At 45.7% G+C, this 101,527-nt stretch overlaps 1 protein-coding gene across 2 annotated transcripts; it reads left to right on the forward strand.

Annotated features, from left to right (window-relative positions):
• The first annotated feature begins 757 nt into the window (after positions 1-757).
• Positions 758-85,114, forward strand: TNFRSF19 (TNF receptor superfamily member 19). 2 transcript variants are annotated; one of them, XM_084767580.1, is made up of 10 exons: positions 758-1,170; positions 21,712-21,804; positions 24,524-24,634; positions 44,291-44,469; positions 51,626-51,711; positions 74,082-74,246; positions 75,209-75,334; positions 77,104-77,206; positions 77,989-78,385; positions 82,266-85,114. In XM_084767580.1, exons 2-10 carry the CDS (start codon positions 21,727-21,729, stop codon positions 82,272-82,274), a joined length of 1,254 nt encoding a protein of 417 aa, XP_084623706.1. In that variant the 5' UTR covers positions 758-1,170; positions 21,712-21,726; the 3' UTR covers positions 82,275-85,114. The 2 variants fall into 2 exon arrangements, with proteins under 2 accessions (XP_084623706.1, XP_084623707.1); XM_084767581.1 differs by lacking the exon at positions 758-1,170 and adding an exon at positions 9,900-10,057.
• Positions 85,115-101,527: the final 16,413 nt, after the last annotated feature.

Here is a 101,527-nt window from a genome sequence, read left to right on the forward strand (position 1 = left end):
CTGGATCCAAACTCTGGGCTTGTGCCTTGACTGAAATGGAAGCTTTAGAGTGAGTGCAAGCAAATGCTTTCCTCCAAGTAACTCTTCTGTGAATTTTAGAATTCTCAAGAGGTATCCGTGAGCTACTTCTAAGAAGGAAGCATCCTTCCGTCGGCTGTTTTTTATTTGTCTTATTAGGACCCCCAAATTTAGAGTAAGAGGCTTCCGACCCAGGTGTCTGGTAAGCACGCGATGGTCTCGTAAGTTGGAGCCACTACTTGATTGACGCCATCTGTAATAATCTATTTCACCAGGAAAAGACATTTTTATTAATTCTTAAAGACTTGTCTCAGTTGGGCGGGGAGGGGGGGGTCTTGGTCAGGGGTAGGTGTGGGGGATGGAAATCAAGCTTTTAAAACCACTGCCTGTGATCCTGGCGGTGTAAGGCAGGTGTTCGAAGAATTAAACACTGCTGTGGGTCTCTGCTGCGCTGGTGGGACTTCGTGCGTTTTTGTTACAGGCAGCGTCCCCCGATGCCGTCTTTGGGAGCCTGCACGGGTCCTGGACCTTACCGGCCCGTAGCAGTCCCAGTGTTATCCCTCCCTGCCAAGAGACAAGCTGCAAGATTGTCGCGGGCGACGCATAGACCAACGCGACTAGAAATCAGGCTGGCTGGCTTCTCCAGACCAGCCCCACGGCACGGCATGATGTCATGGGAGCTGCCACTCACCGAGATGAAAGGGATGCGGCGCAGCCCGCTGGCACTAGGCAGCCCCGCTGGGGCACCGCGAGAGAAAGCTGCGGATCCAGCCGCTCAGCCCAGGCCGGGGAAAGCCTGCTCTCCAGAGCTGGCAGAACAACGTGGCCCACGTTTAACAAAAGAACGTGTGGCCTGGGAGACCGGAGAGGCCAGCGAAGAACCTGCCGGTAGCGAACTTTCTAGATCCGCGTGCATAGTGAGTAAGCTCAGCCTTGCCTTTTTGATGCGCAGCCACTGATTGGCGATCAGATTACAAGCACTCCATCTGCCCAGCTCGCCTGCCTTTGATCTGCGCGGGTAATCCATTTTCCTGGATTTGAAGTTTCGTCTGGGCTTGCGCCCACACACATTTTTGGGAAAGCAGAAGCGTTTGGCGCGGAAGTGCTACCAAGCTGCGGAAAGCGTGAGTCTGGAGCACAGGCGAGAAGCAGGTAGGCGTTTGTGTGTGGTTGGAACTTTCACTGCGTTTTCCTCTCGTGTTCGCAAGGGAAAAAAGAAATGGCTTTCTATCAACTCCCAGCAAGCATGCCTGAAGCCAAGTCTTGCACCAGGCTGCGTGCTCGTGAGACTGAATTTGACTCTTGATGCAATTGTTTCGCGGTTTGCACAAGAGTTTGCGATCTGTCATGCAAATCGTACTTGGAAGTGAGTAGTTCAAACAGACAAAACCAGGCGTGCAAGGTTTGTTGCAAGCAGGGTTTCAGATTTTTCAGATTTTAGAAGCTGGGCTGGGAAAATGGCTTACTTTATTTAGTAAATGGTGGGACTTTGTTGAAAATCGCCCCCTTCCTTTCTTCTATCGCCCCCCCCTCAGCAAATCTCATCTTTAGCAATTCTAGCAGTGCTATTTATTCGCAGGCCTCTGAGACCTTAGTCTATCCCACATACGTCCTCGCCATTTTCATTCCCAAGGGAATCTCTGCAAAGGCATTTAGGGTTGAAGGCTTTCGAGTATAAAGTGGAAGAATTCAGAAACAGTGCGGGCCAAGCTGCCCTAGGTTTAGCTAAAAATACTCAAGCCAGTCTCTGTAAGCTTTGAAAATAGTACAAGCTTTGTTTACAGAAACACTCACCAGGTTTAATATTCTTAAATTAACATTTACTCTAAATATATAGTGACAGCTGTTGTGAGTTACAATTTGCCAACTGTTTACCAAAACTATCTGGCATTCAACAGTTATTATGTTACACAAAGTATTTTAGCCGCATTTTCACTTCAATTAGTGCCCTACAAAACCAAATTATACTGGGCACCCAGCTTGCCAGTTAACTGCTACTTGTGAATTCATCACTTCACACACACACACACACACACACACACACACTGCAAAGACACACACAGACACAGACTCACACAGTCTCACATACACAGATACACACAAACATACACAGACACACACAGAGATAAACATACACACAAATAGATGCACAAAACATACACACAAACACACTGAGAAACACACAGAGATGGACACACATGCATGTGCGTGTGCACGTACACACATGTGCACACAAACACATCTTTATACTGAATTTTAGGAAACTCGGGACAGTTGGAGTCGGAGCTCTGTACCCACATTGGCCTATTCTAACATTTTGGTCCTGGGTTCATTTGGTAAAATACTTTACAATTACCATAACAGTCTGTTTTATGTTAGCCGGGCAATGAGGGAATGTAAATGGTAAAAATAATTGTTCTGGATTCTGAATTTCTCAAGAGAGAAATAATCATTTGTGATTATTTTTTCTGATCCAGCCAATTAAGTTACTAGCATAACTTTCCTCCTGGTAATAGGAGGCATTTTGCATATTTGGGTTAATTTTAAAAACCTTAACATCTATAGAGCGAAGGCTATTTAGAGTCATGGTAAAGTGACTGTGTTTAGAAGGTATATTGGTAGGAGCAGAGCCCAAAAGATCTAACTTGTCTATAGTTATGCCAGAAGGATTATTATGTTTTCTTTCGGAGGGGGAGGCACCAATCATGCATATAGCAGCCTGATTTTTAAACATTTGATTAAAAGGTTCTCTCTAAATAAAAAAAAAAAGCAATATTTTTAAAGTAATGGCAGAGATAGTGTGCTTGGAATGGGCTGCCCTGTTCAGATGTGCAATTCTGAGCTTCTCCTAAAGACTGTTTATTCCGCTGCTAGGTTCATTTTAACAAACAGACTCTCCTCAGTGCAAAACAAAGGGGAGAATTAGCAATTATCTGATTTATTTAGGCTTTGTAGAAGACTAGCTCGGGCAAGTCAAGTCCTTGAAAAATCCACTTCAGTGCCTGAATTAATTCAGTTAATTGTTTACTTCTTGTGTCTTTGTTGAGAGCTGAAACCTAGAGCATTTGGTTTTAAAGAAGACTCTCCGCTAGGGCACAGGGGTGCTTCAAAAGACCTTTCTTAATTAATTGCCACAGGCGCCCCTGCTGGGGACTTAGCAGATACGTCCGTGACAGTTCTCCCTTACAATATTACAATTTTTTTTCTTTTACAAAGCATTTTCTATCTCTTACTTCAATGGCAGCTTTGTTCGTGCAGAAAGGCCAGGGCTTCAAAGGACTCTTACTTCCAGTCCCAATGCTGCCGCTAATTAGCTCTGTGACCCTAAGAGAGCCTGCGCACTGTAGAGCGAGGGGCTTGCCGGAATCGCTTTCTTTTCCTGGAATGAGCACCGCTGGGAATACTGCGACCCTTTTACGTACGTGTGGGGGAGACTGAGACGGGAAAGTGCTCTCCAGTCCGACCTCGGCTCACGGCTGACTTCCTGAGCCCCACAGGGTCCACTTTCCCGGTCCTTAAGCGAAGGCACTAGGGGGCTGACCAGAGAACAGCGTAGGTTCGAAAGGTAGAAGTAGACGCTTCCTGCTGTGAGATCCCTTCCTTTGTTCCCATGAGAGATACAACAGCTAGATCTGTTGGAACACTTGCAAACTCTTCCTCTGATTCTGTTTTTCTAAGTGTTTCTGAGTTGTCGAAGTTTAAGACTTGGAGCCTTCATTTTCCACTACCTTGGACTTCCTTAAATAGTTTTGTTGTTGTTGTTGTTGTTTTGTTTGTTTGTTTTGAGGGTGACTCTGTGCCTCTGATCTTCGGCCTCCATTTCTCAGATGGTGGGGACCACAGGCATGTGCCACCACATCTGGCCTCCTTAATATTTAAAGTAATTCTCATAAATGAGTAGAATATATCAGTGACGTGGGTATGTTGAGGGGGGAGGAAGATTATAAATAGGCATTGGCATTATATAAACAGCATGTGTGGTTTTGTTATGTTTTTAATTGGTGTTTTCTTAGGGGGTGTCGGGATCCACAGAGAGTTTAATGGTTAATTGAAAATTATTACTCCTGAGTGGAGATTTGCCATGGGATTTGGTGAAAGTTCTGTTTGTCAGTTCAGCACAGCTTCATAAATGACGGACTAGTCTGTCCCACTTAAGTGTATCGAGAAATATGATGTGCATTCTCTGTTTGCTTTCTTGTGAAAATTTTTAATTTGACTATTGATTAAATTTTATACCTGTCTATTGCTTTCAAAACAATATTGTATTTTTTTTTTACGATTTTTTATTTATGTGTGTGTGTGTGTCCTTGTGTGTGTGTGTGTGTGTGTGTGGAGAGAGACAGAGGCAGAGAGACAGAGAGAGAGGGAGGGGGAAGGGGAGGGAGGAGGTGGGGGGGTAGAGAGAGACCCAGCACATGTATGCTGAGGCCAGAAGAGGGCACTGGATCCCCTCAATCTGGGTTTAGCAGTGGTTGTGAGCCACCCAACATGACCTAGGTTCTGGGATCTAAACTTGGGTTTTGTGGGAAAGCAGGAAGTGCTCTTAACCACTGTGCCATGCCTCCAGTTCCTTTGTACTCTCTCTCTCTCTCTCTCTCTCTCTCTCTCTCTCTCTCTCTCTCTCTCTCTTTCTCTCTCATCCATCTTATAAAAGTTCATGTAAATCTTTACAGATTATTACTTCCATTTATTGTTTCACTATTTAATTCACTCATTATTGATATACATAGTATATTTTAAACACTTTATCTCATTTAAATGAACAACTAATAAAAAAACCTGTGAATTCTCCATTGTATGCAGAGAAAAAGTGAGTCTGAGAGGGGTTGAGTTACAAGTTCAGGGTCACAGGGTTAATTCCGCAGAGGGCAAGCAGGCCTATCCAACTTCAAATCTTAGGTCCTTTGTTCTCAGGCGAGGCAGTCCCTCAGGTTACAGACTGCTGAACTCCACGCTGAGCAAACACTCACTCTACCTAAAATTTTGGCCAACACAAACCAAAACAAAATAGATCCCATCTTTTTTGGTCTTTCGACATATTTTGTAAGAATTATCAGCTGGCCTAGACTCTCAAGTCATAAATAGCCTCTTAGAGTAACAGGAACTCAGGCATCCATTGCCTCTGGCCGGTCAGAAACTGCTCCTGTGATCTCAGCCACTCTAGGCCGCCGCAGGGGGAGCTCGGGTTTCTAGGCTCCTTTCGAGGATGATTCCTGCCTGGGCAGTGGTGACACATGCCTTTAATCCCAGGCAGAAGCAGGCCGATCTCCGTGAGTTCAAAGGCAGTCTGGTCTGCAGAGTGAGTTCCAGGACAGCCAGGGCTACAGAGAGAAACCTTGTCTCTAAAAAGAGAGAGAGAGAGAGAGAGAGAGAGAGAGAGAGAGAGAGAGAGAGAGAGAGAGGAGATTCTTAACTTGCGTTTGCCTGGTTTAGAGGAAGGCATAAGATGGATGAAGAAAGGAAAGATGTGGCTCCCTGGTGTCTTCTCTGTCTTCCATAGCTGCCCTTATGTGGTTCGCTGGCCTAAGGCTCGCATCCTAGATAGTACGGGCTGTCACCCACAGTGACTTTTCAGTCTTGCATGAGAAGGGAAGGAGCAGCCAGCAGGAGGTCAAGTGACTTTAAGAAACTTTCTCTTAAACTTTTGACTAAGAAACCAAATGACAGTGTGGTTTCTTCTGTCCTGTTAGCTGTTTCCACTTTACCAGTAACACAGCAACAGCCTTGCACCGGGGGCTAGGGGCCAGCCAGCCTGCTCGGTGTGGAGAAGGGCAAAGCGCAGAGCGACTGGGTGGCCATCTACTTGGGGGTTAGATGCCACCAACTCACAAGGGCTCCGAACTCGAATCAAGTTTGCCCTGTGAATGTCACAAGGCTGACTGAACAGCCTCTTTCCCCTTTGTGTAGACATTAATTGCATAGTGAAGACGGTGTGAGGATGCCGGGAGCCCAGAATTTGATCCTGTCTGGATTATTAACTTCCTGTGTGACTTTGAACATGACTTCTAACTGCTGGCCTTCAGTCCTCCCAACTCTCCATCCTAATTGGTAGCCAGGGTTGTTAAAACAAAACAAAACAAAACAAAAACTTACATTTTGGTGCTGGGTTTGGAGCCCCCACCCCATTTTATTGCCTGTATTTACAAACTTGGTTATCATTGGGGACTCTCGCTTCCAAGTTAATTAAGTCAACAACTTAGAAATAAGTTTTATTTATTTATTTGTTTTGTGTACACATGTATGTGGCAGGGTGGCAGTGAGCACATGCCACTTAACGTGTGTGGAGACCAGAGGACAGCGGACTGAGCTGGTTCTCTCCTAATGGGTGTCGGTCCTGAGGAGAGAATTGGAGTTAGAGTTGGTAGCAGATGCATTTACCTGCTCAGCCCCTCTTGATGGCCAGTCATTCAACTGATTTTTTAATAAATATCTGCTATATTCCATGTGCTGGGAACTAACCTGATAAAAATTCACTATTTTCTTTTCCTGTACCTAGCATTCTAGCGTATTTTCCCACAACATCATGTTTTACAGTGGAACCCTCCCCCCTCCCCCCCCACCCCCCACTCCCCCCATGCCCCCGGTGTCAGACAGCTTTCCATGAGCAATCAAGAGCGCCTGTGAACCAGCCATACCCACTGAGTCAGCCATCGTTGGACTTTTCTCCGTGGAAACATGTTACTTCAGTACTTTACATTTGGGTGAAAAGATCCTAAACAAATGTGTTCCATAACACTTGGGCGTTGCCAAAGCTAGACTCAGAAGCCAAGCTGAGATATAATCTGTCTGTGGTAGCATACGCTGGTAAACCCAGAACTCCAGAGACAGGGCTGGGAGATGCTGCAGGCTCCAGCTGCTGCAAACTGCATAGTGGGTTCTAAACCAGCCAGGGCTACACAGGGATATAACAGGACCCCATCTCAAATGATAACAACAAAACCTACCTTAAAACTAATCATAAAAACAGTAGCTCTTTCAAGAGCCTCATAGCGACTTGGCTTTTCCGATTCAAATCTCAATCTATTGATAAGATCAAGTGCTTAACGTTCTCAGCCCCCCCCCCCCAAAAGCACGGGTTTCTCTGACGGGGCCTAGCAACCTTTTCTCTTTCTCACATATAGGCTCTTACTATGTAGCCCAGGATGACTTTGAACTTACCATCTTCCTGCCCCAGTCCCCACCTCCACCCCCTGTGACCCCACATCCAGCTAGATCTTGCGATTCTTTGGGAGGGGCCATTGGTGGTCAACGGAGGGCCTGGGCTCTCACTCGGAGCTGTTCCTGGATCGCACACTCAAGCGAGGCAAAGGGGAGAGCGTCGTTTTACTTATGGGCATCTAAGAGCTGAGGTGCAGAGGCTCCACGTCCCCTTTCTTATTGTCAGTTGTTATTTCAGTGATTTATTGACCAATGTCCTGCTGTGAATGGTGCCATTTACTAAGTATGCACCTGTGCCAAGTGCCAGCCTGGGAGGTTTAATGCCTGGCATTATTTACCAACCCCCTCCAGTGAAGCGACTTGCTCTACAGAGGAAGAAGGGAAGTGACTCTCCAGGGGTTAACCACTCCAAGGCCGTGCAGCTAGTGGGTGCCAAGTTGGCATCCAGACCTGATCGCTTGCTCCTGAAGCCCGTGTGTGCTCACAGTTGGGTCTCTCTGCACAGTGAGCTAACAGGCTAACTGGCAAGATCAATCAAACACATGAAAGGATCCATGGAACTAATGAGCTGAATAATGGCTTGCTGTCTCAAAGCACAAAAGGAGGTCGGACAGGACAGCCGCACTTGGCTGAAGTCAGGGAAGGTAATTTCTGGTCAGCAGATTAAATTCCACCCCAAACCGTTCAGCTACTAGCATCTATTGGAATGGTTGATGGTATCAGAGTCACAAGTCGGAGGGAAATCTGCTCCTTTTCCGGAAGCATTTTTAACTCCTTGGGGGAAGAATGCTTAAACACACAGGCTTGTGACAAGTGCTGAATTATCGCAAACCTTTGAAAGGGAGGAAATAAAGTTGAGGATGGGGGTGGGGTCGGGGGGAGAACGGTGGGAGTCAAGACTTCCTGAAATATGAGAAAACAGTCAAGGGAGGTAGGCAAGATGCATGAGCATAATGAGGAAGCTTCTAGAACACAGAAAGGGCAGATTCAGGACACAGTTGAGGCCAGGCAAGCAGACCAGTTTGGTCAGAATATAAAGCTAGAAGTCTGGAGGAAGATAAGGCTCAAAGTGTGGGCGGGGCCCAAATGTGGAAATCTTTACATGCGAATCCTAGGAGAATACAAGTGCCCCCTCCCTCCCAACAGCAGTGGCTCAGAGAGACAGGCCACAGGATGGGGGGGGGGAACAGGGATGTGGGGCGCTGTGGTCCATATTCCCGGGTGGGGGTGGGGCAGGGAGACCAAGTACTGTGGAGGAGGTGCTTGGTAGGAGATAAAGGAAACAGTAAGGGCGAATGCCAGAGATCTTGCAAGGGAGGAAGGCCAGGTTTAGTTTGCTAAAGATGGGCTATTACTTTAGGAGACTCCGGGCTATCAAGAAAATAAGACATGCCCTCAAGAGATGGAGGTGTGGTGGGGGAAAGGAACGGTCCAGGGATTGCATCACCGCCGTTTGGGAATGAGAATGTTAGCCGGGCTCTGGAGAGTGCTAGTAATGCACAGGGCAGGGACGAGCATCCTCGCCTGGACATCCAAATAAGCCCAAGCACTTACCTGCCAACCACCTGCAGATTTCCTTCCTGCGATTTGTATTCTGGGTCGGCTACGTTCAAAGTCTCCCTCCACCTTTAAAGGTGACTCTTAGGAGCGATAGCGGTGAAGGAGTGCTCCGCCATGTTGTTTGCAGTGTGGGGGTCGAGGGTCACAGGGTCACAAACTTGTGCTTTTGAAGGCTGAAGGTAAAAGCCATTCACTCCACAAGATATCTTTCGAGGCTCTAAGAAGCAAATTCCATCCCAAGGAGAAGAGCTCTTGACTTAGGGAAGGGCAGATCAACACAGGACCAACCTGGAGATGTGCCTGTGCATCAAAGTCATGCACAGTTCCCAGGATTGGGAGGACCTTACCCGCTGACCCAATCATTGAAGGCACAGGGCAGGAATGCCTTACATTCCTATAGCACAGCACAGATCTATTTTAATATAAAGCAGGTGTTCAAACTAAGTCTCAGGATTCTAAACATTACCTGTATTTAGGAAAAGGGAAGCCGGTGAGCCTGGACCTGCCTTCTGCTATGTCCCCTCCCCTTGGCCAGTGGGTCAGGTTTAATGGGTGAACCTAGCAGCTGGACTAGGCTGGTCCTGAGCAAAGATGAGGCATAGGCTATGGCAATTGGGCACCCCAGGCCCAGCCTCTGGAGGTACCAGGCAGTGAGCTGGTCCTGTATCTGTGAGTATCTGTGAGCTGGGTCCTCACAGTCTTCAGGGACCCGAGCTGAGAGGTCTTATCTTCTCAGGCCTTTTCTCCGGTGAAGAAAACAGGCTCTAGGTGAGATGTGATCTGGCAAAGGAAAAGCACAGAGATCCGCTCCCATAACTAGAGCTGAGGGCAGGGGTCGGGAGAGCCAAGGCTTGCTCAGCATAGGTGTGGGGCAGGTGAGACCCAAGGGGTGTCACGGCCTTGGTGGGGGCCGGGTGACAGATTAGAGGCGGGGTGCCGTCAATGAGAGCCGCTAGGTTTGGGAACCAGGCTGGGGACACGTTGAAGACCCTGGAGTCGGCTCCTACCACTCCGCCCCGCCCACCCCACCTCACCCCACCCCACCCCACCCCCGCCCCAGCTCCCACCAACCCCCACCGCCAGGGCTAACTAGGGGAGTGGGGAGATCTGGGAGAGGAGCCTGATCCGGAGGCGGGGCTCCCAGCGAGCAGGGGCGGGGCGGGTTCCGGCAGCAGCGGTTGCCCGGCTACTGAGCGGAGGAGAGGCGGCCGGGCTGCTCTGTGCGCGGCGGGAGAGGATCCCTGTGCAGCCTGGCGCCCGCACCTCGCGCAGCCCCAGCCTCGGACTGCAGTCGGGCGCCACCGGGCAGGACAAGGGGAAGGTAGGTGTCTCTGTAACGGGATTGCAGCGCTGCAGGACCCAGCTTGCCGGGGGATCGGAGCCTAGGGGAAGTGGTTGCCTGAGGAAGGGAGGGCTTGCTGCCTGGGCGCACGTGCGGGGAGAAGCAGACTGAGTGACGGACAGCCCTGGATCCTCAAGTCTCTTTGGGGACGAAAGAGTGAGTGACAAGACTTAAAGTGTAGTCTGTGAAGGATGAGTTTATAAGGCACATGTGCGTGCGTGCGTGTGTGTCTGTGCGTGTGCGTGTGTGTATGCAGATCGCGCCTAGCCCACCTACTCCCTGAGCAGCCAGCCACTCGGAGCCCCCAGCTGGCGCCCACGCCCCACTCACTGCCCAACTGCAGCTGAGCGAGCCAAAAAGGGAACATTTTGAAGCTCCGTCTGTAGCCCAGAATCATTCTCTTCGCGTGCGAAAAGGATTCTTGAGTGCCAGAGTTGCTAGTACATTCTGAGCCGAGCATGTCATTGATTGGAGGAGAGGAGCCAGCCCTCACAGGATTCTCAGCGCCCCCTGAGTTTAGACATGTTAGTTCATTACTTTATTCGGTTCATTCGGGGGTGGGGGGAGGGAATAAATATAACTCAAGCTGACGTCAAACTTATGTTGCTTAGGCTGTGCTTGAACTGAGCCCTCTCCAGTCCTGCCTCAGCCTTCCAGTACTGGGATTACAGGATGTATTCTCGGATCTCAAGTTTGGCGAGCATCCAAAACCAATGATTAGCTTTAGTAGCAGTAAACTAACCACTAAGCCTATATCTAGCGTTCTTAAAATCCATGTCACTTTTTTCTTCATTTTAATACTAGGACTCACTTTGTAAGCAAAACTATAAACACCACTGGGTGTTTCTCTAAGTGAAACAGTTAAATTCAATTTATTTATGAAGATATGATTTTTTTTTTACTTCAGTGACATGTCCTTTGACTACAAGGCAGTTTATAGACACAGGAAATGGATATTGCTAGACACGGCTTATGTAAACAGAAGAATTTATTTTTGTGCTGTCATTTCATGATCAACTTCTTATATGCACAGGGAAGATTCTATTACGTTAGTTTACTATTTTCTGTGGAGGAAGCTATGTATCTCTGAAGTTTTCAGAGGTATGGGTAAAAACAACAACAACAACAACAGCAGCAGCAACAACAACAAAAAGAATTCTTCTTTGCATGTTGAGTTGGTGTGAAAGGAATACAAAAATATAAAAGTGACTTGTGAAAATACTGCTTTGGCATGAATGCATGAAGCATTATCATAAGCTCTGTAAATTCTTTACTTTTTAATCAATGAAAATGTCTTAGGACGTTTACTTTATTACCAGGGCCAAATGGCTTTATTGACTTTAGAATTTTCTTTTCCATAGTAATTGTTCACTCTTGAGATGTTACGATAGTACTTTCTGGGACAACTGTAGATATTATTTCTCTGATGGGAGTACCTAATGACCAGTCCAGGGTTATGATTCTGAAGCCAACAAATATGAACTTAAAAAAAATTTTTTTTTTATTACATACACAGTGTTTTGCTTGCACGTGTGCCTGTACGTCAGTAGAGGGCACCAGATCTCATTATAGATGGTTGTGAGCCACCATGTGCTTGCTGGGAATTGAACTCAGGACCTTTGGAAGAGCAGGCAAGTGCTCTTAACCTCTGAGCCATCTCTCCAGCCCCAAATATGAACTCTTATGCACTGGGAATGGCAGTGACTACAATGTAAAAGGCCTTTTCCCAGTAAAAGACATTGTATAAGGGACAGTGCAAATGTGCAAGGAGTGTGTGCTTGCATGCATGCGTGTGTGCTTGCACATACATGTGTGTAGACATGTGGAGGCCAAAGGACAACTGAATATATTTATGACTATTTGCCTTATTCCCTTGAGACAGAATCTCTCACTGAACCCGAAGCATGTTCTTTCAGGTAAACTACTGGAGAACTGCAATCCGCCTGTCTCCTGTCCCCTTGCTCAGGTGCAGTGGCCGTGTCTAGCATTTTTATGTGGGTGCTAGGAATCCGAACTCAGATTTTCAAGCATCCTTATCTACTGAGCCATCTCCCAGACTCTTAGAAAGTTTTTAAAAACTTTTTAAAACTTTTATTTTATGTGTATGGGTGCTTTGCTTGCATGTATGTCTGTGTAACATGTGCATGAGGCACCTGCAGAGGCCAGAAAAGGGTGTTGGGTACCCTGGGACTGGAATTTCAGATGGTCGAGAGCTGCCCTGTGGGTGCTGGGATTCGAACCCTGCTTCTCTGGAAGAGCAACCTGTACTCTTAACCACTGGGCCATCTTTCCAGGTCCTAAAAAGATATTTTTACAGTCTTAAAAAAAAAAAAGCCCGGCTAATTAAGTGATTCAGAATTTAATTCATGTATATTTCAAAATGCAAATGAGCTGTAAGCATGTGGACAGTGAGTGACTTAGGACTGGCAAGCGACTTTGCATGTTCTCTTTAATACGTTAACGTAATTTACCAGTTACAGCACTTAGGCAATTCAGAGCCTGTTTGAGGCTTTTAAAACAAGTGTGAGGAATTGTGCTGACACGCATGCAAATTTCCTTCTCCTCCTTTCCCACTTATTTAAATCTCCGAACCCAGCCTTGGTTTTGCTCAACCCTCTAGACCACTTCCACCCCAAACTCACCACATCACAACCAAAAAGCTCCATGCATCTTTCATGACGAAATTCCGAATTGTTTTTAAACCTGAGAAGTCAGTCTTTAAATCCAAGCATTTAAAACTCTAGGCCAGGCCATCAAGTTCCACCAGCGTGGGATCTGGGTTGACTAAGGATGCCCTTGTAGACTAAGTGTATCCTCCCCGTGAACGAATCAGCAGCTGCCACAGGGGGCAGAGGGGCACCGGAGCAGTTTATTACATGTGTCCCACAGCAGGTGACTGTTGGACAGCCATAGGCTTTGTAAAGGAAACTGAAGAAAAAGACAAACAAGGCAGTATGAACGGAGCGGCCTCCGGTTTGTGCAGGCCGAGCTGGGAGTTCATTCATCACACTTTATTTGTTGAGAGTGTTTACATTTGAAAGTAAGATGTTTAAACAGAACTGGGTTATCTTCTAGCCCCATGATCACAAAGCGCATGCTTTTTAAACCATAGGATTACACCCAGGTTTTAAAAAGAAAAGAGTCATCCATCAGTAATTATATGCGGCTGTGATTATTGCGTTTCTTTAAAAAAAAAAAAACTTGGATGGGTCTCATGAGGAAATTCTGCGTGGACGGAGACAGCCTACGCAAGAGGACACTCCAAATGGTCTAAAGACCTTTTGGAATCTACCCAGGCTTCCTTCCAAAATAAAAATTTTAACAGCTGTGTCTTAGGCTGCACACAGTCCTGAGGGCAACTGTCTTTGAGCACTCACGGTCAAACGATGCTATGATTGTTTTATTTGTATCTTAGGATCAACGTTCAGTAGATTTCAGAAAACGTTCATGACTTATTAGCAGTGTACTGGTTACGCGAACATTTTGAGAATTCTGACATTTCCCTAGAGCAAACATGATTGAGCTCGCAACTCAAGAAGTAATAAGAATCCATTTCAGGAAACCCTAGCGGAGGGTAAGTTCTGTGCGGACAAAGCAAACAGAACTAGAAAGCCTGGCTGAGGCCCTGGATGATTTTGAACTTTGGGGAATTTGAACTGCTGAGTTTGGCAGCAGAAAACCTTAACGCTTGTGGAGTCCTTAGGCCCAAACATTTCGTTATTTGGGAGAGAACCGTTCTGGCTTCCCTTCTGGTGTGCACGTTCCTCTCAACTTTTACACAACTCTGCAAGCTTCCTAGGCTGCCAGCGCTACCAGCTCCCCCTGCATGGATAAGGATTTTCAGAACACAGTCAAGTTAGGAGGGTTGGAGAGATGGCTCAGAGGTTAAGAGCACTGCCTGCTCTTCCAAAGGTCCTGAGTTCAATTCCCAGCAAGCACGTGGCGACTCACAACCATCCATAATGAGATCTGGTGCCCTCTTCTGGTGTACGAGGATATGCAGGCAGAACACTATATACATAATGAATAAATAAATCTTTAAAAAAGAAGAATAGCTGTAGGAGCTGGTTACAGTGGCGCACACCTGTAATCCCATTATTTCTAAGCTACTTATCCAATTATCACAGTGTAAGCAATTGTACTTAATACATTCACTTTATTTCTAAGGCTTTTTATTTTTTACTTTTTAAAGCAGTAAGCTTGTTAATTTCCCATTTCTTTAATGTTTTATCTTCTTCATATTAGAAAATTCATGGTCAAGTGCTGCTTTATTATATAATGTTACAGTTTTGCTATAAAGTCCCATCCACTTTATCTGTGGGTTAAAAGTGTTTGAGAGGTAGAAATTAGAGGCTGGGTGTGCTGGCTTGTACCGAAACATTCCATAGTACAGAAAATGAGGCAGGAGGTTTGCCGTGAGTTTGGACCTGCATAGTGACACTTTATCTCAAAAACCAAAAAATAAAATATAACAGATGGAAGAATAAGGAAAATGAGATGATTTATTCTGTAAAAGATTATGTGAGTCATTCTAAGTAATTCTTAGATTCGTTTGCTTTGATGGTTAAGTAGTTTAAAGATGCTCATATTTAATGTTGGGTGTTTTTCTCTACATTCCCCATCTTCTTTTTTTTATATATATATATAAATCAAACAAATGTTATAGACAATTTAAACAGCTCAGTTAACAACATGACCCTATACCTACCACCTAGAACTTACACATCCTTCATGTGTTTTATGGGATGTATTGAGAAATCGACTGTATGTTAAGTTTGTAAGGCAGATCTCATTGCGAAAGACTGCTTTTTAATTTTATTTTTAAAAATTCTGTGTGTATGAGTGTTTTGCCTACATGTGTGCTTGTGCGCCATGTGCTTGTGGTTCCGATAGATGGTAGAGGGCGTCCTCTTCCTGGGGCTGGAGTTACAGATGGCTGTGAGCCCCTATGTCAGTGCTGGGAGTTGAACCCTCATCTTCTGACAGCCAGCCAGTTTTCTTAACTGATCAGTCATCTCTCCAGCTCAAGGCTGCTTTTGGGGGGCTGGAGAAATGACTCAGCAATTAAGGATAGTGACTGCTTTTCTGGAGGACCTCGGTTCAAATCCCAGCACCCACATGGCAGTTCACAACTGCCTGTAATTCATTCCAAGATCTGACACTCTCACATAGACATACATGCAGGCAAAACACCAATTCAATAAAATAAAAGTTAATTTAAAAGAAAATTTAAAAAAGCAAGTTTTTTAAAAAGACTATTTTGATCACAGCATAATTTTAGAATACATAAAATACATTTGGTTACTTAAAAACATAGGTGTTTATTCAATTTCTCCTGAGATCTTTACTACATTTTCATTTTCTTCTTTTTTTTAATTGATAAGAATTTCTTTTTAATCCCTAAGAGTAAACGCATTACTGTGATTGCCTAAACAAAATGTAAGCAATGACGACCCCAGTTGAATGTCAGCCCTGGTGGAAACCTGAGATGAACAGCTACAGGCTGAGAGACGGGGGACTAGCCCTCCATAGGAATGAGCCCCCCAGTTGGCTGTGCACTACTGAGAGGTCAACCCCCAAAGCATACATCCAAGCCCCACCTTACCTTTTGAACCAGGACCTCTCAGTGAACCCGGAGCTCATTATTTGGACAGGACTGGCTGGCTTTCAGGATCTGGGCTTCCCTTGTCTCTACCTCCCCAGTGCTACCATGGCAGGGTCTGTCTGTCTGTCTGTCTGTGCCAAACTTCAGATCTTTTTGATCTTCATGGACTCAGCCATCTTCCCAGCCCCACCTCCCTAAGCGTTTTAGACAAGAGACAGCCCCCCTCTTAGAGCCCTGCATCCAAGAATGATGTCCTGACCTGGAATCTGTTCCACTACAATCACGTATATTTCACTCTTAATGCTATATTGGCACTTATTTTTCACTTATATTACTTCGTCCTTTACAACTCTACTAAGATAATAACATTATCTCTGATTTATTCTTCACTTAGCATGTACCAGCTACACAGTCTGTGCGAATTGCAATTCTCGAGTGAAACTGAAGTCCTGGCCGTTAAGTCTCCAGGCCCTGACTGACGTAACAAACACACAAGGCTGGTAGGTAGTGGGATATAGGAAGAGAAGCCAGGAACGCAGTGAAAAGAGGAGCAGAAAAACTATGCGAGCTTCTATGTGAGGGACAAGCCACGCCTGGCCTCACCTCGGTATGGCCTCAGGGCTGATAGGCTGGCTCCTGTGTCAAGGAAGCCCTTCAGAACACCAAAAATTATTTTTAAAGACCCAAGTATGTGCCTCAGCATTTGTTGCTCTTGCAGAGGGTCTGAGTTCAGTTACCAACACCCACGTGGCAGCTCTTGTAACTTCTCGTAACTCTAATACCAGGACATCTGACACCCTCTTCTGATCTCCAAAGGCACCAGGCACACATGGTGCACACACATGAGTGCAGGCAAAACATTCATACACATAAAGAGTGAACATTAAAAGACAACAACAAAACCCTAAAACAACAACAACAAGCCCCCAAGCATTGCCTTGGCAGCAGACTAGGAGAGAGAAGCAAGCAACTGCGCATGATGCGAGGCGAGGTTCTGGGTACCCCGTGCCGAAATGCCCAAGCTACAGTCATGGTTGGCAGGCATTAGTTTAAGGACTGCTTTAGAGGCCTGCCCAACCTGGCCGACTTGGAGTCTCCTGGGTCTTGCTCTTTTGAGCTGCCGCCTCTGAGGTCCCTTTGCTCATGTGCACGTGGCACGGGTTTTTGTTTTGTTTATTGCCAGCAAGTGCCAGGGGTTGCCTGTACGGCACCTGTTATGTTCCTGTCCCTGCCAAGCTGGGCCAGCTGGGACACATCTGCATTAATGTCCATTCAGGCAGCCAAGCAGGGCGAGCAGCTTGGTGTGTGAGGGCCTCTTCAGAGCAGCTGGCGGGATGTGTTCCAGCCCTGCACTTTGGATTTTTGTACCTTCTTATTCTGGCCCAGTTCTGATGCTTCCGCCCTGCTTGGTGAGGCTGCAGGCAGACGCCAGGGCAGGAGTGCCTGTTCTGAGATGCCAGCTAGGGCCAGTTTTGCTGCACCTGACCTGTAGAAGTGGATGTAGGTTGGAAGGTGTTTCCAGCATGGACTTTTTTTTTTTTTTTTTTTTTTTTTTTTAGTTTTTCAAGACAGGGTTTCTCTGTGTAGCCCTGGCTATCCCGGGCTCAATTTGTAGATCAGGCTGGCCTCGAACTCAGAGATCCACCTGCCTCTGCCTCCAGAGTGCTAGGATTAAAGGCACATGCCACTATCGCCTGACTAACAGACTAACAGACCGTTATATAGAGGCATAGTCATTTGTATTTCTTGGCCTTGATAAGTTAATGCCAAATACATAGAATCTTGAAACATAAATTCATATTTTATGTCTTGGAGCCCAATCCCGGAATGCTACAGTTTTAGCACAGTTTCACAAACCGCCTTTTTATTGTCTTGGTTTTTTTTTTTAATTTTAAATATTATCAACAAAAAGTTATTTCATTACATTTTTCTTTTGTTTTGCCGGGCGTGGTGGCGCACGCCTTTAATCCCAGCACTCGGGAGGCAGAGGCAGGCGGATTGCTGTGAGTTCGAGGCCAGCCAGGTCTACAAAGTGAGTCCAGGACACAGCTAAGGCTAACACAGAGAGACCCTGTCTCAAAAAACCAAAAAATAAAATAAAATAAAAACATTTTTCTTTTGTTTTTATGAATGTCACAGAATTTCATAAGGAAATCTCATTTCATTCCAGGAAGTTCCTGGTCGCACTTATAACACTCCACCAGTGAAGTGGTTGGTTTCTAAAGTGCTCCTTGGCCACAGTATAAAAGGCGTGTAGAAGAAAGTGGTGCTCGCCAAGCTGCCGCCAGATGCACCTTGTTAGTATCGTCCCCACCATAGCTCTCTACTCAAACTGGGTTGAATGAGTAAAATTAAGTTTGCTCTTTCATTATATACTTGTCATCAGCTTCGTTGATGCAGTTCCACCTTCTCTAGTAAAAGAGGTCATTGGATCCAGCCACACAAGACCTCAAGTCTGCAATGATATGACAGAATATCTAAGGTTCCGTGTGGGATCACCAGACAGAAATTTGATTTGACAACTAGTAGTTTTGACTCTTGACCTCTGGCCTTCTCTCCCACTGTATGGAGATAGATACCTATTTTTAAAAGTAAGGAAAGAGTAGTGTGCTCCTTATAAGCACAGGACTTGGTCTTGTGAGAGCTTGGTTCAAACAGCGGACCAGTTCTTGCTCTCCACAGGCTGCCCTGGGTCACTGTGATCTCCCACAGTGGCCTGGCAGGCGACGAGTCTTCAAGGACCATTGTCCCATGGAAGGTTGTTAGATGCTCAATAAAAATGTCATGACATGAGGGAGGGGGTTGTCAGTAACATGAAGAGGAGAGGGCACATAATGGGGAGGGGGATGTTTAAATGGAGAGATGGAAGGGAGGGAGGGCGGGCAGAGGAGGGAGTTAGGCGAGAAGTAACTAACACCACGGACACCTGAGAAAGCCATATGGAAATCTACCATTTTATAAGCTTTCTAGACACACACACACACACAAACACACACACACACACACACACACACACACACACACATACACACACACACACACACACACACACATTTAATTAGAGTTAGCCCATATAGGTAATAATATGCCTTCTAGAAGCTGTCCATTGCCAAATAAGAAGCCCAGGGCCTGATGTCGGGTATCTTCATTGAGCTGTTAGTTGGGGGTGGGGGGTGGGGTGGGGTTCTAGAGACCTTCAAACTAATCTGGCTAATTGGCATTGCTCTTAGTTGCCTATGAGAACCTGGTGTAAAGAAGCAAATGATGCGAAGCCACCCACTTTGATCATAGCACATGGAGAAATCAAGTAGATAGTGACTAGGAAACTTCCTTCCTGCTGGTTAGCTTTCACAGTACTGGAAGGGGATATGTGGAGTGTCGGGGGGGGGGGGGGAAGTCATCGACCATCTTACCCAGCTGGGAGCCCAGGGAGCCCCAGTAACAACTGGTGTGAGAAGATATGTCCATGGGTATAACGGTGGCACAGATGTTATAGGGGTAACCAACAGTTGTTAAAATTATATGTAAGGCCAGCTCTACAACATGAAATGCATGCCTAGTATTGTAAATTTGGATCCAAACTCATGATTGGTGAGTTCATGGGCCTCAGAGGTTAAAAAGCTAGTTATCCGTAGTCTAAGTAAACATAGTAGCAAACAGCCCTACAAATTCATATCTATCTATCTGTCTGTCTGTCTCTCTCTCTCTCTCTCTCTCTCTCTCTCTCTCTCTCTCTCTCTCTCTCTCTCAGTACAACTCTCAGACCTCACTGGAGAGGTTTCTTTGTGCAGTAGACAGCAGTTAACACAGACATTGTTAATTCTCTAGCCAAAGTACGGAGGATAACGATCTATGGAGTTTTCATCCATACTTGGGACGTCCGTATCCCATACCTTCCAACAAGTCTCAGAGACCATCAAGGAAGACAATACAGAAAGGTTATAAGAGCCAGAGGTCAGTGAGGACTTGGGGGGTGAAAGAGTCTCTTCTGGCCATGCCAGGACTGCGATGCTCATGAACTCACAGCAGCTGGGCAGGACCTGCCCAAGATCAAGCCACTGAGCATCCCAGCACAGGGAGGGCCTCGTAGGAGCTAATGGCAGTGAATGACTTCTGAGAGTTGGTTTTCTTTAAGGGTAGGTCCAGGACGCAGTGGGTGGCCTCACATCCAATTAGTACACGGGCAACACAAATTCGATTCAGTAGATTATTTTAATTTTTTGAAAAGACACAAATTTGGGAGAGGTGGAGGGTGGGGGGGTGAATCTGGCAGGAGTTAGGAGAAAGACTGGAATAAGATCAAAATGCATTGTATGCATGCATGAAAGTCTCAAAGAATTGAAAAAAAGTTTTCAATACCATAACACTTGCTACTACTTTCCTATGCTCCCTAAACACTCGGTGTCAGTGACCTCTCCCACTGTGCTGGAGGACTCCCTGGTCCAGCTAGGATGATTGGCTTGAAGGAACTATGACTCCCCCAGCCTGAGGGGCTTGTTCTTCTTCACATAGATGCTCTCTGTCCCGGTAAAGTAGATCCTGATCTGGGTGGTTGAAGCAAGCCTCTAATCCCAACTGTTTGGGTGACTGAGGCAAGAGGAGATGAGTTCAAGACCTGTCTGGAGCGATTTAGCACGACATTACCTCAAAAGAGATAGAAAACAAACACCTGATGGGAGGGTTGGGGAGATGGCTCGTTGCGTCCAGTGTGTAAGCGACATTCAGAAGTTTTGAGACGAAAGCGTCCTGCTGATCACCCACCCTCACTCTGTGTTGTGCGGCATTGGGGAGGAGCCGCTGGGGCTCAGCCTTAGATTTAGCATCTGTTCCTGGGATCAGATCTGTGCAGGGTTTGCATTCACAGAGGGCTTTGCATCGTCCTAGAACCGCCCCACCCCACGTGGGCTCCCATCTGTCTCTGTCTCTAACTGCAGAGTGTCCTGCAGCAGGTTACGTAGCCCTTTCTGGTTATTACCCCCTCCTCTAAGGAATGATAGTATCATTGACCTGCTAAACCAGTGGTTCTCGACTTGTGGGTCATGGCCCTTTGGGGGGTTGACTGACCCTTTCACGGGAGACACCTAAACCATCAGGAAGCACAGATATTTACATTGCAATTCATAGCAATAGCCAATTTATAATTAGGAAGCAGCAACAAAAATAATTTTATGTCTGGGGGTCCCCACACCACAGGGAACTAAATTAAAGGGTCACAGCACTAGGAAGGTTGAGAACCACTGGTCTAGAAGGCCTTCGGAGTAAGCAAATTAGCACGCTAGGGACACACTCGTTCTTAGAAGTGTTGTTTTGTTGCTGTCATTACCCTGTTGGCCCCATCTAAACAGTTATGAACAGAAGGTTGCAAGCTGCTGTGTGAATGTGGCGCTCTTCTGGATGAAGTAGACTGGCTGCTGGAAAGACTTGGGTAGAAAATAAAGCCCCGTGTGAGGTGGAAGCCCAGAGCCAGTAGGAGTCCTGCATGAATACATGCAGGAAATTTTATAAAATTTCATTACACGTGCCAGTGCACCGTCACTGTATGGCAGTCAGAGGACCACTGTAAGAGTTGGTTCTTGAAGCCTGAGGCTGGAACTCGGGCAGCTAGTGCTTTTACACACTGAACCATCTCTCTGGGCCAGTGGTATCTTTTTAAAAAGTGGTCCTTTTAGGTTGGGGAGATGGTTCAGCAGTCAGGAACACTGGCTGATCTTGCAGGGGACCTGGGTTCAATTCCCAGCACCTACATGGGGCTCACAGCATTTGTAATTCCAGTCCTAAGGGATCCAGCACCCTCTTCTGACTTCCCTGGGTACCATGCACAATGCGTGTGGTACAGAGACATCCATGGCAGCAAAACACCCATACACATAAATAAAGCGAAGTGGTGCTTTTAAAAGTTAAGTAACATTTAACGCCTCATATGGACAAAAAGTGGTGGTCACATCATTAGATAGTAAGTAGAGAGTGGCCCCTGAGACTTTGGATGTTAACTGTGTCTTCGTCCTTGTCTGTGACTTACTTTCTTCAGGGATAAACTCGTCTGATGAGAGCCATGGCTTTCAAGGTCCGGCTTGGACAAGGGAGAACGCTCTTCACCACCGTGCTTTTCCTAGGCTATTTGGTAAGTACAGTCTTCTTTCTTTCATGTGAATATGGAAAAAGAGCTCATATCATGGTCCCAGGTTATACATGTGGTGACACAGGCCTATGATCTCAGCACTCCAGGCTGAGGCAAGAAGATTGCAAGTTCAAGACCAGCCTGGGCTTCGTAGCAAGACCCTTTTTCAAAAAAACAGTCAAATGCGCGCATGTGCGCACGCACGCACGCACACACGCACACACACACACACATACACACACACACACACACACAATTAAATAGTACGAAGACTATTTTCCATTTATGAGAACATTATATTTTTTTCCGTTCAAATTATGCTTGCTGTATTTAGGTAGTGCTGTTTGTCACAAGTGTTGAAGTTATTTTGTTTAAATGTAGGTAAAATCATAAAGCTAGTTGCCATGTTTCTACTCTTAGTGTTAACAACACAATCTTGAGTTTACAGGCTATTTCTATCATAATATACCCTAGGTCAGTGGTTCTCAACCTTACTAATGCTGAGACCCTTTACTACAGTTCCTCGTGTTTTGGTGACCCCCACAATCATAAAATTATTTTCATTGGCACTTCATAACTGTAATCTTGCTACTGTGATGAATTGTAATGTAATGTCTGATGTGTGACCCCTGTGAAAGGGTTGAGACCCACAGGTTGAGACCCACAGCTCTGGGCTCTAAGAAGACCATTGTTTGTTGTTTGTTTTGTGGGGTTGAATTCAGGGTCTTGTGCATGCTAGGCAACTGGTCTACCACTCACCTACATCTCCAGTCAGAAGAGATTAAAACGATTTGATATGGCGATATGGCATTTGTACCCATCTTAAGTTCAGACAGTATTAAAGACAGAACTTTTACTGTTTGAAAGTGTGACAAGAGGCCTGTGAAGGGATCTAAAAGAACTGATTTTATTTACTCTGAGATAAAATAAGGATCTACAACTAGAAAGAAGCCCTCCTGACTTTCTGCGTGCTTGGGCTACAAGCATACACCGCCACAGCCATATTACATGGTGCTGGGGATCCAACTCCAGGGCTTTGTGAATGCTAAGCAAGCAGTTGGCCACCTGAGCCTAATTCCTAGTTTGAGACAACCTTATAGTTTTAAAAAGGCATTTATTTATTTACTTTTTAAATTTCCGTACAGGTTGTTCTGTGTTGAAATCACCCTCCTCACTGCCCTCCCTATCCTCCCCCCTCCCCCCCCAATTTGTCCTCTTTATTATGCTAAACAATTGTACTTCTTTTTCATATTTTTATATCCACAATGTGGTTTTACGTGACTGTGAAAGACAAAATGATGTAGCTCAAGTTGGTCTCAAACTCTCTGTATGTAGCCGAGGATGGCCTTGAATTTCTGATCCTCCTCTCTACGCCCTTTAATGCTGCGATTACAGACATTCGCCGACACCACATAGGGTTTACACAGCGCTGGGAAATGAACCCAGCACTTCATTCATGCTAGGAAGCACTCTACCAACTGGGCTACGTCCCCAGCCCAGTACCAGTGTTTTTAATAGAATATTGCCTGTTAATAGGTAGGTAAGGGCCAGCGAGGCTTGCCATGGAGTCTGATGACTTGAGTTTGATGCCACGAGCTGTCCTCCGACCTCCCCATGAGTGCTGTTGCATGTGCACCTCGCATATAAATAAGTAAATACATAAATACATGAACAAATTTTAAAACATTTTAAAGCAAATTTTAAAAATGACAGTAATAACGCGAACTTGCTTTTAGTAGATAGAAAGCTCTAGATTAATTAAGCTAACTGATTTGGGGGGATTTTTAGTTATTGCTCTTTTTGACGACAGTATAATTTTTCTACCCAAGGTAGCTCTGAGCCCAATCACACTCTTCAGTCCTAGGGAACACTGGGTGGTAATCAGACAGGGTGTGAGTTCAGGTTCATGCAGCACTTTGCTTGGAAGAGTTCAGAGCTGGTCTTGGTCACCTCCTACCACCGCCACCTCCATCTTCAGGAGGTTGTGAGCACATGGTTGTCAGGTAAGAGTTCTTAAAGACAGTCTCTCGGTGAGTGTAGTGACCCACACTCTCCACCTGGGTATGTGGCAGTTCGTGGGGAGAGGAGGCAGAAGAGTCAAGAGTTTGAAGCCAGCCTGAGCTACATCTTGAGATCCCGTCTCAAATAAGCAAAGATCAATAAACGAACAGCACCAACAATAGCTTCTTAAAAATTAAATACAGGGCTGTCTAAAGGAAAGCCCCAGGTTCCTGTGGTGTTACGAATGCACCTTGGCTGCATATGCATTGTTAGGATGGATTGTGTTCATATTTCTTTAAGATCATAAAAGGTTGGTTGGTTTGCTTTAATTCAGAAACTTTCAGGTAGCAAAAGCCCTGGGGTCACTGCAGGGTCATTCCTTCATGTGTCATGTTAGAGGAGCCAGCATCCCCCGGATAATCAGAAAAGTAGACTAACTGATGGGGACCACAGTTAAGTCTAGGACAAGGGGGCCCTGACTACAGGATGAATAAACACTTCACAGGGTAAGAAGGACATGAGTTACAGATCTACTTGTCCCATGGACGCATCCAGAAAGTGGCCTTTCTTCTTAAAGCGAAGCTTAAGGCGCTGCCGCGCTGAGGCAGTTTTTACTCTCTAGTCGTGAGCAACCCTGCAGATGCCATCTCTCTCTCTTTTGTGAGCAGGGTGAGGGGTCGGGCTGAAGATAACATGTAGGGAACTGGTTTTTCTCTTCCAGTCATGTAAAGTGACATGTGAAACCGGAGACTGCAGACAGCAAGAATTCAAGGATCGCTCTGGAAATTGTGTCCTCTGCAAGCAGTGTGGACCCGGCATGGAGTTGTCCAAGGTACGTATCCCGAGTACGTGGTTACACTTCGGTTAGAAGTTGCATTCTCTTAAACCAAATGACTTTAGTTGACTCTTAGCAACACTTTGGGTAACACAACAGAACTCTTGTCTCACTATGCCACTTTAGCAAGGTCTAATAGAATTCCTCTCTGACCCCTGCATCTTTTTGAGATAAGTAGATTATACCAACCAGAATTCTGCACATACCATTGATGTATGTATCTTAGTATTTCCGTGATAGAATGTTTTGGGGGTTAATCGTAAAGAGCCAATACTCTATTTAAAGCTTAAAAGTAAAACACAAATAACTAAGGGTGAAATAATGAAACTAGAAATAACTACCATTTCTTGGGCCTTCTTTTTCTTAAAATGAATGTTATCATCGCTGGTTGGTTGTGTTCTGCGTAGGGATGGGATGTCATGCGGCAGGCCAGGGTATTGAGGGAAGCAAGTGTTATCATTTTACCACTCTGTCTGCACTCCACAGAGCACTTTGGCATATGCATTTTAAATCCTGCTCGTTAAATATTTTGGGGCTTAGCAGGGCATGGTGGCGCACGCCTTTAATCCCAGCACTTGGGAGGCAGAGGCAGGTGGATTGCTGTGAGTTGGAGGCCAGCCTGGTCTACAAAGTGAGTCCAAGACAGCCAAGGTTACACAGTGAAACCCTGCTTCAAAACAAACAAACAACAAAAAAAATTGGGGCCTTTCTCAGGGCCCACTTGCAGTTGGAATAAGACACAAAAAGAGTCCTTTAGCTGGGGCCGTCTCTCAGCCTGCTCATCTAAACTTATCATAACTTCTCTGCTTTCTCCTCTCCCCACGCGGCTCTCATTACTTGCGTACCGCTCCGTTTCATCCTTTCTGCTTTCTTCCATGTGTCTCTCTCCATCTGCCCGTCTCTTCTCCCCGCCCGCAAGTCCCGTCCCTGTACTTCTTGGCGGAGTCCTGGGCTGCCAGCTCTTTGTTGTATAAAAAGCCACATTTCAGTCTGAACCAATCAGCAGCAAGACAAGGCCTAATCTATCTCATATGGCTTGTCCTTTGGCAGGGGAGGAAGGAGAAGTGTTTACAAATAGAAAGCCCATGATGGGCCATAGAAATTACAGCACCAAAAATCCTGCCAGCACTTGGCTCTCTGCCCTGTACAGCATTAACAGTCTACAGAGATACACCTCAGTGCAAGGGAGGACCATCCCAACAATTAAGAAATCCTCCTTGGGAGGTTAGGGAGATGACTCAGCAGTTACGAGTGCTGGCTGCTCTTTCAGAGGACTGGGTTCAGTTCCCAGTACCCACATGGCAGCTCACTGTTGTCTGTAACCCCAGTTCCAGGGCACCCACCACCTTTACACAGGCAAAACTCCAATGCACACGAAAAACAAATAAATAAATAGATAAATAAATAAATATCCTCCTCCTCCTCACAGCTGCTCATATTTCACAGTGTCTCCTCTTGGCCTCTTCTAAGCTAAACACCCACTTGCTTTATTTTTCGGTCTTTTGAAGATGTTACTAGTTATGAGGAATTGGTGTGGTGCTTTGTTCTTAGTGAAGCATCAGAGCCTTCTGTTATAGAAGAGACAATGGACTTTTGTTTTTATCAAGAGTGGCCTTTAAAAGGAAAGCCCTCTCCCCTGCAGACTGTTTTTACTTAAAACCGGAGTCTTACCGTTCATAGGCTTTTGATCAGCGAGCTACAAACCGCAGGCAAGGAAGAGTCCCACATCCCACAGCCCCATCCTTGGAGAGAGCTTTTCTTTCTGCTTGCTGTGTGGTGGCCTTCCCCGTGCTGACTTCGCATCTGGATTGACAGGGCTTCCAGCTCTCTGACAGCTTGTTAATCGCTACATCTCACCAGAAAGGTGTCAGTTCCTCTTGACTGTCCCCATGTTTATTTCAGATGTAGGTTCTGCCATATTGGGTAGACAGCAGGTCCTGGTGCCCAGGGCCAGCAAACACATTCAAGCGTCCGCGCAGCCATAAGGGAAATAGATGGCTTTTCCACCGCTGAGATCCTTTTGCCTAGCGCTGTGAAAAGATGAGTGGAACTATATGGATTCTGAGACGAGAAAACCCTTCCTGAACGTTTATTCTCTTCGCTGCATCCTTTGTAGAGAATATAAAAAGAATTATCTAGAGAATCAGACCAGAAGGTGAAGATTCACCCATCTGTAAAATGTTTAAATAGGAAAAAAAAGTCATTCCACAGTCTCTGGTTGCACAGGAACTTCTGTGCAGCTAAACAAACTCAAGGATCAGCTGTCCTGAGATCTCCAAAGGAAGTGAACCCTGTGGAGTCAGGCTGCTGTAATACGTGGTCTCACAACCTCCTGTTAGGGCGGGAAGCTCTAGCCATCCTTGACCCCAACTGCCAAAGCCTTGGTATGGAGAAGTAGGCGAATGCAGAACCCTGCAGCCCTGTGTGGTGTGGCCTCCTCCATTTTACCTCCAGGGTCCCGAGGGGATTCTCCTGATGCTGAGCACAGAGGACACCTCTCTCCCAGCAAGGGCGAGGCGGGCGGGGCGTGGGGGGGGCGGTGCTTCTGAAAGAGGCTAGAACAGTGTACTCTCGAGAAGACTCGCCCTCGGCAGAAAATTGGGGGTTACTAGTTGGGGTACTACCTAAGTGACAGGGGAGAGGGAAAGACCAGGGCCTGCTCACTTGAGTTCTCCTGCCTTAGAAGCAATGGGGACAGAGGGGGAGGGAGGGGAAGGGGAAGAGGGAGAGAGAGAATGTGTGCAAATTCCTCGAAGGTCATAGTCCAAGGGCACAGAAAGGCAGACACAGACACAGTGAGAGCGTTAGGGCCTGCTTCCCAGCCCTCACAGCTCCCCCATACTAATAATCCTGTTTACCCAGTTCATCAGCTGTGATTTGTAACAAAACAAAACAAACAAACAAACAAACAAACAAAACAAAAACCTACACAACACAAGAAAAAGCACACTAACAGGCAAAAAGCTGAATTTGAAGGGACAGAGCAAGCATAGGAAACAAACATGATGAAAGAATTGGCATGATCATAAAAAGAGTTTAAAATAGCTGTGGCTGATGTACTAAGATAAAATGGGCATTAGTTGAGATAGGTGGGCAGTATAGGCAGAGAGGTGGAAATATTTGGAAAGAACTTGAATAAATAAATGAATAAGTAAATAAATAATGAAGAATGCATCTACTAGGCCATTGGTAGACTAGATACCACAAAGGACCAGATCTTAATACCGGGAGACTTATCAATGGACACTTCCGGAACCAGAAACCAAAGTACAAACTAAAGGGGGGAAAGTTTTAAGACAAGGGAGAAGAGGAAGTGCCGCATCCACAGGGGACAGAGGTGGGCGTGGCTCTCACTCTTGGGGAGCAATGGAACAGAAGCAGAGTGAGCAATTTAAAGTGTTATGAGAAAACCTCAGAATTCTGGCAGTGAGAAGTTGTCCTACAGTGAAGAAGAATTCAGGCCTGGTGGCCCTGGCGTGTCATCCTAGCCCTTGAAAGGCTGAGGGAGTAAGAGCCAGAATTTAAAGCCAGTGTGCACTACGTAGTGAGTTCCCAGTCGAAAGAAAGGAAGAAGGAAAGAAAGAAAAGGAAGGAGAGAAAGAAGGAAGGAAGGAAATTAGGAGGGAGGGAGGGAGAGAGGGAGGTGAGTGAGCCAGGGAGAAGTGGGGGCTGAGTGGACCGTGAGCAGAGCCCATCCTCCAGGAGACGGGGACTTCAACATCCTTCTGTTAGAAACCAGCCGAGCCACAAGCAGACTCTTGGCAAGGTCATAGCTGACAGTAAGCCGCCATCAATCAAACTGGTTGTCGGTGACATTCTTCCATTGCCAGCAGAATACACATTCTTCTCCAGCTTTCATGAAGGATTCAGCAACCTGGACCACATGTCAAGTTGTTAAGTGTTTCCTAACACATTTAAAAGAATATTTGAAACGTAGGTGTGACCTGTCCATCAACTGACAAAAGAACACAATGGAAACCAGGGACAGGAAGATAATTGGAAAAGTCCTCAAGTGCTTGGAGATTAAAAACAACAACAACAACAAAAACACTATGCTAAATAACCCACAAACCAGAGACAGAAGAAACTTCCTTTTCCCAAGAAAATGACAATGGGTTTATAAAAATGAGTGAGATGAAATGAAACAGTACTTAGAATAAATGTGCAGAATTAATGCATGTATTAGAAAAGAAAAACCTAAAGCTTCTGTATTAGGAAACTAAGAAACAAATCAAATCCAAGCTGAGGAAAAAGTAGATAATAACGTGAGGCTGGGGGAGAGGGAGAGAAACAAGAAATCAAAAAGGGAAATTAACAAAAGCAAAAGTTGATTCTTCAGGAAGATTAAACAAAGCAAAACACAAGGATACCCCTCTAACCAGGCTGAATGAGGAAGCTGACACTAAGACACATACTACAAATATCACAAGTGACAGGAAGTATCATTACAGATTATGGACATGAAATTTTGACAACTATAATCTCAAAGATAAAGCATGCCAAGCCTATGAACGGCACAGTCTACCGAAACACACAAGAGAAAACAATCCTTATCTACTGAGGAGATCTGCTCAGTAGTCATTAGTAAACTGCCATGAGGAAAGTACCAAGCCAGAGCGAGTTCACCAGTTAAGAAATTACACCAGTGTCCCCCGCAATCCGTGCTTTAACACGGAAGCAGTGAGCACAGACTCATTCGGTAGATGTCAGCTTAACGGCACCTAACGTCAAGAAGACAAGAATATTACAAAAAATAAAAATAAAAATAAAAAAAGGAAAGCTACAGAACAATAAATCTCATGAACATAGACATGAAAATCTCCAACAAAAATTTAACAAATCCAAGCCAAGAGCGTTCCCCTCTGTCCTTAGGAGCTATCAGTGTGATATTGTGACTAAGTGGGCTTCGTTCCTGCCGTGCAAGGCTGGTTTAACAGTTGAGACTCAATGGGTGTCATCCATCACATCGACACAGTAAGGAAGAAAAACCATGCGTCATCTCAATACCCATGTGAAGGATATTCAACCCCCGTTCAATATGGAAACTCTTCGTAAGCCAAGAATGAAGGCGGAACTTACCTAACCTGAAAGAGAATACTTACAGGAACAGCCCTACAGTCAGCACTTACCCAGAGGAGTTAAAAACTTGCATCTACACAAAATCCGCACAGAAGCAGCTTTACGCGCAGTTACCAAGACCTGCGAGCAGTTCAGTTATCCCGTGGTAGGTGAGGGAGAAACCAGACCATCCAGCCAATGAGATACTATTCCGCACTAGAAACAAAATGGAGGTCAAGCTATGAAAAGGCATGGAGAACCTTTAGTGCATATACTGGGTGACAGTTCGGGGGTAGCAAAAAGGTTGGGAAGCGAGGCGTGGGAAGGTAGCATGTCGCTGTCCAAGCCTGTAAACTGTACGACACCAGCACAGAGCCCTAAGAGAAACAGAGGCTGTTAGGTGATAGTACAGGGACTGTGGATCGGCTGGACTGAAACAGATGTGTCATTCAGGCAGAAGTTGATAATGAAGATGCTGTGTAGGGAATGGGGTGGGGCTGAGGGTGGGAGTCGGGGTGGAGGGGGTGGGGCTGAGGGTGGGAGTCGGGGTGGAGGGGGTGGGGCTGAGGGTGGGAGTCGGGGTGGAGGGGGTGGGGCTGAGGGTGGGAGTCGGGGTGGAGGGGGTGGGGCTGAGGGTGGGAGTCGGGGTGGAGGGGGTGGGGCTGAGGGTGGGAGTCGGGGTGGAGGGGGTGGGGCTGAGGGTGGGAGTCGGGGTGGAGGGGGTGGGGCTGAGGGTGGGAGTCGGGGTGGAGGGTTGTGGAGAGACAACTGATGTCTCAGGATCTTTCTCTCCCAGTGTTATTGTAAACCTAAAACTGATCTTTTAAAAAGTAGAAAGGAAGTCCCTGGGCGCGGTGCCATACACCTGTAATCCCAGCAGTCTGGAGGCAGAGGCAGGCAGATCTCTGTGAGTTCAAGGCCAGCCTAGTCCTTAAAAAAGGTCTCTGAGCAAAATGGACCACTTTTCCTGCATGCATTTTTGTATTATTTCATATATTTATTCTTATGTTTGTGGCTCATTTTCCTTATTTTCTATACTTTGCCTGCAAGTATGTCTGTGAATTGTGTGTGTGCCTGGTGCCCATGGACCCAAGTGATCAGAGTTACAGGTGGCTGTGAGCTGCCATGTGGGGGGGCTAGGAATCGAACCTGGGTCGTCCGGAGCTTCAGCCAGTGCTCTTAACCACTGAGCCATCTCTCCAGCCCACATTTGTTATTCTGTAATAGGTATCTTGCAGTTGTGATGACAGGTGACGTGACCAAAGTAACTTGGCAGATGATGTCATGTGACTTTTGGGTACTAAATAGTAGAACCTTCACGCCACAAGTCCTAAGTGAGGCCTGGGATGGCTCCCATCTTAGGGATGAACAGCAATCATCCGGAGGTTGACTGACTTGTCAGTGTTGTGGCTAGTCCACCATATGCCAGGGCCCTCGGGTGGTGCAGCCACCTGGAATTATGTGACCTTTCTCACTCTGGTGCAGCTCAGTGGACTCCTGTCTAGTAGGATTGCCTGTGACAGTGGTCTGTGCGTGTGTCACCGACTTTGGGAACCGCTAGCCACAGTGGCTGTTGAACATTTGAAATGTGTTCAGCTGCTGCTACTGAGAAAAGAGACATTTCGATGTTGTGACTCTGTTGAGACTCTGGCTTTTGAGTTGCAAGGTACAGCTGAGAAGGCATAAGGTATCTTCCAGAGGTTCCGGCGGAGGACCACATTCTAAAACAAACGTCTTCACCCTTGCTTCCACGTCACAGACCGCCCCCCCCCATTTCACAGAACCCCCAGCTTGCAGCCTCTAGCCCCATTCACTCCCCACACCAGAGGAGGCTCCTGGCACCCTGCTGCGCAGCCTCATATCAATAGCTCTCTCCGGTTCCCACGCTCCTCTCCTCAAAGTCCTAAATCTCTCCACTCCTTCTGGTCGCCGTTAGTCATGTAGCTTAATAAATAGTTTCTGTAACCGTATTTTTACAAAGAATATGACAGATGACTGAGCCATTTAGAGCCTGCTTAGGGAACTTCAGCCTGCTGAGCTGTATACACACACACACACACACACACACACACACACACACACACAGACACACACACGCACACCTCTTATTCTCTTTTGAAAGTTCCTAACCCAGATGAGAATGTTTTTTCCATGTCAGAGTCAAAATTCCAAGGTCTGATCACAGGGCCCCTGGGGTGGTACGTGCCGGTCACATACAGCCACAAGCACCTGAGTGCCACTTGTTTTCAGCGTCCTTTCCACTCTCCTGAGATACAAGGGAGAGGGGAATTTTTTTTTTTGTTTGCACAGAGTAACCACATTAGAGTTTTCAATTCCTACTGCCTAGAATTTGCCAGTACTGCCCCCCCCCTCCTCGCAGAGAATGAATGCCAACAATGTGCTTTTAACATGATCGCCTCACAGCAGTAAATCAGGAAACTAGTTTCTGCGTGAACCACTTGAAGCAGGCTTCAAGCCTTTGGCATGGTTTTCAAAGTAAGCTTTTCTAACCAATTATTGGGATGACTTTCGTTAATGTAAAAAAAAAAAAAAAAAAAGGAACTCTTGTAAACAGCCCACTTTCCCTACAGGGCAAGTGTCCAGCCTTGGGCTTTTAAAGGGTGTGTAATTTTTGAAAATGGTTTTTATCCCTGTGGATGTAGTCACCAAAAATTAATATAATTTTTAATTATGTATTTCAAAAAGACTCATTTCTGTCTTTTAAGTTGCTCATCGCTTTCTTTAGTTGCACAAGTGAGCCCGGCATGTTCAGCAGAGAGCAACAAGTTCCCTCTTGTAATTTTTCTTTAAAACCCCCAAGTACGGAGTTTCATAGCTTTTTTGGTGTTATTTTATTAAAGGAAATTAAAAAGCTGATTTCCAAGCATGAGCCGTATAAATCTAATTTGACATTTCCATTTTTGTGCCCTTGATTTTTCTCCACGAGTAACTTCTATCCCATTTAAATTTGGAATTTAACATTTAACTTTTAAAGTTCAAAGAACCAAAGCAAATAACTTATTGGCTGTACAAATAAATAGTGCTGTTAGGCCTGGAGGCCCTGGGGAGCCATTCCTGGTCACAGAGAGTCTAGGGGGCCCCCTGTGGTCTGGGGAGCTAGCCTTCCCACTGTAGGTGGCACCAGTCTGTGTTTTGCTAAGTGTTGGTTTTGCAAAGGCTGAAAAGAGAGAAGGAGGTTTGGGGGACTGTCAGGTTTGAGTCTCCTAGATCCTGGATAAACACCAAGTGTGCCTTGAGAATCATGGGCAGAGAGCTGCCAGCTGGGCTGGATCCCGAACCAGGAAGGAAATCTTCCAGGTCCATCCCGCCCTGTCCCTCATTTGTCTTCACACACAAACAAGAAGACTTTCTGGCTGCCCGGGGAGCCCTGGCTACAGTCTTTATAGACTATGCTCCTAAGAAGAATTTAGTTCCTAAAGGGAATCTTGAGGAAGTACTGCTTTGAGCAGTATTTGCTCATCCATCCGTTTATCAGCAAAGCGCTAAACTAGAGTTCGTGTGGGGTTACCACGGTCAAGGAAGGACCTCAGAATAGAATTGGACTTCACCACGAGAGCAGCACAGAAATGGGGGGTGTGTGTGCTGGGCAGAGTGTGGGCAAGAGGGGATCATACTGAGTGTAGGGTGTACGAAGAGTAAGGCGGGGGTCAGAGGATGGAAAACGACTTTGGGGATTTTTTTGGCTAAACTGATCCCACAGGATTCGCAGTAAGACCATCTGGGATGAACAGGAGCCACTGGGCACGGCGCAGGGTGAGGGGCCTGACCAGATACAGCGTGAAAGTTTGGACTAAACAGACTTGATAGATTCCTTTGATACAGTTCCTCATGATGAGTTGTAATGTGTATGTATGTGTGTATATATATATATATATATATATTTTTTTTTTTTTTTTTTTTTGGAGATGGAGGTTTGCCAAGGGGGTTGTGACCCACAGGTTGAGAACCTCTAGAAGAATCATTGTAAAAAAGGTAAAGATAAACACAGCCTGTGCCCTCACTTCCTTATCTGCCTGATGCAGAACAGAGGGTAGCTAGAGAGGTTTATCCCTTTCCTCTAAGCATTGTAGGGAGTAAGATTCGAAGTCATTTTAGATGTACAGTGAGGTGATCTGATGCGTGTACAGGCAACTAGCTGTGAATTCCTTCTGTGCCCAACACGTGGGTTCCGGGTGCGTGAATAGCGCCAGTCAGGCACACCCCACCGCTTCCGCACAGTCAGCGCTCTTTGTCACTCATGGAGCACTCCCCCGACGTGTGCCAAGTGTGAACAGCAAATAGCTGTGGAGTGGTGTGCCAAGCCAGCACACAGAAACAGGTATTTTAGAGAGATCACCCCCAAACCTATTTCTCTGGGTGGCAAGGATGGGATTTTAGGGACCTGGGAGAAAAAGGGTGTAGTGTTTAAGTGTTTAAGGAGGTCATACGTAGTAGGTTTCAGTAAACAAAGGAAAAGACATGCTCCCAAGCTAGGGAGGGGCACAGGTGTGCAAAGGCACTGTCATGTCCCTGCCAAGATCGTGATGGTTGGAGGCTGTGTGGCGCCGTCAGCTGTTCACCTATTTTGCACGTGGTCGTTATTTCTTGACCTTTGTGGAGATTTCAAGGCACTTGAAGCACCTGGTTTCACCGAATGAAATAGAAACATCAAAGCAGACGTGTATGTTGGGGGTAATTTAATATTTATGTGCCGTTTACTTGCAGCCAGATTATGAGTGATTCCAGTGCGCTGTGTCTATGGTACTTTGGATGTGTGGCCGCTCAGAGACGCTGCAGCACACACTGATCTCACTCCTCGGGAGCAGGTCCTCTGCGTTTCCAGGTCATTCAGAGTCTCTACTTAATTCAACGCGTAGAATCACACACTGAGCTAACACCACTAGTTGCCTTGCTGTGAACTAACTAGAGCATTTTTTTTTTTTAAAAAAAAAGTAACTTAACAATAGCAGATTAGTTTTCTAAGATTGCTTTTTGAAAATAACAAGTCTTAGGGGTTTTTTGTTTTTGTTTTTTTTTTAGTTTTAGTTTTTCGAGACAAGGTTTCTCTGTGTGGCCTTGGCTGTTCCAGACTCACCAGGCTGGCCTTGAACTCACAGAGATCCACCTGCCTCTGCCTCCCAAGTGCTGGGATTAAAGGTGTGCACCACCACATCTGGCATGAAAATATATCTTAAATAAAATTCTTCCCAATAAGCAATGTTGATAGATGGATGCTATTTTATGAACTATATTGAATACAGGATTTCTTTCTTTCTTTTTTTTTTCTTTCTTTCTTTCTTTTTTTTTTTTTTTTTTTGAGACAGGACTCTCCATGTAGTCCTGGGTGCCTTGTGAGTCATTCTGTAAACTAGGCTGGCCTCCAACTCAACAGAGCTCCTCTGGCCGGTGCCTCCCAGTAGGTGTGTGCCGCCACCACAGCTAGCGTGGATGTAGGTTTTCATTCCCCGAAACTCATCCTATGAGTTTAGCTTTTGCTGTCCCCAGAATTTGTAAGTCCAAACCCAAAAGTTGTATCCAGTAAGGAGAGTGAAGTGTGAGGAACTGGAGTAGGTTTAATCCTGGTGTAGAACGGAATACACACGTGCATGCATGCACACACACACACATGCACATGTATATCTCAAAAGATGCTCCTTCCATAAAGTACAGTGGGTATAAAGGACACAGGAAACTCTATGGCACAAACGCATTGGTCAAAGTGCTACTTATGTGGTACAAACTAGGTAGTCGGAATCTTCTTCTTCTTTTTTTTTTAATGTATAAAATACTGTCCCTGTATTAGAATACCCATTCTTTTTAAAAAGACAAGACCCTGGAAACTCCTACTGACTTTTCATTGCTGTTGCTTTGTTTTCTGAAGTACAGTCCCACTGTGTGGTCCATCCTTCTTCCTTAACCCCTCGAGGGCTGGGATTACAGGCACATGCTGCCGTGGTCACTCTCTCATTGCTCTTTATGTCCAGTTGGATCATTTGCCTGGTTCTTCACGGTGGGAGGGAGGTGGAGTGCGGGAGAAATGCCCTCAGTGGGAGCCAGCAGTGACAGTGGGCTGCCTGGCAGGGCCATGAAGCCAGCCCAGCTGGTGCCAGCCTAGACACTGGTGCCACATCTGTGACACAGCCCTGCAGGTGACTCAGTAAAGTGAAGTTGGAGTTAGATAAACTAACCGTGTTTCCAATGAAGCATCACTGCCCCCTCCCCCCTTCTTATCCGGTCCTGGGGTTTGAGCCCAGGGTGGTGCACGGTTGCTAAGCAAGCTCTTTACTACCTAGGCTGGGCCCGAACTCACAACCTTCCTGTCTCCACCATCCAAATATGTTATTAAACTTTAATCAGGAAAGTTGTTTTTCCTAGTCTGTAGAAAAATCCAAAAATAACAATAGCCATTGGTGTTAATTCGTTTAACAGGTGCCCACATTGCTTGACTTAGGCTCTGTATATTTTCCTACTTATTTCTTCCAAACAACGCCATAGGGCAGATGCCATTATTCCTGTTTCACTGACGAGGTGGCTGAGGTCCCCAGAGTTCCCACGGTAACTAAACCAACAAGTGGCAGAGTTGACACACCAACCCATGAAGTTTTGGAGCCAGTGTAGGAAATCACATCCTTTTTGGTTCTTATTTCAACGCTGGTCTGAAAAGAAAAAGAAAGGCCCGTTTCTTTCCAGTTAAGGCATGCGTTCGTTCTCTTTCCTCTCTGTTCCCCTCGCTGTTCTGCCTCTCTCCCCTTTCTCCTCCCTTTTCAGTTGTGTTCTAACTTGTACGTGGGCCTCCAACAATCCTGGCTGCAGGGATCAAAGCCTGACTTTGAAACACTCTGCTCTGGCTGGAGCCTTTGACTAGAAGCTTCTCATGTGAACAATGTGGCACCCGCTCCCACCCCCACCCCCGAATGTCACGTGCGCAGCGCTTTGATCTCTGGGGATGTGGGGGGGGCGGGGGAGGGAAGGCCCCTCTGTACTCACAGAAAGCCTTTGCGAGCTCCTGCCGCTCAGCAACAGAAACGCTCAGCCAAAGCACGAGAGTCTGTTGCAAGGCAGCCACAAGCCCCACACAAAGTACTGAACCCTAGAACGATGACCTCCTGCAAAGACCCCTCAGTCCAAAGAAATTCCTTCTGAACCCTCATCTTTAGGATTGTTCTGATTTCAAGGGGGAGAGGCGCTTTTGCAAGCACTGAACTATAAATAGTAGAATTATTAAAAAGAAACTCAAAACATCACAGATGACCACTTCTGGCCAGGAGACAGTTCTCTGTGAACAACTTTGAGGACTTTCTAACTTGTGAGCTGCTTCTTCACACTGTGCCAGGTGGGTTTTTTGCAACTTTCTGTCCTGTCTGTGTGTGGTGAAGAGAGTGGTTCACACCCTCAGCCACCCCCGAAATGTTAATCAATACTACTTTGAGACATCATCGCCTTATCCCAGTCAGAATGGGTAGATGAAAACAACAGCAGCAAAATAACAGCAAATGCTGAATGTATCTGAATGGGGGAACCAGGATGCTTATTCACCGCTTGTGGATGTGCAAACCCGTGTGACTACTGTGGACCTCAGTGTGGAGCTAGATACAGATTTGCCACATGATGGCTGATGGGTGTGCAAACCCGTGTGGCTACTGTGGACCTCAGTGTGGCGCTAGATACAGATTTGCCACATGATGCAGCTGCGCTACTCTTGGTTATATCCCCAAAGGCTGCTTCATCCATCTGCAAAGACACCTGTTCATCCATGTCCACTGCTGCTCTGGTCATAACAGCCAGAAATTGGAAACAGCCTAGATGCCCATCAGCTGATGAATGGATAATGAAAACGTGGTACACTTATACAAGGAAACATTTAACTTTTAAGAAAAAATGCGCCTGTTGAGGCGCTAGAAACAGTCATCCCGAGTGAGGGAACCCGAATCCAGAAAGACAAACATAGCATATTTTCTTTCATATACAGACATTAGCTTTGAATCTTCAGATGTGTGTTGCATTTGGAATAGAATGAAACTTTAGGAAACTTTATGAGGCCATGGGGGAGGGGAGCTTTCAAAGGAGGAAGATAAGATGCAGTGATATAAGGGGGGGAATAATGGATCAAGGAGGATTGCATGGGGGAGGGGAGAGGAGGGGAAAGGTAGAGTAGAGGAAGGAATATGGGGCAGTAAAACTAACACTAGAGACCTGAAAAAGTCTTAGAAATGCATTACTGGAGAGGCTTCCTAAAATTCATCTATCTACCTATCTATCTATCTATCTATCTATCTATCTATAGCATACATATGCACAGGTACAATATACACACACTATACATATATGAGTTTAAACGGAGTTACTCCATAACTCCAGGAGGAACAGCTGATAATCCTATGATGAAAATTAAAATTCCAGTGCCAGGAGTTTTCGAGTTGTTGGCCAGTTGGTTCCCATAGATCCCTAAACATCATAGATTATTACCGTTGTTCATTATCACTCTCCAGAACTTGACCCTGAGACCCTATTGCTGAAAGCAACACATACTTGCATCAAGAACACGGTGAAATCGATCTGGAACTGACTGGAAGGATTCAGTCGCATGGCCAGCTTTCATATTGCCAGAAGGTGCCGTGCATGACATCATAGGAGAAAATGTACCTTGTGTGATACAATAAAGAAGTGCCTACTGATGCCACAGCAGCATGCATGTTCTGGAAGCAACCAACCCCTTTTTGATTGGATGTAAGGCCTGTGACATGCGACAGAACCCATACCTGGCACTATTATCAGGGCCATGAACCTGAAGCTAGCTTAGATAGCTTACAGGTCCTAGGGAAGAACCTATTCTTATTATTCTAAGTGGACATAGTATTAGAACAATTCCTAGTAACTTAAAACGATGCCCGTCAGTCAGGGCATCTTTGAACTCCCACCAGAGAAGTTTCTTTGTGCAGTAGGTGACAGTTAATCCAGAGACCCACAGCTGGTCAACATACAGAGAACAAGAGATTGAGGAGTGCTCAGCTGTGAATGAAGCATCTATACTTTCCCCTCCCCTCAAGGCTCAGGGATCATCTTGGAAGAGGAAGTAGAAAGAGCCAGGAGTGATGGATGCCTGACTGCAAGGAAACAGGGAGTTCAAGGACAGCCTGGGGCGCTGCGTGAGATGCTTTCTGAACATGTACACTAACCATGGGGTGGGAGATGTAGCTCTAGCTCAGTGATTAGCATCTGCTTAGTGTAGATGAGGTCCTGGGTTCAATCCCCACCACTGGAGAGAGAGAGACAGGAGGGCGGGGCAGGGAGGAGTGCGCAGTTTCTCTGTAACTGCCTCTGAAATATGTGCAGGAGGTGTGCATTTGAGAAATATAGTGGTTCTCATTTCTCTGCAGTAAACTGAGGCAGGGGGCTGATTGGCAGTTAGAAGCCAGCCTGGGCTATAGAGTGAAAAATCTGCCTGAAAACACAAATGAAAATACATTTGAAAGAGACATAATAACTGAGAGGACAACAGGCTCTTAGAGGTGTCACTTACCCCCAAAGGGGAAGGTGTTAATTAGCTGAATTGACTTGAATCTTCACGTCCCAGCCTTGGAGGGTGTCAGCTGTTAAAGTCAGGGTGTTGATTGGATAGAGGCGAGTGGGAGGACCCTACTGAGGCTCAGAATCTCAAGGGTTTATCTCACCTGAGGTAAGTGGTCTCCTGACCCTCAGCAGAAGATGTACTCCCACCCCAGAAGATGTGTTCCCACCCCACCCCCCTAAATACTGCCTTTTTGCTCCACAAGGAGGTACCCTAAAGAGCTTACTGAGTTCGCTAATTCATTCAAGCAGAAGTCTTGGGAGTATGTGGGAATGGATTTTAAAGGTGTGGGATAGTGATGGAAGGAGTTTAAAACCAGATCAGGCTGAATTTGTTAGTATGGGCCCACTGTGTGGACATTCTAGGTTTAGTATGGAAACTTACGCAGTTTTTTTTTTTTTAAAGTGGTGTCAAGAGTTTGCTTGAATGGTTGGATGAAGCATTTGTCAAAAGGTGGCCTACTGAAAAGGCATTGGAGATGCCAGTTCTCCCTTTACTTAGTGTTGAGGAAGGATTTAAGGCTCAGGGAAATTGCAATTTTAGAGTGGGTACACAGTGTAAAGCCCAATCCTTCACTGTGGGAAGGCCCAGAAGACATGCCCTTTGCTAATCCTATAAGGTACAAAATGGCAAGCTCTGTCATCAACCTTTTCCTTGTGCTATCCCTTAGGGTTGGAGACACTGTTGCTCAGTTGGGTGAATTAAATTTAGTAGGTTCAATTGGGCCCTGTAGTAGCAGCAAAAGCCACAGGGCAGCACTAAATGGACAAAGGCAAGGTGATCATAGTTGTCACCATGGGCAACATAGACAAAGAAATGTCTGGAATGCCCTGAGCTGACCCATGATGGGCAAAGTGGCTTTGATGGTAGTGTGACTTGGGTGGACTTTTGATACTGGCTAACCAACCACGGTGTTTGCACACCTGAAACAGACAAGAAGCCTACTGCATTCTTATTTGATCTGTATAAGTGGGGGGTATTGGGGTGCAGAATCTCAAATAAATGAAAGAAAGGCTACATCGCATCATGGCAAAAGGGAATCTCAGTCTGTAACCAGTTTCCAGACTTAAGTCAGTTTGCAGACCCAGAGCTCCTTGATTAAAGAAGTAGCCAGCTTCCCTGAGGAAAGACAGGGATAAAATACCTAAGAGCTTTACTGCTACTCTTTCTCCTGCCTTCTCCTGAGGGACCTATAGTCTTTTACAAGGATAACTATTCACTTGGGGGAAAGGAAACACTCACATTTTCTGAGATTGATTAAAGGCATGCACCACCATACCCGGCTTAGATGAATACAGATTCAGCTGAAATCTGACTCCCAATAGGTCCAGTGGTCAAGTAGTGACTGATTGCAGCTGCTGTACCAGAGGTGGTATCCTTACTTGAGCAAATTAACACATCTCCACATACATCATATGCAGCTATTGATTTAGCAAATGCCTTTTTCTGGAGATGGCACATTCCTCACTTGGATGTGTTTCTCTGGCCCCTATACCAAGTGATTTGGAAAGCTGCTAGCTTTGAGTTGGGCCTGGAATAGGAGAAAGCTTTTCAACAGGTCCAGGCTGCTGTGCAGGCTGCTCTACCACTTGGACCATGTGATCCAACAGACATGATGCTACTTGAGGTGTCAGTGGCAGATAGAGATGCTATTTGGATCCTTTAACAGGCCCCTGTAGTTGAATCACAGAGGAGACCTTTAGAATTTTGGAGTAAGGGTCTACCATCATCTTCAGACAGCTGTTCTCCCTTTGAAAGACAGTATAAACTGAACATTTGATAATGGACCACCAAGTTACCATGTGACCTGAGCTGCCCATCATGAGCTGGGTGTTATTGGACACACCAAGCCATCAAGTAGAAGATGCACAGCAGCAATCTATTCTTATATGGAAGTGGCATATATGTGATTGGGTCCAGGCAGGTCCTAAAGACACAAGCAAGTTACACAAGGAAGTTGCCCAAATGCCTATGGTTTCTACTCCCATTACAAAGCTGTCTAGAGCCAAGAATGCCACTGTAGCTTTATGGAGTGCCTTGTGATTGGCTGACTGAGGAAGAGCAGACTAGGGCCTGGCTCACTCATGGTTCTGTATACTAAGCAAGCATCACCCAGAAGAGGACAGCTACAGCATTACAACCCCTTCCTGGGACAATGCTTAAAGACCCTGGCAAAGGGAAATCTTCACAGTGGGCAGAACTTTGGGCATTGCGCAGGGTCATATATTTTGTTTGGAAGGATAAGTTGCCAGATGTGTGATTGTTTGCTGATTAATGGGTTGTAATCAACGGATTGGCTAAATTGTCAGTGGCCTGGAAAAAGAATGATTGAAAAATTGGTGAGAAAGACCTCTGGCAAAGAAAGAAGTGTGTGTGTCGATCTCTCCATATAGGCAAAGGGTGTGAAGATACTTGTGCCCTGTTGTAAATACTCATTGAAAAGTGACTTCGACAGAGGGACAGTTCAAAAACCAAGTGCACAGAATGGCCCTTTCTGATAAGCCAGTCTCTTTCTGCCATCCCTGTCATTGCCCAATGGGCCCTTGAATAAATTGGCTAAGGTGGCAGATATGGGGCTTATTCATGGACTCAACAATCTAGACTTCCACGCTCCAAGGCTGACCTGGCAGATCTACCAACAGCAGAGGCTAACCCTGAGCCGCAGATACAATACCATTCCCTAGGGTGACCAGCCAGAGACCTGGGTGCCTCCATCGGACCACTTCCTCCATGGAAAGAATAGCGCTTTGTCCATACTGGAGTAACTGCATACTCTGGCTATGGATTTACCTTTCCTACATCTAATGCTTCTGTTAAAACTATCATCCGTGGACTTACAGAATGCCTTATCTACTGTCTTGGTATTAATCACTGTTGTTCCTGACTAAGGAACTCACTTTCCAGCCAGATGAGTGCATCATGGAATCCACTGGTCTTACCATGTTCTCCACCATCCTGAAGCACCTGGCCTGTCAGAAAGATGGAATGACCTTTTGAAGACACAGTTAGCCAATCAGGGGGCAGCAGCCTAGAAGGCTCAGGCAGGGTCCTCCAGAAGGCGAGATGTGCTTTGAATCAGCATGCTGTATATGGATCCCATAGCTAGGGCCCACAGTTTTAGGAACCAAGGGGTGGAAAAGGGAATAGTTCCGCTCACTGTGACCCACTGGGAACATTTTTCCTTCCTGTTCACACTACCTTAAGTTCTGCCAACGTAGAGGAGGAGGAAACCCTCCCGCCAGTAGACACGAGTTCCATCCAACTGGCCACTCTGGGCTTCTGACACCCTTAAACTGACAGGCTGAGAAAGGAATCGCAGTGCTGGGGGGGGGGGTGGACCCAGGTTACCATGAGGGAGTTGGATTGTCTCTCCACAGTGGAGGTAAGAAAGATTACGTCTGGAGTGCAAGAGGTCCTTTAGGGGCCTCGCATGTCCTGTGACTAAAGTCGACAGGGAAGCTACCACAAACTGATCCAGGCCAGTGACGAAGGGCACAGACCCTTCAAGAATCAGTGTGTGGCTCACTCCGCCAGGAAAAGAGCCAAGACCTGTTAAGGAGGAGATACAGACTGGGTGGTAGAGGAAGGTAGTTATAAATACCAGCCAAGACCGCATGACCAGCTGCCGAAACGAGGGTGATAATTGACGTGAGTGTCTCTGTCATGTCTTATTAAGAGTGTGTTTTCTTTCTTTCCTTGATGTCTTTATCATGTAATATAGCATCAATTAAGAGAACACCAGCAGTTACCATATTCAAGTTTTGAGATACCAAAAGAATGTCCCTCAAGGGACGTCGCCACCTATTCCAAAATTTATTATGTGTTTGTGGTTTACGAGGGACAGTTATATCATATTAGGTGTAATTATGACCTGGTTAAATATACAATGCATTTGCGATTATATGTGGAATAGTTATATCATGTAGGGCGTAATTATGACCTGGTTATTGTTTTCATTGGGAAATTACGCATGACATAAGGAGATAAGAGCGTGTCTCGTTGACAAGGAGTGGACTTACAGAGGCTGTTCTGATTACATCTGGAATGAACTACAACCCAAGTGGTTGAGTACACCGTGAAGGATTTTTTTTCTTAATTAAATCATTTGGAGGGGGAAGGCCCACTTTCAATCAGGATCTTTTGAGGTGGGAAGATCCAGCTTCGGTCTGGGCCACATCGCCTGCTGGCAGCCTGGATAAAGGACACACCGGAAGGAGGAAGCTTGCACTCTCTTGCTCTCCCTCTTGCTGGCAAGCCCTTTCCTTCCCTAGCATTAGAACCTACTTCTTCAGGATTCCGAGGCAGACTGAAGACCAGCTGAGACAGCCAGCCTCGTGGACACCCAGCTACTTATGAATACACACATCTGTCACCTGGGTTTCATGCTGCGTAACAATCATGTCATATGACTGTTATAGCGTAGTTTGCTCTTGACCACGTGGAAGTCTGGATTCCAAAGATTCTCTCATCCCTGTAAAAACAGGGCGATCTCCCCATGCGCATCACCCCTGAGGCTTGACCCTTTAGGCGCTTTGTTTGCTGTACTGAGGGGCTGAACCCAGGGCATCCTGTATGCTAGACAGGCTCTCTCTCCCTCTGAGCTGCATCCCAGGCTCTAGCTTGAGACCCTTAGCATCACATTAGCTCTCTTCGAACAAAGAGATGTTAAACTGGTCAGTGTTTTAAGGCTTATGGAATCTCTCACACACAACCACCTTTATCCCCCTGAAGCTGACCGCCTTGATGAGCGAACAAGCTTCCTGGCGGTCACATGGCTGGTTTAATTAGGGGAGAAGAAAGCATTATAATTCTGCCCTAATGCCCCAGTGGGAGACCTTTTCTTATGCACATGCTCGTGCCTATGGCATAAAGTGGATGGCTAAGGACACTTGGACAGGCTGCAAGAGAGATTATTAGCTAGGGAAGACACATTTGAACTTGGTGGGTCTTCTTTAACCCAGCAATCCCTTCCTTTTTTAAGCTTGCGGAGATTCTGAATGGCTTCTTTTACCCACTGATCCCTACAGGAATGTGGCTTCGGCTATGGGGAGGACGCACAGTGTGTGCCCTGCAGGCCGCACAGGTTCAAGGAGGACTGGGGCTTCCAGAAGTGCAAGCCATGTGTGGATTGTGCGCTGGTGAACCGCTTTCAGAGGGCCAACTGCTCCCACACGGGTGACGCTGTCTGCGGGGACTGCTTGCCAGGGTGAGTCCGGCCGTTTCTTCTATTATTTAATTAAATGTTTTCCAAGACATTTCTCTGTTCCCTCTGAACTTGGAGGCACACTGATTAGAACCGGAAGACATTTTGGCAGCATTAGGAACTTGTGTCGTTCCTTCTACAGCCTCCGAGAGCTTACCTTGTGCCAGGCATTTGTGACAAGGCGGAAGAGCAGTCCCACTGGCAAAGCTAGTAAACAGAAACACTTGGACAAATGGACAGAGGAATTGACAAGCCGCTCACTAAAGATGGCATTTTTCAAAACTGCAGCAAAAGCCGCAGCTACGAGCCTTCTGTTAGCCCCTGGAATAAGTCAGAGGAGAGTGTAAGCAGAGATTTCTGGCCATGTGGAGTTTAAATCATACTAGGCATTTTTTAAAGATTTATTTATTTATTTTATGTAAATGAGCGCCCTATCTACATGTACACTTGCATGCCAGAAGAAGGCACCAGATCACAGTGTAGATGGTTGTGAGCCACCACATGGTTGCTGGGAATTGAACTCAGGACCTCTGGAAGAGCAGACAGTGCTCTTAACCTCTGAGCCATCTCTCCAGCCCAATACTGGGGATTTTTAAAGGCTTAATCTGGGCCAAGAGAATGAGCTCAGCAGGTGAGAGCATTTGCCACCAAGTGGGCTGACCTTTGTTCAAACCCCAGGACCCTCCTAGTAAAAGGAGAAATCTAACCCCCCACTCCCTGCAAGTTATCCTCCGACCTCCACACGCATGCCGTGGCACACTCCCTCCCCCAAATAAACGTTTGAAATAAATGTTTGGAAAAAATGCCATCTCACAGAATTTTTTTTTTAAGGCTAAAGAGGTAGCTTAGCGATAATGTGCTTGCCTTGTGTGTACGGAACTCTAGGGTCAGTCCCGGAACCCTCGATACACATATACCTCTGCCAACAGGCCCAAGAGTCACAGGGGAAGAAAAGAGCAGACTAGAGTACAGAGGTAGGAGAGGGGACACTGACAGGCACCCTGGAAGGGCCACATGTAGCTACCTAAGCACATCTCTTGTCAGATGCAGGATGCACTAAAATTACAACCTGTCCTGTGACCGGCTTTTCACTTTCTGGAATGGTGTCTTTGAGGCACAAAAGTTTTTAGTTTTGAAGAAATACGACATGCCTGTTTTTTTTTTCCCCTACGTGTATTTGGTTTTAGACTGCTAGTCTTGCAGCTCTGGGTCTCCGCAGAGGGATCTACCTGACCTGTCATATTCTCATCAAGAATGCATTAAGAATTCCTGCAACTCAATAATGCAAAAAGATAATCAACTTAGAGTAAGAATAGAGGCCTCTCACAGATGCTTTTCCAGTAATACAAGCAAATGGCAAAAATCCAGAAAAGGTGCTTGGGTGTGGGGAGCTGCAGATCTGAACCAAACCCACTCATACCCACTAGAGTAGCCATAGATGAAAAGACGGGAAGCTACACGTGTTTGTAGGATGTGTGTGTGTGTGTGTGTGTGTGTGTGTGTTTGTGTATATGTATGTATGTGTGTGTGTGTGTGTGTGTGTGTGTGTGTGTGTGTGTGTGTGTTGGGGACCTTCCTATATGGTTGTGTGACCATATAAGGAAACAAGCTGACATTTGCTCAAGAAGGTGAGTGCACAGATTCCATAGACTCAACAACCCTAAACTTGGGCATGTAATGAAGAAAACTAGAAACTGTTATGCATACAGAAATCTGATATGCTAACGTTTGTAGCGGCATTACACATAACAGCCAGGAGGCTGGGACAACCCTGCTATGGATCGCGAGGATCCTTTCCAGAATTTAGGTGCTGCTGCAGTGTGATGGGCTAACCTTAGACCTCAAAGCCATAACTGGGTCCTGATGGCTTCGTTCTCCTGAACTAAGGAGACCGGCAGCGGGAATTTGTCCCTTTCTTTCCCTCCCACTTTCTGACATGTAAGGACATAGTGTTTCTACCTTTCTGAAGACACAGCAAAATGGCCTCTGTCTCTGCTACCTAGACCCTGGGCCTCCCAGCTTCCGGATTGATGAGAAATGATTTGTGTTTTTCATAGGTGTCCTGGTCTGTGGTATTCTCTTATATCACTTTCGAAAGACTCCAGGCAAAGCCAGACACCCACCAACTGATGAGTGGACCAACAGCCTAGGGTAGACTTGAACAATGAAACATTACTCAGCAATAAGAAGGAAGGAAATGCTGACACCTGCTAACATAGATGAACCTAAAAAAAAATATCGTGCCCAATGAGAGAGGATAGTCATAAAAGGCCGCACATCTAATCATCACCTTAGTGGCATGCCCAGAGAGGCAAATATATAGATATGGAAAGCCCACTTGGGCTGCCTGGCTGAGGACAGGGGAGCATTGTGAATGACGGGGGTGGTGGTAGTGGTTAGAAGTTTTTTTTTTCTGGGGATGATAAAATGTTTTAACATCAACTGTGGAGATAGTGAGCCACCTGTCTGACTATAATCACACCACTGGTGTGCCACCCTTTCAGTGGGTGACCTGTATTCTATGTGAATTGGGTCTCAACAAATCTGCCGTTTAAAAACTGTACTAATAAGAAGTGCCATAGTTTTAAAACTCTTCGGTTAGGACTGTCGACATGTGTCGTTACGACTGTACCGGGGGTGGGCCGAGGTTGCTCATGAGCTGCTTTGAGACAGGATCTTCAGTGTAGCTTGGGGTAACCTTGAACTCCCCATTCCCCTGCCTCTCTCTCCATACTGGATGATAGGCATGCACTACCATGCCCAGCTATTAATAGAGGTTTACTCTTATGCACGCCTAATTGAAGAACATGCCTGGAACACCTGACATGCCGCTATTGCCTGTGATCTACAGTCCTGTGACGGAAGCCTGTCTGTGCGTGTCTTGTCTCATCTGGGGAATGGGGCTAAACTGAAGCTCCCGGCATGCAGACCAAGGAGAGGCGGCACCAGTGAGACTGGTGGGAAGGCAGGACCTGGGGGACTTGGATTTTCAAAGCAGCCTCTTGAGCTTTTACCAAGAACCCCACTGGGGTATGCCGTGCACATGCGCACACATACGTGCACATACATGCATATCAGGGCTCCTGTACACCCTACTAATTCTGTTCCTTGTGTATAAACCCACCCAGTATTCATTTTTTAAAAGCAGATGCTTATATGTTGGAAAGTAATCAGTGAATAGACATTCAAATGATGTGTGACAATCTATTTACATGATTAGTTTAAAATTATACCCTTTCTAAGGCAGCATTCATACATGAGCGGGAGGCAAATCTACACGACTTAAGTACTGCTGTAGTTTAACCAACTTCCTATGGAGAAGGCAACGGTTTATCCACACGGAGGCAATAAAAGGGCTCTTTTCATACCCTACAAAACCAACCTCAAGTGGACTGAAAATCTAAGGATAAGACGTAATGTGACAGAAATACAGGAGAAAACTTGATGGCGCTGGATTTGGAGAAAGTTTCTGGCTGGGACGCCAAGGCACAAGGCACCAAAAGTGAAAGTGACACATCAAACTCAAGGTCTCCTGTGCAGCAAGTGGAGCCCTGTATGACCCAGACACCAACAGTTGACAGACAGTCTGTGGAGTGAGAGAAAACATCTCTGCGTCCTGGGGAGGCGCCTCGGTTGGTAAAAGTCCTTATGTTGTGAGTGTAAGACCCTGAGTGTGAGCTCCAGAACTTCTGTAGAAAAGGCCAGGAGTAATGGCGCGTGCTTGTGGTCCTGGTGCTGGGGAGGTGGAGCCTGAGGCTCACTGGATGGCTAGCCCAGGCTAATTGGCTAGGTCCAAGCCAGTGACAGGCCCTTTCTCAAAACAAGACAACAACAAACATGGTGGAGGACACCCAAAGAAGGACACTCAAGGTTGGCCTCTGCCCTTCCTTCTTACACATGCACATGGGGGGGGGGGCAGAAAATTTCAACAAAAAAAAAAAAAAAAAAGAAAGAAAGAAAGAAAAGAAAAAGAAAAAAAAGAAAAACCAACTTTATTTTTGCTAATTGAAACTATCTGATAGGTGGTTAATATCCAAATATATAAAGAACTTGCATGACTCAAAAACAAATATCAGATAACCTGATTTTTTAAAAATGGGCAAAAATCTCAAATAGTATTGTTGCGAAGATGATCTGGAAAACGGCGAACAAGTGTATGAGAAGCTCAGAGCACCGGCCTTCAGCTGCCAATCAAGTCACGCTGATTTACCACTGTCTATTCATTAGGATGGCTGCTACCACCAAACACAACCCAGAAGAACTAAGGAAAATGAGGATGTTGGGGAGAGTCAAGAGCTGGCTGCTGTGCACTGCGGCGGGTGGGTGGGGCATGTGTGGCCAATGGAGAAGCAGAGTGTCAACCCTTCAGATACTAGTGGAACTGCCCACCATGCGGCCAGCAATCCACCTCCCAGTGTGCACCTGAAAGGACTTAAGACAGCGTCCTGAAGCGGCATTTAAACACTCGTGTCCGTTACAGCACTATTCGCAATCTCCAAAAGGAGGAAGAAGCTCAGATTTGTTCCAGACAATCTGATAAGCACACCATACAAGCCACTCACTTTTCCAGAGAACAGGACAGAATGCTGCTTGGACGTACGCTACACATGGATGGCATGCTGGAGAGTAGGCTAGTCCCACGCTGTAGCTGCCGTTCAGATGAGGTGCGTGGCGTCGTCACATGCACAGGAACACAAGGTAGGGCAGTTAGGAGGTACTGAGTATCAAGTGGGGGCTCACAGGACCAGAACCTCAGCCCGGCAAGCTGAGAAAGTCTGGAGCTGTGTTGCATAAATGCACACCAGAAACTGCTTATGATGGGACACTTGCTGGGGTGCATTATTTTTGCCACAACAGAAAAATGCACATAAAATTTTAAAATAAAAGCAATAGGTGCCCAATGTGGTGGCACACACCCTTTATTTCAGCACGCAGGAGGCAGAGACTGGAGGATCTTGGTGAACTGAAGGCCAGTCTGGTCTACAAAAGTGAGTTTGAAGCCAGCCTGGACTACCCAATGGGATCCTGTTTCTAAACAAAGCAAACAATAATGAAGGGAGATTTCTTACTTAAGTGTGTTTTGTTAAATATTGTAATTTAATCCCAGCACTCCAGAGGCAGAGGCAGGCAGATCTCTGAGTTTGAGGCTAGCCTGGTTCATAAAGCAAGTTCGAGGACAGCCAGGGCTACACAGAGAAACCCTGTCCTGAAAAAGAAGCAAACAAATAAACAAATAAATAAATATTGTAATATACTGATTTTTTATACTTCAGACAGAAAATTACCAAATATAATTTAATTAAATACTAGCAAAATCTATAATAGTTTTTTTTAATACGGAAAAGCTTTTTGTATAAAAACAAAAGCAAACAAAAAAGTAATATCCAACATTTTCTTAAGCAAACACTAAAGGCACAAAATTTCATGTTCTAAAGCTACTTTTAAAAAAAAACAGAGAAATATCAAATATTGGAGTTGAATGTAGACATTATTTAATGTCTTAAAAATAAGAAATTCCTGTCGGCACAGTGACACACGCTTGTAATCCCAGCACTCTAGGAGGCAGAGGCAAGTGGATGACTGTGAGTTCGAGGCCAGCCTGGTCTACAAAGTGAGTCTAGGACAGCCCAAGGCTACACAGAGAAACCCTGTCTTGAAAAACCAAAACCAAAACCAAAACCTAAATAAACAAAAATAATAATTTCTTCTTGTGGTAAGAGAGTTGTGATGGCTGTGTTTCCCCTAATAAGCAAACAAAATCCAGTTATCAAAATAATGTATTAAACTAGAGCACATATTCACAGACCAGTGTGCTTGTGAGGTTGCAGATAAAGGAATCTTGCTGTATTTGAGTGACCACTAAATACCGTGGGGTAGGCGGCAGGCAGAAAGAAGCCGCGTGGGCACAGTTCACACAGGCGGGGCCAGAGGAGTCACCCGCAGAATCATCCAGAGCTTAGTAGGTCCGCTGCCATTTTACTCCTATGGCTTACAGAAAGAATCTAAGGAGTTTGGGTCCTCCTGGGTTTACAGGCGTGCCAGCACACAGCACCTTCCCCAAACTGCTATGAAGCTTCTGGAATTCCCAACCTGCTCACCATACGCTGTAAACTTAATGTCAGACCCAAGTGCACAGGACAGTCACTAAATTATCAGTCAGGTGATAATGACTGAACACATTGGTTGTAACTTTAAAAAGCCCCTCCCCCAAATATGAAGATGAAGATTTAGCAACTACAGTTTTAAGGTAGGATGTGAATAAGTGAATGCAGTTTAGTATACTTTAAAACTTGTTTTCTTTTATAGCTCTAGTGTTTTTACTTTTAGTTTATTCTATTTTATTTTTGTCTGTTTGCCGTCGACTCCTAACCCCATGCCCGTCCACACTGTGTGTATGTGTGTGCAAACACTCACCTTCCCCCTACTTTCCAAGTAAATATGATACATTTCCATATCAATTTGCATCATTTGATTATTTAGGAGCCTAAGCATTTAAAACCAATTTTAATTGCATGGAAACTTTGGTTTAATTGTGAGTAATGCTCTTTGGAGAATGAATGTTTTGCCTTTTTTTCTTCTCCAGGTGTAGCATTACTTTTACAGTAATCATTTTAAGCTTGTCCTTGTAGGTTAATTTACAAGCAATAGCACAACCCTACTAATTTTTAATCTGAGGCTGCTCCTTAGCTGCGTTGTTGCTGTATGCTTCCCTTTAAACAATTTTTATTTACGTATTTATTGATACAGAACTCGAATGACTTGAATTCCTACCACCTTGAGATAACCACGATTAATATTTAATATGCAACATCCCTTACAAACATTTGGGCTCCTAAATTTCAAGTGCCAAGTCTAGTTCTTTATTTAAGACATGTCTGTGATTTAGAGCACCACAGAATTACCAGAGCCCACTGGCTTCACATTCGCTCCCTAGCATCCTACCCTAGTATAGACAGAAAGTGGACAGAGAGGAATCGGGAGGCTTTCTGTAGGGAACCGAGTCTCCGTGCCCTTCACCACCTGCTCAGCCTTTGGCGCCTTCTTACTTCACCGAAAGCTGCTTCTAGAGGCTGCTGGTGACCCGTGACATCACGGTTGGCTGCAACAGTGAGCGTAGATGACACCACTAACCAGAACTTTCTCCATCTTCTTCTTCCAGATTTTACCGGAAGACCAAACTTGTTGGTTTTCAAGACATGGAGTGTGTGCCCTGCGGAGACCCGCCTCCTCCCTATGAACCACACTGTGAGTGATGTGCCAAGTGACAGCAGGCCTTTGAAAAAAAAAAACTAACAAACATAAAAACCATGGGACTTCCTTACCGTGGGACTTCTAGCGTGCGCTCTTACCCAGACCCTAGTAGAATCGAAAGGCCTTGATGGTGTGCCTCAGTCAACAGTGACCTTTGATTCTGCATATCCAAGGGCAACAGACCCTGCTTTGCTGTGCCCTGTTCATTGGCACCCTTCATCATAGATGCTCAGTACAGGAGACCAGGGTTCACCAGGTTGCCGGGGTACCAGTGCCCACATACTCTGGGGAGTCTCTTTCTCTGTCCTTGGTAGGATCACACAGGGGTGTCTGCCTTTTCTGAAGTTCCTTCTGCGGCTCCCTTGCCCTCCATAATATAGTCACTGCACCCCTGCTCGACTCTCTTGTTTTTCTCACCTATCAGATCAGTGACGGGACAGGATTCATTGCACTCTTCCGGGGTGAGGGCAGCCGTCCAGGAGACACTTGAGTCTTTGTGTTAACATTAGTCTTTTTTTTTTTTTTTTGACCATTACTTTTTTTTCCGCCCCACCTCTTTGGAAACAAGGGCGTTTATTGTGTTCTCAGCCTGCGTGGTAGCTGCTCACTGTCTTAGTGCTAAAAGCAAAGCTAGCCAGCAAACACCACAGGCAAGGGATGGGGTCAGGCAGCCACAGGTGAGGCAGGCCCTGCCATCCCAGCAAGGCTTGCAGCTGGGCGTCAATACACAGGAAAAGCTGTGTCCAGGCTGGGAGGAGAAAGTGCATGGCCGCACCCCAACCCCAGCATCTACAGGCACGGCCTTGCTGGGGATCACTCTTGGACAAACCTTCTGATCCATGGTGTCTGCCCTCTGGCTTCTTTCTGTAACAAAACTTCCTTCCAAAGGAATTGCAAGGGGACGCATCATTTGATAAGGTCCCAGGAGGGCTTTGCAATTTTTGCAGTCTACATTCTTACTTCCTTTTGGAAAATACGTTACATTGCATTCCTCGCTCGTAGTGACAGAAATGCAAAACAAACAAACAGCAACCAAACAGACTGTAGGAGGGCGCATTGAGATTCACTTTTATAGCCTCAGAACCATCACCAAATCACTCACTCAGCATTAACAACTGCAGTCTGAGTGCCGCCATGCAGCACTCACAGCAGAGCAAGCCATCGGCTTACAATCTCAGTGCTGGGGTTAGCACAGATATGGCAGGTGAGAATACTATCTCTGTGTCCAGAGATATAAAAATCCGTCTCCAGTGTTGGTCAAGAGCAGAGCCAGCAGCGTGGCCCACACCTGCCCGGAAGCATGCTTGAACCACACTCTACCGTCTCCCCACACGAAGCCACACTGTCTAATCTGGCCGCCTTTTCCTATTTGGCCCATTGTTTAACCAAACTCCACAAACCTACCATATAGGAGACACTGCTGGATCTTCTTTATGCGTGTACACATGGCGCGTCCCCTTGCCAATGACAAATCAAGGACCTGGTCCTGCTCAGCCATTTGTTTTTAGGAGGCAAGGTCACCTGTCACTACTTGTTTGTTATTGCACAAATGGCCCCAGTACAGGTTAGAGCTGGGTAATGCTGTGGTCCTACGCATGAACGCACGTACGCATGCACACACGCTGTGATGGGTTTGGTTTAATATAACCAGAAGTCTGAGGCCTTGCAGCTTAGGTAGCATGAAAGGGCCTTCGAACACGGGATCACACGCAGCACTCATGTCTTATGAAGCCTTCAGTCATAGACTGTGGAAAAGACAATCAATTAGTTTAACATAGAGAGAGACACGTTTCTCCATTGTGTCAAACTTTCTAGAAAAGTAAAGAAACATAGTTGTGAAGGCAGCGAGTCTAGCTGAAGGCTTTCATATCCCGGATGGAGAGAGCCTGGGGTCTTGGGGCGCTTCATCTCTGTCAGAGACATTTGCTGTCTTTGGCACCCTCCTTGGGAAGTGGTCCAGGGCTTAACTAATCCCCTCAAAGGAGATCTGGAAGTCTTGGGGGAGGAGGAAATTATGCATGGCGCCTTGTGTTTTTATTCCTCCTCCGGGCTTTTTCAACTTATCCACAAAGAGCTTCTTCAGGCCCCCTGGGGGGGGGGGTCCTGTGCCCTTCAGTCTCCCGAGGCTGTGGGAAGGAGGTTCCTTCAGAATGCCTTGAGCAGTGGAGTTTGTTTCCAGGTGTATGGGGGGGGGGGGGAGTCTCAGCTGTTGCTTCCAGCCTCAGATAATGAGCTGTGGTCCCAGGGGTCCTGGGTACTAGATTCTAGGAGGGTCTTAGACTCTTTGTCCCCTTCTTCTTGAAAACAAAACAAAACCCAGACTCACCCTGCTATTAGTTTTCAAAGATTGCCAGTTCATTTCCTTTTCAGTTTGTCTCTGTTTTCTTTAAAAAGAATGTTCTCTGGGTTCTTAGGCCAGTAGATTGCTGAGCACTGCATGTAGAGAGGTGAAAGTCTTACTATCAGTTCAGGCACGGTGACTCAGCTGTAAATCTCAGCACTCAGGGGGCAGCAGAGGCAGGAGGATGGCCTTGAGTTTTAGGCAAGCCTGAGATATAGAGCAATACCTTGTCTAAGCAAAATAACAACAACAACAACAACAGCAACAAAACGAGTCCTAGTACCTTTGGACACACAGGCACTCAGAATGGCACGGGTGTGTCGGTCTCTCCGTCACAGCAAGGCCTCCTCCGGCTCGGAACATGGCTAGCAGAGACAGCCTCGGTCCAGGGACTTCCATGAGACACTGCTCGGCAAAGCTCCTGGATGATTATGTAGGAAAAGCCGTTACCTGCAGTGGGGATGTGCATGCATTGCGGTTGTCTACCCTAGTGGGAACAGGCTTCGCACGTACACCCGCTCTTCCGCCGACCTCCTCCAGCCCCCCAAGTTTATCTTTTAAAAGCCCATACAGATAGGAAATAGACCTGGGGAAAACTTCAAAAGGCTTTTGTTTTGCTTGCTGAATTTTATAAAGGCCCCGTGCTTGAAATGTCGCCTTCAGGGGACAACCAATGTTTTCCCCCTCTGTTTTTACCCCTTAAGCAAACGAAAGTGTCCAAGAAGTTCAAATTTCTTTTTAAAGTTAATTTTGAGATGACTTTAATTCATCATAGAAGAAGGCCTTTGAAGTTCTCTTAAGTGACTAGAAAACAGTCATTGTTTAACAATGTGCCTAACTACGCATCTGTACAAGTAGCCAGGAAGTGTTTTCTGAGTGCCAAACCACGCACAACTGCCGGCCCTGCAGGTCACTGTAGCTCCTGCTTTTCTTTTCCCCACACGCAGGGATTTATCTGGCTATGACTCTGGAATCACGTGGCTTGTTGTACAGAGCCCTCGAGAACAAAGCAAACATCTAGGTTAAACACACACTTTAAATACAGTTTACTCTGGTGAAAGCCACTTGGAATCATCGCTAAGCCACTTTCCCCAGCCACAGCAGCATTCCAGATCGAATAAACATTACTCAAGAAATCCCACAAATTCTGCGTTTTTTCATCAGACCCAAGGCAGGATTAAGTCTAAAATGTCTTGGGTGTTTCCCTCCCTCTCCTTACTTTCCCAAATGGGTGCACATTTGAGAGAGTCAGAATAAAGCCTGCAGTTGGGGTTTTACATAAAGTGCCTTTTGTCTACACTGCCACTGGCAGCCCGATGCTCCAAGATCAGCCAGTCACTGGCACCAATTAACGCTATCAGCAACCTGGCAGAGGGGCAGTGGGTGGACAGAGGCATCTCGCTCACTAACTACACTGTTACGGGCTTCTCAGCATGCATCTGGGGGGCTTGGGGATGGGAAAGGAAAAAGACTAGCTGAAATCAGGGCTCCTCAGCCATCAGCATATCGAAGAGTAGACTGCCCCTTCGTACTGTCCATTGCTGGGCACCTGTCTCGCACCTGTCTCAGAGGTGCGTGTGCCCAGGCACTGTCCCAGGAGGAGCCAACTCCTGGACTAGCCTATTCCCTACATGCCCACTTGGGACAGGAGGAGCTAATGGGATAGGAGACAGGTGGAATCACAACCTGACCAAGGCCGGCCAGCACAAAGATGGAGGCCCTGAGTTATATCTGGGGGTTTGTGGCACCATGTGACATGAGTTATATCCCAAACCTATTACCTGGGTGGTGGTATTTTTTATTATTATTATGATTATGATTATGATTATGATTATTATTATTATTATTATTATTATTATTCCTATTATCCAGGGAGAAAGCACAGAGTCAAAGAGAAGAGTGCCTGCCCAGGTCACATGTCAGAAGGTCACAGCTAGCCTCTATTTTACACTCTTAATCACAACAGATCTTTCAAATGTCTTAAGACTTACGGAAAACAATGGGTGTGATGTCAGTGTCTCATATTTCCAATAGTCTTAGGAGCCCACCCACCCCCTCCCAATCATAAACTTATTTTCATTGCTCCATCATAACTAATCCTGCTACTGAGTGGTGTCCCAGTTCCTAAGACCACTGGAAAAATGAGTTGTCTAGCCAGATCACTGCTGGAAAGGAGGATGTCCACAGCCCCTCTGTGTGGGTATTATGCAGGGGACAACAGCGTACTGTGTGCTTTCAACAAGCACCTTCAGTAAACCAGAGAGGATGCAGCTCATGGAGGTGTCTGAACTGCACTCTCTCGTGCAAAACAGAACGTGCAAGATAGGAGAACTGGGGACCATAAGGTCAAAAGAACACAGCGAGGCAGCTCAGGGAGTCCAGCCCCCTGTCTTGATCTAAGCAGAGACTCCCTTCTTCTCCCTCTTCACTGGTTGGTTTAAGGCACCTCTGTCTGCGAGGCGCTTCTCTCTAGTTTGCCTCTTTCTGTTGCTGTTATATGATTCTATTATTTTATTGAAAATAAATAAGAGGTAACAGGACTTGGGGATTTAGTTCAGTGGTAGAGCACTAGCAAGCACAGGCCCTGGGTTCGGTCCTCAGCTCTGAAAAAGAAAGAAAGAAGGAAAGATGGGCTGGAGAGATGGCTCAGAGGTTAAGAGCACTGTCTGCTCTTCCAAAGGTCCTGAATTCAATTCCCAGCAACCACAGCCATCTATAATGGGATCTGGTGCCCTCTTCTGAGGGGCAGGCAAACATGTGGGCAGAATACTGTATAAATGATAAATAGAATAAATAAATCTTTTAAAGAAAAGAAAAATAAATAAAAGTAGTTTTCACATCAAAGATTGTTTAGTTGGAAACACTCAAAAACAAACCAAACCCTGCACAGTCCCCATCAGCAGCGCCCTCGCTGCAGAAGACACCCTTTGAAGGCCTCCCTTGAAATCTACTTATCTTTTCCACGCTGGGAGTGAACCCAAGGCCTTGCACATGGCAGGCACGTGCCATACCACCAAGCTGCGTCCCCCACGGCTTAGTATTTTGAGACAGGGTCTCCTAACATAGCCCAAGCTGGCTTTGAACCTTTGCCTCTGAAGCCCTGGATCCCAGCCCCATGCCGTCACACATGGCTACCTGCTTGTCTTTTGTTGTAAGAACCACCGCCTGTGAGAAAGAGAAAGCTCAGGAGGCAGAGACCTAGAGAACTGGGTGCAACTAATTAGAAAGCAGGAGTAGGCATCGTGGTGCCATCATGAAGCAGGGGATCCCAGAGCAGCCACAGCAAGCCAGAGAGCACTGTCATTCCATGACGTGTAGTGCGATGCAAACAGATCTAGTCCCCCTGAGGTCGTCTGAAGCCGTTGAGTGCGGTGATTAGAGTTCTCGTTTCTTTCTGGATGCGTCAAAGGCTAGGGAGGAGATCAACTGACGTTTGTGGGAGTCTTTTTCTTCCTTCTGTTTTACTTTGTTAGCCTAGACCATCCTGGAGGTCATGCCAATCGTTAATCAGCCTCCCTGGTACCAGGGCCACAGACGGACCCATTGCATTCTTTGCTTGTTGCTTTTGTTCTTGGTCACGCTTAGGATCCTAGGTAACTCACACCCCTCACTAGGCAGCATTTCCAGGGAAGCCAGGGACTGCTGACGTTCAGTGTCTCGGCCTCTCTAGAAGAACTGCCCTGCTATTGCTCTGTGGGGTTGTCCACCTGTCTCAGACTTGTGCCCCCAAGTGGCTCCTTGGCCGTGGATTCATCTTCTAGAGGAATCAGAAATCCTCTAAGAGTGTTCTAAACTCACACCTTCCCTAGACACTCTCTTCTCGCAATAGAAACTTCTAAGTGCAAGCCATCAATTTGTTCTGTTACCAGAGGGAGAAAGAGCAGAAAGTGAGGCATTTTGACTAGATCACGCCTTCCCCTGAGCCTGGAGCTGCTCGTGTGGGTCCTTGTCTGCCTGAGTCTAGAGAAGGGAACCATCCCTCAGTTCTTAGTCCCCAGCACAGCTTTTTCCCCCCCTCAGGTCTTAGTCCTCAGTCACTTCTAGACGTTTTAAAGCCGATGGGCTCTGGTTAGAAAAATAAGCTGTGTCTGGTCAAAGGACATTGCTAGATGGAGTGAATTTTAGAGTAAGCACAGTTTATTTTAAAAATAATAAATGAGATCTCTCAGTCCCATTTCACTAAACTATGGAGTTGTTTGTTTGTTGGTTTGTTTGTTTTTACAAATGGGTCTGTGATCTGTGAGGGCCCGGGAAATGCTGGGAAGAAATGAGTGTGAGAGGATGGAAAGGCGAAGGCGGCATCTGGAGAATTCAGGGCAGCTGGAGGCTCGGGGTGGGGATGGGGGGTGGTGGGGGGGGCAGACTTGGGGGGGCGGGGCAGGGGGGAGCAGCAGGGGGCACCTTTCATCCAGAAATGTTTATTCTCAGGAGCTGGCTTGTTGATATGTGCAGAAGACAACTCTCACATTCCAGTGGGGACTAGGTTAGGTTGTCTTTCAACTTGGCGTCCACCTACTTCCAAGTTGGCTCCCTGAGGAGGGGGCCTTAACCTAAGGAATTTTATTTTGAGAATGGAATGAAGAAAGTACCAGGACTTTCTTCATTTGCTGCATAGCAAATCCCTCCTGAATTCAAGGCGGTGCCAGAATCCTTCGTGGCATTTCTCAGCTCCGGTCAGTCCCTACTCACTCTGAAGAGAAGGCTTTCAATTGGGGTCTGCCTGAGGACACACACCTGTCAAGCTCAAAGCTGCTTCTCAAGTGAACCCCCAGATGCCAAGATTAAGAAATTATGCAGCGTTTTGTGTCCAGGAGTGCACTTTAGCGGTATGGTGCTCGCCTAGCATGCGTGAGGTCCAGGTTCTAGTCCCAGCACTGTAAAAAAAAAAAAAAACATAATCATGCCTTGGTGCCCCCCCCCAGGAGATTGGTTCTAGGGTGAGACTCCCAGCCCTAGAGACCAGTGACCTTGGATGCTCAAGCCTCTTGTCGCAAACAGTTCAGTATTCGTATACGACCTAGGTACCTCTTCCACGTTAAGTTAATCGACTCTGGATTGGGATCAACCTGCATGGCTCTCCCGTGCTATTTCGGGGATAATGATGATGATGAGGCGAAGCCCGCACATGTTCTGTTCAGATGCAGGAGCATCTCAGATTCTGTAATTACCACGGAGACAACAGGCAACAGTGTAATTGAGTCACTGGCCAAAATACCCCACAGGCTGAAAAGGGTATTTTTGGGAGCTCGAGCTGGTCCAGGCCTGGCAGCATCTGCCTGTGAGTGTAGCGCTCAGGGGACCCTGAACCCTCCCCTTCAAAAGTAGAAGCTTGAAGTTGAATTTCAAGTAGAAATTAATTCAGTTTAAAAGTATCTTCCCCTCTGAGTCTTTAAAATCTTGTCCTAGCTGCTCTGTTCATTTGGATCACCTCAGAGAAAGGCCCTTCAGAACTCCCAAAGGGGGTTTTAGCCACCCTGTGATTCACATGGCCACTTTCTCAAATATTCAAAAACCACCTGTCCTTGATACTTGGTTATAATTTTAAAATAGAGTAAAGTTGTAACCGCCAGCCATAGAGTTTCTGTTTCACTGGGACATAATATCTTCTGAGAGGCTTGCCTATTGAAATGCATCACTCAGTGGCTTTGCCAGCTATGTATACAAAGCTCCAGCCACCTCCCGGGCCAGGTACAAAGCCTTTCTGTCTTCCCCACCCCACCCCCCCAGAGGACTGAGCCTCAGGAGCTCGGTTTGTGAGCAGCCGCCACATCTTTTTCTTTGTTTGCTATTTTAAAATTTGCACACGCCTGTATTCTCACATTCCAGCTCATGTCCCACTTTCATCCAGATGCCTGAGAAGTGTTGGCATGGACTTTTTATTCAAATGATTTCCTTCGGAAGTCTCCAGTACTGGGGGGGGGGGGGGGAATCTGCTTTAAAATGCGTAACTCCTGAGGTATAAAGATAGCTCAGTTGGTAAAGCGCTCGCCTTGCAAGCCGGAGAGCCTAAGTTCGAACCTAGACTCACCTATAAATACCCCAGGATGGCGGTGTGTTCTTGTAGTCCTGGTGTTGGGAGGGAGACAGGCAGGCCTTGTCGGAAGGAAGGAAGGAAGGAAGGAAGAGGAAGGAAGGAGGGAGGGAGGGAAGGAAGGAAAAAGGAAGGAAGGAAGGAAAAGAGGTGGGCAACATCTGAGCAATGGCAAATATCTCTAAAGACACCCACACAGGCGCACAAACACAGAATTAAAGGCTCCTGAGCAGCTTGCCAGTGGTGACAAAATCCTGCTTCTCTCTAAGGCCAACTGCTCTTTAAATGTGGAGGGCCCGCTGCTGCTGCTGCTGCTGCTGCTGCTGCTGCGTGCTAAGCGGTGCCTTTTCAATGCTGAGTTGCGAAGTGGGTTAGAAAGACAGTGAAGTGTGGAGGAAGGCCCAGATAAAGAGAGCCGAGGACAGAGACCGTCCTGCAAGACAGGACCCACTCCGCAGAGGCTGCATCCCAGCGGTATCAGGGGGAGGAGCCTGTAGATTCGGGGCTCGCTGTGAGCAGGCAGTGTTCGCTACAGCAATGGCAGCTGTTGAGAACAGACTTCTGGGGAGCGAGGGAGGAAGCAGTGACCTAGCATCCTAGTTAAGCATCCTGTGTCCTGCTGGTACAGTAAATGCATACACTTTGAGGAACAGGCTTTCTGTTCATTGCACAAGAACTGATAATTAACTTAATTAATGCAATTTAATTAATTTAACTTAAATAAATGTCATTTGGCTGATTTAATTACTGGTTTTACTCTAAGAACATAATAATCTTAGTTATACAGCCAGCCCTCCCTAGCTATAGATTTCACATTTGCAGATTCAACCAATTGGTGAGTCAAAAAAACATTCTAAAGACGTGTTTCTGTACAGACGTTTTCTTTTTATCCTAGTGCTATAGAGCTATCCACCGGCCTTTACACCATATTGGCCATTTCAAGTCATGTAGAGGGTGCTTTCTGTCCCAGGAAGGGGTGTGTGGTTCTATGAAGCGTTACCTATTTTGTAAGAAGAGACTCGAGCCTCATGCATTTTGGAATCCAGAAGACAAAATATGTCCTGAAGCAGACCCTCCCTAAGGACACTAAGGGTTAACTATCCCCCTACACACACACACACACACAAGTACACACGCGCACATGCATGCACACATCAGTGTAAATGACAAGGAAGCAAGATTGATACACTATATATATATATAACCTCAGGCATTTCAACACTTGGTTTCCAGTTGATGGTGCTATCTGGGGAGACTTAAGTGACAGGACCAGGAGAAGTATGTCACTAGGGGCAGGCTTCGAGAGTCAAACTCCTCAGCCACATCCAGGTCGCCCTCTCTGCACCATGCTTGAGGTTGAGATGTGAGGTCTCGGCTTTCTGCTCCTGCTACTTCCCCCACCATCTTGTCCCTCTGGTACCGGAAGCCGAAATAAACTCTTACAGCAGTTGCCTTGGCCATGGTGTTTTATCAAGCAACGGAAAAAGTGGCTGGTACACCGTTGCTGTGGTAAAATGCCTTGACTAAAGCAAGGGGAGGGAGGATTTATTTGGCTGACAATCCTGGGGCTCAGTTCTGGGGAAGTCACAGTGTCAGCTAGTCACATTACATACGTTACATCCGTTACATCCGCAGTGAAGAGCAGAGAGCAGTGGGCGGATGCCTGCCTGCGCTCAGCGCCCCGTCTCCTTCCAGGGTCCAGCCCGGGAAGGAGTGCTACCCACAATCACGGCTGAGTCTTACCACCTCAACTAACCCAGTTAAGAAAGCCCCTCACAAGCCTGCCATGGGCCAGCCCATCTAGACAGTTCTCATAGAGACTCCCATCCCAGAGGGATTCTAGACTTTGTGAGGCTGACAAGTAAGGGTGACCCTCATACTCAAGGAAAAACCACATGTCGGGAAAGAGGCTGAGGAGGTTTTCCGTCATCCTGGTGTGACATAACATCATGAGCAGTGTTGTCTGTGGTTTAGCCTCTAAGGATACAGGTAGATGTCTAAAAATACCCCCGGGGAAGTCCTTTCTCGTCTCTTCTGTAGCCTGTCTTTTCCCACACCCTCGTCCCTTCTTTGTCCCAAGACTGAAACAGAACAGCGCCTATGTGACGTTTTTCTCAGACGGGCACATTCCATGTTCATGATGAAGAAGTCTTGATTTTGGGTCCTGGCCCTAACACCTGACAGACAATTTAACTTTTGTTGCCCTGTTTTTTTTCATGCACCAAGAGGAGCTCTAAAAGCCATGCGTGATAAAACATGGGTTGAATTGTCAAATCCATTCCATGTCCTAAGACTCAAGAGACATGCTCTCTTTCCAACTTAATGCAAACCCCTTTGCTCTTTCACCTAAGTCCTGTGGGTTCTAAAATGTAGATGAGGTAAGCACAGGAACAGCCGTGGAAAGGGAAGAGGTGGGAGACACTGTCTGTTAGTCTAGATAGTTTTTTTTCCTTCTATACCCAGTCAGGGAGTTTTGTTTTGTTTTGTTTTAGTTGATTTTTTTTCCTTAGGATTTTTGTTTGTTTTTTGTTTTTGTTTTTAGTTTTTCAAGGCAGGGTTTCTCTGTGTAGCCTTCGCTGTCCTGGACTCACTTTGTAGACCAGACTGTCCTCGAACTCACAGCGATCCACCTGCTCCTGCCTCCCATGTGCTGGGATTAAAAGTGTGCGGCACCACGCCCAGCCACTCAAGGAGTTTTAAATTATGTACAAACACTTATTTTCAGTATAGAAGTAACTTAGGTGTCATCAAATGTGGGCGGCCCCACAGTTTACTTCTTTCTTCCTGCCCACCTCACTGGGGCTCCAGTGTGTCTGTCTGCGTCCGTTTCCAGATGGCCCCCTTCCCTGGCAGGGCCCTGCTTTCTAAGTGTTGTGGTGGCATGTGGCACTTCCGGGGGTTAAGGAGAGCAGCATGCACACTGAGAGCTGGGAGGGCCTTGTTTCAGTTCCCAGATGGCAATCCTACTTCTGTCCCTTTGAGGTCCTATGTGAGCTTCCTGTCCCTCGCCACAGATGTTCAAAGCCATCGTAATGCATTTCTCTTTTATGGTGTCTTTTCTGTTTCTTGGTGCAGAGTTTAAAGACCTCATTGTTTCTTCAGGCAAATGCACACTGAGAGACTTTGAGGTGGGTGGGGCAATAAAAAGAACAAAACATCCCCGAGAGCAGGACAAATTCTTTTAACTTTATTGTGTTTGCAAAGAAATGCTGCAGATGATCAGCTGCCGTTTAGTGGCTTATGATTTTTCCAGTGTTGATTATAGTATTTATGTTAATTAGAGTATGCAAAGGCATCTAGCATGTGCTAAAGCGGACTTTAAAAGAAAGAGCTAAAAATAAATAAATAAATAAATAAATAAATAAATAAATAAATAAAACAAAGAGCTGTCCTTGGAATGGATTTCCTCTGAAGACACAGGACAGTCTCCTCAGACCTCCTCAGTGGATACAGTCATCACTTGTGGCCCGAAAACCTCCCCGCCCTGCCGGCCACTCCCCTGCAGTAGTTAGCTCTTGCTGACTTCCTTTCATTGTTTTCATTGTTTCCTTTCTCTTCAAAGACGTGTATGATAATATTTGATCTGTCTAATCCTGGTGGGAAATACATCCTAGGCCAAATGACCTATAAGCAAATACAAGTGTGGACAGCGAGTCCCACCTGTGCTTCCCCACGTTTCCGCCTTCCGGCAGCACCAGCCGCCTAGGGTCTCTCCTGTGGTTGTGTCCGCCTCTCAGACTTCTCTCTCTCTCTCTCTCTCTCTCTCTCTCAGCACCTGCCAAGCCTTCCCTGACACTGCCACCTAAAGCCTTTCACATCACCTCAGTCTCAATAATGCTGGCATCTTGCCATCATGCCCGCCCTGCCCTTGGCTACTGGTTCCCTTTGGCTCTATCTCGCTAGCATCTCTGCACGTAGACTGTAGGATGCAGGCATGTTGAAGAGCAGAGGGCACGGCTTTATCTTGTCCATCTATAGCTTTCTTTTGTCTGCTTGAGAGGAAGCGAGAACCCGACAGCTCAGCCCCTTAGAAGTGCACTTAGTGTCTGTCTGCTTCCTGGGTAAGGACCCCATCACGCTTTATGCTAATACACCCAAAGTCACATTTGAAGAAAATTTAGAACTCTTCGCTTACTAATTGCTGACAATAGAGCCAGTGGTGGTTTGTAGGCAGACATCCTGGGCTTTCTGAGTGACCGATGCTCGTGACAGTCACATCACGGTTCCTTCCCCTCCCCTCTTCTGAAGAGCTACCTGGGCCACCATTGTGAGGAGCAGACCATTAAAGATCATGGACCTCAGGCTGCTCTTTCTGCCTATTTCCTAGGTGTCTTCTGAGCCACTAAGATTTAGTATGAACCAGACCGGCTCCCGTAGCTGCCTTAGCTGAGGGAACAGTGGCCTGACCGTGCTGGGTCAGGTCAGGCAGGAGTCTGTGACCATGACTTGAGGGAGAGGAGGCCAAGACCATGGCAGGAAGGAACGAAGAAGACTCCTGAGGTTTAGTAATTTGATTTAAGGGGTATGCTAACAACAACAACAACAACACCTTTCTCCCCCTAGCAATTGAGACATAAACTAATTACTATTGCAGTCATAATAAATGATGAGACAGTCTTTTTTTTTTTTTTGAGGGGGCACTTAGATAAAAAAGAATAAAACTGCACTGGCCAGAGCACCATGCCTTGTGTTGATGCTCGTAAACCTGTCAGCTGACTTTAGGGTGTAGATGGTGAATTCACTTGTGTGCTGCTGTCTCAAAATGGGGGTTGGCTGCCCGAGACTGTTAAAAGTTGCCACGAGAGGCCAGCTTTGTAGCTAGAGGGAGTCTGCATGGAAAACAATGGTCCTGCTTAGATAGAAGCCAAACCCTTGTCTACATTCACCAAGCAGAGCCTGATTTTTTTTTTAAATATCAGTTTTAGTAACACGAAAGATTAACAACACAAGTTAGAAAATACAGCCAGCTGTGCCGATGAAGCTAACTAGAAATGTCTACATCTTTACTTAATCTACTTAACTTCACACTCCTAGTTTATTGCATTGTTGCATACAGTTGGCTGAGGGTCAGGTTGCTGTGTTCAGGTGGAATCAGTGACTGAGCCAGGATCGGCCCCTCAGGGTTGGCAGAAGCTCATGGGTTGGCCTTTCAGACCCCATCACCTACAGCATAAGGCACTGAGAAGGGGAGCCCTTATAGCTCCCAGCTTTAAAAGCCGGACACTAAAAGTCTAGGTGCTCAGGTGAGAGCAACTCTAGGCTCTCAAAGCTAGAAGCCTACAGCCTTGTGGCCTAAAACCATAGGCTTATTGCTCTGGGCTTTGAGTGTCAGTAAAGAGCACCCAGTTCATGTTATCAGTGTCAGGAGCCCAGAGTCGTTGGCCATGCTGGCTCTCTGCAGCTCTTCCACTGATCTGGGCCTGTGGCTCTCACCGTCTCTGCTTCACAGCCTGCTGCCTTCCACCATCCCAGCTCTTCGGTTTTCTACTTCAGATGTCTCTCTGGGGCTGAAGAGCACTGCTGGCCACTGTTGTCACTGCCGGGATTGAATCCCAGAGTTTTCTCTGCCCTTTGTGAAATTAGCTCTTTCACTCTAACGGCAAATATAAGCAAATTAAAGGCCACATCCCACTTGGAATTGTCCTGGGGCCAGGGTCACAACACCTGGTGTGGTGATTTGAGTAAGAATGCCCCCTCACAGGCATATATATATATTTGAATGCTTAGTCACCAGGGGGTGGAACTGTTTGAAAGGATTAGAAGGGTTGGAGGGTGTGGCCTTGTTGGAGGATGTCTGTCACTGGGGCTAATCTGAGGTTTTAAGGGCCCATGCCAGGCCCAGTCTCTCTCTCCCTTCCTCCCTCCCTCCCTCTCTCTCTCTCTCTCTCTCTCTCTCTCTCTCTCTCTCTCTCTGCCTCTCTGCTGCTACCCTCCCCACCACGATGATCATGAACTAAGCTCTAAAACTGTAAGCAAGCCCCCAATTAAAGTCTTCAGTCATGGTGTCTCTTCACGGCCACAGAATGATGACTAAGACACCAGGACACAGTCATTTACAGAAGAGAAGCTTCCAGACTGAGAATCTATAATCTTCGTCCAATTCATAACTACCACGCGCGTTCGTAAGGTGCCGGTGAGATGCTTTGGCTTATGTCTGTTGGAGCTTGGAAAATTCCTTTTGTTTTCTCCAGAACAAATGCTCGTCCTAATTAACAAGCAGGGCTTTGCGTTTTCACCAAGTCCACCCCCACCCCGACCCAGAGCCCTACAGACAATCCATCTCAGCTGGGGTTTACACATTGGCTGGTAGCCAGGTGCTATGAGAACAGTTTTAAGATGAGTTTGCAGGGAGGGTTTGCTCCATCCAAGCGCCTCATTTTGCTGTTTCTATACTAATCCATCTAGAAAGTCACTGATGGTGCTTTTATGCATTCGGTCTAATTAAAACAGCTGCTCTCTGTAATTAAAATATGGACATCCTTTCTTTAACCCTTTACTTCCCAGCTGTGTCTTGACAGTTCTAGTTAGTTCAGTATCCACTATCCAGCTTTTTTCTCTCTGGGCTTTAGCAAAGAAGCTTTTCTTACCATAGCCCCTGGCTGTAAGAAAACCAGTGACACGCCCCAATGCGTGCAGTCTGGAGGCTTGGACCTTCCACTGGAGAACCTAGAAGACAGAAAAGTGATGAGGGGACCATCTTTGGGCATCTGTCATGGTATCCCTTAAGATGTCTTTTAACAGAGAGTAGCGTTGATTGCCAATAACTATGTACAGCTATTTTATTTTTTTTTGTCAAATACAAATAAAAGGAAGAGGCAGAAAGGTGTCTCAGTGGGTAAGACGCATGCTACCAAGCCTGACGACTTGAGTTTGATTCCCAGAACCCACATAGTTGAGGGAAAAAAACCAGTTTCCACAGCTGTTCTCTGATCTCGTGTGTGCATGACACGTGTACATCCTCCAAAAAAACTAAAAAAATACAAATAAAAATAAAATAAAAACTAACTGTTAAAAAATAGAAACTTAAATACCCGCCATCCTATAACATTGCAGTTGAGAGGGCCCAGCAGTGTCTTTGAAGTATATGATGAATTCCATTTGTTCCTGACTCTGCCTGTGACCTTAACCTACACTGTTTTTGCCTTTACACGTGGTGCAGCACAGACACGCAAGCGGAAAATGCAGATACAAAGCTGTACTTGGTAGTAGTGTCCCGCTCAAAATGAAATCCTGAAGAATCACTCTCTGGCTTGACCGTTAAGACAAAGGCCGCTTGGAGCCATCAGGGTTCTGCCTGAGGGTCATGGTTCTGTCCCTGGCTTCTGAGGCATGAAAGAGATCTGGTACCCAGAGAAACCGTGAAGGGCAAGCGGGCCCTGGGGTTTCGTGTTTGCAAACACGTCACTGCATTCCTCGGGCCCCAGAGATGCTCTGGTGTGACGTCTCTACTTTTGATGTGCACTGGCTTCAAAGGCAAAGCTAAGTAACAGCACTGGGAGCGGACCAGAAACAGCCCTGAGAGTGTTTGGCAGCAGTGGTCTGACGGGGTGGGATCGGCTTCCCCTCTACGCACAAAGCTGTCTGTCTTAGGTTCATGCGTTAGAAGCTTGGCTGGCCAGTGCTCTCCAGTCTAAACTGGGAAATCAGCAAACAAATAAACAAACAAAACACAGGCAGGCAGACAGACAGACAGAATGACTTCTTAGGAAAACACACAAATTCTTCTATAACCCTTCTGCTGTCGTTCACTGGAAAAATTATGCTTTTCTGGCCTAACTAGCTTTATGATACAGGTGGTAACTATTTATTAAACATTTCCACATACGTTTTGTGACATAAGTTTCCAAATCCCATTTTTGTTCCTGGTGTTCACATGCACCTCGCCATCAGTATCTTCCCTCGGCAGGGTTGTGATCACACTTGATGTCAGCATCTTCCCTCGGCAGGGTTGCGATCACACCTGATGTCAGCATCTTCCCTCGGCAGGGTTGCGATCACACCTGATGTCAGCATCTTCCCTCTGCGGGGTTGCGATCACACCTGATGTCACTGAGTTACCTGGGCATGCGAAGCAAAAGCAAGCCTCTCGGTCCCCGAATCCTGGGTGTCTTCCTGTGTGCTTTGTGCTTTTCAGTGTTTTTAATGTTATTTTATAGTCTTCATTGTACAAATACCGGAGCGGTCAGGGCTCTGCTTCAGGTCCCTGGTGTCTAAAGTGTTAAAGGGGCTGGCGAGGAGAGCAGCGTGTTTGTGAGTGTCTCAGTGCTTTCATCTTTCTGATGACTTTATAAACAGAATTGTTTTCTTTTTCTTTTCCTTTTTTTATTTCTTTCCTTCTGCTTGCTTGTTTGTTTTGTTTTGTTTTTAAGCAGGAACATACTATTTAAAACAGACCGGTCTTGAGAGTACAGACCTCTACGTGCCCCTGTGTCCCAAGTGCTGGGATTAGAGGCGAGCACTCCTCCCCCCCCCCCCCCACACACACACTTGGCCTCTGTTTTCTTTTTGGATCCAGTGCTAACACTATGTAAAAGATAACTGACTTTGCATCTTTATTTGTATCTTGCAAATCTGTTCTCTTGTTCTTTCCAGTCCTCTTCAGTCATGCTGATGGTTTTTCTATGCGTATGATCGTGTCATTTGGAAACAGATGGTTTTAGTTCTTCCTTGCAGTTTGGATGCTAGTTAGTCAGTTAGTCAGTTAGTCAGTTAGTCAGTTAGTTAGTTAGTTAGTTAGTTGGTTAGTTTTATTTTTCTTGACTGATTCCTCTGGCCAGGACTCCAAATGCTATGCTGGAGAGAAATGGTAAAAGTAGACACCCTTGGCCGCTTAATTTCAAAAGAACTCATCTTCCCTCCTCAATGTGCCATGTCAGCTGTGCGGTGTCTCGGGTGGGTCCTTCCTAGCATCTCGAGGGTCTCCTGCTGCTGCTTAGTTTGTATGAGGAAAAGATGCTAGATTTGGTCAAGTGGTATTTTCGGCTTTACAGAGATTATTGTGCAGTCCTTTTTCCCCCCCCCTTCATGTTTCTCTTACATTGATTGAATCACTGAATAACTGATTAATTAGTCAGTTGGCTAATTGATGTCTGTAATTAATCTTTGCCTTGATGGAACAAAATCTTAGTTATCTAGTCTGTGGGTCTACAGTAGTTCATAGTGCTCTTGTAAAAACTTCTTTTTTTTTTTTTTTTAGCTTCTTTTCTTTTTTCCTTGGCCAATCTAAAAGTTTGTTGATTTTGAAGATTTTTTTTTAACCACTGGTTTTGTTGTTGTTGCTTGATAGTGATTTCTTTTTTTAAAAAACTACTCTCTTTTATTTCTCTGGACTCTAGTTTTTAATTTTAAATTTTTATTTATAAAGTTTTAGAATGGAAGATTAGATTATGAATTTTAAATCTTTTTTTCTTTTTTAAACTTAGTCATTTATTGCTATAACTACTATAACTTTTGCCATATCATACATTGCATTTCCATTCATCTCAAATTATTTTCTAATTTCCTTGACATTTCTTTTATGACTTGTTGGTTCTTTAGAAAAAATATGTTGTTAACATACCAAATATTTGTGAATTTTCTCAATTTCTTTCTTCTGTCATCTAATTTTATTTCACTGTGTTTGGAAGATGTTTTGCATGATTTCAGGCATTTCAGGCTTGTTGAGACTCCTTTTGTCTAACACTTACTTGGCACTGTTGACTCCAATATTGTCAAGGACTTCCCATTCTCCTTACAGTAGAATCCAAATTCCTCCCAGAACCTAGTGCCTTCCCACACGAGCAGACTCTACCCAGCGGCTTTAACAATCCCTGTTCTCATCCTTTTTTTTAGGAAATATTTTTGACTAACTTATTCATATAAGCTTAATTATTATAATTTCAGTAATGGATGTTTTGAGAGAAGGTGGAACAAATTACAATGTACATTTATGAGAAGTTTTAAACTATATTGAAAAAGCTTGTACCTGAGTGCTCAGAGCAGCATTACTCAAAATAGTTAGCTGCAAGGATTAAAGACAGAGACCACCAGACATATTTGGATAAACCAAATATGGTACATCAGTTCAATAAAATATTTTTCGGCCATTAAAAAGAAGTGAATCCTAAAGCATCAACTCTCGGAATGGTCCTTGAAAATATTGTTAAATAACAGAGCTACAATGTTGTGTAGTTCCATTTATGTGGACATACAAGGAGTAGTTGATTCCGTAGCAGCAGAAAGCAGCTTAATGCTTAATGCTGGGTGAGGAAGTGGTTGCTTAGGGCGTTGGGACTTAGGGAGCTGTTAGTAGTGACCATGTTCTGGAATTAGCCGTGCTCACCACACAACATGGTGAACACACTCGGTGTCTCTGCTGCAGAATTTGTGCATATGCTGTTGCAATGAGAAAACTAAGGCTAATGAGCTGGCTCCGTGGGAAAAGGGGCCAAGCCTGGAGACAGGAGCTCCGCCATTCTCTCCCTGGAGCCCACGCGGGAGGAGAGGACTGACCCATAAGCTGTCTTCTGACCTCTGTGCGCATGCCCTGGCACGCATGTTCAGACACACACACACAAGAGACAGTAAGTAAAGGTGAAGAAATTTAAATCAATGAAAATCAATCTTTACACAGCTTTAACTAAAACAGAATTACGTCACGTCCCTTTTCCCTTTTCCTCCTTCCACAAAGACCAATTTCTAAAACACAGATGTGGCTACAGATGGAAAAACAAACATAGGAATCTTATTTTGAAATAAGATTTCTATTCGTTATTTAAAAATAGCGATCATAGTCCGGACTGAAGAAAGTGTGAATGGCCAAGGCTTATGGTCCGCCGTCGTCAGAATGCTGCGCATGAGGTGGATGGAAAACCAGCTCTTTCGCTCACTGGCGAACTGTGGCACATCTGGTTTTCATATGCTGAACGTTATCATGCATTTTTTTCAAGTTTAGATGAACAAGATAAAGCCTTTGCTCTGGAGCTGTGCTCTTGCCTCTAAAACCGCAAGGGCTCTTTGCTGGCAGCCTTTGTTATTGCTAAAGAACAAGGCAAGAAGTAGAAGAAGTTCACCATCGGGGTTTAATTGCGCTGAACCCTTTACTTGGTTTGGATTTTGGTTGTTGGTAACGGTGGAAAGTCACAAAAAGCGAGGGGATGCATCGTAGCTTACTCGAAACAAATCTCCAGGTGAAACAGATAAGATGCTCTGTTGAGAGATGTTGTAAGATGTCTCAGTGGTACTGACATCCCAGAACCATGAATGGAGCTGCCTATGGCCATCGGCACAGAGGAGTTCTGACTGATGCTTCCGACTGTGCGCAGGTCCCAGACGGCTTGTCGCACAGTGCAAACCCAGATTAGAACCTTCACACCCTGACTCTGGAGAACAGACGAGGTATTAGGGAGGTCCTAAAATGGCAGCCCAGTCACGAAACATGGCTAGATCAGCTGTCACTTGTTCTTCCCCACTGTCGCAGCAGTGGGAATCTACCTGGGCAGTGTCTGCTTTGAAAGCAGCATTTTAGGACCAATACTAGAAGCTTTGTGTTGGTTCTCACTGTAGTAAAATTCAGTAGCATCTTTGTTCCTAGGGATAAAGTGGGTGAACTTAAGAAGCCCTATTTGCGTTTGATTTTAGGTCAAACCATAATGCATGTTCACTGATTCACTAGAATTTACCTGCCCAAACAAAACTTGAGCCACTAATACCTCACACTATAGTTTCCAAATGCGTTTTATTCTAAGTGATTACAAAGAACTTAACAGGATGTAAGAACACATTAGCATGAGTTGGGCCCAGGTAGATGTACCAGCAGCTAAAATGCCGTCAAGCTTGAGGCTCAGAGTCCAGATGCCCCGAACCATGTAAATGCCAGGTGGACATGACAACCCACCTGTACTTCCATACTGGAAAGGATGAGGCAGGGGAATCCCTGGAATAAGCTGGCTAGCCGACTAGCCGTCTGGATGAGCTCTGGGCTCAACCGAAAGACCTTGTCTCAGTGGACAACATGGAGAGCGATCCAGGATGACTCTGCCGGGACTTACATGTATGCACATGTGTGCATGCCACGCACACACGCAGGCACATGTATGTGAGTACATACACACAGATGCGTACAAAACCCATGCATGCACACCACATACACATGAAAAAGGAAGAAACAGCCTTAAGCTTAAGCACCTGGGAAAGTTAGGATTAAATACCTACCCGACAACTTAATGGCTATTTACATGAAAAAAAGTATGTAAATACATATGGAGTCCTTAAGTATAAACCCCATACTGTAAAGTATTATGCCAACACTTAGAATTTGAGAGGCTGAGGCTGGCCCCGGGGTGCTGAACAGGTGCTGCTACTTGTAATGGTCTTGATGCCGCCTTGGGTACTGCTGTTTAGACAGTGAATGTGGGCTCTTGTTAGCAGCTCTTTAGCTGATCTTGTCTTTTCTTCCCCTCCTCTGACCTAGTGTGGGAGGTTAGAGATAAGCAGCCATTACTATGCCTCCTTTCAATAAGATGGTGTGGATGCTTATTGGGTCCCTGAATAATTTTCTTGGCACCAGACTAGCTTTGGCTGGATGGCAGGCATGACTTCCGGGCGCCTGTTGTACATCAGCTGTCATTTTCTGTGTGTTATTAGTGAGGATGCAGTTTGGCATTCCCCTGGGATGGAGTTGTCGTGACAAGGGGAGATTGATCTTCTGTTGGGTGGGCGTTCCTTCTGAGGATGGGGTCATGATCTGCAGGGTTCGCATACCGACCAAGCCTTGCAGTCCTTTGCTCGCTCTCTCCCTAGTCACAGCAAGGCCGCACACAGCAGTGGCTGTAAACGAAGCTGCTCTTTGCTCAAGCTGTTTGTACCTGCGCTGCCATCAGCCATGTAGCCAAAAGCGGGGACAGAAGGTGCTCAGTAAGGAGCCGCATCCCATTGCTGATGAGACCTCGTGCAATCGATGCTTTGGGATACTTAGGGGCTGGGGCTGTCGTCGTCGTTATTGTTGTTTTCTGAAAACACTCCTTTGCTCCTCTGTTCATCAAGAAGCAACTGTGTGCCAGAATCCCTTGGAGCCGTTACAAATAAAGAGTAAACAAGCTTAACAACAAATTCCATTGCCCTGTGTAAGGGACGTCATTAGCTGGGGGAAAGGACAACCTGCTGTAATGAAAAGACTGGAAAAACAAAAAACAAAAAACAAAAACAAACAAAACTATTTCTGCCAAAGTAGACATCAGTTCTGTGACAGCCCAGCCAGTTGGGCCTGGAGAGCTTCCTCCTGGGTGTATCCATCATGGCGCAGAAGGCATGGCCGTGGGACCAGCTCCCAGCAGCGGCAACACGAGGCTGCTTGTTCACATCTCAGTTACTCGGGAAGAGAAAGGCCTTTGATGATGATGCTCAGCCAGCTTTCTCCTTGGCCGTTTGTAAACCCCAGAGCATGGGACGTATCGCCCACAGTCAGGATGGGTCTTCCCCGGTCCTTGTGGCAAATGCTCCCACAGGCAAACCCAGGGTCGTAACTCACTCATGCCCTAGGTGTTTCTTCATTCAGCCAAGGTGACAGCTCAGATTAGCCATCCAATGAGAGAAATGGATTTACTTTGAGGAGAGGAGTGTTGGCAGTCAGGCATCTCTGCGGCCAACTATAGGGGACTTGACGATGGGACAACAGGCTGCAGCTGGCCACAGAGATGCCTGACTGCTAACAAGGTGGGTGTGGCTGAAATGAGGCCCTTGTGTGGCCGTGTTGAGCCCCATTGTGCCTTATACCGATGGAGAGAGCTAGTGACCATGGGCCATTTGAACCTGGTACGTCCAGCTTGCAACCCACAGGCTGGGCACAGCCAAGAACTAGCTATAAATGTGGTCCAAAAACATAAACTTGCTTAGTAATCAGATTACACGGTTCTGAAACGTGTGAGCGCGGAGGGTGACAGTAAGGTGTCACAATGAAGCATTCCGTGTCCAGGCTCGCAGAGAGCGTGCTGACCTGTTCCTTGTCACTTTCAGGTACCAGCAAGGTGAACCTTGTGAAGATCTCGGCCACAGCCTCCAGCCCTCGGGACACGGCCCTGGCCGCCGTCATCTGCAGCGCTCTGGCCACCGTGCTGCTAGCTCTGCTCATCCTGTGTGTCATCTACTGCAAGAGGCAGTTCATGGAGAAGAAACCCAGCTGTAAGCCTCCCCTCCCTCTGTCACACTGTGAAGTGAGCTTGTTAGCATTGTCACCCAAGAGCTCTCGGGAGAACTGGCTAAGGCAAGCATCACCAGTGACTTAGGATACAAGGCGCAGGAGAACAGGCCTCCTCAGGGATTTCAGGGCCTCGTAGGGATGCTGACAAGGCTGTGATGCCCAAGGCTACGAGGCAAAAAGTAAAAATTGTCTATACCTTATGTTCTGGACAAATTATTTTAAACTGTGTGTGCCTCCATATAAGAACACAGTCCCTCAGCTTGCTGCCATTCTGCTTAAATTTTCAATGTCACAATGATCTGACCATATGCAGGAAATTCCGCAGATACTGTTCTGAAACAGGCTGGGCCGTAGCTCAGTGGTAGAGCACTTGCCTAACATGCGCAAGGCTCTGGGGTTTAATTCTCAGCACACACAAAGATGCGGGAGGGGCTGGGGGAGAAGCTGGAGAGATGGCTCAGTGGTTAAGAGCACTGACTGCTCTTCTAGAGAAAGATTCCATTCCCAGCACCCACACGGCAGCTTACGAGTGTCTATAAATCCATCCCCAGGGGATCTGATGCCCTCTTCTGACCTTCCGGGTCACAAGGCATTCATGTGGTGCACACATATACATGCAGGCAAAATACCCTTACACATAAAACAATATTTTTTTTTTTTGTTAAGTGGGTATGGGTGTGTAATGACATAGGCCTTGTATTGATTGATTTTTCCCACTGTATGCTAGCCTAAGTTTCATGGTCCAGGTTAAGCTATTTTAGACCAAGCACTAACGTTTGGAAGACTGCGCATATAGGGTGTCTCCAGTTTACAGCGACTGTCTTGGGGGAAGCCGAAGGAGTGTATGGGGTAATGATGTTGACTCTTCAAATACACAAGTGCGAGAGTGGCGCCGGGCTTCTTACGGAAAAGCGTTGACTGGGTAATCTCTCCTCTCCCCTAGGGTCTCTGCGGTCACAGGACATTCAGTACAATGGCTCTGAGCTGTCATGTTTTGACCAGCCTCGGCTCCGCCACTGCGCCCACAGAGCATGTTGTCAGTGTCACCGGGACTCAGCCCAGACCTATGGTGAGTTAAGCTATGAAAGGCCCGGAGGAACCAGGAGTGCAGAACGGCGCTGCAAAGCAGGGCCTTGCCAAGCCCAGTCACAGGCTGATTTTCCAGTCATAGCTGATCCATCCCAATGAACACCCCACCCCGCCCCATCCCTACCCCACCCCACCTCATCCCTGCCTCCCTTTGGTTTGGGTGCTCCAGGTCTCTTCAGTGTTAAGAAAATAGGACTCTCCACAGAACTTGGGACTTTTTTTTTTTTTTTTTTAGCAGCTGTTTAGGCAACTGCAGCCTTTCTCATTTAGAGGGCATGAGTCAGGGTTGCTATTGCTATGACAAAAAATACCAGGACCAAGAGCAGCTTAGGAGGAAAGGGTTTATTGTGCTTAAATCATCACAGTCCATCAAGGGAAGCCAAGGCAGAAACTCAAATAGAGCAAGAGCCTGGAGGCAGGAGCCGATGCAGAGGCCATGGAAGGGTGCTGCTTATTGGCTTGCTCCCCATAGCTTGCTCAGTCTGCTTTCTTATAGGACCCAGCACCAGCAGCCCAGGGCTGGCATCACCCACAATGGGCTGAGCCCTCCCCCCTTCAATCACTAATTAAGAAAATGCCCTACTGGCTTGCATACAGCCCCATCTTATGGGGACATTTTGTCCACTGAAGCTCTCTCCTCTCAGAGGACTCGGTCTTGTGTCAAGGTGACAGAAAAGTAACCAGCACACCTTGGTTACCTGGCCAATTCAAACCAAACACCAACATGTCTGGTTTCAGTGACGTCTTTGGGGGAGAGGGAGGTCCATGTCAGGGTCCAGCCATGCCTACCTCTTGGCCTAGAAATAGCCAGTAAGGAGACTTGACACAGGTGGAGATGTGCCTCTGACCCAGGCAGGCAAAGGTGACAGCACTTTCTCTGCCCCTGACTCATCAACATCAACATAAGGTTTCTACTTTCTGTTCTAGTCCAGGCCTCAGCAGGTGACCTGCACGTAAACCCCACATGACTAACAGTACCTGGTGGCAGGCTGGCCCCATAGCCGTCTCTGTTGCCCTGAGTTTCTGGTTCATCTGGGTGTCCTGCCTATGACAGTACAAAGTCAAGTTACTGATATTCCAGGTTGGTTAGGCTGGCCTCTTGGAATCCCCCAGTGTCTCTTCATCATAATGTCGCAGAATGGACCATCTCAGTGCTGTATGTCACACATGGACTGAGACTGTCTCACCTATGTCCCCTCCTTCCTGACTGGTCTCCTTGCACAGCCCAGGCTGGCCTAAGCCCTCCATGCTCCTCCTGCAGTCTTGATACCATGAGTGGTTGTGTGTCTATGACACCATGTACAGTTGTGTGTCCATGACACTATGTGCAGTTGTGTGTCCATGACACCATGTACAGTTGTGTGTCCATGACACCATGTACAGTTGTGTGTCCATGACACCATGTGCAGTTGTGTGTCTGTGACACCATGTGCAGTCATGTGTCCATGACGCCACATGCAGTCATGTGTCTGTGACGCCATGTGCAATTGTGTGTCCATGACACCACGTGCAGTTGTGTGTCTATGATACCATGTGCAGTTGTGTGCCCATGACGCCATGTGCGGTTGTGTGTCCATGACGTCATGTGCAGTTGTGTGTCTATAGTTCATATTTTGGTTCCTCCTTCCGCTAAATAGTCACCTAAAGGGAACCAGCTACCTTTCCAGGGGAGCAAAGCTTTAGCTGGTATGAACACGGGAGTTCAGGAGGAAAGAAAGGCCCTGCCTCACGGTTTTCTACCCCTCTCAGGACCCGTTCACCTCATTCCGTCCGTGTGCTGTGAGGAGGCCCGCAGCTCTGCCCGCGCTGCGCTTGGCTGTGGGCTGCATTCCATGGCTACCCCTCAGGAGAGGTAACTGCCCTTCAGTCCACACTGTCACATTTCCATTTGCACGTGTGTATCCTCCTCACTTAGCAGCTTTGTACTGAGCTGCAGAGATCTGCTTCTTAGCAAAGACCTCTGGGAACCCCAGAGGAGAGAGAGAGAGAGGGAGGCTCCTCTGCAGGGACCGGAGGGGCCCCGAGGTGGCTGGTAACAGGTCCTGCCGTCCAGCTCTCCTCTCGCACTCATTTCTGTGCTATGTTCATGACATTTCTCTATTTCTGTAAGATTTTAAAGTATATGTGCCGCTTCTGTGTGTAAGGACGTAGACACGGGTACAGAGGTCCTCAGAGGCCAATAGCATAAGATCCCCCTGGAGCTGGAATTGCTGGTGGCTGTGGTTCCCCAGTTGTGGGTGCTGGCAGCCGAGCTCGGGTCCTCAAGAGCGGTGTGCATGTGCACTTAACTGCTGAGCCGCCTCTCCAGCCTCTGTTCCTGATGTTTCTGCTATCTCAAAGCAATGCCTCACTTGCCACAAACTGCTAGCATACTGTTGGAGAACAGCAATCAAGAAAACAGTCAGTATTAGGCATTGGCTGTGCTTATATTGAGTAGAAATAGGTGTACAAATCACTGTTAAGGCCAATGGAGTAGCTCCAGTTGCCACACTGAGACAAACATGTTAGTTAGCGCTGGATTCTCAGTACGTTGGTATTGCAGCCACAGACTGAGGGTCACAGCTGGAGTGCTGTTCTGTAGCAGAGCTTTCTGTCACTGTGCAATACTTACAAACCTTCTGGATGTGTGTTCAGAAACGGAGCTTCGGTAGGGGACGCAATGCCAGCTTTCTTCGGCTCCGTTTCCCGGTCCATCTGTGGTGAGTTTTCCGACGCCTGGCCTCTGATGCAGAATCCCATGGGCGCCGACAGCTCCTTCTGTGACTCTTACCCTGAACTCGTTGGAGAAGACGTCGATTCCCTCAATCCAGGAAACGAAAGCTCAGCATCTCTGGATTCCAGTGGCGGTCAGGGGCTGACTGGGACTGCTGCTCCAGAGTCTTCTGGAAATTTCTCAGAAACTACTGACTCACCTAGATGTAGTGATGCAGTCTGGGATCCGCCCCTAGTTCAGAGTGCTCAAAGGACTCCAAGCCAAGGAGGCTGGGAAGGCAGTGACACCTTGACCCTAGCCACGCCCACATCCTTCCAGGTAAGACAGTGATGTGTTTCAGTGTGAGCTTGGCCCTGGCCAGTGCTTAATTGGGGGATCCAAACTCTGATCCTGCTCTGAAATCTGGGGGAGTAGATGACGGCTAGAAGTGTTTTATTATTTCTCATACATAAAACAGAAGACTATTTTAGATAAGTTTCAAATTTTGTTTGTTTGTTTGTTTGTTTTTTGGTGCACCATTCCTGGAGGTACTGCAATACCAGGTCGATGCGTGGAGTGGACGGAGCAAGCTCCTATTCCAACTCCTACTTACAAAAATCCATTTAATATATTGTCCTCAGATAGAGGACGTATCAGATATTAAACTGATAAGAACAGATACTATGCTTGGCAGGGACACTCTTCCTTGTCTCTTCTTAAATCTAACTGCACAGTGAGGAAGTCTTCCTGACGAGGAGAGGTAGCTACATGAGACCCTATCTCAAGAAAACATGGTTGCAAGCAAGCATACCTTAGTGCCTAATATGAAATGGTGATTTAGGATTTCTGTTGCTGTGACGAACGGAGACATCTCCAGAACACCCCTGCACTTATGGCCCAGAGAACAGTGCAGAGGAGAGGCAGGAAGAGTCTAAGCCCGTGAGGCTTCAACCCTACACAGAGAACTACAGGCAGCTGAGGAAAGCTGGGCGCGGCAGAGGTGGCTTTCCTTAGGGCACAGCACACCAGTTGGTTGTCCAGTGCCAAACCATCGGCCCAGAAAACATTCATACAAGTAACATTATGTGGACTCAACAGGTTGTATTTAGGAATATACATGTATATACAAATACATATGTGCATGTAATTACAATGAAAAAAAGCGAGGCCATGATTTTGAAGGCGGTACAGAGGGGTGCATGGGTGGTTTTAGAGGCAGGAAATGGAAGGGAGAGATGGGGGGCGAGGAAGAAGGAGAAGAGAAAGCCACACCCACCGTCATGAAAATCAGCTTGGGGGAGGAAAGAATTTATTTTATCTTACAGCTCTCAGGTCCCCAACCCATTGCTGAGGGAAGAAGTCCAGGCAGGAACCTAGAGGCAGGAGCTGATGCAGGGGCCATAGGGGAGTGCTGTTTCCTGGCTCACACTCCTGGCTCGCTCAGCGTGCCTTCTTAGAGAACCCAGGACCACCAGCCCAGGGATGGCGGCATACCCCACACTTCTCTGGGCCCTCTCACGTCATTAACTAAGAAAATGCCCAGCATGCTTACTCACACACAGCCCAGTCTCAAGGGTGTGGGGCTCACAGTTGAGGTTCCATCTTCCCAAATGACTCCAGCTTGTGTTAAGTGGACACCAAACTAGCCCGCAGAAATGGAAGTAAGGAAAGACAGCGCAGATAACCAGCCTCAGCTGTATATAGATAACCTTCCAACTCAAATCATTATAAGAAGGGTGCAATTCTATATAAAGTGAATCCAGAAAGAAAATGTGACTTTCAGATTGCACAGCAAAACTTAATAGTGAAATCGGATACACACTGCTTTACAATCTGTAGGTGCTTTAGCTGTTTTAAATTCAGAAAAAGAATTACAACAGTGTAACCCAGTTCCCCATCTCCTTCCCCCAGTGGAAACAGAATAACATTTTAAGAAACTCTCTTCTAGATTCTGGGTTGTTTGTTGTTGTTGTTATTGTTTTGTCTTTGTTTTTTATGACAGGGTCTCTCTGTGTAGCCTTGGCTGTCCTGGACTCCCTTGTAGACCAGGCTGGCCTTGAACTCACAGCGATCCGCCTGCCTCTGCCTCCCGAGTGCTGGGATTACAGGCCACCTCACCCTGCTCCCTTCTAGATTCTGAAAAGCACTCTGTCTTCAGGAACACTTACTGCGTCTGTGAGACTGAAGCCTCTACACAGGCAGTCCCGTGATGGGCTTGCGGCAGCCAAGTGTTTAACTCAACTAATTTTGCTGTTTCTGACTAGTGCGTTCTAAAAAGCAATTCACATTTCCTTCAAACAGGACCATTTTTCAAGGTAGACAATGCACCCTCATGAAGAGTTTGATACCACCAAACGAGGTAGTGCACACCTCTAATTCATCACTCGGGAGGATCGCCCAAGACCAGCCTAGGGTACATAGTGAGTTAGATGCTACAGAGCAAGACTCTTTTTTTTTTTTAATCCAATAAAATCAGACTGAGAGGAATTTGATTTCAGCAGCTACTATTAGAAAACAAACCCTGGAGCATCTAGATCATTCTGCCCGTTCCTTAAGGTCATTACACATTGACTTGGCTCCATAGCGAGGGCTCGTTTGGAATTCAGGAAGGAACTGGGAAGCAGCCCCAGCCCTACGGCACTGTAGTCTTTACCTGAGCTGAGGCTGTGACTCCCAAAGCATGGGAATTTGTTTCCCAAATTGGTATTTTTACACACTACGTTCTTGTGGGTGCTTTAAGACCACCCAGCATCTGATGGTGATGCTCCCAATTCAGGATGAGTACATAGGTGTGAGAGCCACCTTTAGTCACCATGAGCCCCTGTAAATCCCATACCCCCAACTGCTGCATCTGTGCAGAAGGGAGCAGAGCTGAGGGGTGTGGGGTATCCATCATTGAGATACTTGAGAGAAGGAAGCTAGCCTGTTTCCCTACAAGAAAAGCGCTCTTGATGGTTTTACAACTCTACTTTTTTTTTTTTTAATTGCTACCGGAGCAGAGAAGCAGGTGTGGATGTCAGAGGGCAATTTGCAGGACTTGGTTCTCTCCTTGTACCACGAGTTTTGGGGGTCAAACTCGGCGCATAGCAAGTGCATTACCCATGAGCTATGATGCAGGTCCTCTTAGTGTCACGGTTTAAGCACCATTTAATGTCAGCGGTGAGTTCAATGTCAGATGGCTCAACTGGTAAAAGGGTGCTCGCTGCCAAGCCTGATGCCCTGCATTTGATCCTTGGAATCAAGATGGCGGAAGGAGAGAGCTAACACCTGCAAGTTGTTCTCTGACCTTCCCGGGCACCAACGGCATCCCTCACCAAGACAGTAAACAAACAAGCAAACAAACAACTCAACAGGAAAGAACAGAAGGTTAGAGAAGCTCTGAGAGGCCCAGGCAGCTTTCCACCCCAACTCTCTGCTTTTTGCACATAATAAAATGAGGATTGCTGGCTTTCTGCAATAGAGTCAATGTATTTGTTACTGTAGCAACAGTCAGTCAACATGTTTGGTTAAAAAAACAAAACAAAACAAAACTCCCAGTGCTCAGACAGACTTCAGAACTGATTTCTAGAAACCTCTACCTATAGTGTTCTCCATAGGCTTACCTGTGTTACCAATGTGAATTAGTGATGACCACACATTGCTGAGGGCACCTACATGAAAGCAAGGTCAGCCCCTGCCAGCAGTATTCCATTAGTTGATGCCCAGTCCCTTTTTGAAGGGAGGCCATCCTTCCTGTTCTACAACACCTTGCTGAGGACAATTTAAGGGAGACCATAAAGACCCATCCTATCCCCTTGCTCTTTGCAGACATCTGCCAGGAATGGGAGATTGAGGTTCTGTGACCGAGGTGACAGAGTAGGGGTGTCCATCGACCACCTTCGTTTCTGGAGGCCAGGAATGCCTTACTAGGAATGCTTCAGGAAGTCCCACATTGAAGCAGTGACATTGAATGTTCCGATGAGGTTGATGGGCGAAAGAATTGCTTTTTTAAGTCATTGTGATTATTATGGGTTACATTGTCATCTTCCAATTACTCAGCACATACTGGTAATTGTGTCGTTACAAAAGTTTCATTATTTTCTCAGAGGACATGTACAGGGTGCTTGACATCGTGACCCTACTTTTTGTAGCTATGCACAGTTTTAGAATGACCACGTAGCATCTTTAACATAGAAAACACCATTTAAAAAAAAAAACTTTCTCTCTGTTGCTGTTTTAGGATGCCTGAAGGCCATCATCCTGAAGTGGAGGTGTGGGTCTGGACACACCAGAGTCGAGGCTTACAGACTGAGCAGACTTGACCTTCTATGGCTTCTGGAAGCAAAAATAACTCTGAACCAAACTGGCAGCATTTCCAGCCCTTCAACCAGTTGCTTCTGAGCCAGACCAGCTGTAAGCTGAAACCCCAGCGAGAAACAGGGCGAGACTGGAGGCGGGCAGCCTGGAGACCCAGGCTTCTCCCCTAAACAAGAACCATAGCTGAGGGCGGATTTGAAGGACAGATGAGTGGAATGTGCTGCCGGGATTGTGGGCCCAGCAGGACCCAGCCTGGCTGCTTCTTAAGTTCACAGTGGATGTGGTTTCACAGGACCCGGGAGGATAAATTTTCATACACATTCTCTTTCAGAAATAATCTATTACCATATGAAAAAGCCTTGGCAGATTTCTTCCCCCAGAGCTCGTGGGAGTTTCTGTTGAAGAAAGTCACTTTCTCATCAGCAGAATGGTATACGTATGCCAGGGGGTTGAAGGGGCTTTGTAGCCCTGCCCCAGTTGAGGTTTGGTGGAGTCAACTTGCCTATCTGTTATGAGCAGCTCTTCCACATGAGTGTGCAACAGGGCTGTCAGGAGAGGAGGCCTGGGTTATGGGATGTGGCTGTGAATGTAGTTAGGAATGTGGAGGGAGGAAGACAGAAGAGGAGAGGGCATCACTTTACTGTTAAAACCACTTACTGTGCGTCTCCTGAAGCCTGGCTCTGTGTGTGTGTGTGTGTGTGTGTGTGTGTGTGTGTGTGTGTGTGTGTGTGTGTGTGTTAGGACCGGGGTCTGCAAGCATGTGCTAGGTGTGCCCTTGTGCTGAGCTTACAGGGCCCCACTTTTGTTTATTTCTTATTTCTTGGTTTTTCAAGACAGGGTTTCTCTGTGTAGCCTTGGCTGTCCTGGACTCACTTTGTAGACCAGGCTGACCTTGAACTCACAAGGATCTGCCTGCCTCTGCCTCCCGAGTGCTGGGATTAAAGGTTGTGTGACACTGCAGCCGGCCCAATTTCTTATATAGAAAGGAGATATTTATAAGCAGAGTGATCTGTGATCTACACCTGAATTTACACAAAAGCCTTCAGCACGTCGGGTGTGCTGCCGAAGGGTCCTCAGTGAGAATCCAGACGCATTAGAACCAGATGTGGAAAAGCATGGTTGGCAGACAGTTTGGAAGAGCAGGCTCCCTGGTGCCATGTAGTCTAACCAAGGCTTTGTAATCCAGCATTCTGATGTGGGGTGTTATGTAACCCATCCCATCTTCTTCCACGATGGCATTTACCTTCCAGAACTGTCTCTAAGGCTAAGGAAGACCAGGGGCTCATTTTTCTCTTCATCTTTTACCCTGCGGCTTCACTGGGCAGGATTTACTTGGTTTCCAGTTTAAATTTACATGATCAGATCTGACCTCTGCCTTTCAACCCTTTGCAGTTGGTCAATTCCACTTACACTTAAAAAAAAAAGAGCTGGCTCTGTGACATCAGTGTGATGGAATTCTCTAGTGTATTTGTTTGGAAGCTCTCTGCTTAAATCAGGCTCTTTTCCCCAATACAGAAATCTAACATTGAGATGCTGTCTCTCCCTAGACTTTTTATCTTCTGTCCCCCCGCACCCCCCATGGTTTTCTCTCTTTGTAAGACGTGGGTAGATTTAATGAGCCCTCTTCCTGTGGCCTCTCTCTATTCATAATTATAGCTTTTGATGTGTGTCTTCTGGCTTGTCTGTTTCTATTGCCTCACATGATGTCTGTTCTTTACCAGATGTAGAAAGAACACTACCGTGGAGTGTCCCATGGTAGCCCACATCTGCTTTCATGTCCACATGGTGCCCAGCCCTAACTGGTTGACATTTTTGTTTCTATGTCCCCAACCCTCATGAGAATTGGCTTTAGGAAAATCATAAAAAAATATTTAGGATTTAACTAGCAGACTTCCATGAGGATGCAAGCTGAGCTCTCCTGAATGGCCCCCTCCTCACACACATGTGTGTGCCATTGTTGGAACCCAATCATCTCTGTTATGACAGAGGGATGATCAAAGCCAGCAGGGTTGTGTTCCTTTGTGTAACCTGAATATATTTTCCACATGCCAAGCCTTGATGGACTTCAAAGACAGACACAGCTGGGGAACGCCAGACTGATGGAAGAGAGACGTTGGCCCCAAATCCCAAAACATCACTTTCAATCAGAAGAGAAATGCTGAAGGTTAAACTTCGATTTCATTTGATATACTACATTTGGAAGATTCTGGACTGTCATCAGAAAGGAGGCGTACTCCCACCGGCCACTCTAAAAACGCGCAACAGTGTTTTACACTTTACACTATTGTAAACAAGAGGGAAAGGTTGCAACCGGCACTTCACATTTTTGGACCATCTTACAAGGTTTTTTACATAGAGCTGGCGTGCTGATGTCAGGCACTTGTGGAGAGAACCATCCAGGCACAGGGAGCACCAGTGCCACCTTTCACATGGCGGAAGCCAGGACAAGATGGACAAGAGTTTTTTAATCAGTCAGGTCAAGTCTTGTGTTTTCTATTTTGGATATAGGGAATATATTTTGAATGGTGGGGTTTTCTACTTTAAAGAGTCACTGCTGCTGTTCCTTAGTATAAGCACTGCTGTGGGTGTTAGAAGAAAAAGAACAGAAAAGGAAAGAGAAACAATGGTTGCTTTTAAGATAGTTTGTATCAGCTTAGATTTCATGACTGTTTTATGTTCTGGAATTTATAAATTGTAAATTATCGCTTTCCAATACAAACCGTTTTTAATGCATTTTTAAAATTGTGAATAAAATTGATACTTGTTCTTGGATGCATTTTATTTGCTTCAGAAATTCACGTGTGTGTCATAAGTCATGGAGAGTGGCACGCACAAGTCACAGTGAGGGCACACGGGGCCATGGTGAGGGTCAAAGAGTGATTGTAAAGATCACAGTCATTGTGAGGACACACAGATCACTGTGAAGGTCACAAAAGTCATTGTGAAGGTCAAGTTGAGTCCTTAAAGGCCACACACAGTCATTGTGAAGGCAAAAAGTCTGAGGTTCACACAGAATAACTGCAAGGACACAGAAGCCTTTCTAAGGGTACATAGAGTCACTGTGAGGACACACAAAAAGTCATTGTGAAGGTCACAGAAAGTCACTGTGAACATGATAGTCATTGTAAAGAACATACAGTGTCATTTGTGAAGGCACACAATATTGTGAAGGTCACAAAGGTCATTGTGAAGATTAAGCAGAGTCATGTTGGAAGAGTCGCACAGAATCATTGTGGGCATATAAAGTAATTGAGAAGGGCATACAGTCATCTGGAGGAGACACAAAGGATTGTGAGGACACATAAGATCATTGAGAGGCCACAAAGCAGTCATTCTGAGAGTCACAGAAAGTCATTGTGAAGGACACACAGTCTCATAATTCAGAATACAAAAAGTTATTGTGAAGGTGACAGTAGTTGAGGGTACAGAGAGTCCTACATAGTAATTTTGAGTGTACACAAAGTCATTATGACATCACACATAGTCATTATGAGGGTTCAAAGGTCATTGAGAGGATATACAATGTCATTATCAAGGTCACACATCATTGTAAGGGTATACAAAATAATTTTGAAAGTCATATGCAATCATTGTACAGCACACAAAGTCATTTGTGAGGACATACAAGGGATTGTGAGTTCTCAGAGCCATTGTTTAGGCCATACAGAGTCATTGTGAGGAAACACAGAGTCATTGTAAAGACTATACAAAGTCATTGTGAGGACACATAAGTCATGGTGAAGGTCACAAAGAGGCTCGTGAAGTTTATACAGCCTCACTGTGAGGGGGACACAGAGTCAATAGAAGGACATAGTTTTATTGTGAAGTTATTAAAAACATTGTGAAGGTCACACAGAGTCTTGGTGAAGGCACATAAAATCATCACGAAAGTATGATTTCAAAGTCATAGTTAAGGTGAAAGACAGTGATTATAAGAGCACAGAGACACAATATGAGCACATACAGACTCCTTATGGGGGCACACAAGTAACTATGAATGTCACAAAGAGTCACTGTTATGAGGGTACACAAAGTGAAGGCATACAAAGCTTTCCAGAGGCTTACAAAGAGTCATTGTAAGCATCAAACTGAGTCTTCATGAGGGCACATACAAACATTATAAGGTCTCACAGAGTCATTGTGAAGGCACATAAAGTCATTGTGAACATCACAGTCATTGTTAACATTGCACCGTGTCATTGTGAGTGTCACACTGAGTCATTATGACAACACTGAAGTAGTTGTGAAGGTATACAAAGTCTCTGTAGAGGCCACATCGTCAGTCTGAAGGCACACAGAGTCATCGTAACAGTCATGAGGGAACAGAAGTGATTGTGATGTCACAAGATGTCATTGTAAAGATCATACAAAGTCATTGTGAAGGTCACATAGACTCATTTTGAGGGCACACATAGCCATGTGAGGGTACACAAAGACCTTACAAGTCATTGTCAGTGGCATACAGTGTCTTTGTTAGGTTCACAAGGGGTCATAGAAGTGGACTCGCAAAGTCATTTTGAGTGCACACAAGGCATTTGAGAGCCACAGAGAGAATGTGTAAAGATCAGAGTAGTTTGAGGGCAACAAGTATTTGTAAGACTTTACAAAGAAAGTCAGTGTGAAGATCAGACGGTGTCAATGTAAAGGTCAAAGAGATTTATTTTGAAGGTCATTGTGAAAGTCAGAGTAATTGTGAAGGTTATAAACCATCACTGTAAAGGTCACAGAGTCTTGTGAGGGCACAGACAGTCATGGTTAGAGGACACAAAACACTGTGAAGGTCATACACAGTCATTGTTTAAGTCACATAAAGTCATTGTGAGCATCCAAGAAACACTGTGAAGTCACTTCACACCTATGTAACAGCACAAAAAAGTGCTTGTGAGCATCACAGATTATTATTAATGTCACACACAGTCATTTTGAATGGCACACAAAGTAATTGTGAGAGCACAGAGAGTCCTTGTTAGGGCATACAAAATTATTATGAATGTTATTGTGAAGATCAAAGAATTGTTATGAGGATACAGCATCATTGTGAGGACACAGACACATTGCAAGAGTACACACTGTCCTTATGAAGGTCACAAGGTTATTGTGAGGGCACAGGGTCATTTTGTGGAAATACAAGTTTTTTTCAGAGGGTACAAAGTCATCGTGAATGCTGCACAGTGAGTTTGAGGTCACACAAAGACATAAAGTTGTTATTTTGGTTACAAAGTAACTGGAAGCACAAAAAATTCCTGAGATCGCCTGGTCATTATGAAAGCACACAATGTCATTGTGAGAGCACAGAGTTATTGTGAACACACAGAGTCACTATGGAATCCAAAAAGTCATTATGAGGATATATGAACCATTCTAAAGCTCACACTTTATTGTGAAGGTGCCCAAAGTCATTGTGAGGGCACAGACGATGGCACATAGTCATTGTGATGGGCACACAGAGTTATTGTTAAGGTCACACAGTCATTATGATGGCATACTAGTCATCTCAAGGGTCATTGTAAAGGTTACACAGAGTCATTGTAAGGGCACATGCTGTCATTGTTGAGGCACATACAGCCATGAGAGTACCCAGATCATTTTTTAAGGCCCCAAAACTATTGTGAAAGGCTCTCAAAGTCATTGTGATGACACAAGTAATTATGAAGGTCAAAGTGAGTCTTTGGTAATGCAACACAGAGACATTTTGAGAGCTCACAAAGTTATTGTGGGTTCATAGAGAGTCTTTGTTAGGGCCGCAGAGAGTCATGTGATGGTTACACAGAATGTTCATAAAGGTCAGACACAATCATTATGAGGGTACCCAAACTTTGTGACAACGTACAAAGTCATTGTGAGGGTCATTATAAGGGCTTATATTTTATTGTGAAGGTATAGAGTCATTGTGAGGGCATACAGATACATTATGTGGAGGTCACCAGAGCCACGGTGAATGTCACACAGTCATTGTGAAGACACATAGTTGTCTTTGTGATGGTTACAGAGATTCATTATGAGGGAACACAATGTTATTTTAAGGGTCATACAGAGTCATCATGAAGGCCCCCATACTCATTATGAAGGTGTCATTGTGAGGTCACATAAAGTCATGTGAAAGCGCGTGAAATCATTCTGAGCATTGCAATGCATCACTGTGAGTGTCACAGAGTCAGTGCTATGGTCATACAGAGCCAATGTAAATGTAATAGGAAGGTACACTAGTCATTGTGAGAGTCACAAGGAGTCATTCAGAAAGTTGCATAGACTTTGTGAAGGAGCACAAAGAAATTGTGGAGACACACAAAGTCATTGTTAGTGTCACAAGGAGTCATTGATGAAGGTCACACAGTGTCTATGTGAGAGTGCACAAAATCATTGTGTAGGCACACTGAGTCATTATAATGGCACAGAAGTTATTATGAGGGCACAAGATGTCACTGTGAAGAGCATACTAAATCCTGTAACAATAACAAAGAGTCATTGGAAGGTCACACAGAGTGACTATAAAGGACACTAAGTCATTATGAGGGGACACTAAGCTATTGTTGAGGTCACATTAAGTCTTTGTGGAGGCACACATAGTCAATGTGGAGGAAGTCACAATGTCATTATGAGGGCATAGAAGTAAATGTTAGGTGCTCAGAAAGTTCTTGTGAAGAAACACAAACTCACAGTGAGTGCACATAAGCCAATGTGACAGTGAAACAAATACATTGTAAAGGCACATAAAGTCATTGTGAGGATCACACTGATTACTGTGATGTCACACATTCATTTTGTTGATAGAGTCATTATGAGGGCACAGATGCCACTGTAAGTGTACAAAATATCACATGAAGATGACACAAAGTCAATGTGAGCATCACAGAATCATTGTGAAGAACACACAAATTCATTGTGAGGGTCACAAAGAATCGTTCTGAAGGGCATACAAAGTGATGATGAGGGAGCACAAAGTTATTGTGAGGGCACAGTAAGCCCTTGTTAAGGACCACTAAGTCATTGTGAGGCCATACAATGTCATCTTGAGGGCACACAGGTGATTATCAGGCTCACAAAGAGTCATGATGAAGACCACATAGTCAATTTCAGGACATACAATCTCAATATGAGGGCCACTCAGAATCATGTGAAGAACACACAGAACCAGTGTGAGTACATACACACTTGTATGAGTATGAGGTCACACATTGTCACTGCAAGAGTACAAAGAATCATTGTGTATGTGACAATGAGTCTGTGTGAACATAATATAGAATGACTTTAAAAGTCACAGTCTTTGGAAGTGGGTGAGCTGGCCCTGCCCTGAGGACATGGGAGCAGGTGAGCCAACCCTGACATGATGGCATGGGAACAGAAGAGTGCGCCCTGATCCAGGGCTCTGAGTGGACCTCACCCCACCATCTACCCCATGTATGACCTGCTGGAATACATGAAGGGGCCGGACCTGCAGATTCAAAGATTAAGAATCTCCTTGACACACAGCAACAACGGGATATCCGACAGCAGTCCCAGTGAGAATCTGGTAATGATAGTGTAGGTCTCAAACCAGACCCGTGACTCGTAGCAATGAACATTTGAAAGTAAACATATGTGGACAAAAGGCTATACTGCATGAGACACTAAAGCTTCTGTGACAAGATTTTTTGTTTGTCTGTTTTACTGGGGGGAGGAGAGAGATTTTGGTGCATGACGTGTAAATCATAGACATTCAATAAAAGGAAAAAAAGTCACAGTCTTTGGGAAAACACACACAGAGTCATTGTGATGGCACAAAAGTCATTGTTAGGGTGCTAAAAATCATTGTGATAATACAGTCATTGTGAAATTGTGAAGGCCACTCAAATCATTGTGAAGATACACAATAAGTCATTGAGAAGGTCACACAAAGTCTCCGTAGGTCACACACAGTCATTTCATGGGCACACAACATCATGATGAGGGCCCAAGAGTCATTTTGAGTATATCATGTGATTGTGAAAGTCATACAAAGTCATAGCAAGTGTCACAAAGAGCCATTGGGAAGAACACGTAAAATCATTGTGACAGCACACAAAAAAAATCATTGTCAAGGGTGTACAAAGTCATTGTGAGGGCACACAAACTTACTGAGAGGTCATACAATGTCATTGTGAGGCAACACTATTCTTTCTCAGAGTCACCGAGAGCCATTATGATGGCTACACAGTGTCATTGTGAGGGCATACAACATATTGTGAATGTTCAGAGTCATTGTGAAGGTCACATGGAGGGCACCCAAGTCAGAGTACAGGTACAGAGCCACAGCAAGGACACACATAGTTGTGATGGCTGTACAGAATCCTGGGGGCATGCCAAGTCATTGTAAAAGTTACACTGAGGCTTTGTGAGGGGATAAAGATTCATAATAAGTACATACAAGTCACTGTGAGGGCACACAAAGCCATTGTGCAGGTCACTCAGAGTCACTGTGAGAGCACATAGAGTTGTTGTGAGGGTCACACAGAGTCATTATTATGACACACAAGTCATTGTGAAGGTTGCCACAGTCACAGTCAAGATCTCACAAAGTCATTAGGAAGGTCACACAGTCATTATGATGGCACACAAAGCCATTGTGAGTGCTCACAAGTCATTATGAAGGGCACACAGATTTCATTGTAAAGGTCAGGTAGAGTCATTATTTGATGGCACACGGTCATTGTAAAGGCACACAAAATTGTTGTCAGGGCTTGTATTCATTGTACATGGCACACAGTCATTGTGAAGGTCGCACAAAGAGATTGCAAAAGCACCCTGAGTCATTTTTTGAAGGTCATACAGAGTCATTATAAGGGCACACCGAGAGGGAGCACAAAGTCATTTGAAAAGTTACACCAATGCTTTGTGAGGGGACACAGAGTTATTATGAGAGCACACATAGTAACCCTCGAGGCTGTAAGTCATTTTGAAGGTTACACAGAGTCATTTTGACAGTACATAAAGTCATTGTGAGGGTCACATACAGTTAACATGGTAGCACATGCTACTGAGAAGGCTATACAGTGTCACTGTAAAGGTCACACAGAATGATTGTAAAAGTCAAGGTCATTATGAGGGCACACAGCCATTGTGAAGAACACACAGTTATTATGAAGGCCACACATAGTCATTGTAAGACACACTTAGTTATTGCGGTGGGACACATAGTCAGTGTGAGAGCACACAGATTCATTATGAGGGTACACAATTCATTACAAGGGTACCTAGAGTCATTGTGAAGGTACACGTGACATTTTGAAGGTCACACAGTCATTGTGAAGGCACACAAGTTACTGTGAGGATATACCATCACTGAAAAAGGCACCCAGAATCGTTTTAAATACCACACAAAGGCATTGTGAGGGCACATGGAGTCTTTGTAAGGGCCAACAAGTCATTGTGAGGACGTACAATCATTGTGATGGTCACAAAATCATTTTGAAGGGCACAAAATCATGGTGGGCATAACTGGCAGCCATTCAAGGATGTGCAAAGTGATAAACGCCCACCAAGTCACTATGAGGACTCACAGCCATTACTATGTCACACAATATCATTATAAGAATACAAACCATTATCTTGAGGGAACATACAAAGTCATTGTGAGGCACATACAGTCACTGTGCCACAGAGCATGATTGTAAGGATATAAAGTTATTGTAAGGGGGACACATGATCACTATGAGTGTCACACAAAGTTACTGTGCATATCATACAAAGTTGTAGTGGGTGTCACCCAATTCCAGCTCCTTTAATTAGATCCCTGACTTCCCCCACCATTTGTAACAATTTGAAAGCCTGAATCCCAGCACTCGGGAGGCAGAGGCAGGCAGATCAATGTGAGTTTGAGGCTAGCCTGGTCTACAAAGGGAGTCCAGGACAGCCATGGCTACACAGAGAAACCCTGTCTTGAAAAAAAAAAAACCCAAAACAAACAAACAAACAAAAAAACAAAAACAAAAAACAAAAAAAAGAAAAAGAAAAGAAAAGAAAAGAAAGCCTGACTGTTGGTGTCTCAGGGTGTCAAACTTCTGGATGGTATTCAAATTAACTTGCAGTTCTTGGATATTCAGCACCCTCACCTCCACCACACATACATTTATGATACATGAGTAAAGTAATTTTTAAAAATCTTGCTGCCTGTTTTTCTTTTTCCTTTCTTTTTCCCCCCGAGGTTAGTAGGTTTGATCTGCTAGAAACCAGATGGGCAGAGTTGGCGCATAGCAGCTCCGACCCCGTTCTTGCTCCACTTTCCTCCCCTCACCTGCCTCTCGCTCTGCCTCTCTCTCTCTCTCTCTCTCTCTCTCTCTCTTTCTCTCTCTCTCTCTCTCTCTCCTCTCTCTCTCTCTCTCTCTCTCTCTGTCTTTCCCTCCTCCCCCCTCTTCTCTCCCTCCCTCCCTTGCTTCCTTCCTTTTGTTTGTTTTTTGAGACAGGGTTCCTCTGTGTAGCCCTGGCTGGCTTGAAATTCACTTTGTAGACCAGACTGGGCTTGAACTCAGAGATTCACTTGATTCTGCCTCCAGAGTCCTGGGATTAAAGGCGTGGGCCACCACCACCTGGCTCTTTTGTTCTTTCTAAATCTCTTTCTCTTCAGCCAAGCTCTTAGGTCATTACTAGATTTTAAAATAGGATCTTACATTTTCTGGATTTATTTTAGGGACAGCATACATTGTTGTGTCTCTAGTGGGAAGTGGTGCTCAATTCTATGAGGGAGAACAATAGGGTTCCTCCCTAATACCCAAGCTTTCGGTTCACCTAGGCTTTCTCAGAATGGTAGAGACTGGCTTGGCTTCTGGGAAAACCATAAATCAATCCATCAGCTCTTTGAGAAAGAGAGCTCAGAGAAAATGCAATTCACACAGGAGAGCTGGCATGCTCGAAGAAAATAACAACGCCCTGCTTTCACTGTCACCACTGTGAAGGGTTCTGCAGTTTGGTTTGTCTGTCCCATTTTTACTTCAGTAGGTACAGTTTTGTTTTATTTTATTTTATTTTATTTTTAAGATTAATTTGTAACCCAGTGAGGTTTGTGAGTGAAGTTAAAGTTGATCACATCAGTCATCTTGCAATTTAATAATGTCCTAAGAATTTCCAGAATCGTCTCCTGCACCTGCCAGATTTCAATATGTTCTGTCATGTGGCCTTATAAATATAGTTCACTTCATTAGTTCACATCTTAGCCACAGGAGGGTTGCACGGCTTCTCTCTCAAGGCTTGAGCAGGCTGGGTACCAGCAGTTTTATAACCCCCTGTTGGCATCACATTCCTTGTGATTGATGGCTGCTTTCAAAGTAGTCTTACTAAACTACTTGAATTTTTAAAACTTTCCAGCAGCAACCTTTCCTCTGCACCTTGGGTGGTCTCCTAAAGTAGGTTTCAATGAGTAGTGAACGGAGACAAGGCTCTCCACTCCCCCTTTCACTCCCAGGGCTACTGACTTTGTGAAATGCCCCTATTCTGAGAAATAATGATTCTTAGATGTAACTAAATTTACAAAATCCTAGGCCAACACAGCTAAGCATATTCCCTGGCTTGTTCATAACTAATATCCCATTTCTTCTATTCTAAGTTCTGCCACATGGCTGGTCACCTCTGCTCAGGTTTCATGGTCTATCCTCCTCAGTGTCTCAGGTCAAATCCTCCATGAGCTTTACTCTATCTCAGCACTCACTCTTTCTACCAGAGCACCTTCCTCCTATTTCCTGCTTTAGCTATCAGCCAATTAGCTGTTTATTGACAGATAAAGAATCCATCGAGTAATCAAGAGATTATACATACAATCCCCCTTTTAGTCTTATAAAAGGCTCTTTCTATAATAACTATAAACAATAATAACAAATATGAAATAATAATGAAAACTATTAGGTAAGATTTACATTTATAATGTCCAGTCCATCTGTATTTGGCAACTTTAGAGAAAGTATTCTGCTATCTACCCTACCTTGGTGAATTCAGAGCTCTGTACCTAAATAATTTTTTATCCTAACTTGCATTTATCAATCTAAAAGTATCTTAGACCTAAAAACCTCTCCTTAAATTTGAAACAATGTAAATGTAATTGTGAGACTGTAACTATCTAGTGTTCAACACCATCAGAGACTTGAGAAGGAATAAATGTTACCTGAGTATGCAGAAAGTTCAGAGCAAGCAGCTTCCAAAACTATAGAATTGACAGAGAAAGTTGGCTGCCTGGACTGTCCCCCCAAATCCCTCTATCATGTTAGAGCACCAATCTTCAGCCCTCTGGCCCAATATATCTGACAGACTTTTTTTTTGATGAAACAGGAATTATAAAGGACTTGCCTATCTTGTCCTCACAAAGCTTGGCAGTCAACTCTCCTGCATCCAGTTTGTCCAGTTTGGACAGTATTCTGTCTGTAATTGACACAAGGACATTTTCTCACCCAGTGGCTAGCTTGCCACATACGAAGCCTTTCATCCTCTTTGAAGTAGAACAGGGGTGCTGCCAAGAGCAGATCTGTCTCATGTCAAAAAAAAAAAGCCTTAAGTTAATACAATCTTTAAATGCCATGTTCTAGAGCTCTCTGAGGCTTTTGAAGACCATCTATTCATCTATCTAATCGTAATTGTTTGTTTCTATCTATTTTTTAATCTGTAAAACTAGGAAACATACTTTTGTAATTAACTAAACTAGGATCTAGCATGACTATGAGTTTGATTGTCTGACTAATACACATATTTTACTTGGCTGTTGTTAAAATGTATAGGCAGACCCTTTCCAGAAGTAGCTTGAACCTCGTCTGCTATCAACTTTCCATTTTCTGTTGCGAAGAGTTCTGTTTGGTCTTCTTAATTTCTCTCTTCCCTCTCCAAGTCTGTCTTATTCTGATTTCTTCCAAAGAGAATATACAAAACTGAAATCATCACTGAAAATATCGTATGTATGCTAATATTAACAAACTCAAAAGGGATCCAGAAGCACTGTGTCACTATGTCTTCTTCCATTTTCAACTTAAAACATAATCTTCTTTAATCTCACAACCTCTTCCTAAAGGACTTTACTTTCTTAGAGCCTGCTTCCTTTCTAAACCTTACCAGTTCAGAGGCTTGAGGGTTTTCCATCTGTCTCTGGCTCCTGCTTCCAAGAGAGGGTTTTTTCCTGCCTCCCTTACTGGGTCCTGACCCCTCACCCACTCTGGGAATTTACTCAGTCTTCAAGTGTTTGCTCTTCTGGCCTGCAGGAGTCAGGCCAGCAAAAGCCCTTCTCAAAGATGTTTCCCTGCCTTGGCTAGGAAAGTCTGGCTTGAAAAGCTTGGTTGTGTTAAAAAGGCAATTTTTTTCTTTTTCTTTGCCTCTGCAGGTTTGTTTATCTGAAGGCCTTGCTCTTCTGCCGAGAGTCTGTCTAATCAGGAAGCTGGGAACTCCTGCCTTAGAAATTGTGGTTCCTCTCGTAATGAATAGAGCTAAGACACTGCTCTGTTGTTTCTTCTTCTCCTCCTTCTCCGCCTCCTCCTCCTCCTTCTTCTTCTTTGTGTGTGTGTGTATGTGTGTGTGTGTGTGTTGGGTTTTTTTTTTTAACATAAATTTTTGCTAGATTACTGTAAATTCAGGCCCACATTGGGCACCATTTGTTGTTATTGTTATAAAACTGTGTTTGTTTCTCTTAGCTTAGTTCTTAACCTGGCTATTATTGAATAATTACATACAATAATTGAAACTCTTTCATAATACAAGGCTTCAGAATGCAATCTTGGAGCAGTTTAAGTCTGTTCTTGACCCTTTATGTTATTTGTTTTACTCCCAGCAAACATCCCAGAGATACTTGCACTTTGTAGCTTTCCTGGGCTCCAGCTCCTTCCTCCTGATCTTCCTTGGACCTCTACCCATGGCTGATTTCCCTGACTGCTCCTCCCCTGGCTGGCAGGAAGTCCAACCCTGTTCTCCTCCCTGCTCATCGATTGGCTGTAAGCTGTTTTATTGACATAACAGAGGGACAATGGGGGAGCAGAGTTTACACACCATTTAGACAGGACCAGAATTTAAACTACACAATAACCCTACTATGCCTACAGTCATCCCACATCAACAAACAATCAGCACAACACCCCACAGACCTGCCCATGGGCCAACCTGACCTAGATAAGTCTAATACTCTCTTGCAAGGTGATTTTAGGATACTCCAAACTGACAGTTAAAACTAATCAGCACAGATGTGTATGGTAATGCCGTAACCCCGGGTGTGTGGCTGAGGCACCTCGTGAGTGGCTGCTATACTATGATTTCTCTGGCTGCTAGGGCTTTGGGAGCAAAGCCATGTTCACCATCGTGATTGTGGTGATGTGTGAGCACGCGTGCAAATGTATCACTGTTACCCTCTAGATAGGTCAGTATCATCCGAGCAACCCATCGTTGGACCTCCTTCACAAAGCACAACACCGTGAAACACAGAAAATGAGACCACAGCTGCTGCCCCCAAGTCCTTTCTGTCACCCCCAAAAAGGTTAAAGATGCCACCAGATGCTGTGGAGTTGGGTATACTATCAAAAATCTTAAATGTAAGATAGCAAAACAGAAACAACAGATCACACATTTTCCAGACCACTAGAGCAAGATAGTTGGAATAAAGAAAATCGAAAAACTCAAAATATGGGGGGCGTGAATCACAAAATCACATTACTCGTCAGTTATGTATGAGGCAGTGCTAAAGGCAGTATATATCACATTAACTTAAGAACAATACTAACCATGCCTGGAACAAAGGAAAGAAGATTCAAGGTAAATCTTTACCAAAAAATTCAAGTAAAAACTAATCTAAAATAAGCTGGGATTATTGTATTAATAATTAATATTAGACCAAGTCATTTTTAAGGCAAAAAAAATTAACATTCATTGGTGCTGTTAAAGTAAATCATTGTGAAACACACACACACACACACACACACACACACACACACACACACACACACCAGGAAAACAGAATGATCTATGAACCTAATAGCAGATGCACTAATGTTTAAATGGATAAATAGAATACAGTGGGTGCACTGTGGACAGAAAGGCGTGGCGGAGGTACTTAACTGATTGCCATGGTGTGTGCTTTAGCACAGTTCACAGATAAATTCACCAAAGCTGCAACCTAAAACTCGTGCTACTTTGTAATTGAGTTTGTGCTGATTTTAAAGGGTCTTTCTTTGCTTAAAGAACTAGAAATAGCCGATGCTCCTGGAGGACAGAGCTCCTCGGATGTAAAGGTGTGAAGAGGAGGCACTCATGGCTTTGCAGCATCAGCACCAGAGACAAGCAGAGCCTCAGGGCTCAGCCACCAGCCACCAGCCACCAGCCACCAGCCACCAGCCACCAGCCACCAGCCACCAGCCAGATGAATGAAAACAACACAGATAGCAAGGGGCTCTCAGGCATCAGTGCCAGGACAGTGTTCAGTGTGAAAATCATAACCCAGAGGTCCCCTTCTCCATGCCCAGCGTCAGTTCAGTGTGAATGAAAGATCTTAATATGCAAAGCAGAACTTGAAACTTTTAGAATAAAATAAAGAGAAGGGTTGGAGATACTGGTCAGAGATAGAGCTCTTCTTAGCTTGTGTGAGGTTCTGGGTTCCATCTCAAGTGCTGAAAAAAAAAATACTTCTGTATAAGAAAAGAGACCGTTGTTTTTGGCCTTTGATAGGAAAATATTTCTTCAATGAGATATTTTAAAACAAACTGAAACCAGGCATGGTGGCACAGACCTTTAATTTCAGCAGTCAGGAGGCAGAGGCAACCTGGTTTATAGAGCAAGTTCCAGGATAGCCAGGGCGATAACAAAGAAACCCTGTCTAAAAGGAAAACAAAACAAAAAGAAAAGAAAAAAGGAAAGAGAGAGAGAGAGGGAGAGAGAGGAGAAAGAGATCCTTGCATTTTCCTGGTTTAGAGGAGTGGATAAGATGGGTGGAAAGGGGAAAGGGGGTTCCATAGATTGGCCAAGAGACACTCCCCCTCAGAATCTTGTCTTTGCTGCACCTTACAAGGCTTCAGAACACTCACTTTCAGAACTGCCAAGGCTGGGAGAGGGGTGCTTAGGGAAAGGACTGGCAGAGTGTTGTTAATCTGAAATGCCTAAAATCAAAAGAGCTGAGGTTTGAGGTTGTTTTTATTGTTTATTTTGTTTTGTTTAGATTTTTTTTTTGGAATGTTGGCATATGTATAATAAGATATCTGAGGAACTCAAACTTAAATATGATGTTTATCTACCTTAATTTGCAACATGTGCACGCAGTCTAGTGGTGACTTTATGCAATGTTTGTAAAATATATAGGTATGAACTGCAACTGAGGTGAGGCATGGAGTTTCTACTGGGGGTCTTGAGGCAGAATTCAAAAAGTTTGGGACTTTGGAGCTTTAGAAAAAAAAATTTCAAGTTAGGGATGCTCAAAATTCTCAAAATACAATTTGAGGAAAAATTTGAAAATCCACCAAATTCTGAGGGAAGATGAAGGGTTATCCCATGCCACCATTTTAGACTTCCAGAATAAATCTAGGCTTAAAGGACTTTATCATAATTAATTACTGACTGTAAATATGTAGGAAGTCTGAGACAAGCATCATCACCATAGGCCACTAGGTGTTCATTGACCCTGTGACCTACTTTCTCAAGAACCATCAGAGAGGCAGGGCTGTGGAGTAGAGTTAGGAAGTAGCATCGCTGTAGGGGTTCATTCCCAATTGTCCTGTAGAGGTGATGTCTCCCTGGAGCATCTGTGCCTGGGGATGAGTGGTACTGAAGTCAGTTTGCTGGGAGATGAGAGCAGATAGAGACATTTGCAAGTGAGAGATGAGATGCCGAGATCAAAGGCTGCTCCTGAGCCAGAAATGAGTGTTACAAGCCCGCTGGGGCCCATCTGCCCCTGAATCAAAATAACTCCAGATCTTGAGATAAATGCTAGTATACATCAGTAGGGAATGCCTTCGGGGCGGAGAGTGAAAGCCATGTGGGGTTGAATAAGCACCCCAGATTCTCGAAGTGGACTTGCACTGGATATAGTTTTCTCTGTTTTATTTTTAGTCCTCTTAATGAGACCCTCCCCTCCCCCACCCCATCCTGAAAGCCAAAAACAAAAAACAAAAAACCATCCCTTGTCTTGGTGCCACACACACCTCTGTTAACTGTTAGGGGCCTTTTCCTGAAATCTCAGTGTGACCTCTGACCTCTACCACGGATTGGCTGTGCTTTTCTCTCCAAAAAGGTTTCACGTTCTGGAATCTGAAGGAAAAGGCAGCTAAGCCACAGGAGATGCCAGGGAAGCCAGGGGTCAATGTGATGGCTGCGCCCCAGTGGGTGATAATGTCTTCTGCAAACTCAGGGACAAGTCTTCACTGTCTGTCACTGTTAGGACCCTATACAGGAATCCAAAGGCCCCAGTATCCCTTACCAAGATCTTGTCTCTGGGAGACACTTCGTGATCAGGGCCATTTTCCCCATCAACGCCCTTGGTTCACCTGAACTTCCTACAACTTCCTGAGATGCATCTCCTGCCTAGGGTTCTGCAAACAGTGGAGGGAGGAGCAGAAGGGCAAGTCAGAGGGTCAGAGGGGAGAGTGGCACAGGTGGGTCTCACGGGATGGGGAGAGGAGCCAGTAAATCCTGCAAGACAGTCTGCAAAGTCACTCACTACCAGAAGGCAGGCTGAAGGCAGGTGTGCTGATGTCAGCCCCAGGTGTCTTAGAGAGAGGGGGGGGAGGGAGGGAGGGAGGGAGAGAGAGAGAGAGAGAGAGGGAGAGAGAGAGAGAGGGAGGGAGGGAGGGAGGGAGGGAGGGGGAGAGAGAGAGAGAGAGAGAGGGAGAGAGAGAGAGAGAGGGAGGGAGAGAGAGAGAGAGAGGGAGGGAGGGAGAGAGAGAGAGAGGGAGAGAGAGAGAGGGAGAGAGAGAGAGAGACATCTCAGGTCTTCCACCAGCCTCAGCAAGGAGAGCCAGGGCCATTAGAACAAGCCTTGGCCATCTGAGACAGAAGGCAGCAGGTGGCCATCAGCAGCAGGTTGGTCCTGACGGAAGCCCTCTGTGCCAGCACCTACACCAAGCAGTGACCTCAGCAGGCCACAGGGACAGTGATGGGGATAAGAGCTGATGTCCAGGTTGCCACCCTGGTATGCATGTAAGGTTAAGAGAAGGGGGGAGCGGGTGGTCTAGGTCACCCAGGCAGAGGCAAGCAGGTGGGAGAAGGCCACAACATTTCTAGATGTGAAATCCAACATAGTGGGGAAACCCACAGGTGCTGGACTCACTATGGTTTGGAAACTGTGTGCCCCTCTTCCCTTGAAAGCTCCCTGATTCCTCTGGGCCCCAGTAAAATAGGGTTAAAGGCAGTAACTTGGGCTGGAGAGACAGCTCAGAGGTTAAGAGCACTGGCTGCTCTTCCAGAGGACCCAGGTTCAGTTGCCAGCACTCACCGGTTAGCTCAAAGCCATCTGCACCTCCAGCCCCAAGTGATCTGCTATCCTTTTCTGGTCTCCGTGGGCACTGTTATGCACATGGTGCACACACATACACGCAGGCAAGACACCCATATAAATAAGAACAAAACGTCCCTCAAAGCAGTACCTGCCTCCCGGGGTGGTTCTGAGGTAAGTGTTAACCTGGCACAGCACAAAAAGGCACAGTATCTCTGCACACGAGTTTCACACTCCCAGGTCCAGCCAGCTGATGATAGAAAGCGTTCGTGAAGACCAGCGTCTGCACTGACCGGCTGCGCACTGCAGCACAGTGAGGGGCTGTGTCACATCTGCGTCATGTATGATAGGCGTGTAGAGGAGGCTGTGCGGAGCTTCCAGGCACACTTTATGAGAGGAGTTCAAGTACCTGTGCACTTGGTATCTGTGCTGTTCTCCCTTGATGCCCACAGCTAGCTAACTGTTCTCCTTCACCTCAGGGGCCGGTTGTCATCCCTGCCCTGTGTGTAGCACACCCAAAGGAATTCTCGTTGACTTAAGTGGGACCAGGAGGCAGGAGGCCAGCCGAGGACACAAGGAGGAGAGGAACAAGAAACAAATCTCAGCATCTTATTTTCCCACTTAAAATTCCATTACTTTTCTTCATTGTATGTGAAAGTATTTTTGCAATGACATGGTCTGCAAGACTAAAATTAAAGTCCTCTGGTATTTTTAGGTTGCATAATTCAACAGCAGAAGGAAGCTATTGCTTAAGCGCATGTTTACTTGTGGGCAAAAGAACAAACAAAAAAACAAATGTC

Source organism: Acomys minous (assembly GCF_964271855.1).
Source record: "Acomys minous genome assembly, chromosome: 18".
Lineage (NCBI taxonomy): Eukaryota > Metazoa > Chordata > Mammalia > Rodentia > Muridae > Acomys > Acomys minous.

What these genes read in the sequence shown, in the direction of transcription:
- TNFRSF19 (XM_084767580.1), top strand. Translation starts at nt 21,727, where the DNA reads ATGAGAGCCATGGCTTTCAAGGTCCGGCTTGGACAAGGGAGAACGCTC. An exon ending in CCGGCATGGAGTTGTCCAAG is followed by an intron (nt 24,635 to 44,290) that starts GTACGTATCCCG and finishes TGATCCCTACAG; the next exon opens with GAATGTGGCTTCGGCTATGG. An exon ending in TCCTCCCTATGAACCACACT is followed by an intron (nt 51,712 to 74,081) that starts GTGAGTGATGTG and finishes TGTCACTTTCAG; the next exon opens with GTACCAGCAAGGTGAACCTT.